The 144179-nt window shown below is 36.2% G+C and overlaps 4 protein-coding genes across 9 annotated transcripts; 1 reads left to right on the top strand and 3 right to left on the bottom strand.

Moving 5' to 3' along the window:
* Positions 1 to 9979: 9979 nt before the first annotated feature.
* Positions 9980 to 26761, bottom strand: Mat2b (methionine adenosyltransferase 2 non-catalytic beta subunit). 3 transcript variants are annotated; one of them, XM_027938724.2, is made up of 7 exons: positions 26501 to 26761; positions 16080 to 16274; positions 14812 to 14926; positions 14477 to 14629; positions 13335 to 13528; positions 11396 to 11509; positions 9980 to 11046 (listed from the first exon to the last, which is right to left on the bottom strand). In XM_027938724.2, the coding sequence occupies exons 1-7, from the start codon at positions 26528 to 26530 to the stop codon at positions 10876 to 10878; spliced, it is 972 nt and encodes a 323-aa protein (XP_027794525.2). In that variant the 5' UTR covers positions 26531 to 26761; the 3' UTR covers positions 9980 to 10875. The 3 variants fall into 3 exon arrangements, with proteins under 3 accessions (XP_027794525.2, XP_027794524.2, XP_071468104.1); XM_027938723.2 differs by lacking the exon at positions 26501 to 26761 and adding an exon at positions 24041 to 24220; XM_071612003.1 differs by lacking the exons at positions 14477 to 14629; positions 26501 to 26761 and adding an exon at positions 24041 to 24220.
* Positions 26762 to 35773: 9012 nt separating this feature from the next.
* Positions 35774 to 65055, bottom strand: Hmmr (hyaluronan mediated motility receptor). Of its 3 annotated transcripts, none has more exons than XM_071612004.1 (18): positions 64945 to 65055; positions 62414 to 62512; positions 61900 to 61979; positions 60359 to 60406; positions 58598 to 58786; positions 57487 to 57573; positions 57222 to 57322; positions 50632 to 50706; positions 50329 to 50504; positions 49733 to 49881; positions 48034 to 48248; positions 45963 to 46028; positions 42463 to 42609; positions 42054 to 42206; positions 41853 to 41952; positions 40561 to 40737; positions 37462 to 37624; positions 35774 to 36883 (listed from the first exon to the last, which is right to left on the bottom strand). In XM_071612004.1, exons 1-18 carry the CDS (start codon positions 64988 to 64990, stop codon positions 36864 to 36866), a joined length of 2091 nt encoding a protein of 696 aa, XP_071468105.1. In that variant the 5' UTR covers positions 64991 to 65055; the 3' UTR covers positions 35774 to 36863. The 3 variants fall into 3 exon arrangements, with proteins under 3 accessions (XP_071468105.1, XP_027794477.1, XP_071468106.1); XM_027938676.2 differs by having other exon boundaries at positions 45912 to 46028; XM_071612005.1 differs by lacking the exons at positions 60359 to 60406; positions 61900 to 61979; positions 62414 to 62512 and having other exon boundaries at positions 45912 to 46028; positions 64945 to 65037.
* A 501-nt stretch (positions 65056 to 65556) lies between these two features.
* Nudcd2 (NudC domain containing 2) lies at positions 65557 to 71640 on the top strand. Its single transcript, XM_027938761.2, has 4 exons — positions 65557 to 65799; positions 67796 to 67844; positions 68051 to 68202; positions 71160 to 71640. The coding sequence occupies exons 1-4, from the start codon at positions 65611 to 65613 to the stop codon at positions 71241 to 71243; spliced, it is 474 nt and encodes a 157-aa protein (XP_027794562.1). The 5' UTR covers positions 65557 to 65610; the 3' UTR covers positions 71244 to 71640.
* An 8146-nt stretch (positions 71641 to 79786) lies between these two features.
* Positions 79787 to 86684, bottom strand: Ccng1 (cyclin G1). 2 transcript variants are annotated; one of them, XM_027938684.2, is made up of 6 exons: positions 86466 to 86684; positions 85156 to 85419; positions 82973 to 83226; positions 82510 to 82588; positions 82331 to 82429; positions 79787 to 82099 (listed from the first exon to the last, which is right to left on the bottom strand). In XM_027938684.2, the coding sequence occupies exons 2-6, from the start codon at positions 85417 to 85419 to the stop codon at positions 81908 to 81910; spliced, it is 888 nt and encodes a 295-aa protein (XP_027794485.1). In that variant the 5' UTR covers positions 86466 to 86684; the 3' UTR covers positions 79787 to 81907. The 2 variants fall into 2 exon arrangements, with proteins under 2 accessions (XP_027794485.1, XP_027794486.1); XM_027938685.2 differs by lacking the exon at positions 85156 to 85419 and having other exon boundaries at positions 86466 to 86681.
* Positions 86685 to 144179: the final 57495 nt, after the last annotated feature.

Raw genomic sequence — 144179 nt, forward strand, 5'->3', positions numbered from 1 at the left:
GCACAGGACCACTCCCCCTTTTGCCATCAACACAGAACAACATCTTAGACTCAGAAATTTTTTTGTCTCATTCTCAATTATGATCAGAAACTGAAAATTACTAGATAGCTATGGAAAGCCTCTAACCAAAAAGAAAACCGACCAAAACAAAGCAAAAGCAACTTAGCAAAAACAGATATCTCAAAAACCAAAAACACCCCAAAACAATTCCCCCCACAAAAAATAAATTATCTAGACCCTGCACCTAATAGAGGAAAGAGCAGGCCCAAATCTTCATCATGTCAGATTAATCCCTGACTTCCTTAACAAGACTCCTAAAGCACAAGAAATAAAATCAAGAATTAATAAATGGGATGGATTCAAACTAAGAAGCTTCTTCTCAGCAAAAGAAATAATCAAAGAGGTGAAAAGAGAGCCTACATTTTGGGAGCAAATTTTTGTCATGCACACGTCAGACAGAGCACTAATCTCCAGGATATATAAAGAACTCAAAAAACTTAACACACACACACACACACAAAATCAATAAATGGGCTAAGGAGCTAAACAGACACTTCTCAGAAGAAGATATACAATTGATCAACAAATATATTTTAAAAATGTTCAACATCTCTAGTAATTAGAGAAATGCAAATCAAAACTAAGATTTCATCTCACTCCAGTCAGAATGGCAATTATCAAGAATGCAAACAACAATAAGTAGGGGAAAGGCACACTCATACCTTGCTGATGGGGCTGCAAATTAGTGCAACCACTCTGGAAAGCAGTATGGAGATTCCTTAGAAGACTTGGAATGGAACCATCATTTGACCAGCTATCTCACTCCCTGGTCTATATCCAAAGGACTTAAATCAGCATACTATAGTAATGCAGTCACATCAATGTTTATAGCAGCTCAATTCACAATAGCTAAACTGTGGAACCAACCTAGATTTTCTTCAATAGATCAATGGATAAAGAAACTGTGGTGTATATACACAATGGAATATTACTCAGCATTAAAAAAAGAATAAAATTATGGCATTTGCAGATGAATGGATGGAGCTGGAGAATGTTATGCTAAACGAAGTAAACAAATCCCCAAAACACCAAAGCCCAAATGTTCTCTCTGATAAGTGAATGCTGATCCATAATGGGGTGGGGAGGCAATAGGAAAAATGGAGGAAGTTTGGGCAAAGGCGGGGAGGAAAGAAATGGGAGGGGGGCAGGAAAGATAGTGGAATGAGTTAGACATCATTACCCTAGGTACATGTATGACTGCACATATGGTGTGATGCTACATCGTATACAATAAGAGAAATGAAAAGTTGTGCTGCAATTGTGTACAATGAATCAAAATGCATTCTGCCGTCATATATACCTAATTAAAATAAATAAATATTTTAAAAATTTATCTAGAGTTCAACACATTTCCTACTTCCTCTTCAATTTCCTGTATTCCTCTTAAAAGGACCCTTGGACATACCAAGATAATTCAGGTAAATCTTATTTCAAGATTTTTAAATTGACACATGGGCAAAGTCCCTCTTGCTATATATAATTACAGCCCCAGTTGTGGGGATTTAGACAAGGACTTCTTGAAAAGAGGGCCTTTTTGAGCCTACCACAATCTGAATAGATGTCATATTTATAAGGTAGAAAATAGCCATTTAATAGTGAAGGATTTAGGTTGAAAGGGCCTACCAATAGCAAGGCAATATGGGTAAAAACAGAACCACAGCAGAACCCTCCACTGTGGAATTTCAGAATACTGAAGGCAGAGAGAAGGGGAGGAAAACATTCAAGGGGTAAGGATTCTTGGTGGCTCTAGAGTTTCAATTTAGCAACACTAGAAGCACAAACAATAGGGCAGTGTCTTCAAAATTTGGTGAAAAAAAATATTTCCCAGCTCAACTTTGATAGCCAGGCACTCAGTTAAATCTTAACATTTTTATCTCATATGCATCCTTCCTCAAGCAGCTACTGAAGGATGAGCAACTAAAACACAATAGACTGAGAGAGAAAAAATGTGCAGGTAACAGGAGATCCAGCAAAGAGAGAGGAAGGACGTTTGGGGACGGCTGTGAAGGGAGATCACAAATATATAGCAACCAGTAGAGGCTGGAACAAAATGACTAGAGAACAAAATGAAGGGCTTTTGCCATTGTACCACCATCGGTCATAGGCTGTTGGTGCCTATGAACAAAATACATGACAACTTAAAATAAAGGAGGAATGCTTTGTTTTGGCTCACGGTTTCAAAGGTTTCTGTCCATGCTTGGCTGGATCCATGGGGCCTGAGGTGAGGCAGAACATCATGGTGGTAGGGAGTGGCCATAGAAAGGAAAAAGCTACTCTGCTCACAGGAGCCAGGAGTCTGCAGGTGTGGGTGGAGGAGTGGGCCTGGAGACAATAAATACCCTTCCAGGGCAGGCCCTCAGAGTTCTACTTCCTCCAACAATTCCCCACTGCCTAGAGTTTCCAGGACCTCCCAGCAGTCCAATCCACCATCGGTGGATCAGAGCCCTCATGATCTAATTACTGCCCCAAAGCCCCATAACTGAACACTGCTGTATTGGGGACCAAGCCTTCAACACATGTGGAACCTTTGTGGAACATTCCAGATCCAAACAATAACGCCACTTTTCTTTCTCTTTTTTTTCTCCATGCTGTGATACCCGGAATAAGATTCTTACTTCACCACTGACACACCTGAAAGTCAGAGGTAGGTAACAATTAGCTTGAAAGCGGAAAATACAGAGCAACCCAATTCCCTTTGCAATACTCTTACTGCCTACCCAATCCCTTCACAAAGTACTATCTTGTAGTAGGCCCAGTTTTCCCAAGACTCATTGATGCCCTTGCCCTTGGAATCCCAAGGAACTCTGAAAACTTTCAGGAAAATCGAAACCACAGACAAAGCAGTCAATCTTCTCGGAGCCGTCACTTAGCAGTGGAAATATTGCACTTTTCCCCCTTGGTTAGATGTGTGCTATTTTGAAACTAAATAATGTATACTGGAAAATACAGATGTAGATTATAAACAACTGTAAAAATAATAAAGATACTAATACAAAAGTCTGAATACTGCCTCGCACCTGTTAGGATGGCTACTATCAGAAAAACAAGAAAATAACCAGTATTGGTGAAGACACAGAGATACTGGAATGCTTGTGGCCTTTTTGGTGAAAATGTAAAATGGTACAACTATCATGGAAAACAATATGGCAGTTCCACAAAAGAATCAGAAATAGATCACCATAGGATCCAGCAACTCCATTGATGGGCATTACCCAGAAAAACTGAAAGCATAGTCTCAAAGAGGCATTTGACATCCAGATTGATTTCAGCATTATTCACAATGGCCAAGAGGTGGAAGCAACTCAAATGTCCATCAACAGATTTATTAACAAAATGTGATACATACATAGAATGGAATATTATTGGGGCCTTGGAAGGAAATTCTGAAATATGCTACAACATAAATGAAACTTGAGAACATTAAGCTAAGTGAAATAAACCAGTTTGAGACTTTGTATGTAGATATGAGGTATTTATAATAGTCAATTAGTAGAGACAGAAAGATGGTAGCTGTCAGTGGCAGGGGAGAGAATTAAGAAAATAATGGTTCTTGTTAATGATTATGAAGTTTTGGTTTTACAAGATTAAGAATTCTGGAAATTGGTTGCATAAAAATGTAAATGTATCTAACCGAAGTGAACTGTACATTCCGAAGTCATTAAGATGGTAAAGGTCATGTTAGATATGGTTTACCACATTTTTTAAAAAGTATGAGGAAGGGAAGAAATGGTCACCTCTAGGAAGAAAGAGGCATTATGATGGTTAATTTTATGCCACATTCGACAATTTGTTTGGGTCAAGGTATATCCGGATATTGGATCAAATGTTATTCTGGGTGTTTCTGTGTGTTTTGGATGTTGACATTTTAATCAATGGACTTTGAGTAATGCAGACTGCCCTCTAAAATGTATGTGGGCCTCATCAATTACAGGCCTATGTAGAACAAAAAGGCTGGCCTTCCCTAGGGAAGAAAGAATTCCCCAGCAGACAGTCTTCGGATATCACATTCAACAGCAGTTTTTAACTTGAGCTGGAAAATAAGATCCCCTAACTGTCCAGGCTGTTGGCCCACCCTGCAGATTTTAGACTTGCTAGCCTCCATAATCATCTGAGCCAATTCCTTATAACTAACACATACACACACACACACAATTTTTTCTCTCTCTCTCTCTACAAAATCCTAATACACACACAATAGGGGAAAAGTATTTAGAGAGCTTCTAAGGTATTCATGAAGTTGTATTTCTTAACATGGGTGGCAGGTATGAAAATTTATCATTATTCTTTAAATTGTATCTATATTTTATGTACTTTTTTATTTTTATTTTTTAGTTTTCATAGGACACAACATCTTTGTTTGTATGTGGTGCTGAGGATTGAACCCCGGCTGCACGCATGCCAGGTGAGCGCGCTACCGCTTGAGCCACATCCCCAGCCCTATGCACTTTTTTTGTATGTATTATTCTCTTCAAAATAAAAACTTTTTTTTTCAAAGAGTCTAAAGTTGAAATGCAACCAATCCATTCACCAAAGTTCACATATTATTAGGAACACTTTTTGTACTGATCTATTTTTTTTTTAGATGTTGATGGGTCTTTATTTTATTCATTTATTTATATGTGGTGCTGAGAATGAAACCCAGGGCCTCACAAATGCTAGGCAAGTGCTCTACCGCTTAGCCACAACCCCAGTCCTACTGATCTATTTTTCATCAGTGCTTTATAGTCATACATGAAAGTAGAATTTTCTGTGACAGCTTCATGCATGCACATGACATATTTTGGTTAATTTCATTCTGTGTGCCTCCCCTTTCTCATCTCTTCTTCCTCTCCTTCATTCCCCTTCCTTTACTCTATTGTTCTCCCTTCAACCCAACCTTTTAAAAAATTCCTTATTTCTATCTTCTGCATATGAAACCTTCAACCTTTTGACTTTTTTAGTATGATTTATTTCACTCATCACAATGTTGTCCAGTTTCATCCAGTTACCAGCAAATGATGTAATTTCATTTTTCTTTATGACTGAGTAAAACTCCATTGTATATGTAGACAACATTTTCTACATCCAGCTGTCTACTGAGGACACCTAATCTGGTTCTATAATGTGGCCATTGTAAATTCTGCTGCTATAAATATTGCTGTGCATGTATCAATACAGTATGTTGATTTTAGTTCTTTTATATAAATACTGAGTGGGATAGCTGGGTCATTCGGTAGTTTTCATTCCTAGTCTTTAAGGAATCTCCTATTTTCCAAAGTGGTTGTACTAATTAGCATTCTCACGAACATTCTCGCCAGCTTACAAACAACTCTAAGATTTTAAATAAAAGAAATAGCCCAAGCCTGATAAACTCATCTGTAGATAGAAATCATTAAACTTACTAACTTAGGTTTGGCAGAATTATGTAAATCACACAGGATGGATCTGTAATGGGTCATCTAGAGAAATTGAGAGGTTTTTTTTAAGTTGACATTAGGAATGATCAAAATCCCTAGTGCCTGAGAAGACATGTTATCCAACGAGATACATGGTGTCAGAAAATTTCATGTCATATATGAAATTTTGTCATATAGCATGCAGTTTTTCCATCATTCATCCTCATCTTCTCTTTTCAGTGTGAATTCTAACTATGGAAGAACACCTCTGAAAGCCAGAACCATAAACACATTTTTAATTTTCTGAGGACTTAATATATATATAATATATACTTTATATATATATATATACACTAAGCACTTAAAGCCTGGGGGATAATACTGTAGGAGAAAAAAAAATTATTCCCAGCCCTCCAAACTGCCAATGTGTTTGACTTATCATGGATAAGTTTTAGCATCTCACATTAGAATATTTTGAGGCCTTTATATCAAATTTACATTTTTAAGGCAACATATTTTGAGTTCTGTAACAAACTAGCAAAAAATCAGAATTGTTTAATGTTATAAATTAGAATGTATGTTATAAATTAGAATCAAGGTGGGGACTATGGAAAGCAGAACGATTGTAAGTAGAGCTGAGCAATTTCATAGCCATCTTTCTATATAAATCATTTGCAAGTAAATACATGAATTTGAATGTATCCAATTTCCAGAGATAAAATTATGTGCATATAAATTCAAGTATTTTACCATTTCTGTGGCAAAATACAGAAGTTTCAGAAGTCATTAGGCAAAAGACATTGCAAAAATAATTTATCTTTGAAATCTCTCAAAGTTTATTTCCAGAATATTATAAGTACACTTCTATCATGAGCCAGGAAGCAGAAATGAAAACAGAAAGCATTATGGGACCTCATAGTCCCTGTAAAGGCTTGTCCCCAATGACCTAAGGATCTCCCACTAGTCCCCAACTCCTAAAAATCCCACCAACCTACCTACCATATATAATTTTATTTTATTTCTTATAATTTTATTGCAGAAAACTTGGAAAATAGTTTTTAAGTCACAAATAAAAACCGCTAGTAATATTATTTTTGAAATTCTTAGTATCTTTTGACTAAAAGTGAAGGTAATATTGACAATAACAAGTACAGCACCTCTCCCCCAAATCTCAACTTTTAACCATTTGGGAATTTTGCAGCCATATTTGCAAATATCTCTTTTCCAAGAATTTCTATAATAGGTCTGCAAAAATAGGAGATATTCATTTAATTCTAAAAAAGACTTGAAGTTCATAAAGTAAAAGTAACTTGGTGGTATGGTTTGGATGATGAATATCCCCCAACGGTCCATATTTAAAAGGCTTGGTAGGTAGGTTGGTGGGATTTTTAGGAGGTTGGGACTAGTCAGTGGTCCTTAGGTCATTGGGGACAATCCCTGACAGGGACGGACTATGATGTCCCATAATGTTTTCTGTTTTCATTTCTGCTTCCTGGCTCACGATAGAAGTGATTTATTCCACATGCTCTCTTGATAGGATGTGCTGTTCTTGCTAGAGGACCAAAGAAATGGCACCACTTCATCCTGGACTAGAACCTTGAGAACAGTGAGTCAAAATAGACCTCTCAAGTGTACTGCCTCAGGCATTTTGTTATAACAACATGAAGCTGACTTATACATTTGCCACTAGCACCTGGTAGAATCACATTCAAATCCAAATTTGGTCATTTCTTTTTACTATATATATATATATATATATATATATATATATATATATATATATATATATATATAATGCTGCCTTTAAGTCAAAAAGCTCATGACCTGCTTGACTTTGATTTAAAACCTGTCATATTGTTAATGAGATTATTTTTCAAAGATTTAATTTAAAATCCAATAGTTCTTTGAAAGGTTTTGCTACTGGACAGCAGTGTATTTCTCACTTTTTGACAATGGCTGAAGTGATTACTAGTCTGTATTAAAACCCATGTGAAGTAACAACTTTATGACATGAAAGTGTCTTAAGCATACAGACTGAGATATGTTCAAGATGTTATACCTCTCACATATTGAGACACACCATAACTGGAGCTGCTTGTCCTTGATTTAAAGCCCTCATTCTGGTTCAAAAGAAAATTTAATTTCCTCCCACTCTTTCCCAACAGCCCTTCAAAAACAGGAGCAAAACAAAGAATGAGGAAACCTTCAGCAGTCATTCTAATGACTTTTTTCCTGGAAAAACATGTTTTCCCTTGGTACTGCGGATTGAACCCAGAGAAACCTTACTACTGAGCTACCTCCTCAGCTCTTTTCATTTTTAGTCAGAATCTCACTGAATTGCCCAGGTTCAACTTGAACTTGTGTCCTCCCTCCTCAGCCAAGTTGCTGGGATTATTTATAGGTGTGCCCACTTCTCTTCTTTGGATCTTATTCCGCAGATACACATTTGGGATGTGTAGCGTATATGGATACTTGTGGACACAGAATGAAATCTGACAAACGTGAAAGCTTTACACAGCTCATTCAAAGCATGCTATTAAGATTTTATAGTCTAAGCACATCAGTTACAGAATGATTAAATTGGTTTTATTCATTGACATAATGGAATAATGAAAGGAATACTTAGCTCCTCCTTTTGGTGGTTTGCTGGTACCTGTTGGCCTGTGTGGCTGTTGGTGCAGTAAGCCACGGGCTTGGGGCCCACTACAGGGGTCTGCATAGCCACTGGCATGAGGGAGGGGCAGTAGTCTGGAAATGCTCAGCTGTCTCATGGAGACTTGTGTGATGAGTGGGCGGACTTTTGATCAGTTGGGTTTTATAAATGAGTTGGGAAAATGTATTAAGAATAATGGGAGATAGGTTTCTGTTAAGAGAAAGGAGCTACAAATACACAAAGAGAGAAGCTAAAATAAACCCTGATGATAAAACTGGATTGGAAGTTACCAATGTGAATTTTCTGGCTTCTTATGTAGGGAGATGTCAAGATCAAGGAACTCTTCCAGATTGAAGCTAAAGCAACATGGTGACAAATGCCATGAGTACTTCTGGAACTGGCAGCCCTATAAAGGACATTACTGGGTTACCTAATGAAATTAGAATGGGGATCCATACCTTATTGAATCAAAGATAACTTCTTTTAATGAGTCATGTGTAAGTGCAATTCTATTCTTATAAAACACACTGAAGTGACAAGGCACCATGACTTCAACTTAAATAGTTCAGGGAAAATATAGCATATATGTGTATTAAAAAAACACAGAAAATAATATACATGTATATAACAGCTGACAAATGGAGGCCCTGGAAAGGGAATAAAGGTCCCTGTACTTAGGGCAACTTTTCTGTAAGATTTAAAACTTCATTTTGAAATTTCAAAGACTCTCTCTATATAGAACAAACTAAGTGAAAAGTAAGGTGGCAAAATGTATATCATACCACTCTTTGTGTAAGAGGGATAGGGAGAGTACGGACACACATTTTTATATATTTCTTTAGTTGTAGATGGACACAATATTTTTATGTGGTGCTGAGGATTAAACCCAGTGCCTCACATGTGCTAGGCAGGCACTGTACCACTGAGCCACAACCCCAGTCCTTGAGTATATTCTTGTATATGCAAAACACCTCTAGAAACATGATCTATATTGGTTTCTTGCACAGATGGAAAATGGGTGGCTAGAAAAGAATGAGGTTTCTATTCTCTGAAGTTTTTGAATTTTGGGTTATATGATATGTAGCAACTTAAATACACTTTTTTTTTAGCATTTGCCAAATGCAAGTGTCACACTGGCTACCTTAGAAACACCCAGGAAGTATTTAAAACTAGATGAGACTGGGAGTGGTGGCACATGCGTGGAATCCCAGTGGCTGAAGCAGGATGATTGCGATTTCAAAGCCAGCCTCAGCTATTTAGCAAGGCCCTAAGCAACTTAGGAAGAGCCCCTCTCAAAATTATAGCAAGGGCTGGGGATATGGCTCAGTGGTTAAGTTCCTATAGGTTCAATCTATAATTAAAAACAAAATAAAAAACAAAAAAACCTTCTAGATGAGTAGGCCTCAATTTCCAAAGTTCCATTTCAGCAGGTCCAGGGTTAAGAATCAGTAAGATTTCTCCAGTTAATCCTCAAATATATGGCACCTGGGAACTGCTGTTTTAACCAAATTACCCAAGTATGATCCACTCTAATCCCAAAATTTTAAGTATATTAGGAAATTAGAAATACTGTGTCCAATGACAGAAATAAAACATAATCTGGGAAAAGAAAACTTCAAAAGTGAAATTAGAATATTTGCAATGACTACTGAATAGAAGCAGCCAAGTCATAGGAGTCAATTTACCTTCCTGGCTTCCCTTACTAAGAACTCAAGTACTGTCCAAGCCAAGGTCACCTGAAAATTACATAGCAATTTACAACATATTCAAATACTCTGCATTTTTAAGAAGGTATATTCTTTGTAAATCTTTGTAAATGCATAATACACATGATTAGTTATTTTTATTCAGTTAGTACAAGCAGATAAAGTCACATTGTAGATCTCCAGTGTTGAGTTCTTCAGTGTTCAATTTATTGGTGTGCTTTCTCTCAACATACATAAACTACATTTTGTATGCATCAGATATTACATAACAATATAATTTTCTTTAAAAAAAGAAAAAGAACAATTGTTTAGGCATTACATTTAAAAAGAATACAAGAAAACTAAGCATTACATGCCAGCAGTACATATTTATTATTCATGAGTGGTCAAAAGAATTACAAGATCTATTATTATTATTATAACCACACATATGAAATATTACTTAGCAACATGGGATGAAAAGAACAGTTCTATATTTATATTTAAAAATACACATACACACTCTCTCAAATGCTCACCATACACTGCTAGGAAAGCAGGAGGCATCAAGCTGCAGAAGTTCCCATATACATAACATATTGAAGTATCTCAAGCATAAAAACTGTACTTAAGTTGCAAAAATAAAGTTTCTTTCTTCAAATATTTTGATCTGAGCTCAAGCAAAGCACATAATGAACACCAATGATTTTTGTATGACTTCACACTTTAAACAATCAACATACAAGTCAACAGCTTAAAAAAAAAAAAACCTGAAAATACAGAACTCGTAGAAATGAACAATGCATTTCATACAAAATAAGTCTACAGCAGATTGATTCATCCTGGCTCTAAATATTTAAGAATCAAAATTTTATTTCAAATTGCAAATTAAGCCAGAACAAATATGATAAACAAAAATCATCACTAAATAAAGCATCATTGCCCTATAGTTTCTTTAGACAATTTCACTAGTGCAAGAGCATCATTTACCTGAAAGATATATTTAAGAGTCACAATTAAAGAGTACCCATACAAAACTATTTCCTTTTTTCTTTAAAAAGTGCCACATACTATATACTTTTCATTAAAAAAAAAAAACAAACTAGTGAAAGACTGTCTGTCTCCATCTCTTGTCAATGAGGAAAGGCCAGAGTGATTCCTTGATTCCAATTCGAAATGGTGTTCGCTGGCCAATGCCCAAGGTCTCCAATTTGGAGCAGTCAAGCTGAGCATTATGTGGACGTTGTGCTCCTATGACTGGGCTGTCAGTGATCTTTAAGGGAGAAAATAAAAATTGCAAGTCAATGAAGGACCACACCTTCAGGCTTTTATTCTTATATCATTTTGCATATAGTTCCAGAAAACTGATTTGTATCATCCCTGGAAGTAAAGTATTATTTTGATGGCAGACATTTAACTTCATCAATACTCATGGACTTTTTTTTTTTTTTTTTAAAACAGATAATAATTTAGAGAAAAGTATCACTACAAACTGAAAACATATGAGCAAAGTTCACTCTGATTAGTACCAGGAAATAAAGTTATCCAAAAGCAACAAACAATAATACACACTACAGTGAAGGATCTAGACTTTTAGGAGTTTTTAAATGCCATGTACTTACAGGTCTTAAGTGACTGCTGGGGAGGTTGAAGGCATCTGCAATTGCACATGCCATTTCATACTTGGTCATCTGTTCATTACCAGACCAGTGAAAGGTTCCCTTAATTGATGGGTCCTATAGAATAAGGACACAAAAAATTCAAAATAGTTTCAAACTTTTGGGTTGAATGGAATGATAGATTTGACAAGAAAGCTAATTTATAAAAGATCCAAGAACTAAAATGCAACATTCATTTTCTGGAATACTTTCCACAATTATCCAAAAATCCAATTCCTATTACTCTTACCAGCTAAGCACACATACAAAATATTTTTCTAAAATTCATTCTGAAGAACTTTTTTGAAATAAAAATGTACATGCCTCCAATTTTACATAATAATAACCCTGAAAATTAAGACATTTTCATGGAAATAGACTAAGTTAATGAATACTTTAAATTATTCTAAAAGGCTAAAACCAAATTTAATAAGCATTTTTTTCAAGATAATTAAATATCCTTATTATAAATAATAATATACTAAAAAAAAAAAAAAAAATCAAAATACAGCCAGGTGTGGTGGTTCACACCTGTAATCCCAGAGGCTCGGGAGGCTGAGGTGTTAAGCAAATCAGTGAGATCCTGTCTCTCAATAATATACAAAATAGGGCTGGGATGTGTCTCAGTGGTCAAGTGCCCCCAGTTCAATCCCTGGTAACAGGGGGAAAAAATAAAAATAAAAATACATATTTTATATATATATATATATATATATAGAACCGTGCTATTAACAAAACTTTAAATCTGCCCCTAATTCTATAGACCTTCTATTTAGTGCCAACTTTCTCAAATATTTAAAATTAACTCTTATTCAAATAACAAAATACAAATTTTTTTTTTCTTTTGGCAGTACTGGGGACTAAATCAATGGGGTGCTTTATCACTGAGCTACATCCATAGCCTTTTATAAACAAAAATCATCACTGACCTCAAACTTGCGATATGCCTGCCTCAGCTTCCCAAGTCACAGGTATTACAGACATCCACCATGCCACATCAATTATTCTCAATGTGGGTAAAATGACTAAATTCCTACTTAGATTCTTCTTCGGCACTACAATTTTCTGGGGGTTACCAAGGATTGAACCAGGGGAACTTAACCATTGAGCTACACCCCCCAGCTGCCTTTTTTATTTTGAGATAGGTTGTTGTTAAGTTGCTTGGAGCCTTACTAAATTGCTGAGGCGGGCCTTGAACTTGCAATTCTCCTACCTCAGCTTCCCAAATCACTGGGATTATAGGTGTGCACCACCTAGCCTGGCTGGTACTACATATATCTTAATCAACAAAACTTCTAAGTCATTAGGTGATGCTGGGTGCAATGGTGAATACCTGTCATCCCAGTGGTTCAGGAGGCTGAGGCAGGAGAATCGTGAGTTCAAAGCAAGCCTCAGAAATTTAGCAAGGCCCTAAAACAACTTGGCGGGATCCTGTTTCAAAATAAAATATTAAAAAAGCCGTCGATGTGGCTCAGAGATTAAGGACCCCTGGGTTCAGTTCCCAGTACCAAACAAACAAAAAAGACATTAGTGGCTGGGGACATAGCTCAGTTGGTAGAGTGCCTGCCTCACATGCACAAGGCCCTGGGTTCGAAAAGATATGAGGTAATTAGTTTATTACCTAAATAACAACTACAAATTTTCTGTCACTCTTGCAAAAAAAAGAAAAAAAAAAAGATGGGGTCTGTAAATATGTAAGAAATAAACAAACATGAGAATATTTTTATCCTTTATGAATATAGTGTATTACCTATAAACTATTTTTGTTTGGTCTCCTAGTTTCAAAAAGGCATTTTTAACTTTCACTGACACTCCAAGCGTAGCTATGAAAGTATAAGCATGGAAAAGACAAGTGAATCTTAATAAAGATGGAAGCTAGGAACCATTCCTGCCAAAGACTCACCAGCATTCTCTTCTCTGCCAGCTGCCGACACACAGTAGCCACATCTTTGACATGTGTGGGAAACCTCTGCTGCCAATGGTCCATGTTTGCTGACTTGTTGCTGAACTGCACTTTATCAAACATGACCGTCACAGCACTTTCTTCAAGCTTTTCAACTTCTCCATACAGAACAGGAATTCTCAAAACAGCAGCTCCTAGAGATTAATATAAACAGACATTTTAAAACCTATTGTTTCCTAGGTTTTGATAAAAGAACAATATATGGATTTAAGGAGTATCACAATAAAAAACTTGCCTTTTAACAAAAATATACCAAAATAACACAGCTCACCTGTTATCATGCCAACTTAATAAACATGATCTTAAATACGATAAACATCTTTTGTCACTTGGGATGTGTTTACATGTAACATTATTATTATTATTTTTTAATCAGTACTAGGGTTTGAATCCAGAATGCTCTTACCACTGAGCTACATCCCCAGTCCTTTATTATATTTTATTCTGAGAGAAGTTTTGCTAAATTGCTGGGATTACAGGTTGTCTACCCCTACACCTGGCCCCCAATTTCTATATTATAATCATTAAAAATAAAACCTATAGGACAACAAATACAATAAATAATGCTGATTGGATGCCAGATTAAAAGAAAAAACAATAAAGAACATTTTATTCAAAGTAGAACATAGCAATTATAAAGATGAGCTAGGCATGATGGTGCACACTTATATTACCAGTGACTTGGGAGACTAAGGTAAGAAGATCACAAGATATAGGCCAGCCTCAACAATTTAGTGAAACCCTGCTCAAAAAATAAGAAGTGGAGAGGGGAGGGATGACTGGGGATGTAATTCATGTAGCATGTCCCAGGGTTCAATCCCCAGTACCTCAAAAGAAGGAAAAAAAAAAAAAAGAAAGTTGCAAAGATGTATACGCATATATTGATAGGACGGGAAAAAGTCTAGATGTACAAATCCTTCAGGATTTTAAAAAATCCTTGTTTTTTCTTTTTATTAACTATATTCTCTAATTTTTCTCCAATGATTTATATTCCTTGATTTTAAAACCCAAAACAAAACCATCTCTCTCCTAAATAAAATTTCTGCAAAACTTTAATCAGGGGCTAAAGAGGAATTTCTTACCCAAGTTATTCTCCAGGACTGCCTTTTCTCCTTCTAATTTTGTTTTACCATACAAATTTAGGGGACTTGGTATGTCTTCCTCACTGTAAGGTGGATCTGTTCCATCAAATACATAATCTGAGCTAATATAAATGAGAAATGCTCCAATTGCAGCTACAAAAGAAAAAAAAATGAATCTATTAAGTCTTTTACAAGACATTACTCTTCAGTGGAATTTAGAACAGTGTGTTCTGTGCAATATTACAAATCTCTTATAACTCATCTACAAAACTTTAATCTTTAAAAACTCAGTGATGATTTAATATTTTATGAAGATTTTATGAAGTCATCATTACCTGCTTCCTTAGCTAAATTCCCAGAAGCATCCACATTAAGTTGAGAAGCAGCATCTGGCTGATTCTCTACAACATCTGGTCTTCTCTCTGCTGCACAATGTACTATGACATGAGGCTGGAAGGTAAGCATTAATGTATTTTTAATCCAAAATGGAATAAATTAGAGGAATTACAGCTTTTCCAGAGTAAATTAATTCAGAGAAAAATGTTCCTTAAATCAATATTTCTTCAACTAAGAATAAATTGATCACTGTTAATCTTTAATGTAGTATTGTCACATTTCTTCATTCCCCCGAAGGTTCAAATTTCCTCAAATATATCTAATAAGTCCGCCCAAAGATAAATTTTGTAATCCTTAGAAAAAAATCAGAAAAAAACTCTCCCAACTATGTAGAAATAGAATTTAAGTATCAAAATAAATTTTAATCTCCCGATTTGAATGGGAGACCTAATATTTAATATATTTATGACAAAGGGGAAGTATTATCAATTGCAAATTCAAATCAAAAATTTTTTGATCAATTGCTTAATGAAAATCAAGTATGCGCAAGTACATATTCCTAGTTGAGCATCCAGACTGCCACCTATAAAACAGATATTTTGGGAAGACCAAGAATTTCATAATCTAGTGGAAAAGACGAATGTAAAGAGAATTTCACTGATGTGACAGACATCAAGATAAAGGTCTATAAAATAAAAGGTCCTCTTAGACAAAAGGCACCTAGTTGCCAGAGGAGCTGAGCGATAGCTAAGATCTAACAAGACGACTGACAGAGGCAGTGTATTATATACCAAGTTTCCTCCTTCTCAACAATTAATTAAGGAGACAATCATTGAGTGCTTCCAAGACTGTAAGTACATAATCTGGAATGCTTCTTAAAATGCAACATTCTGGACCCCAAGAGGGATGATTTCCTGAGTTACAATCTCAGGGAATGAGACCTGAGAACATGTTTTCAAAATGATTCTGATGTTGGTGCTTCAGATATATAGATAAACTATGTAGTTTTTGAAAAATGTTTTTAACTTAGAAGTCATTCACAAATGTGAAGGATTTTATGAAAAGCTTAAGTTTTTGTCTTTGCCAACCTGTATCACCCTAAGCTTTTTAATGATTACATATACCTTTGTCATACTACAATAAACAGTACTGAATATTGTGGGTGCTTTTAAATATATCATTTTCCCTCTCGACAAGCACATTTTCTATGTCATCTAGAAAATCCTTAATAATTCATGTGTGTATTTAAATAAACAGACAACCATACCTGAAATTCATGAATGATGTGATGAACTGCATTAGTATCCAACAGATTAACCTGTTCAAATTTTGGTCTTGCTCTTCTAAAACCACAACCAACAGCATGCCAATTATTCTGGTGAAATTCTTTGTATACAGCTCTGCCAAGGAGTCCAGTGGCACCAGTAATTAGAACCCGCCTACTCGGGATGTTTACTTCCTCCTAAAAAAGAGAAAATGTGATTATTCACTTTGAAAATAATTCCCTCAAAGAAATGAGTTGCCATATTCACTAAATACCTCAAGTCGACTGCTTTTTAACCTTCTGTCATATCTACAAGTCAATACAAAGAATAAAAATTCAACAAAATGCATCAACAACTTTATCACTTCAAAGTTTTAAAGGAAAAAAACATAAAATGATCATCTTATTTGATTTAGATTTCATGGTAACAAAAGCAGGTTTTACATTTGATTGATGATGCCCCCCCAATGAGTAATAAACAGAAACTTTATGTTCAGTTTATAAAAATATACAAGTCTTAATCTTTTTTATGGTCTGATTAAGTATTTAGATTATAACTGCCAATATGTTTATATAAGATGACATTTCTACTTTTCAGTTTTTAATCCCAAACTGTCCTTCAAACCTCAATTTATTTATCACATTTTGATGGTTCTGAGAATTAGCCAACATTTCAAAAGAGCTTATGTGAAAAAATAAATTGAGTCTTCACAACACAACATGCTTTCTAAATTTTACCGGATTGGAAAATGCTGAGTTAACTTTATATTTGCCTATATGAAATAGCTTCAGTAAACAGTGATGGAAAAAAAATATTTTAAATTGACCTATGTTCCTAGATTTAAAAACAATTATACACAGACATTTAAGAGAAACACTATTTAATAAAATGTAAATTCTGGATATCCAAGACAAAGTTTCAAAATTTCTCTCTTCTCAAGATGAGTAACATTAAATTTCCTCCGAGACTCCAGAAAAAAATCAACTTTCGCCATCTGGCAAAAGATGTAATTGGCTGTGACTGGTGGTATACACCAGTAAACCCAGCAAGTCAGGAGTCTGAGGCAGAAGAATCTGCAAATCTGAGGCCAGCCCCAGCAATTTTAGCAAGACCCTGTTTCAAAATAAAAAATAAAAGAGGGTAGGGGATATAGCTTAGTGGGCTCAATTCCCAGAAGTGCAAAAACTAAACAAAAAATATATACACATACGTGCACATAAGTTAACAGTAAAATACTTTAAAGACTTAATTAAGTTTTATCAACTTGAAGCCTTTTTACTTCAAGTGTTATTTTAGACATCTAAGTCTGAGCTGTCAAAAACTATGTATACAATAACCAAAGACATTTTTTTAAAACCTTACTTCAGTTATATTACTTATACACTTAAAAAAAAACACAAAAGTCAGATATTTCTAGCTTATGAAAAACCTGAAATGAAAGGGCTGACAGGAAAAACCAGTAGAGGATAATTTTTTTTTTTTTTTAAAGAGACAGAGAGAGAGAATTTTTTAATATTTATTTTTATTTTTTTTGTTCTCGGTGGACACAACATCTTTGTTTGTATGTGGTCCTGAGGATCGAACCTGGGCCGCATGCATGCCAGGTGAGCGTGCTACCACTTGAGCCACATCCCCAGCCCCCAGGATAAATTCTTAAGAATCATTATTATTGTTTAGTTCTACCAATTTCAAAACATTTAAAAAGTTTAAAGCAATCTCATCCATGTTCTCTGTTGCGACATTTGGCTCTAAACCACTTGATTTATGCAAAACGGATGTCAGTCAGCAAAATATTTTCTTTGAATTTTGGCAAGAAAACAGTTCTACAAAGATTTAACTGTAAAGAGGAAATAATATTCCAAGTCTAGTAAAAATAAGATTCAGAAAACAACTTAGGCAGAATAAATTTTCCAAACTCCTGGGAAGATACTATGAAAGACATAGGTGGGGCAGCCCTACAATCCCAACAGCTCAGGGGCTGAGACAGGAGAATTTCAAGTTCAAGGCCAGCCTCAGCTGCTTAGCAAGGCTCTCAGCAACTTAGACTCCTGTCTCAAAATACAAAATAAAAAGGGCTGAAAATACAACTCAGTGGTAAACTGCCCCTGGATTAAATCCCTTCCCCCGAAAAGAGATGACTTAGTGTATTCCAAGTTTCTCACTTTTTCCTTCACTCTAGAGAAGCAAATGAATACTTAACAGTTCTCAGGTACCACTTCGTTCAGAGAAAAGGCACATACTGAATCCTAGGAACTCAGGAATCCAAGCAAGAGAAGCCCAAGTTTGAGATCAGCCTCAGAAACTTAATGATACCCCCCCACCCCCGCAGTCTCAAAAAATAAAAAGAACTGGGGGTGTGGCTCAGAGGTAAAGCAGCTCTGGCCTTTATCCCACCCTTCTTTTGTTCTAGTGAAAAATGGCTGACACTTGTTGGAGCTGTGACTCCCTTCCCAGACAGAGGCCCCAGTAAAAGGTTTGCCTGTGTATTTGTACTCACTCAATTTCATTCCTATTGTCATCACATCAAAGTTCGCAGTCCATCATTACAGTGAGGTCCAGAATCAACTGGAGAGCTTTCAGAACTGTAGGTCTGATACTCCGCAGTTCTAAACATTTTCCAGGTGATTCTGGCTTGGGGCCTGTACTTTGAGAACATTTGTAATCTTAAACTCCAGGAAAGTGCAAAGCTTTTCATAAAGATACATTTCTTTTATCCAAACAAACAAGATACTGCTATTACCTTTTTAGAAATGATAATCTTTCCCTTAAAATGGAAAACTGGATGGGGCTGGAGATATAGCTCAGTAGGTAGAGTGCTTGCTTCACATGCACAAAGCCCTGGGTTCAAACCCCAGCACCACCCAAAAAAGGAAAACTGGAAATAGAAATCAAACCACAGTGGTTATGAAACAGTGAATCTTAGGATCTCCGTACTTGACTGATTCCTGTGGAGAACATTTTCTGGTGAATGAAAAAGATGAATTTTATGAATGTGTCACAGTTTGGCAGGCTTTTTTTTTTTTTTTTTTTTTTTTGCGCTATCTTAGAGCATCTTAAAATAAAAGCCCAGATGATCTTATGAATCTAAGAGCATCTTTGATTTGGTAAAGTATTAAGTTTAAGAAGAAGGCAGCTAGCTGGGTGAGAAGGCACATGCCTGTAATCCCAAAGCCCAGGGAGGCAAAGAGAGGAGGGTTGCAAATTCCAAACCTGCCTCAGCAACTTAGTGAAGCCTCAGCAAGTTATTGAGTTTCTGTTTCAAAATAAAAAATAAAAAAGGGGGCTGGGGATGTGGCTCAATGTTAAAGTACCCAGAGTTTCATCCCCAATACAAAAAGAAGGAAAACAAAAAAATAAACAAACAGGACTTGAATTTTGTAAAAGGTTTATCTGCATCAATTGACTCATTGTTTCTTTTTACCTGTATTCTGTTAATACAATGTATACCATAGGTTGATTTTCTCATGTTGAAATGTTCTTGCTTTGCAAGAATAAATTTCACTACATCATGGTATAAAATCCATTGATCATTCCCTTGGGAAAAAAAAAAATCAAACAAAAAAAGCTTTTGTTCTCATGGAACTATAACACTATAGCAAATTACATGGGGCTGGGTGTATAACTGTAGTAGGGCTTTTGCCTCGGGCATGCATTGGGCCTTGGGTTCAATTCCTAGTACCAGAGAGGGGAAAAAATTAAAGGTTTAATTTGAAATAGAATACACTTTAAACACAAGGACTAATTAGATGAATTCTAAATTGGGCAAAGGTGTGGGAGGGGAAATGGGGGTAGAAAAGATGGTGGAATGAGATGGACATCATTACTCTAAGTACATGTATGAAGACACAAATGGTGTGACTCTACTTTGTGTATAACTAGAGATATAAAAAACTGTGCTCTATTGTGTAATATGAAGTGTAATGCATTCTGCTGGTCATGTGTAACAAGTTAGAATAAAAATAAAGAAAAACAAGAACAAGGGTTTCATGAGTAAAACACGACTTTATAACCTTATACCTTGGAATAATATATAAGATCCCAAGAAGAAAATATCAAATAATATACATTACTCAGGAATCAAATGTTAATGCTTAAGAATTTTCTGTTATGAAAAAATGCAAGCACTATTGAAATGGAAATAACAGTATACAACCTTATATTTGAAATAATTCAAGTGTTATATAAATGTAGGCTGTTCCACTTTCGTAATTTCCAAAAGAGGACCCTGATTTTTAAAGATTTTATCCATGGTAAAAAGAAAAAAGTTGTAAGCTGAACTTGAGTCTTATTGTTTCTATGGTCAAGCCAAATACAATGAATCTTGTTTCAACTCTCTGAACCTACATTTGGTTTGGTCAGTGATTAAAGTTTCATCTGCTATGCTACAAACTGTCATTCTGAGAAATTATTACATATCTATTGATCCAATTTCTCTTTGGCAAAATGAGGCATGTGGACTAGATGACTAAGGCTCTTGCAACTTTAAGTTCTATAATTCTACCATTTTCTAAATTATCTTTCTTACAAAGGATCTGAAGAGGGAGAAAAGAGCTTCATTTACTTAAGGTAACTTTTTCCCCTTTTCAAATAGTTCAGGTCTCTCTAAAGACACAAAGAGCACCTTCTGTCATCTGTATAAGAGCAAAACCCAGCCCCCCCCACCCGCCCTTGCCATATGGATTGCAAGTTTATTGTTAATTGAGAAACAGAATACACATTACAAATTAAAAATACCCAAAACAGCTCTTCCATTTTCCAGTTTATGTTTCTATATAAACTAAACTGTTCCTGAAGCTTTTAAAAGTACATTGTTTTGTTGTTATAGGAATATAACTAACTTTAAATATTACTTTAGACTATCATTAATTTACTTCCTGCAAAACACAGGAATGTCCAAACACTTCAAGGAATGAAGAAAAAAAAAAAAAAAAAAAAGCTGCCAGGTTAACCAAACCACAATAAAATTGAAAATATTTTGTCTGCCTGAGAAGTCTGCTTTACCAAAAAAAAAAAAAAAAAAAAAAAAAAAGTTATTTTAAGGGTAAAGCAGATCAAACATCAGTTTAACACCCTAACTGCAAAAATAAAACCAAGAATCAATAAGTGGGAAGCCATCAAACCAAAAAGCTTTTGCACAGCAAAGGAAACAAGAGTATGAAGAAAGACCTTATAGAATGGAAGAAAATCTTGGCTAGCTACTCCTCGGATAGGGGATTAATGTCCACAACACACAAAGAACTCAAAAACTTAAAAAAAAAAAAATCAATAAATGGGCAAAAGAATAGAAACTTCTTAAAAGAAGAAACACAAATGGCCAACGAATAAATTAAAAAATTACCAACATCTCAAGCTATCAAGGAAATGAAAATCAAAACAAAACTAAGTGCAGTGCAATAGTGCACACCTGTAGCCATTGGGGCTTGGAAAGATGAGCCAAGAGGATGGCAAATTCAAAGCCACACTCAGCAACTTAGCAAGGGCCTCACCAAAAACAAAACCTACACTAAGATTTCATCTTGCTCCAGTAAAAATGACAACGATTAAGAATACAAACAATAACAAATATTAGCAAGGGTGTGGGGAAAAAGGTATGCCTGTATACTGTTGGTGGGACTGCAGATTAGTACAAGATTCTGGAAAGCTGTATGGAAATTTCTCAAAAAACTAGGATTGAACCTCCACATGACCAAGCTATCCCATTCCCTGGTATTTCCCCCAAAGTTCTGAAATTGGCAACCTACAGTAATACAGCCACCTCAATGTTTATAGCAGCACAATTTTTAAGAGCTAAATTATGGAATCACCTAATGTGCCTGTTAAAAGATGAACAGATTAAAGAATTGTGATGTATACATACAAAGGAGTTCTACTCAGCCATTTAATGGTAAACACATGAAAATGGAGAATAACATGCTAAGTGAAGTAAGCCCAACTCAAACTCCAAGGTCAAATGTTTTCACATATGTGGAAGCTGGAGTAAAAGGGGGAGAGAAGAATGGGACAACACAAAGATAAAGGAAAGATCAGCAATGAAGGAGGAGATCCAGGGCTGGGGTCCTAGCTCAGTGGTAAAGCTCTTGCATATGTGAATGACTAAGTTCGATCCTCGGCACAGCACTACATTAAAAATAAAATAAATAAATAAAGGTATTGTGTCTATCTACAACTAAAAAAGTAAAAAATAAGTAAAAGAAAGTCTAGTATAGAAAGGAGAGGGGAGGGAGGAAAGATGAGAAAAGGGGAGGATTATAAATGAAACCAAATTCCATGCATTTATAAGTTTGTCAGTATGAACCCAGCTACCATGTATAACTACAAAGCTCTAACAAAACAAAACAAACACCAGTTTGTCACTCTAAACATATCTGCCATACTGTACAAAGTCTTAGGTATATGAAATGCAACCACTTCAGGTGATCAGACACTAAAAAATTCTTGAAATATTAAGTACATATAAATAAATACAGAGCTAGTACTCACGCTATCTAATCAAATGATATCATATTGTATAGATATTGGGAGATGAATGGCTCTTTCCAAATGGTTCAACAGAATACTCTGGGGCAGTGATTTCTCAAAAAGTAAAGTGAAATATCATAAATATCTGAAAGGAGTTAAGAAATTTAGTATCTTAATACTTTAAGTAATTTTTAAATTTGGCAAATTTTCACAATGAATTTTTAATTAATTCTCCCAGTGTTCCTACAGAAGTGGACCTTTACCTACGCACCCCTGGAATTTAATAAACTAAGATCTCATGACTACTTACATAGGTCTGACTCTATTGTCACCCTATTATTGTACCACACATAGTATTCTTAATAGGAATCATTAGGAGCTGCTTCTGTAACATCAACTGTAAGTGTCCTTGTGAACCAGTGAATTTTACTGCTACAGGTTTTGAGAGAGCAACAAGTGGGTGCCAAGATCTTGTACCATTTTTAATTGAGGAAAACATGAAATGCCATTTTTCATTTCTTTACTAAACTTTAAAAACAAAGTAAGCTGTATATACACACAAATAAATACATGTATAAAATAAACGTATTGCAGGTATACAAAGCAATTGGTAACAGGTACTCAGCAGTTTGGGATACATGGGAAGATTGGTAAAGTTTTGATAGATGGGCTACTTAAACCTTGGTCTCAAAGTGAGTTGAAAACAATACATTACATTTTGGAAACAAAAATGCCTCATTAATAAAAACAGCCATATCCTATATTCTTTCTCACATCTATAACATATTGATACAGGGATTAGCAGTCTTCCAATCCTCAGTGCTGCCTATATTCTGCGCATGGATAAATGTTAAGGTGCCTAAAACGGAATGGAGGGGAGGATGAGGGGATGCCAGGGATAGATCTTCGAAACATCACTAATCACTTTCCATCATGCAAAATGCAGGGGTTCAAAGCCCTAGACCATAAAACCACCAGCCATGCCTCAGTTTTCCCTTCTGTAAAATGAGGGAATAACAATCTCAAAACATTAACGAATGCGAAGCGCGCGGCCTGAAGTGCCTGTACAAAGCAAGAGTTCAGAGTTGTCACAGCCAACACTGATGTTTCTGAAAAGCTATCTTCCCCTCTTCTTTCTCAAAGCTATGAACTTGAAAGATCAAGGAACACAAACAAAACATGAAGAATAAAGAATCAAAACAGAAATAACTGCAAGCCCCGCCTCCTGGTCCCCAGGAGGGGAGGACAGAAAACTCGAAAATAAAACCTCCGCCTCGGAGCTTCCTGCCGCAGCGGCTGGGAAAGCGGACAGTGACTGCTGCGCGCAGAAGTAAACAAATCTGGCTGCGTCCCCAGCGGCTCCGCGACTAGGGAGGAGGCTCCGGAGCGTCTCCAGCCAGAGGCAGCGAATCTGAAGGGCAGCAACTAGAAAACTACCCGAGCCCCCGAGGCAGCAGTACTCTTCGCCGACCAGGTTCCCACAGAAGACTCCAGTACCACTCACCTCCACCAGCCGGCAGCTCCCGGGAACGAAGTGGATGGAGAGCTCTTTCTCCCGTCCTACCATGCCCGCCGTCTTCGCGCAGCCGCCGGAGCGGCCGCCACCTCCCCGACCCCTAACTACCTCGGGCAGCAGCTCAGCCGTCCTCGGCCCGCCTCCCCTAGGCCAAGGCCGACCCCGCTCACGGCTTCCGACTTCCGCCGCCGTGGTCGCGCCTGTTGATTGGCCACGCTCCGCGGACGCTCCAAAAAGGGGGCGGGCCCGTGCAGGACGCTCTCAGCCCACGCGCCAAATCTTAAAGCGACACACAAAACAAAGACTCTGACCTAAGCAGTGAATGCAAGTCCCCCCCCCCCCCCCGAAATTGTTCTATTTTCTCTTTCCACTTATTTTTTCTTCTTAACTGGGCAGGGATAGAATTAAATCGCCTAGAATTTCAGGTCTGCAGGACTTGTACAGTACATCAAAATCAACAACATGCAACATATACAATAGAATAAAACATTTAAAGTCCGGCGAGGCAACGAAAGGACATAGCTCTAGGGCATAAAGCGTGGTCTTTAAGAGATTCAGTAAAAGACTGGAATAAAAAGTGCAAGCATCTGAGTTATTAACATCTCAGGAATCATTTGTTTTTCTAGAATCCTGAAAAAAATAGTTGTGAAATTTCAAAAATTAATTTTGCACCAATTTTAAAATAAGGTGTGGGAGACGAGATGAATCATCTGGGTATCTCTTCAAAACATATCCATATCCATAGTAATTAAAACTGGTAATGAAAATTGGTAATAGATCCTGGACTTGACTTCTCAGTATCTTTACCAGGAGTCAAGGCCAATGTTTAAGAAGCATCGGCTTAGAGTGCCTCGCCAGCCTCTGGGAACCAAGCCTTGGTGGGGAACGCAGATTGAAGAAGGATGGGGAGGGCGAAGCTGGGCGTTTTCCCACCTGTATCGCTTTTTAAAAGTAAGTCAGTGCTTGTCCCGCAAGCACAAGGCCCTGGATTCAATCCCCAGCACCACCACCAAAAAAAAAAAAAAAAAGTAAATCAGCAGAAACAACAGCACAAACGATTGAGACTGACCAAGCATTTAACTGAATTCCCTTCCAGTTCTAAATCTCAAAAGACCCCTGTCAGCCAAGCTTCTGAAATTTACGCCGGGAAGGCGTGTGTTGGGGGCGGGGGAATCCGACACAGAGCACGAAGGGTTCTAGGATTCTTCCACTTTTAACTGAACCGTGAACCTTGTGAGTGTGCAAGTCCATACACCGGAATGAAAGATTTAAAAGTTGCCCACAAACGTGACCATCGCTTGGATTTCCCTAAAAAGGTCTTATTTTTAAGATCCCTCTGGTTTATTGTAGAACTAAAGATCAAACACCCTAAGAAAGTTTTTCTACCTCAGAGACCCGTGACTTTCCTTCCTCCCAACCTCCCAAATAACTCACTTCCTTATTCACGTAAACACAAAAGTTTTTGTGGAACAGTAACCAAAGGCAGCTTGAGATTCTTCACCCTCCCCCCACCGCTTTTTTAAATCCAGACAGTTTAGTGCTTGTGAATTCATGAATTTAGCATTATTTAGGAAATTCTAGTGCGGATTGCCCAGGCACTAAACAAGCATAATCAGGAGATGATAAAACGGCTGAGGAAAGAACTGACTCAAGATCCTCTTCTTCATTATCTGTCCTTAAAAGTGGGAGTTTTGTTTAAAGTTGTTAGTTTTAATGTGTGATGCAATCTAATCTTCCTCGAGGAGGGAAAAACTGGGTCCATCTAGGAGATTTCAAGAGTTTACATATGTAATTGGCATTTTAATTCTCAGAGCCTACTTGAGTGAGGAACAAAGTACTTCTCTGTATTTAAGAATCTGGTTTGATGTTTGCCAGGTAAAAGCTGGGTATAGGGCCTGTGGATGTAGCCCAGTGGTAGTGCAAGTGGTTGAGCCCAAGACCCTGAGCTCAATCCCCTGTACTGATGGGGGAAGGGAAAACTAGATACAGTTCTAGGGACATATATTCGGGTACCATTTCTAATCATTTCCTTTAATGATAGGTTCTGTGTGCATTAACTATCCTTTTACAGACAATATGCAACTTCACAGGGAGGCCAAACCCAAAGGGAACGGCCTAAAACTAAAAGTTAAATGTTAGCAGATTCAAGTCACACAAAAGCTAATGCATGAATAAAATCCTTGATTACATAGAACCTTTACTTATCATTACATTTAATTTGGCATATGAAACTGCTGTTATGTTTTGCATTTATTTTTGTCAATTAATGTTAGCTGAGGGCTCCATAACCAGGTTTCCTGGGTCAGTAACTCAGTGTCCTAAGGTTATGCTTTAAGGAAATGAATGACGCCAGTTTCTATTTTCTTTACATACCCATTCTGCTTGTACCAGGCGTTCACCGAAATGCTTTTAAACACACTCTTAATTTCTTTCATTGCTAACTCTTACCTGTTCCATGTCCTCCGGCATTTCAGGCATGATTCCAAAATTACTTCGGGAAAACAATCGGAATAGGTCTCAGCAACTGCCTTCTCGGGCTGGCTCTTTGTTTCCTCCACCTTCAGAAAGAGTAGGCAGGCTCAAAACGTGAGGCGCAGCTTCACTTGACCTTTTATATTAGCATTTTGATTCCAATCCCGGAACCTCGTGCAGTTTTCCACAAAGCAGTAAGCTGGCAGCTGATTCCCCGTGGTAGTTTCCAAAATACCCAATGAGAAGTTTCATGTTTCATTGCCAGACAAACTAGAATCCATTATCAAAACCATATGGCAGAAACAGCTATTAAAAAGAAAACAAAACCCTACAACTTCCTGTCCAGGCTTGATGAAATTTTCTCTAGTAGAAGGAAAGCATAAGCAAGCTTTTGGAAAGCACAGTCCCAGTAAATGATTCCTTTCCTAAAATAGGTTATACCGTCATATCTTACTATAACAATGTGTTTTGTAAAATTCTCCAAAGCTTTTCCCCGCAGTGATTTTTAATTATTTCAAGGGATAATAAAAAGCACTGGTGGTAACAGCACACGGATGTGTGAGTGCAGCAGGTTATTTCCATTAACATTCTTTGGCCCTCTCTCTTATTGTTTGAGAAAATGGTAGGTGAAGTGGCCTTAAATCTAGCCAAGCATTAAGGAGTTCTAGCCAGAAATTCCCAAACTTGAGTGCACCACAAAACCTATACAACAAAATCATACTCCAGAAGTTAAGCAAAATAATTATATTGTAAAAGTTAAGTTTTGAACAACTGTTTTGGATTATGGCTCTGTGCCAATTTAAAAAGCAACCAAAATTGCCATTTTAACTGGGCTTGAAAAAAATTACTTAAGTCTTTATATTCTGCTCATTTAGAATTTACAGCACATGGCAAACTCTAGGAGGCATTCAGAGTGTCTACATCATAAACTTTTGTTGTTTACATTTTTAAATTCTTACTTTAAAAAAAATTTAAATTTAGTTTTTTAGTTGTAGATGGACACATTATCTTTATTTTATTTGTTTATTTGTATGTGGTGCTGAAGCCAGATTTAAAGTTAGGTAGTCAGTGTAGTTAGGTAAATCAGGTCTAATATCGAGTATGATCTAAAATGGAGGCTATGTTGAGAATGAATTCAGGGAAATGCAGGACAACTCATGGAATGTTAATGAAGTCCAGGAAAAAGCCCAAGGCCAGAGCCCATCTCAAAGAAGTGTTAATGAACAGCCCCCAGCAAACATGAAGATAACCCATCCCAAAGAAGTGTTAATGAACAGCCCCCAGCAAACTTGAAGGTGCTGACTCAGAAGTCCTTCCTGACCAGATTACTTCTTTGGCCCACCTGTGTCCCACCCCTTGGGCCTTCCCACCTACATTCCATCACTGAAAGAAACTATAAAATGGAGAGACAACCGCACTTCCACGGATTCCATCTCTTGGGTCCCCTTCTTCCTCCTGGAGAAGTGTTTTCTGCTGTCCTTTAATAAACTTCTATTTTCTACTCTGACCTTGCCTGGGTGTGCTTCTCTGGTGTTATGGGGAAGCAAGGACTCGTCGCCGGTCAACAGCGGTAACAGTGCTAGGTAAGTGCTCTACCACTGAGCTACAACCCCAGCACCTAGTGTTTATATTTAAATATGTATCTTAAAAATTAACTTTGTCAAGGTACAAAGGCTAACCTATCAAGCTTAGAAGAAAATATAGGGGAATATCTTCATATATATATATATATAGGAATATCTTTTCTTTTTCCGGTTTTTTTTTTTTTTTTTTTTGGTGGTGATGCTGGGGATCAAATCCAGGGCCTCGCAATATGCAACTAAGCCACGTCCCCAGTCCTTGTGTGCTTGTCTTATGTTAATTTAAGTCTCAGGTCTAACTGAAAAAGCCTAAAATGTAGAGTCAAAATTTTTCCTTTCATATTAGTGTTTTTAATTTTATCTATTCCATTAGGTGAGAAACAGTATCTCAATATGGTTTTAATTTGAAATTCCTAGATGTTGAGCCTCTTTTTCTGTGTTTGTTTGCTATTCTAATGTCTTCTGTACATTTTAAAAATTGTTTTTTTCAAATTATTGAGTTGAAAGAATTATTTAAATATTTCTGAATATAAATTTGTATTGGAATTGCTTTTCCTTAGTCTGTAGTTTATTCATTCATTTTCTTTTAATTTAATTAAATTAATTAATTTTGGTACTGGGGATTGAACCCAGAGTTGCTCTACCACTGAGCTACATCCCCAGTCCATTTTATTCTTTGAGACAGGTTCTCTCTAAATTGCTGAGGTTCTTGCTAAGTTTCTTAGGCTGGCCTTGCAATCCATAAATATGTTGTATATATATGCATATATATTTAATACACGTTTTTTAAAAAGCATTATACATGTATTTAAGTACAAATTTTACATGGTACAGACACTTTGGTAAGGATTGAAATGAGTAGAACGCCTTCGATGAAGAAGCTGGAGAGAATGACCTGCTAAATTCTGATGAATCTTCTTTGCCAGTTAAAGAAGCTTCCCTAAGCCCATGGAAACAGCTTTGCCATGCTTGGTGATAGCATCATACAGCCTGTTCTAAGGGGATTAACTTAATTTTGATTGCCTTTTCCTTCTACAAGATATTACACTAGTCTATTACATCGATGACATTATATGAAATGTTAGTGAGGAATGAACGAGAAATAGGAAGAAGTTTAGAATAAGAGAAAGCACTGCAAGAAGTCCCAACTATCTATCGCACAAGCTACTCTATTGGTCAGAGCCTTGAAGATTGTAGGCAAGCACTCTACCCTGAGCTATATTCCTAGCCGCCTTCTAAAAATCTAACAAAATTTGACTGGTGACTTGGATGACTTTTGATTTAAAGGACTATTCAGTGAGCTGAACTCAAGTAACCTTTGTAACAAGGTAGATGTCTCAATATCCAGCTCCATCCACATTTAGGAACCCAGACTTCCTTGAGTCCCCACCCTATTTTGAGGGATGTTTATGTTAAAGGATATTGTAGATACATAGGGCGTGAGTTGTGCCAGATATGCACTGGTTTCCCATGTCCAGTGTAATGAATAATTTTATGTGTAAACCTGAAAGGATCATGGGGTGCCCAGATATATGGCTAAACATTGTTTCTGGGTGTGTCTGTGTTTCCAGATGAGATTAACACTTGAATTGCTGGATTGAGTAAAGCAGATTCTAAATAAGGCCCAAATAGAAAAGCAGAGGAGGAGAGAATTCATCCCTTCTACCTGTTTGAACTTGCAGCATTGGACTTTTTCTGCCCTTAGATGGAGATTTGCACCATCTGCTCTTCTGGTTCCTAAGCCCTTGAACTTGGACTGAATTGTGTCTGTCTTTTGGGCCTGCAGCCTAAAAATAGCTGATTATTGGTCTTCTCAGTATTCAAAATCATATGAGCCAATTCTTCATAATAAATTACCTTTTCTTTTTTATTTCCCACTGGTTCTGTTTCTTTAGAAACCCCTGACTAATATGGATTTTGGTATTTAGAGTGGTTCAAAAGGAACAAAATGTTAAGAATAAATTTTCTGAATTGCTTTTCAGGGATTCTGAAGTTGGCACTCTCATTAAACTTAATAGCCCTCTTTCCAGATGGAATATGTATATAGATGTAATAATCCTCTTTCCAGTAATAAAGACAGTCCATAGCATGGTTTGGCAATAGAGATACATAAAATATTTTCATTGGGTACTCCTAATCAACCACTTATAAAAGGCAAGGAGCTAGGTGACTGTTTCAAATGTTTTAGAAAACTGTTGGGTAAAATGAGGTAGACTGATTGTTCCTAATATCACTTGATAAAGTGATGCAAACAAAGGATGAGTTCAGGAATTCCAGTTTTTAGCTCAAGTGACCAAACATGATCTACAAGTGTTTGTGTGCCCTTATGGAGACTTAATCTCGCGTCACTGCACAGCTCAGGCTGATGAAAATTAAACACAGAATCTCATCTTCCCACTGGCTGACTTGCAGCTGAAGTTGAAATCCCAACTTTTCAGGATGTCTATTATTAAACTGAGGGCACCGATTGGGAAAGAATGGAATCCTTTAAGTTGTGATAACACATGAAAAGACCTCCATGAAACTGGAAATACAAGAACCACTAAATTCTGGTAAGTCTTCTTTGCCAGTAGAAGAGGCTTCCCTAAGCCCAGTGGAAGCAGCATCCCTTTGTTTGGTTATAATACCCTCCAACCTTGCCTGAGGGAATTAACCTCATATTGTCGTGAAAATTATAATGGCCTCCCCTCCCACCTCCCAGCCAGTTGCCAAGGTAGACAATGCTGATTTTTTGAAGGACTTATCCTCATCACCCATCTTTGGGATAAATAGACCTATAACTAGACTCAAGCCTCATAGGCTCCCTAAGATAAGGAAATGTTACCCATGACAAGGTGCATAATACTCCAAAAGAAATTACCTGAGTTTTCTCATTTATATGAAAAGAAATCTGGGAAAATGTGTGGGGAAGGATACTAAGGATGTGAATAAATGATGGGAGAAACATAAAGTTGGATCCAGTCATATTGCTGCTTGGGAATTTAGGAGTTTACAGTTTGGATAGGTGAACCATGAAGAAAAAATGGCCTACTGTTATAGTTTGGAAATGAGGTGTCCCCCAAAAGCTCATGTTTGAGACAATGCAGGAAGTTTCAGAGGAGAAATGATTGGATTGTGAGGGTCTTAACCTCATCAGTGAATTAATCCCTGATGAGATTGAGTGGTAACTAGAGGCAGGTTGGTTGTGGCTGGAGGAAGTGGTTAATTGGGGGGGCACGGCTATGGGGTACATATTTTGTATCTGGAGCTGGAGTCTCTCTTTGCTTCTTGATTGCCATGATGTGAGCTGCTTTCCTCCGCCACCCTCTGCCGTCATGATGTTCAGCCTCACCTGGAGCCCCAAGTAATGGAGCTGGCCCTCTCTGGACTAAGACATCTGAAACCATGAGCCCTCAAATAAACTTTTCCTCCCCTACAGTTGTACTGGTCAGATCCTTTAGTCACAGCAGTGAAAAAGCTGACTAAGACACCCATAGTGAGCAAACTGGAAAGCTAGTCCTGCCTTGATTTAATGTAGAGGAAGGGATTGAAGGTCTTAGGAAGATTGGAATGTTAAGACTTGTCTCTTAAGACCTATTCACTCACACTAGGAGGTTGAGAAGAAGTATCTTTTCAACAATAGTGTGAGAGATAAGTATTTGTCAGCTTTTCATCATTTTGACAAAATACCTTGGAAAATCATGTTAAAGGAGGACATTTATTTTGGCCCAGTTTCAGAAATTTCATTTGGTGTTGTGTGGTCCTGTTGCTTTAGGTCCATGATGAGGCAGAACACCATGGCTGGCAGCATGTGGCAAAACATATGTTCACTTCATGGTGGCCAGGAAACAAAGAAAGAGGAAGGGTCTAGGTCCCAATATCTCCTTCAAGGGCCTACCCCTATGGCATAACTTCTTTCACTAGGCTCTGCCTCAAATATTTCTACCACCTCTCCTCGGCGCCACCAGCAGGTAAGCAAGTCTTCAACAAGTGGTCTCTGGGGGACATTTAAGATCCAAATAGTAACAGTATCCTGGTAGGTATTCTTTTCAGAGCTTCCTGGTCAATCTTTGTAGGCTAGACCTCACACTGTGATAACTGTAGTTACTGATATGGGAAATTTAAATGAAAGGGGAATAATAGATCCTAGGGTAGTGGGGCAAAGTGATTGGGGGAAAAATCACTGAAGTTAATGTGGCATAGTTTTCAAAATAGACATCAGAACCAGAGGAGTAATAAGAATAGTCTGCTTGCCTAGACCAATGGCTTTGGTGATCATGGTTTTCCTGTGAGTGAAATAGACAGGAAGTCTATTAACTTTGTACCTAATATGTATAAGCACAAAAGTTCTAGGTCAAGTGAACAAAAACCTAACTTGAATCATAATGATGAAAGAATCTTAGACCCTGAATTAATTCCCAGACTTAGTCAGTTTACAGAAGTCCTTGAGCGAAGCAGAGGCTGGGTCCTTTAAGGAAGGATTTTAGTACATTACTAAGAATTTAGTGTTAAGTGTCTCCCAGTCTTTCCCAAAGGTACCTATAGCCTTTTGACAGGGTTACTATACAAGGTAAAAGACAATAATCAACTTTTGTGGAATACTGGATACTGGCATTGTACTGACACAAATTTCAACAGACCCAAAATGTTAATGTGGCCCACAAAGTGTTGGAACAGTGTCTATGCAGGCCCATCTCCCAGTGTATCCTGTGGCTATTTCTCTTGGTCTAGAATACATACTCAACAGATGGCAAAATCCCCATATTGATTCTCTAACCTGTGAAGTGTAAGCAACTATGGTGGGAAGGCTAAGTAGAAGCCACTAGGACTTATTATCTATTAAACCAAGAGCATTATAGATGCTCTTCAACTTAAGATGGGATTATACCCTGATAAATTCATCCTAAATTGAAAATATCATAAAGTGAAATATGCATTTAATATACTTAACATGCTAGACATCATAACTTAGACTTACCTACCTTAATGGGCTCACAATAGCTTACGGTTGGGCAAAATAATTTAACACAAAGCCTACTTTATAATGAAAGTGTTGAATATCTCACATAATCTATTAGCTTAACAATGGGGATATCTCTGAGGAATGTGTCATTATGCAATTTCATCATTATGCAAACATTAGAGTGTGCTTATACAAACCTAGATGGTAAAGATCAATCACTTGATGTATCCTTTTGAAACAATCCAGAGACATGATAAACATGAGAAATGTAAAGCTTCTGCCACCCTAACATGGTTGCAACTGTATTATTATTATTTCTGTGGTGCTGGGGATTGAACCCAGGTCCTTGTGTATACGAGGCAAGCACTCTACCAACTGAGCTATATCCCTAGCTCTGCAACTGTGTTTTTTATAAGTAGGAGTATACTCTTACTTTTTTTTTTTTTAAAGAGAGAGAAATTATTAACATTTATTAGTTTTCGGCGGTCACAACATCTTTGTTTGTATGTGGTGCTGAGGATCGAACCCGGGCCGCACGCATGCCAGGCGAGCACGCTACCGCTTGAGCCACATCCCCAGCCCCGGGTATACTCTTAAAGTATTTTTACAGTCATCTGTTATTCAATGTTATACATAAGGAATGTGTAATGACTGGCACATGTTTCACATGACTGGCAGTGCAGGAGCTTTACCATGAACACATAATGTTCTGTGCTATTATGTTATGATTCCTGTAATGTCACTAGATAATCAGAAATTTTTCTGATTATCTAGTGACATTATAGGATGTATGATGGAACAACATATATGCATTCTGTCAATGACTGAAACATTGTTATGCTGAGTATGACTGTACAGTAATAAAAACAGAATGGTTGTATATGGTACAGGAGACAGCGATTGGCATTTTGTAGACTTAAGGTATGAAAACACAAAACACAATTGCCAAAATGCTGGAAACACACTAGAGTATTGGTTGTTTTCCCTCCTTATCATGTGGAATATGGAGAGCTGTGGCTGGCTACTACTGCTCAGCATGCAAGAGAGTATTATAACCCATAGCTCTGGCCTGGGAGGATCAAAATTCAAAAGCTGAAGTGCTGTTTCTATTTAACGTGTGCCGCTTTGGCAAAATTTTACATTTGAAATAATTGTAAACCAAGGATCATTAGTACTAAATTCTTAAGGGTCTTGAAGAGATCAATGCTATAAGTTCTCAAAGGATGCAGGGGTGGTGATCCTTACCACATCCCTATTCAACTCACCTATTTAATCAGTGCAGAAGACAGATGGAATTTGGAGAATGATTGGATAATCCTAAGTTTAACTAGGGGATGGCTCCCATTGCAGTTGCAGTACCAAAAGTGTTTTCATTGTTTGAACAAATTAATGCAGTTCTTGGTTTCTAGTACCTAACTACTGATCTGACAAATTTCTTTTTCTTCATCTTTATTTACAAAGCTGAGCAGAAGCATTTTGCTTTCAGCTGGTAAGGCCTAACTCAGAAGTATATAAAAATTATCCACCCTATGTCATAATTTAGTACACAGAAATATTAATTGCTTTCTCCTTCCACAAGGTATTACATTGGTCCATTACATAGATATTAGGCTGACTGGAGTCATTGACTCGGAAGTAATTTAATCTTATGAGTAAGACATTTGCATGCCAGAATATAATCTGGCAAAAATTCAAGGACCTCAGTAAAATTTCTAGGGGTCTGGTGATATATGTTGAGATATCACATCTAAGGTGAAGGGAATGTGGTTGCATCTGCCCCTTCCCATAACCACAAAAGAGGTACACCACCTAGTGGGCCTCTTTGAATTTTGGAAGAAATGTATTCTTTATTTGGGTGTGTTACTGTGGTCGATACTGAGTGACCTGAAAAACTGCTAGTTTTGAGTAGGGCCCAGAACAGAATAGGAGGAAGGTCTGTAATAGGTCCAGACTATTGCTCAAGCTTCTCAGCTGCTCAGGCTACATAATCTGTCAGATCTAATGACACTTGAAATGTCACTTGCAGATAGGGATGTTCTTTGGAGCTCATAGTAGATCTCTATAGGTAAATCAAGGGGTATATCCTTTTTGGAGCAAAGACCTTTGTAAATAAGTACACTCCTTTTGAGAAACAGCTCATGGCCTGCTGTTTAGGCCTTAGTGGAAATATAACACTTGTCCACAGGCCACCAGTTATCATGTAACCTGAGCTACTAATTGTGAACTGGATGTTATCTGATCCAAGCCATAAAGTTGGATGTAAATAGCAGCACCCCATCATTAAATGAAACTGGTATATAGGTGATAGGGCCCAAACAGGCCACAAAAGTACAAGTTACATGAAGAATTAGCCCATATGCCCACTACTGCCTTTTCTTTGCCGTTCTGTACCTGTGACCTTGTAGGAGTTTCCTATAATCAGTTGATAGAGGAGAAGACTTGTGCTTTTTTTTGTAGATGGTTCGATATGATATGCAGCCACTACCCTCTACAGTGGAGAGCTGTAACACTGTGGCCATTTTCTGGGACATTTGGGTATGACAGTGGTGAAGGGAAACCCTTCCAGTAAGCAGAACTTCCAGCAGTGCACCTGTGTGTTTACTTTGCTGTTACTTCAGCTTGACTAAAAGCAGTCTTAAACCATTTGATTTTATTGGACAATTTTTCTAATTTCTGTTTTATTCTAAACCTATTTCAAATAATCACAGCTTAAAATTCAACCATGTATTAAGGTTTGACAAAATAATTTATTAAGAAAAACTATTCTGTGATTGTCTGTTAGTCCATCAACATTACAAAAATGGTGTTTTACAATCACACAATTGTGCAAATCAGATATAGCAGAGGGAGAATTACCACTTTCTAAAGAGTATCATTTGTGATTACTGGGAACAAGGGCCAGTATCGTGGTGGTGGAAGGAACAAAGAAAATAAATATATCTTAAAGAAGAATTAATGTAGCTTCATAAAATGAAAATTTAATAACTGAGTAAATTTACTCTGTGATTTTATTTCATATTACACAAATACTAAACAAAGTTTCAGTAGATATACAAATCAAGTTCTCTAAAGAGGTTACTTGCAAAGTTTCTAAGATTTTTAGCATATCTAATAATTATTCGAAGAATTTGTTAAAAGTGCAGGTTTATAAGCCTAATTACAAATTAAGATAGAGTCTAGGAATCTGTAAATTATTAAATAACTCAGTGACTTTGATAAACGATAATGAGGTTACTAAGAGTTAAGTCTGTCCTTATTTCATGTTTGAATTGGACAAATGATGATGAGTAGGTCAGAATAGACATTATTAGTAAATCAAAGCAGAAGCAAGAATGAGCAAAATGTATTTAAGCCTTTCTGATCCTTTTCAGATTAGAAAAGACTCCAGAATCAAGCTAAAATAATCTGATAATTAGAAACTTGAAACTGAGGTTACAGAATAGGGGAATAATAATCTGAATGGTCATTTTTAAAGAGATGCTAATTTGATGGTGTGTACTGAAAACCAAAAAGCCAATTAGAATGTTTAGAATTAAATAATAAAGTATAAGGAGTTACTTTACAATAGAAAATGTCATCAGAAATTTTGGTTAAAAAAAAAAAAAGTTGAACTCCCTCCTAACTGAAAAAAGTTGAACTTCCTTTACATATCTGAGGATAGGAAGCTCAAATGCTCAAATTCACATTAAATATAACATTATAAGACACCCATTGTAAACATAATAATAACATCAACAATAATAGCAGTAAGTATAAAATAATCTTCAACAGGGTTTTCAGACATTTACTTGCATGATTCTTGACACTGCACAGGAGTTCAGTAGCAGTTTGAATTGCCTAGGAAGATTATTAAGAAGTATTATTATTTTTTTAAATTAAAACAAATTTCATCAAGTGTTATAAATTAAAAAGAGCCTTCTTATGTTCTAGAAGGCAGATGAAACAATATTTATACTCTGCAGCTTAATTTTGTTTATAGTTCTTTATATACTATTTAACCTACTTGGATTTATAGTGAAAGACACAAAGATTCAGCCAAAAGAGAAAATTTGCTTCTGCAAAACTACAAATTAGAAAATTATTATTAAAGGCCTAAGAGACATTTAGGTTAAAATGTAAATGTTTTATACAGGGAATAAAAAATTTGGCAGGGAGAATATAGAAGCAAAAAAGTAAAACAAGGCTTCAAGGAAGATCTAATTTTAAAGGGGCTTAAAGAATAGACAGGATCTAGATATACAGAAAGAGTATGACAGGAGGAAAAAAAGCATTATATGAATCAATCTTAGGAAGAATTTCTTATCTATAAAGGTATCAACAAATTTCCACAGTTCATAAAAAAAGGTAAGTTGCTAAATGCTGTGAAAGCAAATCCAAAGGAAGAGGACAGTTCTATACATGTACTCATTTCTTACCTTCTTTTAATGGAGTTTTGAGGGCAAAATTTTCTTTACTTTCATGATGAAAGGCCTTTGAAGGATCAAAGTGTTTGATACCCAGAACTTTATTCAATTCCTCCTGAAGTTTTCTCTCATTTTGTTTCTTTTTAGCAAGCTGAGATCGGAGTTTTGACACCTCCTACATGAGAAAAGTATAGAGAATAAACAATTATTAAAGATCATGTAGGTAGAAATGTATTATTACCAACGTTGCAGGCAAACTGGGCAAAAATCACTATTACACTTTAAAAATGAATTACAAAATGCCTTTGAACAGCTATGCAAGTGAGATAGACTTTTAAGTCTTTTTGTTTCTCTGTAAGTACAAAGTTATTTTTCTAATAAAAGTTCTACTCAAAAGAAATTGCAGAAATCAACTACTGGCATGATACCATACAAGCTCTGCTAACTTACTTTCTAGTGAAAAAATTTATAAAAAGGCAATCAATTAAGGCCTCTGAAAAATGGCTACAAAGGCAAAATACTAAATGAAGAAACATTTATTCAAAAAGATCCACAAAAAAATCTGTAGGAAACCTGAAAGTCTGGGGAATTTCAACCCCAACTGCTCTAGCCACACAATCCTTCCTTCCCTCCCAACTTCCACAGACTTCTTGCCAGCAAGATCAAGGCATCAGACTTTCTCATCTTGCCCAAATTCTATTGCTGTAGTTATATCCTGTGCAAATGCAGCTGAGGGTGGAAAATCCCTTCTTCTGCTCAACCTCACCTATGGTACAGGGGTTTGACTAGGACACAGTATGTTGAAAATACTGTGACCCTGATCACCCTTGCTCAGGCACAATTTCATGCCAGAAAAGGCAAGCTGAGAAACTTTCCTTGCAAGATCTCAGCTCTAAGGGCAGATGTAAAATTCAAAAAACCTCCCACTATCCCCAATTTCAGTTCTAGAATTATAGCTCAGATATTGTCTGAAGGAAAAATACACCATAAAATAGCTCCTAATTTCTTTCCAAGGGAAGTGATTTCATTTGGAAGAGATTTCACATGCAGAGATGAAGCCTAAGTGTGCTCTAAAGAGCAGAGGTGGTTGTGGTGAAAAGGAACTGGGAGAAGATTAGGGGTAGTCTAAATTGTAAGTGGCTAATTTTGTAGGACAGAAATGGGGAATAAAACAGCTGGGATGAGCCTTTCCAGAATCAGAATAAATACCACACAGTACTCTCATATATCACTCCTACAAATGAACCAGAATTTGATTGGATTAATATATTTTTTTTAAAAGAGAGAGTGAGAGAGGGGGAGGGGGAGGGAGGGGGAGAGAGAGAGAGAGAGAGAGAGAGAGAGAGAGAGAGAGAGAGAGAATTTTTTTTTTAATATTTATTTTGTTTGTATGTGGTGTTGAGGATCGAACCCCGGGCCGCACGCATGCCAGGCGAGCGCGCTACCGCTTAAGCCACATCCCCAGGCCCTGATTGGATTAATATTGTAGGCAATTTGTATGCCTTAGAACACTACTGAAAACAGCCATGAACCAGCAACTAGTAGAGTTATCAGTCATGTGTGTCAGTAAAAGACAGGAAGATAGCACTACCAAAGCAAGACTTACGCCAGAGTAACTAAGCATACCCAAACTATACCTCCCTGAATAGCAACATCAGAGGTACAACAGTGTTGGGAGGCAAGGTTGTCATGTTTGGCAGTATTCACCCTAGATCAACATTATTAGACAAGTGAAAACTACAAGGCAGGTATTAATTTATACACACTAGAATGGCTAGAATCAAAATGTTAGGTGATATCAAATAATGGTGAGCATATGGAAAAAAATGAAACCCTATATTGCTGATAGAAAGTAAAATGGTATAGCCCCTTTAGAAAACAGTTCTTTAAATGATTAAACAGAGCTACCATAAAACCCACCAATTTCACTCTTGGGCATATAACCCAGAAAAATAAAAATACATGTCCATATAAAAACTTGGATTTTTTTTTAGGGGGAGTATATTGGGGATTGAATGCCAGCGTGCTTTACCACTGAGCTACATACCCAGTCCTTTTTTTTGAGACAGGGTATTGCCAAGTTCCTGAGGCTATCCTCAAACTTGGGATCCTTCTGTATTAGCCTCCCCAGTTGCTGGGATTACTGGCTACTGCCCCTGGAGAAAAAACTTGTATGGAAATGATTACAGTACGATTATTATAATAGCCAAAAGGCAGAAAAAACTCCAAATGGCCATTAACTGATGAATACATAAATGTTTATTCACACAATGAATTATTATTAGTCCATAAAAAATGAATGAAGTACCAAAACATTCTACAACATGGATGAATCTTAAAAATATTATGCTGCTTCAAAGAAGACAGTCAAAAAGACTACCTATTATTTGAGGCAATCAATTAGTAGTTGCTTAAGGTTGAGGCTGGGATAGAATGAGGAGATAAGAGGGTAATGGTAAAAAGAACAGGATTTTATTTTGAGGTGATAAAAAGTGATCTATAATCGTGATGCTGCTGCACACATCTGTGAATATACTAAAAACCACAAGTTGTGTATTTTAAGTGGGGGAATTATATGGGATATGAATTATATCTCAGTAAGCCTATTAAAAATTTAAGCATCTTGGGCCAGGGGTGTGGCTCAATGGTAGAGCACTTGCCTAGCATGCGTGAGGCACTGGGTTCCATCCCCGGCACCACATAAAAATAAAACAATTAAAATAAAGGGTATTATGTTCATCTACAACTTAAAAAAAAATTAAGTATACAAGTGTTTTTGAACATTGTTTGCTTTTATGGTATTTACATCAAGGAATTTGCTATTTTGCATACAGAAATGGATGTGTAAAGCTTTATACATTCTTCCAACTACACCAGTAATTTTAAATGTATTAAACCATAGCTGGAAAACCTGAGAACACTGAATATCCACCTCGTAAACACTAAAATAAATCCATTAATTCTCTGAATTTTCTCTGTAAACTGTTATTTTTTTTCTGAAATAGAAGACTTTCATCATACTTAAATATTATTAATAAGATATTAAGCCTTTAACTTGAATACTAAATAAAACTAAATGCTATTAATAAAACTAAATGCTATTTTACAAACCGATTTCAGTTGGCTATTTTCATCTTTCAATTTCACAACATGCTTGATTTTTTGCTTCAGATTCTGATGACCCAATAATTCCGCATATGAATCTCTTATTTTATTTAGCTGCTCCTGAGTTGCACCATGTTCACTCAACAAAGCCTGTTTCTCTGCTTCAAATGCATCCAGTTGAAGCTAGAAAAGATTTTTTAAATGAAATAAAGACTTAAAATTATTAAATTTTACAGGTTTCATACAGAGCATAAAAAACTAAACCCCAAACCAAACCAAACCACAGTATGCTTACCTATTTTCAAGGATCTCAACAGATTTTCTGATAAATCTTTTAAATTTTTTAGTTTTCATTTTAAATATCATTAAGACAGAGGAAAAGAAACAAGAAAACCAACTAGATCTATCTGATACAGATAGATCTCAAGTTATAACCAATGTGTTTCTACTGTATTTAAGTGCCAAACTTAGCATTTATCCATTTCTTCTCTTAAAATGATACTATTTGAGCTGGGTGCAGTGTTGCTTGCCTGTAAAGCCAGTGGCTCGGGAGGCTGAGGCAGGAGGATCATGAGTTCAAAGCCAGCATCAGCAACAGGGAGGTGCTAAACAACTCAGTGAGACCCTGTCTCTAAATAAAATACAAAATAGGGCTGGAGACGTGGTTCAGTGGTCAAGTGCCCCTGAGTTCCAATTCCTGGTACCCCCACCCCCCAAAAAGATAGTATTTGAGATAGATCATAACAAAATGCATATCACAAAGTAACATAGATTAATCATCGAAAGTTTATTATCAGGACTGCCTTCTGATTGAACTCTGGGGTACTTGTCCACTGAGCCACATCCCCAGCCCTACTTTTGTACTTTTTAAGTTAGAGACAGGGTCTCAACTGAGTTATTTAGTGCCTCGCTGTTGCTGAGTCTGGCTCTGAACTCTTGATTCTCCTGCCTCAGCCTCCTGAGCCACAGGGATTATAGCATACGCTACTGTGCCTGGCTAGAAAGCAACTTTTAACCTGTAAAGAGTATATTAAAAACTTATGCGGGCTGGGGTTATGGCTCAATAGTACAGTACTTGCCTAGTGAGGCACTGGGTTCGATTCTCAACACCACATATAAACACATAAATGAATAAAGGTGAATCAATAATTAATAAAAAAGACAAGGGCATGAAAATTTAAGTCTGGTAAAATTTTAAATTATATTTCAATAAAGGTGGACAAATTTTATGCATAATCCATTTTATAAATCTTTAATTGGAACTTAAACACATATAAGTTTAATTCTAAGAGACAAACCTGAAAAGGTTTTGTTTTCTTATACAGTTCTTCATAAAGGAGACGCCATTTATTAACTTCCTCAGTTAATTCTGCCACTGTGTTTTCTTTCCCAACTTTTCTATATGGGAAAATTAAATTAAGAAAACATTAATTATAAAAATTAATTACGAATTAGAAAAAATAACCATTCATGGTACTCACTTTCCCATTCTAACTTACCTTACTTCTTCCTCTTCCAGTTGCTTCTTAAAGTCTTCATCTTGTTGTTTGAGTTGGTTCTGCAAATCAGTTATCTTTTTAAGAGAAGAAACTGTCATTTCTTTAATTTCTACTTCTTTCAGTGCTGATTTGTTCTGTAGATCTACAAGCATCCTTTGAATTTGAGAGAAAAGTCACTAAATATTTTAGACATTGATTTTTCTTTCACGTCTTGCTTTTTAAAATCAAACTAAAATACCCCAAATAACTCAAGTATCTTAATTTTATGGATTTAAAAAAATTATAATTTAAGATGACCAAAAGCAAGCCATGGGACAATTCCCTGCACCACTTAGTAGCTGGATTTTGACAATATTAAGAAGTTTTAATGGTTCTAAGATATTAGTGTGAGCAAGCAGCTTATTCATACCTTGCATATTCTTGATTTGTGCTTTCAGTTGTCAGTATCTGATGTTGAACATCCTCTGCTCTTTTTTCAGCCTTGGCCACTTTTTCCTGTAGTGATGAGTTCTCCAGTCTAAGATCTTCTAGCTCACTAATTATTAATGCTTTATAGCTTATTAAAAAGAAAAACAAAGTTAAAGTATTTTTCTAACTACTATGAAAATGACAAATAGAGTGAATCAGTTTATATTTTACATACTCTTCAGCAAAGTTAACAAAACTTTATAATATATTCCTGCACTTACCCAAGTAGGAATTCAGACTTCTAAGGTAAGTGTTATGAAGGGAATATACAAAGCACTTTATGTTGGTAAAATAGGGGAACCTACATTTTGGTTGGTGATTCAGAAAAGGCCTTTCTAAGAAATTTAGAATTAAGCTGAGACATGATGTGTAAGGAGGCATTAGCTAGGCAGTTAGGGGAAAGTATTTCAGAGGATAAAGCTGATATGAAACTGAGGTAGAACAAAGTCCACTAAGGGGTCAGAATGGAATCTAATGAATAAGAGAGGCAGAAACAGAAGCCAGAGGCATGAAGCCAATCAGGGGCACAATGGGTTTACCTAAAGAATAAGGGAGAACCATTAATTTGTATGTAGATTACTCCAGAGATATGTGGAGGATGGATCCTGAAAATTGGAGGATAGAAAACCAGGAGATCAGAAGGAAGACAATTATTTATCATCCCAGGTGAGCAATTACGGAGGCTTAAACTAAGGTGTTAACAATGGAAAGATGGGAGATCTCTTTTGTAGGCAGAACAGAAAAACTAAAGAGATTAATTGGATGTTGGTGGAAAGGGAAAGAAAAACAAGTCTAGGATTTATGGAGTGAAAGGCTGGAAGATGAAGATGTTATTGCTTGCAATTAAAAAAAAAAACGTGATAAAACAATGAGAGAATAGAGGCAGAAAGAGAAAGAAGACCAATAATTATTTGATGCAGGTTATTATCAGGCAATAATAAAATATCTACTTCAATATATCAAGTACACAGAGATGTATGATATGGAGCTGAAAAGATAAGTGTGTTTGAAGAAAGAAATTTTCCTGTCATTAGCATACTGATAATATAGAATGAATTAAGACTTCCTGAAGCACTATTTTTTTAAAAAGTTTTTTTTATAGTTGTACATAGACAGAATGCCTTTATTTTATTTGTTTACTTTTATGTGGTGCTTAGGATTGAACCCAGTGTCTCACACCAGCTAGGCAAGTGCTCTGCCACTAAGCTATAGTCCCTCCCCTGAAGCACTATTTTTAAGCCAGTCCCCCCCCCCCCCCACACCCCCCAGTGTCTCATTAAGTCACCAGGCTGGCCTCAAACTTGTCCTCCTACTGTCTTAGTCTCCCATGTTGCTCTAAAGCACTATTTTTTAAACCACTGAGAAGAAAAATTCCTTTAGAGGACACTGTGATTGTGTTATTTACATATATGTTCTGATATATAAAAGTTTTTAGTGAAATATATAAAAATATATATTATTTATCTACATGTTTACCAGAATGTTTCATATAGAGGAATACATCACTAGGAAGGAAGTAGTATTCAATGAATAGGTAGTAGGCAACTATTTCTCCATAGGGACAAACAAAAAGAAATTTAATCTTCGTAACATTGTACACACAGTAATCAGTTGTAGGCAAAAAAATGAAAGTAAAACTTGAAACTTTAAGAAGAAAAATAGGTAAATATCTTCATGTTGCTGGGATAGAAAGAAGTTCTTATAAAATTTATAAATTTAAAAGAATAATTAAAATTTCCAAATTTAAAATCAAGAATTTCCACCCATCATAAGAAACCATGAAGAAAATGCAGACAGGCTACACTGTGGAAGAAAATATTTACAACTCATAGTGCTGATGAATTATCTACAATACAAAGTCATTTTACATTAGCATAGTGGCAAAATTTTAAAAGTACAGCAGCTTTGGTGAGAAAGTAGAACACTGGGTATATTCTTACCCTCACTTTAATAACCAAAACATAAATAAATAAATTTAAAAAAGGAAACAGCCCAAATGTGCAAAGTAAGAATGCACAAAAAATTGTGGTATGTTCATACTCAGATATTCACAGCATGACCATGAACAAACTATATTCTCATGAAACAATATAATTCTGTTCTAGAAATACATAAGGCAGAGTGAAAAAGCAAGTCAAGTCATAGGAAATGACATATGGTATGATGACAATTTCTGTTGATGCTAAGAGTATAATTAGATAAGTGATATTTGTATGGGTATACATGTTATAAAACTATAATGCATGGGGAAAAAGGTGAGAAAATACTAAATGGAGGCTTTGAGACAGTGTTACCTGTTCAGAAATGGCATAGAGATGAAACTCATACAACCAAGTTGTTGAATATCATTATACTTAATGGTTGTCTTTCATGGGTTCACATGTATTGATTTTATACTTTATGCTTTATTATTCATGTATATTCTTTTGTGTCTAATATATATATATTAAAGTGGCAGAAACCTCCTCCCCAAATGGTCTAAACTATGATAAACAAAAATATTAATACACTGTTATATTTTGCAATTAAACTTCTTTTATTTAAAGGAAAAATAGCAAGAGGTAAAGAAGTAGATAAAATACGCAGACAGATAAGCTTTTATTAAGAAGATGGACTGGGAATAGGAATATAATTTTAGGTTAAGACATGTTAGAAATGATTTGTATTGGACATGTACAAGAAGCAAGGAAGGGTCAAGGAGATTTTTTTTTTAAATCATGCATTTTAAAGATGACTGCACATTAACATTAATTCATATTGATGGGGAAAATTCCAGTAGAAAGGTTGAAAATTTTGAGAAACAAGGATCAAATATATAGTGATGTCACTGAAGGTTAAAAGATAGAAATAATCTAGTAGGTAAGAAGACAGTATGACTTTATAGCCATGTGGGTGTTTTTTAAGTTTGATGAGGACATAAAAGTTTTTGAATTTAAGCAAACAATATCAGGGAAGTAAAATAGAAGTGTCAAAAGTTCAAGAATGCATGAAATTAAAACCAGATAGTGGGAGTGGAACATTTCTGAATAAATATAGTGACCAATTTATGGCAAGTCATTATGGTATGGAAAGTAATAACCAAGTGTCATAGAACACGCCTATAATTACAGTAACTTGGGAGACTGGGAAACTGAGACAAGAGGATTACAAGTTCCCAGACCAACAAGTTAGTGAAACTGTCTCAAGATAACAAAAAGGGCTGGGGATATAGCTCAGTGATAGAGCACTGTTGAGTTGAATCCCAAGGACCACAAAACAAAACAACAACAAAAATAATTTAAAGTAGTACCAGCCATCCTTTGTGTGATTACTTTGTTCACAGATTTCTGTAGATAAACACTTCTCCCTGCTCACATTATATTTGAGAGTAAAGGCTCCTAAGAAAAATACCTTTCAAATTGAGCAGTAACATCTCCAAGGTTTTGCACTGTACTATTATACCTTTCCTGCAAAATTAGGGTGGCCTGCATGTGAGCAGCATCATTTTTCTCCATTTCAGCTTCCTTCCTAAGAAAAAGAAAAATTTAGAAGATAAAACGCTAACAACAGATTATTAAGAAAGAGAATACATAGGAAATGTGAATCATACAACTCCTATCAGGACCTGCATTAGTTTAGAGTTTATGGCCTAATTCTCACATTTTTATTTACTGTACTAAGAGTACCGGCTTCATCTTATTTCTTCTGCTCTTATTTTACTCTTTTTCATCCAAATTTATGCATTACTAAATTCCTTTTTTCATATCATATGCATTTAAGTGGGTGTTTAAAATTTGGGGGACAGGAGGTAAGTAAAAGCCCTAATGCAGAATCTTAACAACAAAAGCCCAAAATTACAAGTTAAAAAGTACCCAGATTTACTCAAGTTTCATTCTCTGCACTTAGACACTAATACTAAATATAGTTAAACACTTCTTTTTAAAAGTTCTTTTGGAAAAAGAGTTATAAGATTCTGTGGATTATTCTGATTATATGATTAATCCACATAATTGTTATAAAAAATTCAACACTTAAATGGATTATTTTATATTGACAAAATAAATTAAGTCATCTTTATATATTATAAATCACAGAATTTTTTGAAATATTCATGATAGATTATCAAAATGGTGAAAAAGTTTTTACATAGTTATCTGAGCTTATGAGAAACCTTTTAAAGAATATACAAAAGTAAAACTGTAATAAGCATTGTGTACTTACAAACTAGGTAGGACACTGAAATAAGATAAATAGTTAATCAGGTTCATTAAGCAATGAGTTTAGATTTTTAAAATATACACATCACAGCAAAAGCTATCAAATGTTACTAAAGGGTTTGTAATAAAAACATTTTCTTCATTATCCTTTAGAGAAATTACTTTCAATCCTTAGTTGATATTTTCCTAAGCCTGAAATTTCTAGTCTAGGAGAGACCCTAGAGATCATCTTATAATTAAATTTCTTTATTTTATAGAAAATGACAGAAACTAATGATGTTTTGCTCAGAATCAGACAGTTAGTTAACAGATGCAGTAATAAAATTCTTATGTCTTGAATGCTACACCAGAGTTCTTTGTCTTTAGGATAAATGTCTCAACTATCCTCTGTGAAATTGATATCTACTCAGTTTCTTAAGGTTCCTGTTCTTTAAGACTGGGAGCAGTACAGAACAATCCCCCTAGTTATACTTTTGTACTGTTTCCAAAAAACCAGGTATAAACTCTTAAGTGTTCTTTGCCATCACCAATCACAAAAAAATAGAAAAGAGATTAATAACAAAAAAAAATCCAACAAGAAAAAGTGGGAGATTTACTATAATAATATAGGTTCATATCTAATCCATGGTTCCTTACTAATAAAATGTTTTAGTGATGAGTTCCCAAGGATTTGCAATTCAAATTCAAGAATCAAAATGGATATTTTAATATAAATACATAAACTGGTGAAAGAGGTATAATATAATGAAAGGAATATAAAATTAGAATCAAAAACCAAAATGAGATCTCAGATTTTCTACTTTGATAAATTTCTTATTTTTTAATGTTTTCCATTTCTGGTGTTTTTTTCCCCATTTTGTTTTTTGATTGCTGCCTCATGAAATGTAATGAAAAGTACAACTTATACTATGTAAATTGATGTACACATAGATAAAAAAATGCAATCCATTTTATTATTAAAGGGTAGAGTTATTAGTTTTTTTTCCCCTAAATTCATCATTGTAAAGCTGATGTACAGTGACTTTTAGAATACATAAGAGTAGTAAAATAGCACAAAGCTTCTGTCATTTGTTAACTAAAACTACTTCTGGCTTTAAAAATTTAAGAAGGGACAATACTTTTTATTTTAGCTGTCATATTGGCTTGCACAGACATTCTTTGCATGTATAGACTTTGTCTCTGTCTATTCCTTCTTGAAAAGTAATTTCAATCTCACATATTCACAATTGAGGTGAGAATCTTAAAAAAATAAACCAGGAAATAATTTTAAACATCTCAAATCATATATAAATAAGAGGTACACTATTAATACGAACTCTTTCAACTGTTCTTCTAAGAGTTTTAGTTCTTCTGCTGTAGTTTTTGTTTCCTCTTCCAACTGTTTGACCAGTCTTTCAGTTTGTTCTTCCTTTTGCTGAACTAGATCTAGTTCTTCCAGTGCAAGTTTTAATTCTTCCTTAAAAAGAGTTCTTTCTTTAATCATTTCTTCTTGATAAAAAAATAGCTTCTGCTGAAGACTAGAAGATAATTCCTATATCCAAAAAGATAACCAACAAAATAATTTGGAATGGCATTCTTAGGTTTTATGAAGAGACAAAAAAATTATATATATATACATATATATATATATATATATATATATATATATATATATATATATATATGTATATATATATATAATGAAGTATGAAAACTAAATTTAAGAGTTTCAAAATAACATTAAAAAATATAGATATATGGCTGGGCATAGTGGCATATGCCTGTAATCCCAGTAACTCGGGGGGGTGAGACCCTAAACAACTCAGTGACATCCTGTCTCAAAGGTAAAGCGCCTCTGGGTTCAATCCCCAGGACTATATATATTATATATAAATAAAATAAACATAAACATACATACACAAACACAAACTTTTTTCATGAGCTATTTTCCACATCTTAACACTGTGGCAACTTTCATTTCAGGCTTTTTTTTTCCTATGCAACATACACATAAACTTATAAAACTAAAATTATATTTATATCTGTTTTACAACTGGTTTTTATGTATATATATAATACTATATAAAAGTATTTTATGATTTCAACATTATATAAAATACTTTAAGCTATATAGTACATCAATTATATAAACACATCATCATTGTGAAAAACATTCTAACATTACAAAGAAAGTGACTATTATCTTTGACTACTTCCCACCCCAACTTTAGTTGTCTCTTCCCAGAAACATCTACTAGTTTGGAACATGTATGCCTTCTGGTCTTTGTCAATATATTTATATATACACATACATATTTTTTGGACATATGTAAAGGTCATTATAAAAAATCATAGATAGTTGAGATCTTTCTAACTCAATGTGTTCTACTTCATTTGTTGTAGGTTAACCAAATACATACTACTTCACATCAATGCATGTAAGTACCAATTGTCTCAACCATTACCAATATTTTACATTATTAAATGTTTTAATTTTCACCAATCTTGTAAATGGAAAAATTTTATTTCCATTTCCTTGATTACTATTGAGATGGAGCTTCTTTCATGTTTATAAGATAGGGAGAATTATCTATTTCTGCACTATATTTTAGTGGACTGTTTTCTCTCTCTGTCTCTCCCTCACATACACACACATACACACACACACGTAATGTTATTCATGTAATCTAAATTTTATAATTATATTTTTCCTGTAGTAAGATATTCTTCTAAAGACAACTCTAAATAATCTACATGGGCTTCAAATACAAAAATGTAATAGGAAAGCAATGTTAAATGATCCCTACTTTGCTACATCTGTATTTTAATTTTTTTCACATTATTAATAACCCCATAGTGAACACATTGTGAAGGTGTATGGCTAAGTCCTCAGAATATCCATGGTCATTTCCTCAGGATTAGATTTTAAAATTAGAATTGTTGAATCAAAGGATATATAACAAAGTTTTCTGACAGTGAAATTTATGACACATAATAAGCATTCTTTAATTAAAAAAAAACATTGCAGTTAATTACTTTCTCTTGTTGGAGAAGTGACTCAATTTGCAACTCTTTTTGTTGTAGTCTTTCATGTTCTTGTTTTTCCAGAATAAGCTTCTCTTTTAAGTTTTGCATCTCTGCATTTAGACTTTCATCCCTTTCCGTTTTCCTGCTGAGAAGGTCTTCTATAAAAGGAAAACATTTAAAATACTGTAACAACATACAAACATCATTAAAAAAAACCTAGATACCCAAAATACTTCATTATGCTGGTGTTTAGCACAATTCACAGACCAAATATTTTCAAAGGAAAAAAGCAAAAAATTATGAAGCTTGTACAATTATTACAACATATAACATACATTGTATGCTATATAACAAAACCCTCAAAACTAGTTCTATGTTATCTACCAATTTTAAATAGCCAGTCAAGGGAAGTCATGAATTGCACAATTGTTTCTTTTTCTATCAAGAAAAGCAACATACTGAAATAGAGAATAAACATTATAAAAAAAATTTCAAATACAGAATAACGTTTTCTGTTGTTGATTACATAATTTTAAAAAGGTTGTTTTGACATAGCAGTGCTTTTCTTAAATACAATAATGAACTAACTATAAACACAATAATACCTTTTTCTCTTTCAAGCAGCTCGCATTTAGCATTCAGGTCTTCTACTTGTTTAGACAAGATAACATTTTCCTCAATAGACTGCTTAAGGATTAAAATTTCATGATTCTTCTCTTTCACATGTTCTTCTAACTGGGCAATATCTAGCTTATATTTTTCCACTTGATCTGATGCACAACTATATTAAAAATATTGAAAAAGAACATATCTTTTTAGGCACATGGAAACGGCAAAAAGATGAAAATGATGTATTCATCAGTGTTTAACAAAATAAGGTTCAATATTAAGCTACTTTTTCATATTACCTAATTTCTTCGATGTATTCTAAGAGTTTCTCTGTTTCAGATTTTTCATCAATCTTTTCTTTCTCTATTGAAACACTAAAAAAAAATTGGATGTTAGTTTATTTAATAATTGCACATATAGGAAGGGGATAGGAAAGGCAGCAGAATACAAGAGACACTAGTATGGCAGTATGTATAAACATGGATGTATAACCAATGTGATCCTGCAATCTGGACACGTGGTAAAAATAAGAATTCATACCCCACTTGAATCAAATGTATGAAATATGATATGTCAAGATCATTGTAATGTTTTGAGCAACCAATAAAAAAAATAATTGCACATAATGCCTACAAGATACTGTTGTATTAGGCAAGTGACTGCAGAGTTCAAATTCTTAATCATTAAGAGTGACTTACTTCTCAGGTTGACAATTTATATGCAAGCGGGAGACTAATGATTTTACTTAAGTAAAAAAGATTTTCAAAGGTACTATGACAAAAGAGCTATGATAATGAGAATCATCTCACAACATCCCAAATCAAAGACATAATCTTATTTTGTAGCTTTCTTGGTTTCCTTACCCACCCAAATAGCATTTTGAGTGTCATAAAGTTTTTGTTTCAGGCTATCTGGCATTCAATTATTTATATGTTCAACTCTTTTTAACAACCTAATTTAAGAAATGAACAAAAGACTTAACTAGACATTTCACAACAGAAGATGTAGAAATGATCTATAAGTACACAGAAAGATATTCAAGGTTCATAGTAACAAAGTTACAAATTACCACTTCAAATCCATTAAAAAGGCCAAAGTAAACAGGATACATCAAATGGTGTTAGAAATATAGAACCACCTTGCTAGTGGGGGTATAAATGATACAACAACTTTGAGGTTTTTTTTTTTTTTTTTTTAAATGTTATATATTACCCTATGACCCAAGAATTCCACTTCTAGATATTTACACATGAAAAGTACAAATAAATATCCACAAAAATGTATGTTTATACTTTTTCAGAGTAAGAAACTTTTAAAAAGGCCTAAAATGGTGAAAAGAACAGTAAACAAATAGAGATATATTCATAGAATAGAATGCTACTCGGAAATAAAAAGGAAGAAGAGTATACATTGATGAATTGTGAAAAATTATGTCATACAAAAGAAGCCCCCAACCCATACTATAACAAACTTCTCAAATTTATGATGAAAAATAGGAAGTAGCTGCAGGGATGGCCAGCATTACACAGGTAGCAGTCAGGCAACGAGGGGTATGAAAGTAACTTTCTGAGGGAATGGAAATATTCTCTATGTTATTTGGTTAATGGTCACAAAAATGTATATAACTGTCAAAAGTTATCAACCTGAATATTTAAGATCAGTGCATTTATTATATGTAAATTACAGAAGTAATTATAAAAAAGGAATATTACTGTGCATTAATCACAGCTTCTTTTTATTTATTTATTTATTTTTTTAGTTATTGGCGGACACAACATCTTTGTTTGTATGTGGTGCTGAGGATCGAACCCGGGCCGCACGCATGCCAGGCGAGCGCGCTACCGCTTGAGCCACATCCCCAGCCCATAATCACAGCTTCTTATACCAGTGTTTCTCAGTTTGGTTCTGACTACCATCTCCGTAAGATTACGCTAATGGGAAGATCATAAGCATTTCCTTATCATTGCTACTGAAGATGGGACAAAAGTACTACATTCATATAACTTTCTAGCATTAAATGTTTGAGAATGATTAGGGTTCACTGTCACTTAAGAGAAATAGGGAGGACTGGAGTGTAGCTCAGTGATAGAGTGCTTACCTAGCATACACAAGGCCCTGGGTTTAATTCCCAGCACCACAAAAATAAATAAATAAAAGCATACTCCTGGACCCCAGTGTGGGCTTCCTATGTAAACCATGGAGGATTGGAAAAAAAAAAAGAGAGAGAGAAACAGGAAAATTAAGGAAGTGATAAGTATTGAGGAAAGATTAAAATCTGACTAAGGAATAATTTGCTTAGAAAAGCCAGCGAAGAACTGCTAACAACCTATGGCTGCATCTCCCCAAAGCAAAAAAACTAGAATGAACACAAAATTAGTAGAAGGAAAGAAATAATAAAGATCAGAGTGAAAATCAATGAAACAGAAACTAAATAAAATACAGAAGATAAACAAAAGGAATGTTGGTTCTTTGAAAAGATTTTAAAAATTGACAAACTCTCAGCCTAGTTTAAAAAAAGAAACCAGGGGCTGGGGTTGTGGCTCAGTGGTAGAGTGCTCGCCTAGCATGCACGAGGCACTGGGTTCGATCCTCAGTATCAAATAAATGTAAAATAAAGATATTGTGTCCACCTAAAATTTAAGAATAAATATTAAAAAAAAAGAAACCAGAAGACTCAAATAAAATCAAATACATTTATTTCATAAATAAAATGAAAGGGGTATGCTACAATTGACACTGTAGATACACAAAAAACTCAATGGAGATTATTACGAACAACTATAAGCCAAATTTGACAATCTGGAAGAAATGGATGACTTCTTGGACACATTCAGCTTAACAAGATTGAATAATGAAGAAATAGAAAACCTGAACAGATCAATAACAAGACTGAAACAATAAAGAAAAGTGTCCCATCCAAGAAAAGCCCCAATCATACAATTCAATGCTGTGTTCGACCAAACATTTAAGGAAGAACTGGTATCAGTTCTTCTTAAATTATTCTCACACACTGAAGAGGAAGATATTCTTTCAAACATATTAAATGGAGACAGGATTACCCTGATATGCAAACCAGACAAGAACATAACAATAAAAAAAAACTGTAGCCAGGTACAGTGGCACATGCCTGTAATCTCAGTGGCTCAGGAGGCTGGGGAAGGAGGATTGCGAGTTCAAAGCCAGCCTCAGCCAAAGTGAGGTGCTAAGCAACTCAGTGAAACCGTCTCTAAATAAAATACAAAACAGGGCTGGGGATGTGGCTCAGTGGTTGAAAGCCCCACAGTTTAATCCCTGGTATCCCTACCCCCGCAACAACAATAACAACAACAACAAAAACCCTACAAGCCCAAATCCTCATGAACATAGACATAAAAATCTTCAGCAAAATATTAGCAAACAGAATTTATAGCACAGCTGAGCCTGATGGTGCATGCTGTAATTCTAGCAACTTGGGAAGCTGAGGCAAGCTGATTCCAAGTTTGAGGCTAGGCTCAGCAACTTAGCCAGATCCTCAGCAGTCTTGTCTCAAAATCAAAAAATAAGAAAGGTTGAGATGTAGCTCAGTGGTAAAGTGCCCGTGGGTTCCATCCCTGGTACATACACTACACACATACAAAACTGTCAACAAAATCCGTAGCATGTTAGAAAGATTATTCAGATTATTCACCATGATAAAGTAGGATTCTTCCTAGGTATACAAGGATGGTGTAGCAGAAGCAAATCAATAACTATGACAAACCATATCAAGAAAACATAGGATAAAAACCACATCATCATTTCAAGAGAAAGAGAAAAGTTATCTAATAAAATTCAAGCCATTAGGCATGGTGACATTATAACTTTAATCTCAGCTATTTGGGAAGCTGAGATGAAAGAATCCCAAGTGTGAGGCCAGCCTTCACAACTTAGTGAGATCCTGTCTCAAAATAAAGAGGAGCTGGGATTGGGGTTATGTCTCAGCAGTGCAGTGCTTGCCTTGCACCTGTGAGGCCCTTGGTTCAATCCTCAGTACCACGAAAAACAATCAGTCAATCAAACAAAAAACAACTTGGGATGTAGGATGTAGTCAGTGGAAGAATGCCAACCTAGCATGCACGTGGGCTTGATCCCTATCATCAACCAAAAAAATTTAAAAACCAAAAAAACCTTCAACATTTCATGATTAAAAAATGCTGAACAAATGAGGTATAAAACATGTACCTCAATATAATAAAGTCCATTTATAATAAGCCAACAGTGAGCATATTGGGAAAAGTTGAAAGCTTTCTAAGATCCAGAAAAAGATAGGGATGCCCACTTTCAATCAAAGTAGTACTAGAAGTACTAACTAGAGCAGGAAAAAGAAATAAAACACATCCAGACTGGATAACATAAAGTCAAACTTTCATTGTCTGTAGATGACATGATCTCACATATAGAAAACTACAAAGGCTCCACCAAAAATTTAAATTAGAGAAGTTGCATGATACAAACTCAACATCCAAAAATAGGTATCAATATTACTCCCTAATCGTTTACTACATGAAAGAGAGAAATCATGAAAGCAATTTCATTTATGATAGCTACAAAAAAATTTAAGGAATAAATTTAATCTAAGATATAAAATATTTCTACAGTGAAAATTATAAGGCACTGATGAAAGAAATTGAAGAAGATACAAAAAATTGGAAAGACATCTCATGCTCTAGGATTGGCAGACTTAATATTGTTAAAATGTCCATAGTACCCAAAGTGATCTACAGATTTAATATCATCCCTGTCAAAATACCATAGCATTCTTTACTAAACTACAAAAAATTATCCTAAAAATTCCAAGAAACCACACCCCCCCCAAATTGTCAAAGCAATCTTGCACAAAAAGAGCAGAACACAAAAAGGCATTACACTACCTGACTTTAAAATATACTACAAAGTTACAGTAATCAAAACAGCAAGGTATTGAAATAAAATTACACACAGAACAATGGATTAGAAGAGACATAAATAAACCCATACATCCACTGCAAACTGGTTGTCAACAAATGTGCTAAGAATAAGCACTGCAGAAAGGACTCTCTTTTCTATAAATGGTATGGGGAAAAATGGGTATCTACCTTCAGAAAAGTGAAACTAGACCTTATCTCTCACCAGCTATAAAAATCAACTCAAAATGGATTGAAGATTAAACTTATGACTCAAACAATGAACTAGTAGAAGAAAGCAGACAAAATGTTTTAAGACATTGGAATCAGAAGATTTTTTTGAACCAGACCCCAAAAGCATAAGAAGAAAAAGTAAACAAGACAAATGGGCTTGCATCAAATTAAAAATCTTCTGCACAGCAAAAGAAACACTCAACAGAATGCAGAGACAACCTACAGAATGAGAGAAAATGTTTGCAAACTATACATTTAACAAGGTTTGTTTTGTTTTTTGGTGGTGCTGGGGATTTAACTCCTGGCCTTGGGCATGCTAGGCAAGTACCTTACTACTGTGCTACATTTCCAGCCCTTCAAACAAGATTCTGATATCAAGAATATATAAGGAACTTCAAAATCTCAATAGCAAAAACCCAAATAATCTGATGTAAAAATGGGCAATAGATCCAAATGGACATTTCTCAAAAGAAGATATAAGAATGGTTACCAGATATATGAAAAGGTGCTCAATATCACTAGTCAAGTAAATGAAAACTTAGTCATGTAAGAATGCCATCATCAAAAAAATTAAAAATTAAACAAGTGCTTATGGTGATGTACAGAAAAGTGAACCATTGCATACTGGTGGTGAGAATATAAATTAGTACAGCCATTATGGAAAACTGTAGGTTTCTCCTTAAACAAACAAACAAACATACAGACAAATACACCATGTTTACTGCAGCACTATGCACCATAGCCAAGAAATGGAATGAAAATGAAAACACCTAACTGTATATTTACTAATAATGGATAAAGAAAATGGTCCATATAAATCATGGAATACTGTTTAATCATAATGAAGAATGACATCCTGTCATTATGACAACATAGATGGAACTAGATATCATTATGTTAAGTAAAGCAAGCCTGGCACAGAAAGAAAATACCACAATATCATTCATATGTAGAATCGAAAAAAGGTTATCTTATAAAGTTGAAAACAGAATGGTTATCAGAGCAAGGAATATTAAGGGTAGGCAGAGAGGGGAAAGATTAGTCAACGGGCAGCAAGTTACCATTAGGTAGGAATTAGGAGTTCTGATGTGTTATTTTACAGCAAGGTGACTACAGATAACAATTATATATGGTAAACCTCAAATAGAAGAAAGAGCCAGGCATGGTGGTGCATACCTGTAATCCCAGAAAATCAGGAGATTGAAACAGGAGGTTCACAAGTCCTAAGCTAATCTTAGCAATTTAGTCAGGCCCTGAACAACTTAATAAGACACCATCAGAAAACAAAAAACAAAAAGGGCTGGGGCTGGGGTTGTAGCTCATTAGTAGACTACTTGCCTAGCATGCATAAAGCACTGGGCTCGATCCTCAGCACCACATAAAAATAAAGATATTCTGTCCATCAAAAACTAAAAAATGAACATAAAAAAAAAAGCACTGAGATTGTAGCTCAGGACAAAGTGCCCTGGGTTTCTATTCTCAGTGTGGGGTGTGGGGGGAAATTCTGTATGTTTTTGCAATAACTGAGAAGATAGATATGTTTAACCTGATTTAAACATTACACAATGTGTGTGTATACATATACACAAACATATATACATACATATATATATATATATATATATATATATCTATATACACATATATGAACACCACGAGGCAGTCAATGAATGTGTGCCATTTTATGTTTTTACTTATCAGATAAATAAAACAAAATAACTGGTTACACTTAATAATTTCTTTTATTCACTTACAGTTTCCCCTCAAGTTGTGCTATTTTCCCCTGAGACTCTTCCAGATTCTTCTGAGTAACCAGCAGCTTCATTTCCATGCCTTCTTGTTTAGCCATCATACTCTACACCAGAGAAATTTGTTTTAAGAAATTTGAGTGCTTATATGTGTAATAAGAATTGTAATGCATTCCACTGTCATTTATTTTTTTAAAAAATCACTAAAAAAAAGAAAGAAATTTGAAATATTTAGATCTAGACACAGTAATTTACCAAAGGTACTACTCACCCTCATTTTTGTTTCTCTTTTGTTTCTAAGTTTCATCAGCTCCAGGCTTAGCATTCTTATATTTTTCTGGTTACCATCTTCCGAAAACTAAGCACAATAAACATGCAAAAAATTCAGAAATATTTTCTGCTATGCCAAATATAAAATCATTTAAATACTGATTATTCTACCTATCATTGTAACTATTATTTGCCTATACTATACTTTGGTAGAGAAAATAGCTTTTTATCAACATAATTACTGATTCCATACTAATATTGTTTTTGTCCTTTTCTTTCCTTAATGTGACTTTCTGTTTTATTTCTGAAACCCTCTGGGTGGTTACTTACATTTATATGCTGTAAAATCCACAGCAAACCTCTAAAATTGCCTCTTCAAGAGAATTTACTGATATGTGTTGGCTTACTAAAACTAATCACCTGGTAAATCTGAAATATGCAGAATACCGGTTCCGTCCCCAGCGTACTAAATCAGAAGGCTCCCGGGAATAGCCCAGGTTACTGCTCCCTTCCCCATGCTTGAGTCTAACGCACTTTGACTCTCTAAGTGAAAAGAGCCCTGAACATTACAGGCTCTTAATTAGTGACTCTTATTAAACTGAACACAGATTTACATCCTCCCTCAACTTCTATAACAAGCATATGAGGACCATGTTCAGCTCTTTAAGATCATGAGTACATTAATATTGATAAATGCAGATTATTTATTGAACATTACTTATTCTATTAATTCATTTCCCACTTTATTCCCATAAGGACTAAAGATAGAAGCATGCTGCTATGCTATTATGTATTTCAGAGAAAGATCTTTAAAATGAGGTCAAAATGTAAAGTCTGTGATTTTTATTGATGTTAATTGGGGCTGATTATGAGAGGTGAGAAAATGTGAAGACATTAAAACAAAAAGTAACTTGTTTGTTTATAACCACTCATGTGCCAGACAACCTAATAAAAAAGAGAAACACTAGTTACTTGAAGTATTAATATTTAAGGTACATTCAGAGAAAGAAAAGGGCTCAAACAGAGCCTTCAATTCCCAAACAAGAGAAATGAGTTTTCTCAACATGCTTATTATTTATTTGATTTTAAGTGTTATCATGAGGTTCAAATACCTTAGATTTTAGTAGTTCATTAGTTCTAGTTAAGTCAATAAGCTGTTTTTCCAGTGAAGCATTGTTTGCAGAGAGAGATGTTTTTTCCCTGACTACAACATTTAACTTTGCTTCCATCTTCTCCAACTCATTTTCCATATCCTGGATCCTCTTGTCTTGAACACCACGCTCCTGGACGAGGACACGAATCTGGAGAAAACAAGATCATAAATGAATAATTCGCCAATAAAATACCAATGTAAATAAATGCTACTGGTAACAAAAGCATTAAAGCTTCTAGAAAAACCATGAGTTTTGACACCATGCTCTCATAGATATTCTTATTTTATCAGTTATTTGAATAATAATATTTACCTTATTGTAAATCTTAAAAATCTGCATGCATCTTAAGAACTGAAGAACTTTGTCATAAATTTCCAAATTCAATTAAGCTGTCTATTCACTTTAAAAAAGTATTTCTACCTATTACAGCTCTTCTTTTCTAGTTCTAATTACACAAATATTAATTATAGTTTGAGATGGGGACTCTTTCTTATTTTGAGAAGGCAGAACTAGGCTGTCAAGTACAATGTAGTAGGCATCAGCCATAACTCTTGCCGTTACTAACTAGTAGATTAAACAAAACAAAATAAGAAAAGACCCCAAAAGCCCTAATATTTGTCAACAGAAATGTAGAAGCCAGAGACAAGGAAATCCTACAACTTTAAAATGATCGGGGAAAATCTTTGCACCTAAAATTCTATACCAAATGAAATAATTTATGCAAGCTATCAGTTCTGATCCTGACACTACCACTCACTCACCAATTAGTTCACTGTGACTCAGTTTTTAGATGTTAAGTATCAATTGCATGTATCCTCATTGACATGTATCCTCAATAAAATGACAATGAGTATTATTAAATACAAAGGGATCAAAGCAACCAGAGAAAAGATTCACAATTATTTTGGTATATTCTTGGTTCTAAGATATCATTTGACTGTGATTAAATGGAAAGTCTTAATATAGCAAAAGAACATGTCCACCACATTCTTGTTAGTCATGGAAGTACGGAAAAGACTGGCAGAGAAGCAAAGAGTACAGTGAGCAATTTAGTATTGTGAAAGATAAGTGGGTTCTTTAGGTCAACACTGCACATACAAATGTCTGCCATGTTATAAATGCACTGCCCAGTAGAGGCAACTGAGCAGTTAAAATGTGATTAATGCAACTGAGGAACTAAGTTCTGTTCAGGATTAATTTAAAAACAACCACATGTGCTGGGCACAGGGGTGCACGTGTATAATCCTAGCAACTTGAGAGACAGAGATAGGAGGATTGCAAGTTTGAGGACAGCCTCAGAAACTTAATGAGACCCTGGGGCTGGGGATTTAGCTCAGTGGCAAAATGTCCCTGGGTTACATCCCCAGTATACACCTACCCCTTCCAAAAAAAAAAAAAAAAAAAAGCCAAAAATAGCTAGATGTAGTGAGCATCTACAATATTGGACAGTACAGTTAGCATAACTTCATCACAGTCCATCTAACCTGCTAGAATTGTATGCTCCACATGTTAATTCTCTAGCTATGTTGTCTTAACAAAGAATGTCATACAGGAAGAGTATACACTATAAATATTTGACCCACTCATCTGTCCATATATTGTAATTTTAATAAATGGACACAGATTGCCCAAACTACAACAGAATCTTAGTTTCTCAGTTGTATGTGATACTTTTTCCGTAATACAGCATATTTACTTTTCAATAACAGTATTGCTCACCTCTTTTTCTAGTCTCTTCAAATCTTTATCATTCTTTTGAGATTCTTTCTGTTTAAAAGCCAAAGAATAATTATAATCAAACTTAAGCACAAGAAATATCACGTAAAATTTGATTTTTAGCTATCTGAAAAAATTAAGGGTTTTCCAAATAGTTAATTTCTATTTTAAAGAGTTCACTGAGTCTGCGAAATATTTTGTAGATCACTTATTTGGTTAAGTGAAGGAAAGGTTCTTAAAATCTCAAAATAAGCCATGAATGGTGGGGCACACCTGTAATCCCAGTGGCTCAGGAAGCTGAGGCAGGAGGATCAGGAGTTCAAAGCCAAACTCAGCAAAAGCAAGACACTAAGCAACTCAGACCCTGTCTCTAAATAAAATACAAAACAGGACTGGAGATGTGGCTTAGTGGTCAAGTGCCCCTGACTTCATTCCCTGGTACCCCCACTCCCCAAATATCTCAAAATACAGCCAATAGCTGTTTCTATGAAGCCCCGTTGAGGGTGGTGGGGGGCAGGATAAATGGAAGTTTATGGATAAACTACTGACTACCTATCTTCTAATGTTAAATAGCAACAACACATTTTGATTATCCAATCTCATACAGAAAAAAATCTTTTAAAATCAACTTAAACTTCAAATATGCAATTCCAGAGAAATAACAGAAAAATGTAAACAGTAAAATCTGATTCTAAGATCAGGCGTGGTGACGCACAATTGTAATCCCAGTGGCTTGGGAGGCTGAAGCAGGAGGATCATGAGTTCAAAGCCAGCCTCAGCAACAGTGAGGTGCTAAGCAACTCAGTGAGACCCTGTCTCTAAATAAAATACAGAAAAAGGATGGGGATGTGACTTAGTCCTTAAGCCCCTGAGTTCAATCCCCTGTACAAAAAAAAAAAAAAAAAAAAAATCTGATTTTCTCATTACCTTTATCCTAAGACACACAATTTCACACTACATCTTTTTATATACAACAGCTTTTCTGATGTAGTAGCTAGAAACAGTATTGATTTTTGCCATCTAAAAATGGAAGAAAACATCTTAAATAAAATCTGTTTATTTGTTTCTACATTGAGGGGAAGGCACACCAATCTCATGTTTTATTAATTTTTAAACTGATATTATTTTGTATTAGAAAGTCTATTATTTGGGAGTTCTACACATACTTGTGTAGTTAGAACTACAGTTTTCTCAAAATACTACAAAAAAAAAAAAAACCCTATACAATTCAAGTGGCAGTAATTAATGAAAGTATCATATAGTTTGTATAGATTTATAAGAAAAATTTATCTAGATATAGAAATGACAGAAAAATAGTAATCATTTTGTAATTGTGAACTAAGGGCACATTTAAATATAGATTTAGTAAAGTCCAAGGCAGAATATAAAACTTGAAAGAGTCCTAATGATAACTTATTCCATCTATTTACAGATTTAATTATAATTTTGATTTATACTTATAACTCATTCTAATTACATATAATACTCTTTGGATATGTTTTCAATGATAATTGATAAGCCAGATGGTAGTAAAAGCTCCTCACCTTTAATCTCAAAGTCTTAGCTTTTTTAGCTGAAGAAGGCACGGTACTATCTTTGTCAACACTAAGATTTTGTTGAGATTCTGCAGAAAAATGAATTGTACCAATCATAGTTAGTATTTACATGTTTCTACCACACAAAACACAATTTCTATATTACTGCAACTAAAAACACAGCAATATAAAGTTATTCTTTTCTTGATAATATATTTCTAAATAATTAATTGTACAATATCTATACATCTAAAAACCTTTCTCATTTTCCTAATATTCTTCAAGAGAAAGGTTAAGGAAATAACCAAAGAGAAAATTACATATCTATGAGTATATTGCTTAATATACAGTATGATGATGAAAGCATTATTTTGTATCTGATTCTTTCATAAATCCACCAAGAAAGTGTAAATATAATTCTAGTTTTATATCTTTTGAGATGCAACAGCAACTTTAAATTTAAATATTGTCATTTAAAACTTATAAAATAATATAACCATTGTTTTATTTTGGGGCCCATTACCTTTTTGTTTTTTAAATCTCTGTGATTTCTGAAAGGATACCGGTCCTTTAGATATTTCTGAAGTGTTAACATCATAAGCACCTGGAGAGGGTGCACAGCCTAGAAAACACAAAGTATCAATGTATTATATAATATTATTTATGATGTGAAGTTAAAACCATGTCATGATAATGTGAATATAAGTGTAAAAATGCCATTTATAATTGGATTCTTTGTTTCTGTAAGTGTAACAATAGCACCTATTTGAAATGATGAAGAACAATATCCTAATCTTGCCTTTTCTATAGACTGGGTCAAAGGAAGAAAAATCATATGATTTTGTTGTTCTTATTTTTTGCAGTACCACTGAGCTACATCCTCAGCACCCACCCCCCACACACTTTTAAAGAAAGCCTCCCCTGGGGCTGGGATTGTGGCTCAGTGGTAGAGTGCTCGCCTAGTGCGTGCGAGGCCCTGGGTTCCATCCTCTGCACCACATAAAATAAAATAAAGGTATTGTGTCCATCAACAACAACAACAACAACAAAAAGACAGTCCCCCCTGACTTTTTTTTTTTAAAGACAGTCTCACTAAGTTGCCCAGGCTGACAACTTATACATTAATATATACTGTATATTAATGATGCTGTTACCTCAACCTTATAAGCAACTGGGATTACAACAGGCATGTGCCCCTGAATCCAGCCCATAGTTTTGTTGTTAAGAACTAAATATACAAAATAAAATATTTGGTACAACTGTCTTCAAATAGAGTCACTAAGATAAATACCATGGGATTCTAGGAATCATAACTAAAATGATCTAGCCTTAGTATATATACTTAATGGAATACTACTCAGCTTTAAAGAAGAAAAATAGTAAAAGAAGAGTAAAATTATGGCATTTGCCAGTAAATAGTTGGAGCTGGAGAATATTATGCTAAGCGAAATAAGCCAATCCCACAAAACCAAAAGCCAAATGTGTTCTCTAATATGCGAATGCTAATTCACAAAAAGGCAGGGGGGCACTAGAGAAGAACAGCATTTCCTTAGATTAGGTAGACGGAAGTGTTAGGAGGGGAGGGGAGGGGATTTGGGAATAGGAAAGATAGTAGAATGAAACAGACATTAGTGTGTGTGTGTGTGTGTATATGTGTGACTACATGACCAATATGATTCTACAACATATACACTCAGAAAAATGAGAAATTATATCCCATCTATGTATATCAAAAGTGCATAAATGCATTCTACTGTCATGTATAACTAATTAAAACAAATTTAAAAAATTTAAAAAAAAAGTCTGTAATAAAAATTTAGAGTAATAATATATCTCTGGCTAATATCAACATGTATAGATGATATCAACTACAATTGGAATGCAGAGACAGAAAGCAATTGCACTAATAACAAGTAGAAATTTTTAGTATTTACTAAATGCCGCCATTGTGCTAAACAGGTTAGAGATATTATTTTATTCAATCCTTACAAAAACTTTACATGTTAATTTATAGATAAGGAAATTGAGGCTCTAGAAATCTATAGTCATATTATATGAAGTATGAACTATACTATAGTTTTACTTTCAAAAAGTTCATACTGTGTAACCTCATTTAACTGGAGTCCCAAATTTTAAGGAATTTCAGGGTGCTTACAGGTAGCAGAGTTGAGATGGGACTCTCAGGATTTAAATATTAGCATAAAGCTTTAGCTGATTTGAAATCAACAGGTTAGATCTATTCTCTAAAAAGCTATTTACTTGTTTAGATTCTCATGTAAATAAAAAAGGGAATATCAAAGAACATTGACCATTCCAAGCAACTACTACTGTCCCTAAAATATTTTTCAAATAGTAGATAAGCACTCATTAGTAGATTCAACTAGCACTGAAAAAAAGTAAAACATAATAGAAAATATCAGAGTAGCTCATAAACAATAAAGTTAGGCATTTTTTTTTCTAGAATTTGTTTTAATTCTGTGTGTAGAAATATAAAATATATTGTCAATGGGGTGGTTTTCCTAGTTTCTCTGAGGATTTGTCACTTATGTAGAGAAATGCCTTTGATTTATGGGTGTTGATTTTATATCCAGCTACTTTGCTGAATTGATTTATTAATTCTAAGAGATTTCTGGGTCCGGGCCCATGAGGCGACGATGGAGGCAGGAAGGCTTTTACCCAGCGCCTGACTTCCCAGACAGGGAAGCTGAGGACATGGCAGGAGTGTTTGACACTACCTCAGGACCAGGGGAGACGAACGCCTCCCACCCTGTTCCCTTCGCCCCAGGCATTCTTCGTTGCGCTGCTTAGGAATATTCCTCCCCGTCAGAAGGAAAGGTCCTCGGGGCAGGGACACTGCTTCACTGACCACTGTGTCATTCGCATCCTTAACATGCTTGGCGTGTGTCACGTTTATGGGAAAATAAAAAACAGGGAGCCCCGGCCCTTCCTAAAGTCGCCTCAGGCTCTCCCGGGTGAAGGGGACCAAAAAGGGCGAGAAGCGTAAGGGCATCTCCCGTCCCTCCGCTGCCAGCCCGCACCTCCCTACGTACACACCTGAAGGATCATTGAATCGCTTCAGCGGCGCCTTAGGAAAAGACATGCTGACAGCCGGCTTCCCAAACGAAGCTAAATCTCCTGAGCGATTGCCGACAGCTACTCGTTTGAATTCAAATATCCCCGCAGAATCCCCGCCCACCAACATATTAGCCAATTGGAGAAAACCAAAACCCCGGGGCAGACCAATCAAGCAAGGAAACACCAAAGGAACATGCGCACTAGCTCCTTGCCGCATCCAATTAGAAAACCTGTACATTGAGACTGCCAGCCAATGGGAGGTTGGTTTTGTTCGCTGCTTCCACGCCCAATCACTTTTGCGGTTGCTCACTTGCAGCCTAAACACTAGCAACATTTGCGCAAGCGCACTTCAAACTGGAAAGTTAAGGTTGCATTTTGGCGTCACATAAGTGAGGGGGTAATGAATTCCTACATCACTGGTTCCAAACTTCTCCCACCGTTCTGTCCCTTCCCTTGATTTCAGTTCTTTTAAACCGGTTCCTCTCAGTGCCTTAAATGGCCCTTGAGAGGGAAAAAAGGGCACACAGGGAGTCACCACCTTGCGCCCCTGCGCATGTGCAGTGACCCGAGGCGGAACCGGAGCGTGGGGATTTCGCGCCTGCGCTCGGGTGGCTCGGTGCGGCTGTGCTGGCCGGCGACGAGAGCATGTCAGCCCCATTTGAGGAGCGCAGTGGGGTAGTTCCGTGCGGGACGCCCTGGGGTCAGTGGTACCAGACTCTGGAGGAGGTGTTCATTGAAGTGCAGGTGCCACCAGGCACTCGAGCTCAGGATATCCAGTGCGGTCTGCAGAGCCGGCACGTGGCCCTGGCCGTAGGCGGCCGCGAGATCCTCAAGGTAGCGGCTAGTCGGGCCGGCGTTCTCCTTCCATAGACCTTCGGAGCCCCGGGGCCCTAAAGCCCGCCCTTCCCGAGGAGTGGTTGTTGGTGGGCAGGTCGGCTCCTCTCGCCGGCAGCCTGGGAAAGTGGTAAAATTGGCCTGTGTTTGCTCTGCTCAGAGCACCGATTCTTAGGGCAAATCTTGAATTGTGGAAATTTCGAGATTGCATTTTACTGTTTAATTTCCCAAAAAAGTCAGGCCTCTGCTTGCGATTACTCCAGAGGTCGTGCGGAGAACGGGTTAACTAGGTCGTTAAAGGGACAAGCATTGATCCTACATATTCTCTTTTCCGGGCACTGATCTAGGTTTGGAAATGAAAGACCGATAAAATCCTCCTGCTGCAGAGCGGGTTACGTTCCTAGTAAATATGTAGGCTGGTATGGGAAAGCACGACATGGAAGGGACGGTATAACAGGGTGAGAATTCAGAGATAGTGTCAGGTGACTTGTCATCTGGAATTAGACATACCCTACGTGTTTGCAAAGTGGTCAAGCCAATTGTGAAGAGGAGTAGAAAAAATAATTAGCGCCCATTTCTTCTCATCGATGCCCTTTGAGTCTAGACCTGCTAAACCCAAAGCAGTCAAAGTTCACATAACAATTTGAAAATAAATTTTGTTCCTAGATAAGAATCCCAAGATGTTGGGTTATCTTGTAGTGTGGAGGTGAAGGGAGACTACTTGGTAGGATACCCTGCTGTGCCAGTTTTCTAGTTTTTTAACCTTAGGCAAAAAGTTATTCAAAGTTCTAACGACCTTGTTTATATGCAAGGTGTGGTAATTATAGAACCTTTCTTAGGATTGTTTTGATCAAAGTATGGTATCCATGTGGTTGAAGAGCTTGCAGAGTGCTTGGTATGTTATTGTCTCACACTGCTCATCTGTTACAATTATTTTCTATAGAAGCGCCTTGAGTGCCTGGGATGATTTGTGCAAAAGACATTGATTTATGTCCTCTTGGATCTTAATGAGCTTTCTGAATATCTGTACAGTTCCTACTTTCCAGAATAATTAAAATTCCCAGCACCTTTTTATTTTTTATTTGGAGACAGAGTCTCCCCGAGTTGCTGAGGCTGACCTTGTACTTGGATCCTTCTGCCTGAGTCTTCTTGAGTTGCTGAGATTACAGCCATTAGTCATCATACCTGGCTAAATGATTTTTTAAAAGTAACATTTTAATTTCAATTACTATAACTTAAATTTGGGAAAAGTATGTGTTTGAGCATGGGCATTTTCATCTAAATTTATATTTTGCTTCTTTTTTTATTGACACAAGGTTTTGTGAAAAATTAGAGCACATTTCTCATGAGGTACAGTATTTGCTTTAAGGTTTTTGTTTTTAATGCCAACATGTCAGCGAAGAGATTGATCCAGTTTTTATGTTTATTTATGTTTATTTTAAACCATTTTTTAAGCAGGAAATCCCTTTTTGTATTCTTAAATTTGATTAGTAAAATTAATGCATTTAATATATAAATTTTACATTTGGCCAATTAGTGATCAGTACTACTTCTTCATCTTCTAAAAAGTTAAGTCTGGGCACAATGGGGCATACCTGTAATCCCAGTGACTCAAGAGGATGAGGCAGAAGGATGGCAAGTTTGAAGCCAGCTTCAACAATTTAGCAAGACCCTGTCTCAAAATAAAACGCAAAGTATAAATGGCTGGGAATATAGCTCATGGGTAGAGTACCCTTATGTTCTAATCCCCAGTACCACAATAAGTAAATAAATATTCAAGGGCCCTGGTCTTCCTTTAGGGAATTCTGTGTTGCTTGTCATAGTAAATATTCCTATAACCTAGATTTCATTTAACCCTGGAAGGAAACTTAAGGTTGAGCACATAAATGTAGTGAAATGGTGTAAGATGTGTTCAGTTTGAAATTAGGTAAGTCTTAATGAAAGCTTTGTAAAACTAATGAGAAACTCTATATTTAGTAACATGTTTATTTTTCAGGGCAAACTCTTTGATTCTACAATAGCTGATGAGGGAACGTGGACTTTGGGTAAGGATAATCTTTTAGGCTTCATAGAATCTTTGTTAAAATTAATTTTGTATTGGAACTTAATATCTTTCCCCTTAAGTCCTTTGTCTTCAGAGCTTTGGAGAATATAGAAATACTTTGAGAACAGTTATATGCAAAAATTACCTAATGTTTTTAGGAATATATAAAACAATAAACTCTAGTATTTTTGTAATTTTTTTCTTTAGAGGATAGAAAAATGGTTCGTATTGTTCTCACAAAGACAAAGAGAGATGCGGCAAATTGTTGGACTTCTCTTCTGGAATCTGAATATGCAGCTGATCCTTGGGTACAAGACCAAATGCAGAGAAAACTTACATTAGAGAGATTCCAAAAAGAAGTAAGTCAGATGACTCTATGAAGGTGTATGGTTAAATATCTAAAAATAAGAGAATAATTATTATTTGACATTAAAACTCAATGTGTTTATGAAAAGTAATAAAAATTAATGTAATTTTAAGGTAAATGATTAGAAAATTTGCCTTTATAATTTTTTAAAATTTTCTTGAAAATAACTTATTTGTATTGCTATGATTTTGAGTTTAAATTTACTTAATGTACATCAGTAAATCGTGAGTAATGAATTCTTTTTTTTTTAAATATTTTTTACTTGTAGATGGACATAATACTTTTATTTTATTTATTCATTTTTATGTGGTGTTGAGGATGGAACCCATTTTCTCACGCTTGCCAGTCAAGTGCCACAACCCCAGCCCCAAGTAATGAATTCTTATAAAGTTAATATTAGGATACATATGTGGCATAAAAATGTATAAGGTCCCTTCACCATCATTCCCTCATTTGTTTCATGTCTCATTTTCATCTTCTATTTTGGCATTTCTGTTTGTTTCATTTTTAGTTTAAGTGGAGGTTCACACTGTATTATTGTTGTTGTTTTTAATATTGAGAGTTTATTAGTCATCTGGCCATGGATTGAATTCATAATGCAAAATATTTATATCGCAAATTGCTAAAAGGGGTGGTATCAAATCAAGAGAGAATGCAAAAGGCAAAGCAAGATTTTAGTTAGTGAATAGAGTATATTAAATACATTAGATTTGAGAGGCAGAGATACTCATACCTCTCTGAGGCATTATGAAAATATCCATGATGGAAAGGAAAACTGCTTGAAAGACAACCTGTTCCACTGTTGTTTGAGATGAAAAAAGTGAGTTTTTAATCATCATTCTGCTGTGTACTCTTTCTCATATTTACTGAGGTGTAGTTTGTATATCATATAATGAAGCTATTTTAAGTGATCCATTGGGTTCCACGCTGTGTTGTTTTTCATGTTGTCTTCTCATTTAATAGTGTATGTTGGATATCTTTCCCTAATAGTACATATGGATAAAATTCAGTCCTTTTAATTTGCTTCAGAGCATTTCCTAGTTTGGGTCTATTAATTATTTATTTGGCTATTTCTCGTTGATAATATTTGGATTTCTCCATTTTCCTCTATTTTAAGCAGAGCTTATGTTTCCATCTCTGTAAAACTACTTGAATGTTCCAAGAAACATATCTTTGAGCCAGATATCTAGGAGAGGAATTATTGAGTCAAAGCACTTTTAAAAATTTTTGATGAATAATTCTTTTTATATGATGATTTCCAAATACATATATCTAGCCTAGACTTTTCTTCTGAACTTTGGATCTGCATATTCAATTACCTGTTCAGCATCTCCATTTGACTATCTGACAGATGTACCAAACTCATCATGTCCAAATTAGTAATCTAATTTCCTCCATAAATTTATTTGACCTCCATCCTTCTCATCTTGTTAAACGCAATTGGGTCTAGGGATTTTGCTCAGTAGTAGAGCACTGCCTAGCATGTATGAGGCCCAAGGTTCAGTCCCCAGCATTGCAAAAAAAAAAAAGGTTAAATCAGTTAATGGAAATTAGTTGCATAGGTCAGAAAAATTGGGAATCCTCTTTGATTCCTATCTTCTTTCTCACGACCTTTCCAGTTTGTTAGGAAGTCTTATTAGAACTATCTTCCAGATGTATTCAGAATTTAACCACTTATCACCACCAGCGCTACTACTACTCTGCTGTGTACCATCTCAAATATATTGCCTGGATTACTTCAGTAATTTTCTAACTGGCCTCCTTCCTTCTACCTTGCCCAGGCTGTCTTCTCAAAATAGCAGTTGGAGAAGTCCTTTTAAAATGCAAATTGGATCATACAATTTCTCATAACTCTGCAAGTTGCTCCTCTTACTGGATTAATCTAAACAGTTACTCTGTTATCTCCCCAACCTTCTCTTCTCTTATTGCTGTCCCCCTCAGTCCTTCTACTCCAACCATACTGTTCACTACTATTAAACATAGTAGCCTTTTCTTTAGTTGTCCTGACTTGAATACTCTTTTTCCATAGTTTAGCTAACTTCTGCATTGTTTTCAAATCATTGCTCGATGAAGCATATGTTGATCAATCATCCCATTTAATACTGTAGATTTCTCCCATTCCCTTACCCTATCCTATCCTATTTTTTTTTTCTTTTTTTATGGCATTTAACCAGCTTTTAACAAACTAGACCAGTGATTGGCAAACTGTGGCTTGTGGGCCAAATTCAGCCCAATGCCTAGTTTTTAAGTAAAGTTACTACTATACATCATGCTCATTTGTTTTTGTATTATCTTGCATGCAGCAATTTCATGTAGTTGTGTACTTGTGAAAGTTGTATATTTGTGTATACTTGTGTTGTCTGCAAAGCCTGAAATATTTACCATATGACTACTTAAAAGTTTGCCAACCCTTGCATTCAATAATACATGGTTTATTGGTCTCTTCTACAATGGACACGCCACTGGAGCAGGAATCTTTGTTCACTCTTGAACTTCACATGCCTTTAATGGTGTCTTTCAAACAGTAGTAATTCAGTAAATTTGTTAAATAAATGAAATTGCCCAATGAAAAGATGAAAGCCTGAGGTAGTATGTATTTTATAGAATTGCTGTGAGAGTTAAATGTGTTGATATATATTTACAGAACCGTGCATGGCAATACAGTAAGCTTTCAAGATAGCTTTTAAAATCGGTTTATGTATTGATATTCAAATATGTTTCTCTATAAGCTTGTCAATGCAGTACTATACATATCAATCTAAATATCTATAAATTGTAAACTTGAAAAATACTTCATTGTTTTAAATTTTATTTTGGTGATTACAGCGAGGTTTGGTATCTTTTCAGTTTTTGTCCATTTAGATCTCCTTTTTTTAATCAATTACTAGTTCATACTTACCTTTTTCCTAGTTTAAGTTTTATATCATACATTTTTTTCATGTCTTTTAGAATCCTGGTTTTGACTTCAGTGGAGCAGAAATCTCAGGAAACTACAGTAAAGGTGGACCAGATTTCTCAAACCTTGAGAAATAACTGCTTTTCTTTTTTTTGCTACATTCTGTGGATCCTAGCTGATGTTGCCAACTTAAAGGAACAGATTATGTGCTAGAAGAAAAATATGGATGCTTGCAGTTAAATTGCAAAATACATTTAAATATGGTTCTAAAAATTGCATTCAAATATGATTTACATAGGAAACGTACAGTGGGAACTGTCTGTGAACATATGGTAATTTTTTTGGACTTATTTTTGCTCAGCATGGAGTTTTATACGCTACATTTTACCAGTTTCATATTTAAATGCATTTTTACTATAAAAAACATTGGGGTACAGATCATATTAAATGAAAGGGTGCCTTCAGAGAAAATTAAGTTTTTCTTTTGATAAGTGTGATGCAGGAATAAAGTTCAATAAACTTTTTCAGAAAGAGGATCGTATGCCCCTTCATCTAAGTACATTAATTCACATAAGTATTAAAAAAAAAAAAATTAACAAAAATTCCACAAAAGTATTTGGGGTAACAATATTAAAAGAGTTAATGTAAATTTCTTAATTATAATATTATTTCTTAAGGGATTACTTTATGTCAAGAAATTGAAAAAGTTAAAAAAACTAATAATTAATACAAATGAGAAGTAATAATACAACAGAGAAGCAGCTAAGTGAATACGGTTATTGGGCATGTCGTTTGTAGTAGCAGAATGCAAATTTAGGTCACTGTAAAGCAGAGGCATTATTTTTCTCTTAGTGATTCAGAAATATAGACAGGGATTTTTGTCGTTTCTTGTTTCTGGTAATGGGAATTTAACACAGGGGTGTGTTCTGCTGAGCTACATCCACAGTCCATTGTTTACTCCATAAGACACAAGATTTCACTAATTTGCCCAGGCAGCCTCAAACCTTTGATCCTCCTGCCTCAACTTCTTGAATTGCTGGTATTTACAGGTGTGCACCACTGCCCCTGGCTATATATAGGAATTGTCGAGATTTCATTTCATCCTGTATCCTTTTTAATTTTTTTTTTAAGGAATCTCAAATGTATAGCAAAGTTACAAAGTAAAGTACACAAAATTTCTTTCTTCCTGAGCCATTTGTAAATAAATTTAAGAGATGATTCACTTTAGTACTTTAGTGTGTATTTGCTGCAGAAAAGGACATTCACTTTCATAACTATAACCTAACCATTAAAATTAGGAAATTTATGGTGACATATTACTACCATCTGTTCCTCAGATATTCCCTCTAATCACAGTGAACTGATAGTCCCAATAATGTCTGTCATAACAAGAAAACTCTTTCACAATGATGACCTGCCTGTAGATGTCAGTCTGGAACAAGTTATTTTTGTGTTTTGTTTTTAACCCCCATTGGCTTTAAAAACTTTGGCATTTTCAAAGATTACATTCTAGCTTTATGTGATATTCCTTTTGTTTATTTAATTATTTATTTGTGATGTTGGAGATCAAACCCATGGCCTTAAAACATGCTAGGCAAATACTCTAGCACTGAGGTACATCCCCAGTGTCTCTGATATTTTTTCATGATGAAATTCAAGTTGTGAATTATTGTCAAGAATGTTATAGAAGTGACCTTATTTTATCCTATCATAGATTAATGATTTCAATTTGTCCTACTTAAGATAGTGTTACTTAGATCACTGAATAAGATAGTGGCTGCCATACTTCACTATAAAGTACCTCCTTTTAAGATTAATTATTTTGGGAGAAGGTAATTTAAAAGTACTGCCATGTTTCTAGTCAAAATTTATATCTGTGGAATCAATGTCTTACTTGGTGGGTTAAAATCTATTATTTTTATTACTTTGATGTTTTAAATTCATAAAATTAAATTATTTGCCAGTAAAAGACACATGCTAGGTGACTTCTGTTGTCCTTTTAACATATTCCCATGATTATTTGAGTGATTTCTTACTCTGATCTAATATACACCAGGCTAATTACACATTCCCTGCCCCAGTCCAAGAATCAGCCATTTTTCCAAGGAACCCTTTTGTTCTCTTTAGTGAATAAGGGTATTTTTAAGAAGCTGGGGGTATAGCTCATTAGTAGAGCACTTGCCTAGCATGTTCAAAGACCTGAGTTCAGTCCCCAGCACCACATACGCAAAACTATGATCTGTGTGTAAGTAATTACTGTTAGTTTGTATATAATATGTGTAGTACATCTGTGTGTGTATCTATATATAAAATTATATGTAAAACCATATGACTTCACACCTAAACTTTGAATCCAAATCTCATCAGGTTCATTTTACTTTTATCTCTTTATATCTTTATAACTCCCATAGCTGTAAGAAGTCTCATTCCTATTATACTTAATCTATTTGACTACCTGTCATAGGTCATCTCACAGGGAGATCCTCCTCATCATCTCTGAACCCCAATACTTAACTCTGGATCACTGTAGCCTGTCCTCCTCTGATGCCTACTTTGTTCATTTTACCTAGTAATTTCAGGAATGAGTTGTTCTTTTAATTGGTTTCTTTTTGGCATTCAGTTTTACAGGAAAATTTTAACTTTCTGGGGTATAATTCAGTGAAATTTAGCACATGTATAGATACATGTGAACAACTTCATAATCACCCTAAAACAGTTCAATCACTAAAAATACCCCTATGCTATCTTTGTAGTCACCCCATACCTCCCAATCTCTAAACTTTGTAAACCACTGATCTATACATTTTTGTCTTCTCAAGAATATATAATATAGCCGGGCATAGTAGTGCATGCCTGTAATCCCAGCAACTTGGGAGGCTGAGGCAGGAAGAACACAAGTTTTAGGTCAGTCTCAGCAACTTAGCATGACTCTTGTTTCAAAATAAAAAGGGATGGGAATATAGCTCAGTGGTAAGGCACTCCTGGGTTCAATCCCCAGTATCAAAAAAGGTATGTATTTAAATTATAAATGGGATCACTTAATTTTTAAAAAATAGCTTTTATTGACATAATTCACATACATTTCAACGAAAGTATATAACTCAATATGCATAGTATATATAGCCATTACCATAGTCAATTTTAGAATATTGTCATTTGAAATAAAATCCTTGTACACTTTTTTAAAAAAAAATTTAGTTGTTGATGGGCCTTTATTTTATTTATTTATATGTGGTGCTAAGAATTGAACCCAGTGCCTCACATGTGCTAGGCAAGCGCTCTGCCACTGAGCCACAATCTCAGCCCCCCAAAACCTTGTACACTTTAACAGTCATCTCTTCCTGCCTCACCAGCCAAGCAACCACTAATTTATTTTCTGTTGCATAGATTTCCCTGTTCTAAACATTTCATATACGTGGGATCAAATAATATGTGGATTTTGGTTACTGGATTATTTTACAACAGCGTTTTAGAGGTTCATCTGTGTTCTAGCATATATCAGTATTTCATTTTTATGTCTGAATGTTCCATTGCATGGCTCTATCATACTTTGTTAATTCATTTGTAAATTGATGGGTGTTTGGGGGTTTTCCATCTTTTATCTATGCTTTATATTGCTGCTATAAACATCTGTGTAGAGATTTTTATGTGCATATGTGTTTTATATGGAATAGAATTTTCAGGTTATGTTTAATAATTTGAGGAACCATCAGATTGTTTTCCAAAGCAGTTACATCATTTATTCCCACCAGTGGTGTACCAGAATTCCAGTTTCTTCACATTCTTGCCAGTACTTACCTGACTCTTGGAATCTAGTTATTCTGGTGGATATAGAGTGATAGTTCTTTGTGGTATCTCTGATTTGCATTTCCCTAAAGCCTATGTCAGTCTTGTGCTTATTGAACATTTGTGTATCTTCCCCTGGAGAAATGTTTTTTTTTCAAATCCTTTGCCCCATTTTCTTTTTCTTTTCTTTTTTTTGATACCAACGATTGAACCCAGGAGTGCTTAACCACTGAACCACAGCCCCCTTTTTATTTTATTTTTAAATTTTGAGACAGGGCCTTGCTAAGTTGTTAGGCTGGCTTTGAACTTGCATTCCTCCTGCCTTAGCTGAACTGCTGGGATTACAAGTATGTACCACCACACCCGGCCCTTTGCCCATTTTCAAATTGGATTGTCATATTATTTAAAGTTCTTTATATATTACCTCAAATATCTGGTATATGATTTGTAAATTGTCCTGTGGGTTATTTTTCACTTTCATGATGGTACCTTTTGAAGCAGTGAAGTTTTTAATTTTGATGAAGTCTAATCATCATGTTAGTAGATCATGCTTTTGGTACCATATCTCAGAATGCTTTCCTTAAACCCAATCATAAGGATTCTTTCCTTTGTTTTTGTCCTAAAGTTTTATGATTTTATGTTTTACATTTAAATCAGTGGCCTGTTTTAAGTTAACTTTGTGTAAGGTATGAAGTTTAGGTGGAGGTGATTTTTTTGTATGTGGCTGTTCATTTATTTCAAAATGATTTGTTGAAAAGACTATCCATTCCCCAGTGAATTCTCTTTGCACCTTTGTTCAAAAATCAGTTGTTATATATTTATGTGTTTTTGTATGCTCTTTTCCATTGAACTGTGTGTAGATCCTTTAAAAATACCATACTACCTGGATTATTATAGCTTTATATTGCAATTGGTTAGCATGATTCCTTCAACTTTATTCCTTTTCAGAATTGTTTTGGCTATTTTATTTCCTTATCTTTCTATATAAAGTTTAGAATCAGCCAGGCAACATCTATGAAAAAATCCTTGTAGCTTTTTTTTTGGCAGTACTGGGAATTAAATCCATGGAGCTCTTTCACTGAGGCACATCCCTAGCCCTTTTTATTTTGAGACAAGGTTTTGCTCAGTTGCTAGACTGACTTGGAACTTTTGATCCTCCAGCCTTAGTCTCCTGATTCCTGATGGGGTTTTGAATGGAATTGCCTAAGTCTTTCAATCTAAGAACATTAAGCTCCTTTTTGATTTCAGTCTTCAGCATTTTGTGTTCTTAGTAGTTTATCTATTTTATTAGATTTATTCCTAAGTGTTCATTTTCAGGGAGGAGATACTGTAAATGTTTTTGAAATTTGGGTTTTCATTTGTATATTACTAGCATCTACAACAAATATGTTAGAGTTTTGTTTGTTGACTTATAGTCTGTTACTTTACTACACTCAATGATTAGTTCTAGGAGTTTTTTGTTCTTATTGTTATTGATCCCTTCCTTGAGTTTTCTACATAAACCATAAATAGGAAGTTGTATTTTATCATGTTTAGTCTATATACCTTTTATTACTTTTTCCTGCCTGGTGCACCAGCTAGAACAATAAAGTGGAAGAAGTGATCTTATCTGTTCTTTAGGGTTTTGAAAGCATAGCTTTTCATCATTAAGTAGGATATTAGCTGTACATTTATTTTGTTCTGTTTGTTACTGGGGATTAAACCAGCAGTGGGGTAGTGGGCAGAGTGAGGGGAGCGGTACTCTACCACTGAGCTACCTTTCCAATTCTATCTATACATTTACAGCTTTATATTATTATTATTTTTTAATTTTAAGACAGTGCCTCACTAAGTTGCTGAGGCTAGCTTCTAACTTCAATCTTCCTCACCCTCCTGGGTTGCTGGGATTATAGACAGGAGCCACTGTGTCCAATTAGCTGTAGTTTTTTCATACATAATTTCATCAGATTGAGGAGGTTCCCATCTATTGATTTCTAGTTAGCTGAGCTTATTATCAGAGTATGTTGAATTTTCTCAAATGAGTTTCCTTTGATCAAATGTTTTTACCCTGTTTAGAACGTTAATATGGTGGCTTTATATTGATTTTCAAATTTTGAAATTGCTTATCTCCGCACCCCCCACCCCAGACTTGGTCATGGATATTGTTCAGTTGATCCATCTAGATTTAATTTTCTGAAAGAGACACTGTAGAATCTTAATCCTTTATGAATTTGCCAGAAAGATTTTAAATAAGCATTTATTTTTAAAAAATAATTATATAATTTATTTAAGCTATCCAGTTCATTTTGGTTGTTTTAGTACTTCTTGTCTTTCAAGGAATTGGTTTAAGCCTGGCACAGTGGTACGTACCTGTAGTCCCAACATCTCCAGATGCTGAGGCAAGAGAATTGCAAATTCAAGGCCAACCTCTGCAACTTAAATAAACAAAAGGGGCTGGGGCTGTAGCTCAGTGGTAGAGCATCCCTGGCTTCAATACCTAGTACAAAACAAAAAAATAAAGAATTGGTTCATTTTACTGTGATTGTATTTGTTCATATTTCTTTGTGTTCTTTTAATGTCTTTAAGGTTTGTAGTGTTATATTGGCTTCATTCCTAATATCCATAATTCTTTTGTCAATCTTGCTTGTTTATCAGTTTTATTCTTCTTTTCATTTTTAGTACTGGGGATTCAACCGGTATGAACTATAGCCTTTTTTATTTTTTGAGACAAGTTCTCATTAAGTTACTGAGGCTGGCCTGGAAATTGTAAACCTTCAGTCTCCCAAATTGCTGGGATCATAGGCAAGTGCAAGTGCCACTGCCCCAGCGTTTTTACTCTTTTCAAATAACTGCTTTTTAATTTTGTTAATTTTTTCTGGTGATGGTGTTGAATTTCATCAATTCCTTTCTGTTTTTTTTCTTCCTTTTGCTTGTTTTGGGTTTTATTTTTTACTTAAAGTTAAAGCTTATTGATTTAGACCCTTTTTCCTATTCAATAAAAGCAGTTGATGCTGTAATTTGCCGAGTATTGGTTTAGTTGCACTCCACAGTGTTATTTTCATTTACACTGTTTAAATTATTTTCAGATTCCTTTTTAAGGCTTCCTTTTAGAGCCATGAATCATTAATCTTTAATTTCCAAGCACTTGCAGATTTCCCTATTGATTTCTATTTTATGTTCAGAAAACATTTTATTTAAGATCTTTTAAATTTGTTATGATTCTTTTTAAGATCCATGAAAGGGTCTTCCTTGGTGTGACTATTTACATGTGCTTGAAAATAATGCTTAGGAAGCATTTTTAAGATGGTTTAAGTCAGATTTGGTTGGTGGTTTTATTCAGTTCTACATTTTTGCTAATTTTCCAATAATTCTATATATTACTGACAGGAATGTTTTAATTCCCTAACTGTGATTTGACCATTTCACTTTTCAGTGTTGTCAGTTTGATTGATGTATTTTTAAGTTGTGATACTCTGTGTCTACAAATTTAGGATTTTCATTTTAGTCAGTCAATTGCTTTATCATTGTACGTCCTTTATCCTTAGTAATTTTGGTTGCTCCTCAGTATACTTTGTTGAATTGACATAAAAATTGTTTTATCTTCTAGTTCAATTTATTTTGTTTACTGTTTTGGCTTATGTAAAATTGTGTCACAATTTGGCAATGTATAAGCAATGACATCTTACAAAAATTAATTACTGTAAAATTCTCTATTATTATTGTCATGATCATAACAACACTGAAGTTAATGTGGCTAGAATTAGTTTTGTTTAGAAATTACAGTTTCACATGAGTCCAATGAATCCTCTATTTACAATTAATCTATATTACAAGGTAATGTAAGAGGTAAGAGTATAATAAGAACATGGCCTCTGGAGTCAGAACTGCCTGGATTTGAATTCCCCCTCCAAGTACCAAGTAAGTGACCATAGGCAAATCATTTAGCTTCTCTGTGCTTCTACTTCATTTGTAAATTTGGATGGCCTCACTCACTTTAGAGAATTACACATGATGATTCATATAAAACATCTAGTAATAGTACCTGACAGCAAAAGCTGCCATTGCCAGCTTTAAAATATTAGTTAAGGGTTGGGAATGTAGCTCAGTGGTAGAACACTTGCCTAGCATGCACAAAGCCCTGGGTTCAATCCCCAGCACTACAAAATAAAAGAATAAATAAAAATGACTTTATAAAAAAAAGTTAGCACAGAAATAGCTCTAAGGATAGTAGTGTGTAGTATATCTCATTTTAAACAGCATGTTTCATAATTAGAAAAACAATCAGGTAACTTTTTAAAAAATAACACTATTAAAGGTTTTTTAAATGTCTAATAGGAGTCAAGTGCAAAAGAGTTTTTTCTTTGATCAGTAATTCCTGGCAATGTCCACATTATAAGATATCTTATTAGTTGTAGTTAAATATTAATAATTTGAGATCATATATTGTTTCTATTGAACAATAATCACCAACCGATCCAACCAGGATTAACATAATTAGTCACTTTGCTGCTGGAATGCTAGTTAATTAGGTTGAGAGGTTGGGGGAATCACAGTCTTCGGGACAGGAGTCCCATGTTGCCTGCAAAGCAATAAACCTTTTTCTTTTTTCTCAAAACAAAAAAGCTTCAGGTGGGTGGAATCTACATCCATAGCAGTGATGAATCTAAACGACAAAAGTGATTAATATTGCACAAACATCTTTTTAATGCATATTAAACATTAACTTGTTGTATCAAAATATTACGAAGTGTCAATTAGGTAATGGCTGTACATTAAAAGAGATTTTAATTTCTGCTTCCATGTATCTTTAGTAAAAAATTTCAATATACTAAATAGAGACAGATCTTTATCATTTTTATTATTTCATTACTATGCTAAAATAATCAGAAAAGGAACAAAACCACCCAGCAAAGGATTGCATTTCAGTAATTTTATTGAAAGGTATATTCCTTAGTACCAAACATAATGGTAGTTTGTTAGGTTACATCTGCCAACTCAAAATTAACACTGATGTTTTCAAAATATTGAAATATCAATCTTTTGGGAAAACTGAAAAGTTATCCTTGACACACCTTACAAAAGTTAAGGATAAAATAAACTGTGGTTCTTTGGTTTATTTTTCAGTGCTTATATATCCATAACATTGTCAAAATTGGTTACAGCCTTTCTGGATAGACTCAGGCTACACACTACACTGAATCATTGCTTACAACACTTTAACATGGTATGTCTCCTTATATTCACACGCTGATCTGGAGAATAGTGAACACTACCTCAGAGATCTCATAATTAGAAGTTGCCTACATAAGACACAATAGGGGCATTTGTGAAAGTATATTCTCTTCCTTTTAACCCATTATATCCCATCCTATATACAGGACACCTATAAAAATGAAGGAGTTTTATAGGGCTCCTATAAAATTCTATAGGTTTTTATAGGTGCCCTGTATATAGAATGATGGGACATAATGGGTTAAACAAAATTTTACATTAGAAGCAATGGCAGTTGTCTGTAGTAAAAACTTTGGGGAGTGCTTTATCTGGCCTAAATTTAACAGGGTAAAGCAAGTTTTCGAAGTATTAATTTATTTTGAGTTACTAATATAATAGAAACATTTTCTTAATGAGGCAGTAAATTCTATGTAAAATTTTTTTTATCATGAATACAAACATCACGTGTTTCTAGAAGAAATATTAAAGATAATGATTACGCCAAATTTACTCGGTCTATAGTTTTTGCTTTATATAAAATGCCCTCAAATTTAAATGTAATTCTCATATAGCATTGAACCCTCATCTCTGAATTATCTATTACTTGAATTATAGGTGCCAAGAAATCATTTACATTGCCTAGACTATTAACTCTTATCTTGCCTTAAAGTGCTTTTGTGAAATGTTCATTTTTGATGTAAATCTGATAATTTAACACTTAAGTAGGTTACCATTTCAGTACCACCTAAATACAACATATTGATCAATGTAGGAAATGAAGATTCACAGTTTACCTTCCCATGCTTATAATCACTGTTTCACATTTATGCCTTTAGCTTCATTTGAATGCTTCACAGGTGAATTTAATCTAAACATTATTTTACTACATCATACTATTAGACAGTTTTTTTAAGTCCGAGAACATTCTGCTAGGCTTTATAGCTTAAATTCATTATAACATTATGGAATCCACATCTCAGGGTTCTGGAGAAAAGGCCTCAAGAGAAGAGGTTTTTTATTGCTACAGAAATAGACCTTAAGTAAACAACAACCAAAACAAAACAAAAAAAATCCCAACTTAGCAGAAGTCTGCCTAATTATTACTACAAGTTAACTGTTCATTATTCTCAGATTCATAATCATATGTAGATGTTAAATATTAACATTTCGTTTTAAGAGCAAAAAGATAAATCATTACTGTGAGTTAAGAAATTTAGATGACAAGAATATATAACATATGCAATGGCCAAGTTTACATTTTTTATCATCTAATTACTTCCTAGTAGTTCAACTGCTATAACAATGATACACTGGCAATTTCCTAGTGCAGAGATCATCTCCTTATATTACTCTTTCTTTAAGTATGATTTTTAAAAAATATGGGCCAAATTGGTTTTTTGTTTGTTGTTTGTTTTGTTTTAATGGATATTTTTGGTCCTCTTATCCTACTTAGGCTTGTATAACTTTAAATGAGCTAAAGCTTAGGTTATGCATACTGCAAGATGACTGGGGTGAGGTCCTATTTCAGTGCTACTTTACAAATTTGGACTATCTATCATTGAGGATGTTTTCTAAGCTGATAATTTAAATGGTCATTAAGTGAAACAAACAGAGGTTGGATAATTCCTTTCTCTAAGGGTGTTGCACCTTATGTGTAGTAAATGCCTTCAAATATTAGCTGACTAGATCAGTGTCATTTTTCCCTCTGCTATTCCAACTCCATTTTGCTTATTTTGAAAATAATATTGCAATTTTTCAATTGTAGAAGAAAATTATGTCATTGGAAAAATTTCTCTATATGAAGAATAACAACCATATTTGCCAGTTAAGGAACCGTTTCAGGAATTGTTGGAAGGTGAGTTATTTTATAGTAACTATGCTTCAGTTGCCGTGCAGTACGTCCAGAAACAATCCATTTCAACTTCTGAACATTTGGTTTGGAACACTTGTTTGATGAATATTCAGTTAAACACTTGGATACAAGCTCCTGCCAGAAGGTCAAATCTCTGCCATGTATCTGCACATAAAATTTTAAAAGTTATTAATGAATTAAAATAAAGTCTTGTATTTAACTACAGTAACAAATACAGCCTACTAACGTGTGTCTTTCCTGGTCAAAAAAGATTCAAGGCTAGCTACTTAAGTTTCAAATAAACATATGACCTTTCATTTTATTTCAGGAGATAGTACAAGTGGTCAAGTTTCTTTCACAGTTGTTAATAGGATTTAAGCTATGACCTTGACACACCTTGGAATGTTTCTGAAGACATTCTACTCCTTCTGTTAACTCTACACAGTTCTGTGCTTGAATCTCCAAAGCTATGATAGACAAAGCCAACACAGAAGGCTGAAAAGAAATAAATATAATGTAAATGTCAAATATAAAAACAGATCTACATAAATGTTTATTCTTTATAAAATATTTACCTTTGCTTTAGAAAATATGATCCTGCAATGACATGCCTTAAGTTGAGCTTCCAGTCTTTCAAAATTAAGGCTATTTCTCCTTTAAAAAGAAAATGGAAGTGATTTTATTATATCTAGTCAGGAACAATTTTTAAAAAAATATTGAAATCTGTTTTTAAAAACAACACGCACATTTATCATAGGAAGTCATTTGAAGTAATAGAAATTTCCCTTTTAATCAGAGACATTAAGTTCTTAACCTGAGTTTTAAATGATTTGAGCCAAAAATAAATAAAATGAACAGAATCTTGCCACAAATATCAAGATTTATTTTCATTTTAATCTATTTCTATACCTATTGAATGTTCTTTTCCTATAAATTTGAATTAGGTGCTGCACTGTTACAAATATTGATTTTATGCAATATATAGACAATATCATTCAAATTTCTAAAGTTCATTTGTTCAAAACAAAGGGCACATACCTTTCAAATGGCAAGTTCTCTTGAATGAGTGAGTAATAGAGTTGCAGAAATTGAAAGGCAGTAGTAGCTTTAACTTTCCAACACACCTTCTCCAGTACAATCTTTTCCATTCTCATCAGGTCTGAAACCGTGAATCTATATTGACTTATGCGGATCAAGTCAGTTGCCAATGGGACATTCCTTTCTTCTTCTACTGATTTTACAGCCAAATAAAAGCAGCTCAGTCCAACACACCCAAGGTGCTTGGGCTGTACCTAAAAAGAAAAACCAAGCCGATGCATCTATCATATTTCAATTAATATAGAATAAAGGATAATATAGAACTCAGACTCATCATTATGAGTCATTATACCTAAAATGTAGCCTGTCAACACTACGTACCCCTCTTGGAACTATTTTTTGACCAATATAACTAGTTTTCAGTACAATGTGTGGCTTCAGCATAACAAAATTCTGACTTTTTTTTTTTTTAATCATTGTGAACTACAAGCAAACACTGTGTTCTAATTTGACTAAATTAACTGGTCAATGACTTAACACAAGTACTCAAACATGTTATAGCTTATATACAATTTTCCTTCCAGGATGTTATATTTTTTTTTTCCACACTGTTTTTGCAGTAATCAAAAATATTTTTAAAATACTACTATAACACATACCATTTACTTTGCCTATAAATTTCAATCTACAACAAATCCTTTTTATGTATTTGTCATTTTCTAAATGTCTACAGTGTGAAACTGTAAGGTTTTAATCAATATCTCTGTTCTCCTCTTAGAACATTTTTGAAAACAATTTTAATTTTTAAATTTTTCTCTTATAAGCCTTTAACAGTAAATGTACACATAATTAATTTTCTTATTATGACTTCTCCTATGATGATTATCTGTAGAAACATTCCCACATAAAACTATTATATTTGAAGGACAGCTCTATACTCTTCATTTTGTGAAACACAGATTCAAAGGTAGTGCCCACACATGGTGTCTAAAGAGTTGTTTAATAAGTTTTTGAACCATTCAATTCAACAAATATCGGATTCTTTCTATACATGATGCATTGTGTTAGCTACTAAAGACTAAAATGTGAGTTTCATTCTAATTTTGACATTATCCAGTGATCTTGTGGGTACAGGGAAGGCAGTTGTACTTTTAACAGTTAAGCTTTTAAGCTTGAAAGCTACACGGATGTCTTACAGAGAAATAACTATATACCCATACTCCTGGAAAATGATACTTCTTGAAACTGAAATAGTTAAAACAATTAGAATTTGTTATGATTAGTAGAGAAATATATCCTCATTCTTAATCATAATCTAGCATTCTGCCTTTAACAAACTTCGTTAAATTTAAAAAACAACTGTGCATACAGTAGCACTATTCACACTAGCCAAGCTATGGAGCCAACCTAGGTTAAATGAATGAAACTGGAGACTATCTTGCTATGTGAAATAAGCCAGTCCTCAAAAGTCAAAGGCAGAATGTTTTCTCTGATATGTGGAAGCTAATAAAAAAAAAATAGGGGGGGGGGTGTGTTGGGGGCAGATTTTTAAAAAAAAAAGAATAGAAGAAAGATCATTGGAGTAGACAAAGGGAAATAAGGGAAGGGAGGAGGGTGGGACAAGGAAAGATAGTGGAATGAATCTGACCTAACTTTCCTATGTACATATATGAATACACTACAGTGAATCTCACCATCATGTACATTCACAACACACTAATTAAAAAAAAAAAACTATAAATAGCAGAAAGACCAGTAGAGAATAGGGAACAGATGGGGAGAAGAGGAGGTGAAGGGGAAATACTGGGGACTGAATGAGAACAAATTATAGTCCATGCTTTTATAATTATGTAAAAATGAATCCTATTGTCAAAAAAAACTGTAAATACATGGAAATATTCAACCTGTCAAGTTTTTAAAAACATCCAATTTTCCATCTGGAAGACTCTGCAATTATTTGATATTGGGCTATTTTCCATCTCAGAATATAACTAATAAATGATACATTATTCTTGATTATGATAAGGAAGCATCTAATACAATAGTGCACAAAATTCCTATAGTGTTTTGGTTATTTGCTGAATATACAAAAGTTTATGAGTATGAGGCAGAAGCTAGCAATTACATCTCTAACACAATGAACAAAATTAAGAAATATTCAGGATAATATAGCTTAAACATACCTTCATTTTAGACAGAAATCTATCCAGCAAATTCACAGCTAGAGAAAATGTCTCCGTGTCGAAGCCAAAGAACTGAGTTAGACTAAGAAGATCTTTTACTTCAAAGTCCCTTAGTCTTGCAGTCATTCTGAGGCCATTATCGTGTGAAGACTCAATTAGCCTCAAGCCACAGACCTTTGGCTGACATCTAGACTCCTGTTCCAACAGGGTATTCAGCTGGTGTAGCAGTTTCTGAGAGTCAGTTGTTGTCAGTACCTCTATCATCTATATATAGAACAAATCCCAGTTAGGAGTAAGAGTAGCTCTTTCTGCTTTCCTTGGCTATCTTTGCATTGTGCAAAGAGGTGTTCTATAGTACATATCTTCCCTCTCTCAATGGAGCTAGGGAATCTAAATCATTGCAAAGCGCTGTTACATTCCCCCTGCCCCCTTCTACAAATTGGTCACATTGTAAATTCTGAGTTTCTAGAACACAAGAACTATACATTTTTTAAAAATGTAAGTCTTCAAGAAATATTGTGCAAGTTGCTTACTGACAATGGATAACAAACGAACAGACACTGTAAGGCAGGATACCAAAACTTTGGGATCGAACAGTAGCATGTATTGTGCCTCGTATTAACAATGTGAACCATTCATGTTGGTTAATTTTCCTTAACTTTTATGTAAAGTGGGAAAAAGGTTATTACCTGCACAAGTCTACCTGTGCAGATTAAAATAAAATCGTTTAGAGCTTAGCGCATAGGTAGATGCTTAATAATCATTGAACAATAATGAGCTCATTTCCACATCTAAGATGAAGGTAACAATATCTGATTGTAACGATTACACAAGATGATTAAAGAGTGTAGCACAGTGCTACGTAATGGTTGATTTTTATCAGTATTATGGGGGGGAGAGGGTGCTATGCGGGGCACGTAGTAGGCTGGCGGGGCGGGGTGCGGTAACCTAGTCTGCGAGATGAACCTGGGAATTACTGTAACTGTGCATAATACAACTAAGACCCCGCAACAGTTAAGTCTAGATACGCGGAAGGTAACTAGAGCCTCACATCAATTTAACGATGGGAAGGCAGGACACCTTAGGGTTGAACCACTAACTTCAGGGGTCCAACCTTTAGGCTCCTGGAGTGGTCGTTGGGACTGACACCTCAGGAGCACTGAGCCAGCTCCGCCCCTCCAGGCTCAGACTAGCCTGGGCTTGTGCACACACTCTCAGGACAAGGGCGCGGGCCAGACTTAGCCCTCCGCGCGTGCCTCCACCTTGCTCTCCACCCGCCCGAGAGTCACCCGAAACCCCACTCAGCTCACCTTGACAGAGACTGCGGCTCCTCAGCAGTAACCACCCTCCCCGGGCCTAACTCCCACTTCGCCCCAGGATATCAAATCCGAGAGATCGCGAAGGGGAGGGGATTCCAGAGACAGACTGGAAAGGCCCGGGGAGGGGGAGCTGCGGGTGGTGGTTTCAGCAGCGCAGCTGAGACGCCTCTGCACTCCTCAGGGTCAGCTCCGAGCCGAAGGGGCCACGCCTGGCCTCCGGAGTGATATATTGGAGGGCGGGCCTTTCCCGCGGGGGAAGCATTTTTGCCGCTGATTGGTGTGGTTCTTTTGATGGATGGCCTCCGTGGTCCAAAGAGGGCTGGTCCATAGAGGCAAAAAAGCTTGGCCAATCAGCGCACACTTCCTATTATAAAGACTCGAATTCTCCGCCCTGTTGAGGCCACGCCCCTACCCCTAAGCGTCTCTCATTGGAGAATTTTCTAAAGGGTCTTCACGCCGGAGGGGGCCGAACTAAATACAACGTGCCAGAGCTTGTCACGGCCGGTCGTTCTGCCGCCAGCCAAACTGTCAGACTATCATTCCAGAATGTACGGGGAATTTTCTCTGCAGTATTGTAATTGCAAAGTGGTTCTGCCTCCTCTTTCTAAAAATACAATGACAAGTTAAAAAAAAAAAAAAGTCAAGCTTTGATTTTTCATTACACATGGAGAGGTGGTAGATTGTCTGTGGTGCGGTTTATTTAAATTCCAGCAGGTTCTCTTTTTGTGAACTTTGGAGATCGACTATCTTCGTCGCGTTTTGCTTTTTGTATAATTTGTCAAATAGTGTGATGGCGTTGGACTGTGTAATTTCTTGATCCTCTACTAATTTTTTTGAACATGCTTTTAAAACAAATTTAAATAGTAATGTAAACAGTTAAGTTGATTTAAAACGAAAACTGTGTGGCGGACCATTAAGAGCAATACAGGAAAATCTTCAATGTAGTGAGTGTGAATTTCAATCTCCTATCTGGGTGTAGAGTAATATTACTCTTCTTATTTAATATAATGAACTTAATCTGTATTGGCCTTTTCCCTGCCAGGTTAGTGGGAAAATAATTAGTTGGAACTCTTTCTGGATTCCTTCCCTCTCTCCTGGATTATCACAAGTAATAAGGGTCTACTAGTTAACAAAGTCTGAGGAAGAGGGCATAAGAGATCAGTCCTCAGCGCTTACAGACTGCAGCTAGAGATCTTTGTCCTCATGATCAATTCCTGTTCCATGGTTCTCTGGACATTGAAAGAGTAAAAATCTGAAAGATTTTGCTGGTACCTCTGCTGTTTGCCCTGCCATGTGCTTTCCTGAGCCAGAGCCCCAAGACCAAGCCCTGGAATAATTGGGGACAGTGATGTGAAGGGGAAGGGGGAGGAAGGCTAAGGGAGAAAAAGTTAATGCCTCAAGATAATACCTCAGTCAAATTATCAGGTCAGTTTTAGAAGCTGTGGCACAAATGGGGAAGGGGCTTTTGTCGCCCTTGAAAGTAGACAATGAAAATAAATTGGCACTTTATTGATTTTTTTGTGATGCTGGAGACTGAACCTAGGACACTATAGCATTGAACTGAATTCCAGACCTTTGAATTTTTTATTTTGAGACAGGGTCTGGCTAAGTTGCCAACCTGGCCTCCAACATGTGATTTTCCTGCCTCAGCCTTCCTAAGTATCTGGGATTGCCGGCATGCACCACCAGGCCTGGCTTACCTTGGTAATTTAAATTTAATTGAAAATACTACCTGCAAAAATATGTGAGTTTACAAATGTACAGTTCTCCTTTCAGTTTTTAGGTCCTGTTATTTCTAATTATTAAATTCACACTATATAAGAAAAAGAGTTTAAGAACTATAAAATATTTATAGCAATGACAAGCACACACAAGTTTGTTAATATTTATTGAACTTCTAATTTGTGCCAGTGGAGGACAGGCTAGAGTAGTTCCTTACCTTGTAGAACATATAGTTTTGTGGGTAATATGAGCACATAGATTTAAGAATAAAATAAACTTATTAGCTTTGTGACTGTAAGCAAGTTATTTAATAACATTGAGTTTCTATTTTATCAAAAATAGGAAGTAAAAATTATCTTACTCATAGGGTAATTGAGAGGATTAAATAATGAAAATACATAAAGAGTTAGGCAGTATTCCCAGAATACAACAAATTACTTGATAAATGGTGGCCTTTATTATTAATTTACAAAGTTACAAACATTTATTTTTACCCTCCCTTCTTTTTTCTTTTTTGGTGCTGGTGCCAGAGCTCTATATATGTTAGGCAAGCATTTTACAATCGGGCTATGTCTATAACCCCTAACATTTTTAATGTATTTATTTATTTATTTTTGCAGTAGTGGGGATCGAACCCAAGGGTATTGTATCTCTGAGCTATATCCTGGCCCTTTTTTATTTTTATTTTCAAATTTTGAAACAGGGGATTGCTAAATTGCCCAGGCTGTCCCAGAAATGGCAATCATCCTGTTTATACCTCCTGAGTCATTGGGATTACAGGCATGTACCACTGAGCCTGGCTAATGTTTCTTTTTTTAATGTCTTGCTTAAACATATGTTTGATTGTTTTTTATTGTCAGACTAAGTCTTCTATTCTCAGCCTAGAAGGAAAATCAGAGTAGTAGAAATGTTTAACAGAAATAAAAATATCTTCATTGCATATATTAATTTCTACATCTTATTTACACTTGAAATTTTCACTTGAAAGCTTTAGAAAATATATCATTGTTTCTATAAGAAAAAAATGTATTCTTCAAGATTTGAATATTTTTACTTTTTATGTAAAACATTGTTTCACTAGCACTGAAGAAATAGTAACTAAATATAAATCAAATCAAATGAACTTTCTTTTCCTTTTCTTCTTCCCCTTCCCCTGTCATTTTATTCCATAGTATTAGATACAGACCATCATTTGAATAATTTAAAAGACCTAACTAGAAAAATCTAAAAATCAACAATTATCTATTCTTGGAAAATAAGAAAAATGAATCTTTCATTACCTATGATCTTATTTTAAAAGAAGTGTAGATTTTCACATGACATCCTATCAAGAATTGTTTAACTGGCTGATTTCTAGAATATGGTCTAGATTCAATGATATATTCAGTTCCTGTCTTTGTACTTTGTTCTCCATCAACATTTAAGTGCAATAAGAACTAATGCTCAGAATAATTACCTTGAAGCTAGGCAGGAATCCAGACAGTAACGGGAAGATTTAATCATATTCTCTACATGGTAGTATAGAAGTGCCTTTAAGCAATGAGGATTGTGACAGGCAGGTGTAACACTGGTGATGTGTCTAATACTGCCCTGACTCACAGGGAAATTCCTAATTGTTTCTATTTCCATCTTGGAGGTGATAAAGGATTTGCCCCACCCCCACCCCCACCCCCACACAATATGCAAGCATTTTACCTTCTGTTCAGACTCACTGACAAATGTATAGAATGTTTGAATATAGAATTGTTCAATTATGAAGAGGACCAAGGAAGAGAGGATCAAAAAGAACTCAATCAAGTGAGACCCTCAGGAAAGTATCTACTTCCTGATCTTTTCTTATAACTATTTATAGCCTCCTCCACCTCTCCAGGCATGCTCTGGTGAATCTACTCTGTTCTGTTCCTTTGAAGATAACTTGCTTGGCAGTGGCTTCTTTGATTCCTCATTCTAATTTAAATTTCTTTTCCCTTTACATTGTACTAAAATCAGGATCCTCCTAGGTTAGAACCTTTGTTACCTAGGGTGGCAGTAAACTGATGATAGCTTCTTTGCTTTAGGTCACAACTTCCCTTGTCTCTCTAGCCTTTTAACTCTTCTTTCCCCTATCTGATTTTGCCTTTGCTCTTTCCTCTACCCCAACCTCATTATCCTAACAATTAGTGAGTCCCAAGTTGGTTGTTTACTACTGCCTCCTGTTGGTGGTGGGTCAAAGCCTCTTTCCAGCATCAGTTTCTGCTGCTGCTAGAGGACCATGGGGAACCCTCTTCCTCAGAATTCCAAGGGTGGCTGCATGAGTGTGGAGGGAAAACATGTAATTAAGGTAACATATTACATGTTTCAGTTTGTCTTCAAAACAAAACAAATCACACAAAAAAATTTCAGGAAGAGATGCAAACTCTAGAGTAAGTGGCATGAAGAGGTGGGCACTCTCATGTGTTCCAGAAGAGCACATGAGAAGATTTAAACTAAGTCAGTGTTAAAGGTCGCCATGGAGGAAGGGGCTTCTTAGAGATTTCCAAGATAATGTAATTCCTGATCTGGGTTTTGAAAGATTTAGCCAAATGAAGAGATGATTGCAAAAGACAATGCAGACAAAAACAACACTATGTACAAAGACACAGGGGAAAGAGTAAACTGATTTCTGTGAATGAAATGTAGATCACTCTGGCTAAAGTATGAAGGTATGAGGGATGTTCTAGCAACGAAACTGGGTAGAGAAGCAGTTATTCATCCTGAAGGACTGTGAATACCACATCCACCATTCTTTTTATTTATTTATTCTCTCTCTCTCTCTCTGTCTCTGTGTGTGTGTGTGTGTGTGTGTGTGTGTGTGTGTATGTGTGTGTGTGTATACAGGGATTGCACTCAGGGGCACTCAATCACTGAGCCACATCCCCAACCCTATTTTATATTTTATTTAGAGACTTGGTCTCACTGAGTTGCTTATAGCCTTGCTTTTGTTGAGGCTGGCTTTGAACTCCTGAGCCTCCTGCCTCAGCTTCCCCAGTTGCTGGGAATACAAGTATGTGCCACTACACCTGGCTCACAGCCATCATTCTTAGAATATAGGAACTGCAGACTTTGAGGCATGCTCTGGTGACTGCAGACTTTGAGGAACCAACCATAGAATTCAAAGATAATGAAAGATATGGAAAATGACAATCCCTGGGAAGAAGGCAAATATTAATCTTTTCTCGGTGACAATGGACCTGAGAGGAAGAAGATAAGCAATGAGTGCTGAGCTGGAGACTTATCATCCTTTCCCAGCCATAATGTGTTTCTTTCCTGACTGCCCAGAGTGCCATGTTCTGCTGAAGTCTCCATTGATTAAGTCCCCCTTGTTGTAACCTATAAAACACAGACCCTTCTTGTAACCATTGGCCATTTTCTACCCCCAAAATGAGCCTCTCCGATGCCTGACTGATTGACTTCAAAGCTTAATAAATGGCATTGATGAATCTCCCTTGATGTCTCCTCCCATTTTGGTTATTTGCGCTTACAGTTAATGCCATAACTGAGTGTGGATTTAGAATGAACACTTGGCATCATAATGAAGATTGGAGAAAGGCAATCAAAACCCAATCAGGAAGAAAAGTTAAGAGGACATTGCTTTAGGGGCTGGGGATGTGGTTCAAGCGGTAGTGCGCTCACCTGGCATGCACGGGGCGCTGGGTTTGATCCTTAGCACCATATAAAAATAAAATAAAGTTTGTTAATATTTATTGAACTTCTAATTTGTGCCAGTGGAGGACAGACTAGAGTAGTTCCTTGCCTTGTAGAACATATAGTATTGTGGGTAATATGAGCACATAGATTTAAGAATAAAATAAACATCTCTGGCCGGGTGTTCCTGTTTTTAATGGGAATATTCATTTATGTACATCATGAGAGTGCAATAATGAGAGTGCACATAAAATAACTGTAGGCAAGATAAACATTTATAATGTTTATCAAGTAACTATAAATATAGTATGAGAGAGCATAAAAATACATGGATGTGCTAGGTTCATTGGTACATGCTTGTAATCCCAGATATTTGGGAGGCTAAGACAAATTCATTATCACAATTTCAAGGCCAGCCTGGGCAACTTAGCGAGACCCTATCTCAAAATAAAATTAAAAAATATGCTGAGTATGTACTGTAGTGGTAGAGTGCTAACATAGCTTATGTGGAATCTTGGGTTCAATCCCTAGCTCTGCAGGAATAAGTTTTTAAAAATTTGTATGTGAATAGCACTGTCAAATCCCATAATGAAATTTTATATCAATGCTAGTCTTAGAGAAGAACTTTTAATAAACTAGTACCAGTGATTAGAGTGAGATACTAGTGAATAGACTGCATTCTGGGTCTCAGTTTCCCTAGTTACTAACTCTTAGCCTCAATACCTTCATATTTTAATTGAGTGATTATAACATATAACATTATGGCCTGTTGTGAGGATTAACTGAGCTAATAATACATTGCAGAGAAATAAGTTCATAGCACTGTTGGCATCGTTGACTTAACTGTATTTAAGCAAGATGTTATCAGGGACTTTGCCTTTGTAATTTGAATAATGTTAATCTTTCAGCTACTTTTTTTTAATATTTATTTTTTAGCTTTAGGTAGACACAATGTCTTTATTTTTATGTGGTGCTGGGGATCGAGCCCAGTGCCTCACGCATGCCAGGCCAGCACGATACTACTTGAGCCACATCCCCAGCCCCTCAGCTGCTTAATCTAAAAGTGGAATTAACCTGCCAGACATAAGACTCCATAAACTTGGAGGAGCTGATTTAATACAAACCAAATTAAAAATATAAACCAATATTTTATGTTTTTCTTTAGTCTTTCTTCTGCTAAGTTTTCTTTTTGAATGGACTGTACCCTATATATGAAAGTGAATGATGACTCCCATCAAGGCAAAATGGTATCTTTTATTTTCAGTTAAACTCATAGTTTACAAAAGGCAGCTCACATACAGTTTTTTTTTAAGCCAAACTTTCCAGAATCTTTGCCAGATTTTCAGGGCAGAGATTGTGTATCAGTTTGCTAGACTGCCATAACAAACTCAACAGGCTAGATTGCTTCAATGATAGAAATTTGTTTTCTCATAGTTCAAGAGGCTGGAAGTATGAGATCATGGTGTCAAAATGTTTGTTTTCTCTTGAGGCTTTTCCTTTATTCCCATGAGGCCATCCATTTCCTTACATGGTCTCTGTGTGTCTCTTCCTCTTCTTATGAGAACACCCACCATATTGAATTAGGGCCCACCCTTGTAAGCACATTTGACGTTAACTATGTCTTTAAAGGCCCTATTTCCAAACAGATCCATAGCTTCAACATACAAATTTTGGAGACCACAATTCTGTCCCTAACAGATTGGAGTCCATATTTTGGGAGGAAAGGAGAGTAAGACCAGAGAGGTAAAAGTATTCAGAGTCATTTGATTTATGAATAACAAGTCAAAAACTCAGAACTTTTCATTATTCCAATTTTCCCCTTTGCACAATTCACATTTCTTTCTGGAATTGCTTTCTTGATGACATATGTGTGTGAAATGATTTCAAATTCATGTTCATCCATGTTTCTTTTCTTTCAAAGACTGAGTGATATTTTGTAGTATGTATCATTTTATTAAGCCATTCATCCATTCATGGGAACTTGGGTTACTTCCACCTTTATGTTATTGTGAATAATCTGCTATGAACCTGGGTGCACAAATGTCTCTATGAAATCATGCTTGCAATTCTTTTGAGTGTATAACCATAAGCAGAATTAATGGATCATATAATTCTGATTTTAATTTTTTTGTTGGATTACCATGCTGTTTTCCATAGCAGCTGCATCATTTTACATTCCTGCCAACATTGTTTAGGTGTTCCATTTTCCACGTTCTTAAAAACACTTGTTATTTATTATTTTCTTCCTAAAATTGTGACTTGATTTATAATTCCCTAATAATTAATGATATTGAACAATTTTTCATGTTTTAGCCACTTATGTATTTTCTGAGAAGAAATTGTTCATTCAAATCCTTTACCTATTTTTAATCAGGTTGGCTTGTGTTTTTCACTGTTGAGTTATAGGAATTATTTATATATTCTGGAAAATAACACCTTATCATTTATGTGAGTTGTAAACATTTTCTACTATTCCATGGATCTCCTTTTACTCTCTTGATAGTGTCTTTTTATGTACAAATTTTAATTTTGATGCTGTATAATTAATGTATCTTTTGTTATTGTTGCCTGTGCTTTTGGTGTTATATCCAAGAAATTATAGCCCAATCCAATAAGCTTTTCCTTTACAACTTCTTCTAAAAATTTTATGATTTTAGCTCTTGCATATAGGTCTTTGCTTTATTTTCAGTGAATTTAGGTGAATGGTAGAAAGTAAGGGTACAAATTTATTGTTTTGCATGTGGATATACAATTTTCCAACATAATTTACTAAAAAGACTGTTCTTTTTTCATTTGAATGTTCTTGATATCCTTGTTGCATATAATTTGAAAATATGTTCAAGGGTTTAGTTTTTGATTGGTCTATATGTCTGTCTTTATACCAGTACCATCACAGTGTTATGACTACTGTAGTTTTGTTGTAGGTTATAAAATTTCGATTTTTTAAAAATGTTTTTTAGTTGTTGATAGACATTTTTATTTATTTATTTATTTTTATGTGGTGCTGAGGATCGAACCCAGTGCCTCATACATGCTAGGCAAGTTCTCTACCACTGAGACACAACCCCAGCCCTGAAATTTCAATTTTTGTTCTTTTTTTGAAAGATTGTTTTGACTATTTGAGTTCCTTGATATTATATATGAATTTTAGGGTAAATTTGTTTTATTTCTGCAAAAAAAAAATATTGCTAGGATTTTGATAGGGATTGCTTTGAATCTGCAGATGCCTTTAGGTAGTAGGAACACTTTAACAATATTAAGTCTTTCAATTTGTTATCACAGAATATCTTTCCATTTTTTTCTATTGTCTCTAATTGCTTTTAGCAACATTTTGTAGTGTTCAGTGTGCAGGTCTTCTGACTCCTGAGTTTAATTTATTCCCAAGTACTTCATTCCTTTTGATACTATTATAAATGAATTATTTTCTTAGTTTCTTTTTAGTTTGTTCACTATTAGAATATAGAAATGCAGCTGAATTTTGTTCATTCTAAAAAATCTCACAGCTTTGCTGAAGCTGTTTGTTATAGCAATTTTTCTTTTGTAGAATTGTTAAGAGTTTTCTTCATTTAAGATCTCATCATCTATGAGCCTGATGCAGTGGCACATGCCTGTAATTCCAGAGACTTGTGAGGCTGAGGCAGGAGGATGCCAAGTTCAAAGCCAGCTTCAGCAACTTAGTGAGGCCCTAAGCAACTTAGTGAGACCCTGTCTCAGAATAAAAGATAAATAAATAAACAAATAAATAAATAAATAAAAATGGTTGAAGATATTGTTCAGTGGTTAAGCACCTCTGGGTTCAATCTCTAGTAACATTCCCCACCCCATCACATTATCTGTGAACAGAGATCATTTTATGTTTTTCTTTTAAATTTGAAATCTGTATTAATCAGAGTTCTCCAGAGAAATAGTATTAATAGGTTCATATGGTTGTGGAGGCCAAGAAGTCCCACAGTTTGCCACCTGCAGGCCGGTGCTGTAATTTACTCTGAATCTGAAGGCCTGAGATTTGGTAAGAGGAAATATGGTATAAGACTGGAGTCTAGAGGCCTGAGAAAAAGGAGCTTTGATGTTCAAGGGCAAGAGGATATGGATGTCCCATCTCAAGAAGATAGAATTTGCCCTTCTTCCATTGTTTTTTTCTATACAGATTGTGTGGTTATGTACAGTTTGATGCCCACATATACTGGAAAGATATAAATAAAGATCTCTTTACTCATCCTACTCTGTCAAAGGCTAATGTCTTCCATAAACACTGACAACAGACACACTTGGAAATAATATTTTATCAACTATTTGGGCATCCCTTAGCTCAGTCAAGTTGACATAAAATGATCAACAGCATTCCTTTTTTTTCTTTTTCCTGCCTAATTGCCTTCCTAGGACTATGTTGGATAGAAGTGCTGAAAGTTGACATCTTTGTCTTTTTTTCCTGGGAGGAAAAGCTTTCAGTCTTTCACCATTGAATATTATGTTAACTGTGGTCTTTTCACAGATGCTGTTTGTTGTGTGGAACTAATTTTCAGGGATTCCTCGCTTGTTGAGTGTTTTAAATCAAGAAAGAGTGTTGAAATTTCAAATAATTTTTCTGCTCAGTTGAGATGATCACGTAATTTTCCCCTTTATTGTATCAATGTGGCATATTTCACTGATTGATTTTGACAAGTTGAGCCATCTTTGCACTCTGAAGTTAGATGTTGCTGGATTTGTTGTTAGTATTTTGTTGAAGATTTTGCTTTTCATGTTCATATCTTATATTCAGAAGAGATATACATCTATTTTTTTCTTCTTTTCTTGTGATATCTTTGAGTATGTTTTCAGGAAATAACTGACCTTATAAAAGGCCTTGGAAACTGTTTTTCCTCTTTTATTTTTTGACTGGGGATTGAACCCAGGAGTGCTTAACCACTGAGCCACATCACCCAGCACCCCACCCCTCCTTTTTTTTAAAGAAATTTTATTTATTTATTTTTTTAGGTGTAGATGGACACAACACAATGCCTTTATTTTTATGTGGTGCTGAGGACTGCTGAGCCACATCCCAGCGCACCTCCCCCCCGGCCCTTTTAAAATATTTTATTTTGAGACAGAATCTCACAAAAGTTCCTTAAGGCCTTACTAAGTTGCTGAGGCTGTCTTTGAACTCGCAATCCTCCTTCTTTAGCCTTCAAAGTCACTGGGATTATAGGTGTGCACCACTGCGTCTGGCTTTTTTTTTTTTTTTAAATGAATGTGTGAATAATTGGTATTAATTCTTTTAAAAATGCTTTCTAGAATTCATGAATGATTCTATCTGGGCCTGGAATTTTCTTATGGGAGGTTTTAGTTTTTGAGTTTGTTTCTTGCTATATTACCCAGGCTGGCCTCCAACGGCTGGGCCCTCATGATCCTCCTGCCTCAGACTCCCAAGTAGCTAGGACTATAGGAAGCTACCATGCTCAGCTTTCTTGTGGAAAGATTTAAAATTGTCTTCATTTAGCATAGTAACACACATAGATTTTTGTGTTTCTTTTTGAGTCAGTAGAAGTAATTTTTTGTTCTAGGAATTTGTCCATTTCATCCAACTTATGGAATCTGTTGGCATATAGTCGTTCATACTATTCTTTTATAATCTTTCTGTGAGGTTGTCCGTGGTGGTGTCCTTTCTTTTATTATTGATTTTTATAATTAGAATCTTCTTTTTTTTCCTTACTCAATTTGGCTAAAGATTTGTCAATTTTGTTCATCTATTCAAAGAAACAATATTTGGTTTTAGTTTGTGGTTTTGATGATTTTCTCTATTGCTTTTCTATTTCATTTTTTTCCACTCCAATCTTTATTATTTCCTTCCTTAGTCTTGCTTTGATTTTAGTTTTCTTTTTCTACTTTCTTAAGGTGGAAGCTGAGTGAAGAGTTATTTTATTTTATTTCTTTTAATTTTTTATCTTTATATTTAGGTCTTTAATTTCTTTTTTTAAAATTTATTTATTTATTTATTCTAATTTGTTCTATATGACAGTAGAATGTATTTCAATTTATTGTACATATATAGAGCATAAATTTTCATGTCTCTGGTTGTACACAAAATAGAGTCACACCATTTGTGTTTTCATACATGTACTAGGGGTAATGATGACTATCTCATTCCACTGTCTTTCCTACCTCCCTGCCTCTTCCCTTCTCCTCCCTCCCCTTTGCCCTATCTAAAGTTCCTCCATTCCTCCCACGTTCCCCACTCCGAAGATTTATTTTAAAATAGGCACCGAAAGTTATAAATTTCCCTCAGAACCCTGCTATAGATTTACCTTATAAACTTTGCTATGTTGGTTTTTATTTTTTGTCATCTAATGGTATTTTCTAATTTAACACCCTGATTTCTTCTGTGACTCATTGGTTATTTAGGAGTTTTTGTTTTATTCTCACATATTTGCAGGTATATCAAACTTCTTCCTGTTGTTAGTTTCTAATTGACCATTTTTTTTTAAATTTTTTATTGTGGGTTGTTCAAAACATTACAAATTTCTTGACATATCATATTCCACACTTTGATTCAAGTGGGTTATGAACTCCCACCTTCACCCCATACACAGATTGCAGAATCACATCAGTTAATTGACCATTTTGGAAGTTGGAGACTATACTTCATATGATTTCACTTCTTTAAACTTACCCAATTTATTTTATCCTAGTCTGTGGTCCATCTGGAGAATGTTCCATGTGTACCTTAGAACGTATGTTGCTGCTGTCAGGAGGAGGCTTCCATGGATGTTCATTAGATGGAGTTGGTGTATAGTGTTGTCCAAGTCCTCTGTTTCATTGTTAATCTTCTGCATAGTTTATCCATCATTAAAAGTAGGACACAATGTTGTTATCTCTTATTGTTGAATGGTCCAGTTCTCCCTTCAATTCAGTGAGGTTTTGCTGTATGTATTTTTTAATTTATTTTTTATTCTTATTTATTATGTATGATAGCAGAATGCATTACAATTTACATTACACATATAGAGCACATTTTTTCATATCTTTGGTTGTATACAAAGTATATTCACACCATTTGTGTCTTCACACATGCACTTAGGGTAATGATATCTATCTCATTCCACCATCTTTTTTACCCCCATGTCCCCTCCTTTCCTCTCCAACCCCTTTGCCCTATCTAGAGTTCACCTAATCCTCCTATGCTCCCCCTCCCAACCCCATTATGAATCAGCTTCCTTATATGGAGAAAACATTCGGCATTTAGTTTTTTGGGACTGGCTAACTTCACTTAGCATTTTATTCTCCAGCTCCATCCATTTACCTGCAAATGCCATGATTTTATTCTCTTTTATTGCTGAGTAATATTTCATTGTATATATATATACCACATTTTCTTTATCCATTCATCTACTGAAGGGCATCTAGGTTGGTTCCACAGTTTAGCTATTGTGAATTGTGCTGCTATAAATATTGATGTGGCTGTGTCCCTGTAGTATGCTGTTTTTAAGTCCTTTGGTTATAGACCAAGGAATGGGATAGCTGGGTCAAATGGTGGCTCTATTCCCAGCTATCCAAGGAATCTCCATACTGCTTTGCATATTGGCTGCACCAATTTGCAGACCCACCAGCAATGTATGAGTGTGCCTTTTCCCCCACATCCTTGTCAACACTTATTGTTGTTTGTGTTCTTAATAGCTGCCATTCTGACTGGAGTGAGATGAAATCTTAGAGGAGTTTTTATTTGCATTTCTCTAATTGCTAGAGATGTTGAATATGTTTTCATATATTTGTTGATTGATTGTATATCATCTTCTGAGAGGTGTCTGTGCATTTTCTTGGCCCATTTATTCATTGGGCTATTTGATCTTTTGGTGTTTAACTTTTTAAGTTCTTTATATCCCCTAGAGATTAGTGCTCTATCTGATGTGTGAGGGGTAAAAATTTGCTCCCAAGATGTAGGCTCTCTATTAACCTCCCTGATTGTTTCTTTTGCTAAGAAGAAGCTTTTTACTTTGAATCCATCCCACTTGTTGTTTCTTGATTTAATTTTTGCGCTATAGAAGTCTTATTAAGGAAGTTGGGGCCTAATCTGACATGACGGAGACTTGAGCCTACTTTTTTTTTTCTATTAGGCACAGGGTCTCTGGGTTAATTCTTAAGTCCTTGATCCACTTTGAGTTGAGTTTTGTGCATGGTGAGAGATAGGAGATTAATTTCATTTTATTGCATATGAATTCCCATTTTCCCAGCACCATTTGTTGAAGAGGCTATCTTTTCTCCAATGTATGTTTTTGGCGCCTTTGTCTAATATAAGATAACTGTTATTATGTGGGTTAGTCCTCTATTCTGTACCGCTGGTCTACAGTCTCTTTTGGTGTCAATATCATGCTGTTTTTGTTATTATTGCTCTGTAATATAGGTTAATGTCTGGTATAGTGATGCCACCTGCTTCACTCTTCTTGTTAAGGCTTGCTTTAGCTATTCTGGATCTCTTATTTTTCCAGATGAATTTCATGACTGATTTTTCTATTTTTATGAGGAATGCCATTGGAATTTTGATTGGAATTGCATTTAATCTGTATAGTGTTTTTGGTAGTATGGTCAGTTTGACAATATTATTAATTCTGCCTATTCTGCTTTATGTATTTTTGATACAGTTTAGATTATTTACAACAGGTTTTATGCAGATTTTTTTCCTGTTATCATATTTTTCTGGGAAAATCTCTAAACCCCAGAGATTATAACTGACTTACTTTCAGGGAAATTATGCATAGTGCAGAATTATACTATATAATAATTAGAAACATAAGCAATTTGCTGTAGCTATTTATTTATTTATTTATTTATTTTTGATACTGGAGATTGAACCCAGGGACACTTTACCACAGAGATATATCCCCAACTCTTTTATTTTTTTATTTTGAGACAATGACTCACTAACTTGCTAAGGCTGGTCTCGAACTTGTGTGCTTCCTGCCTCAGCCTCTGGAGTTGCTGGAATTATAGGCATGTATTGCTGTGCCTGGCCATTTTTTTTAAAATAGCATTTTATTATACTTTACCATAGCTGATCCCCCACAAAGTGTGTATCATTTCATATATATATATATATATATATATATATATATATATATACACACACACATATATATATATATATATATATATATATATATATATATATATTCATACAGATATATGTGTAGGGTAAGAGGGCATGTGTCTCACAAAGGAAGACCTCACAGCAGTTTTCAGAGGGCAATAAGTCACATGTCTGGAAGGCTATGGATTGCTCATATTTTTCTTGTTTAGACAAATGGGGTGTGGAAGTTATTTTTCTATGAAACTATCTTTATATATGTGGGAGTTGTATAGAAAACTCTGCTAAATGTAGTTTGAAGGCTTTGGCTACCTGAAAAACCATGAAGTGGAGAATTGGTCTTGAAAATTAATGAGCATGATTAGTAAAGCTAAGCATTATTTCTTTATATAAAAAAGTCTTTATGGCTCTAAAACTTGAAATACTAGCTCATACACACTACCCAAATAACTTTTCCAAAAATTCTTATTTACCCCTTCTCCCCTTTCCTCACTGCCACTGGTTCCCCATAAGTAGAAAAAAAAATGTTGCATTAGATATGTATTGCTCTTCTTCCCTTTTACCTTTACTAAGTCTAATCTGTACCCCCATAGTTCTTACATCTGCTACAAAATAGGTAGCTAATCTTAAACATTAACTTGCACCAATATTAATATGTTATTCTTGTTCTGGTTTTCTATGTTATATAAAAACAACAAAACCCCCCAAACAACCTAAAGTTAAGTGACTTAAATCAGTGACACTTTAAGAATGAACCCACAATCTGGGAAGACATGGGTATAGTTTGTCTCTGCTTACACTCAGCTATGGTCTGCTAGACTGGTTTGGAGGCTGGTAGCTTCAGTCCTCAGAAAGCTCCTTCTTTCACTCATCACTCACTGGCATGACATTAATTCTGGCTGTCTTATGGAACTTCAGCTTTGGCCATGGCCAGAATAATTCCCTCTGAACTTTCAATGTGGCTATTTGGCTTCCTCATAGCATGGCTGGGTTCCAAGGTCAGGCATGCAGGCAGATGGAGGCAGGGATTAAGAGAGCCAGGCAGGAGTCACATTGTCTTTTGTGAACCAGTCTCCAAAGTCCTGCAGTGGTTCTGTGCTCTCTATTGATCAGGATAACCAAACACAGCCCAGTTCAACAGGAAGGAAAATTGGCTCCACCACTTGAGGAAGAGTGACAAGGTTCTGGAAGAGAATATGAGACCCAAATATTTCTGTGTCTATTTTTGGAGAACACAATCTGCCACACCTCTCAAGGGTAATATGTGAATTCTAAAAAGTCAACTTTGAAATCTAAAGAAATGAATGTCAAAGTGGGAATTCCAGGCAATAATGCACATCTGTGGGGGAGATATTTGGGCAGATCATTCAGTAACCTTCAAATGCTAGGTAGGCGAATACATATCCTACAGTCCATGAACCAGTTCTATAGGGGAATAATAAACTTCGCTAAAGATTAATCGAACAAAGCTTTCCATGCAAAGTAGAATTTATGTTTGCAAATCCACTAATCCCAAGATATGAAGGGAATGTTCTAATAAGTTCCTTTATTATTGCTGCTTGAACTTAGATAGGGATATTACCATCCAAAATAGGATGTTATGAGTGTGGGTTGTTTAAAACTCTGAAACAACCTAATCATAATGTTAATCAAGATTAGTTTGAGGGCTGGGGATGTGGCTCAAGCGGTAGTGCGCTCGCCTGGCATTTGTGCGCCCCTGGTTCGATCCTCAGCACCACATACAAACAAAGATGTTGTGTCCGCCGAAAACTAAAAAAAAAAAAAAAAAAAAAAAAAAAAATTAAAAAAATCTCTCTCTCTCTCTAAAAAAAAAAAGATTAGTTTGAAAGATGAGTGTTTAAAAAAGAAATATGTCAAGGAAAGTCAGAAAAGGAAAAAGATTTGAAGGTCACTTAGAATTCTATGGGGAAAGAGTGATTCTACTGCAATTGAACCAAGAATATGTCAGTACCTGTTCATGCTGTTGATGAGCTGAAAGCTAAGGGACTGGCATTTGTATAACCAGGTCAGATTATTTCCCTGGTTAAATACATGACTGTTGAGAAAATTCCTCAGAGCTGGGGTGTCAAGGGAGGAAGAACTACTCCAAAATTTTATTGTTTGTCATTCCAAAAGTTCTAGAAATGGACATATTTTATACTTTTATGCAAACTCCAATCTAATTACTTGCACCAAATTCTGAAACTCACTGGACAAGTGCATTAAGTGAATATTGGGTGGAAAGAATTAGTTATTACTCTGATTTGAGAAGAAAGAACTTGTTGCTTTGAGCTCTGTCAGTTTACAAGTCTGTCTCTTGTTCTAACTCACCCCTGTTTATCCCTAAGAGTTGTAGCTTCAAGGTAAGGAAATCTTAATATTGTCACTAACTAGAATATTGCTAACTAGAATACTTGGCCCACTGTCCTTTATTATTCTCCTAGATAACAGAGCCTTTGTTTTGTATGTGAGCTCTGGATTATTGTGTAAGCATAGGGATGGCTTAATTATTACTGGCACTTTGAGATGTTTTGGTCCAAGTAACCCCACAGTTACAACACTGGACCATTTGTATTATGCACTCACTGATGAGCCAAACATTGTGAAACCATCTCAAAGTTTTTTCACAATAATTATTAGCACTGTGTCTACCCACCCATCAGGCCAATGTCTTTGTCAAACAGAATACATAATGTCAATAGAACACAAGTGGATTATGAAAATGAAATTGCCAACTTCGTAAAAGGACGATGACAAGACTGATGATGCAGAAAGGAACAACTGGAACATCAAAGGATAAACGAAGGCCTTGGGGAAACTGTCGAAACTCGAGGATATTTTGCAAAACTCTGAAAATTGAATATGAAGAAAAGACTGATTTTATGAATAGAATCATGTCAAAAAAATCAATCCACAATCCAATTTTTGTTTGTTGGCGGATTCAGAACATAATTACAAACTAATTTTAAGCATAAGAAAATTTTATTTTATAGTCAATGTGTTTCCTATAAATTACTTTTACCATTGTATAATATGAAATTATGCCCCTTTTAAACACATTTGATTTTCCTTTTATGAATTATCCTCAAATAATGAGAACATTCCAAATTCAATTTTCATCTTGGTGGTATCCTGAAGGCTTGGATGGATACATTCTCTCTGAGACTAGAACTTTATAGACACTTTCTATCCTAAATAATAGGTGGGAAGATTGAACCCAGGGACACTTTACTACTGAGCTACATCCCCAGCCCTTCTATTTTTCTTTATTTTGAGCAAGATCTCACTAAGTTGCCCAGATGAGCCTCAAACTTGTGATCCTCCTTCCCGAGCCTCCAGAGTTGCTAGGATTATAGGTGTGTGATACTAAGCCCACCCCACTGCAGCCTTCTACCCTCTTGCTGAGAAAATAGAATTCACCCTGGTTTCCAAATCACTGCTCTAGGAAATTTATTCTTCCATATTCTTGAAGATTTTCTGATTTGCATGTTTGATCTCATCTAATCATAAATTCATGTCTTAAAACATTTCCACCTTTATCTTTTCACCCTTCTAATGATTATTGGCCCTTTAAGATAGTCTTCAAAGACAGCTGTTCTGGAGAAAATATCCTGGGCTACACAGTTCCCAAAAGAAAAGTAAGTTTTATACATCACTTGTCTCTGTATATATTTGACAGTTATCACCTTATGTCTTCTGAGCAATAATAGCAACAGCTAGTTCCACATCTTTTGATATGATTTAAATTCTGTACTCTCACTATCCTCAATTTTTTAAACTTCATTTAAAAATATTTTTATTTTTAATTTGTTCTAAAGAGTTAAACATGACAGTAGGATGCATTTTTTTCCCCTGGGATTGAACTCAGGGACACTCAACTACTGAGCCTCATCCGCATCCCTTTTTTGTATTTAATTTAGAGATATGGTATCACTGAGTTGCTTAGTGCCTCACTAAGTTGCTGAGGCTGGCTTTGAACTCACAATCCTCCTGCCTTAGCCTCCTGAGCTGCTGGGATTACAGGTGTGCGATACCATGCCTGGCAACAGTAGAATGCATTTTGACACATCATACATAAATGGAGTATAACTTCTCATTTTTCTGATTATACATGATGTAGAATTATACCAGTTGTATAATCATATATGCAACATAGGGTCATAATGTCTGATTCATTCTACTATCTCCTACCCCCATTTCCCCTCCCCTCCCTTTACTCCCCACTGTCTAATCCAAAATACCTCTATCCTTCCCTATTTGTGAATTAGCATCCACATATCAGAGAAAACATTCAGCCTTTTTTTTTTTGGTGGGGGATTGGCTTCTTTTGCTTAGCATGATATTCTCTAGCTCCATTGATTTACCTGCAAATGCTATAATTTCATTCTTCTTTAAGGCTGAGTAATATTCCATTGTGTATATATGCCACGTTTTCTTTATCCATTCGTCTGTTGAAGGGCACCTAGGTTGGCTCCATAGTTTAATTCTTGTGAATTAAACTGCTATAAACATTGATGTTCCATTGTCACTGTAGTATGATGGTTTTAAGTCCCTTGGGTATAAACTGAGGACTGGGATATCTGGGTCAAATGGTGGTTCCATTCCAAGTTTTCTGAGAAATCTCCATATTGCTTCCCATAGTGGTTTCACCAATTTGCAGTGTATGAGTGTACCTTCCCATATCTAACCAACCTTTATTTTTGCTAGTATTCTTGATAATTGCCATCCTGACTGGAGTGAGATTAAATCTTAGTTTTGAATTGCATTTGTCTAATTGCTAGAGATATTGAACATTTTTCACATTAAAGACATAAGTCTTCAACATTCTGCTTGTATTTACCTCCCTCTTTTTATTCCTTTTGCACATCATTTGTTACTACAGATAATTTTAAACATACACTGACGTACACCCTGTTCATTTCTTAAGAGTTACTTTATTCTGTTGGTTTTAGTTGCTGTCTTATTTTGCTTTGAAGTTTCTGCTGACTGCTCATCTTGAAGACTGAGCTACTGAAGAACTAGTTGGAAGTGGTGTGTGTGTGTCTGGTAAGTGTTGAATGGTGAGTTTCCTCGTAGGTCAGAGATTCTCTTCCAGGGGATGGTTTTTGCGCTCCCCCTCAGATATTTGACAATATGTGGAGACATTTTCCATTGTCACCACTGAGGAAATGGTACCACTATTTCATGGGAAAGATCAAGGATGCTGCTAAACTTCCTACATTGCACAGGTCAGCCCTGTACAACAGGTCCCAAATCTCTATTATGCCGAAGCAATTGGGCATAATCACCTTTGCTGTGTTGGTGATTAGATAGCAGGGAGATCTATCCACAAAACCGCTTCACAAAATCTATTTCCTATAGAGCTTCTTTGGGGGGCATTCCCATCAAGGGATCCTCTAATATTCTGTGAGCAGAACTAAAAAAAAAGAAAAAAGGTTCAGCTGACAATGTTCGGGGAGCAGGGGAGAGAAGGGGAGTGGGGTTCAGGGTCTTTCTCTTTTCCCTTAGGGATCTCCCCTGGTTTTCTTTGTGTCTGGAGCTCCAGAGTCTTTTTTGCATATTTCTTTAGCTTTCAGTGCCTGAGGCTGCTGGGGAAGAGTAGTGAACTGGCAGACTGTGACCTGGACACTTGGATCTAAGGGCAGAGTGCTTCCTCCTACAGACTGTCCACTGGGGCCCCCATCTCACTGTCTTCTGTGTACCTGAAACCTTAGGTTCCTGTGGGTTTCTCTCTCTTTTTCTTTCTTTTTCCTCCTTCCCTTCCTTCCATGTATCTATCCATCCTTCTCCCTCCCTCTCTTCCTTCTTCTTCTTCTTTTTTTTTACTTTTTTCCACTTTTTCTTTGAGGGGGAAGCCTCCTCCACAAAGCCATGCTTTAAATGTCCTCAGCTCTGCTAAATCGGTTACCATTCTGCTCCTTACTTTTCATCTTTCAAAAATATGTTAGCATCTTCTTCCTGTCTCCTCTCTTTGCACTTTGGATTTAGGCTTTTTGCATGTATCTGACTACTGTTCTAGTGACTGTCCACAGGGAGTAGCAATATACACAACACATCAGTCTACCATGTCAAAATGAAGTACAAAATGTCCCTAATCCTTTTGAATGACTTTGGAGTGTCAGATAATAATTTTTAAAACTGATACAAAGAGAATAAAGGGATTCTTCTTTCAAACATTTATATATTTTTTCTTTTTCTGAAGTAGGGTGTCTGATGTGCAAATGACCAGAAAATAACACACATCAGACCAGAGACAGCCATCTTCATTGCAGAAAAATCAGTCAGTTGAAGTAACAGGCATGTGGGTGCCTTTTGCCCATTTATTCTATAGTCGTGCAGAGATCTAGCAAATTCGGGCTTCAGGCTGTATATAAAGAACTCTCAGCTGCATGATTAGGGAAGGACTGTCCTTGGTAAGGGGTCAGAAAAGAACAGCAGTTTGATGTGAGGAAATCTTGGCAGCAGCCCTAGTTCCAATCTGGAGAGAGTCAAAACCCCAGAAAGAACTGCCAATGGTGTGCCCTGGAAATTGAACCCTGGGCCACTTGGCCAGGCCAAGTCCCCTGTGCACTGGTGCTGCCTACTTCCAGAGGCCCTGAACATCAGATAATGAGCATAGTGGTAGCAATCACAAAAGACTGAAAATTGAATGACTTGTGTGGATATTTTAGGTACTTATGAGATCCCTAGATTTCTGTGTAACTCTAGAAAAGGAAAAAAAATGACAGAATTGAGTTTAAAGGAAATAATTTTAGAAATTTTATTTCCTTGTGAAATTCCTTACATACTTGAGTTGATGAGTTGTTATCTACACTATATGCGTCTGAAATACTGTCCTCACCATGGCCTGACATAAATTAATGTGAAACTAGAATGTTTTACAGGGCTTGTTGGGACACTAAAACGGAGTCGATCTTTTCATTGCAAAGATTGTGGAGAATCTCCTTGGTTAGAAAATTCAAAATGTTGGCTCATTGACATTCAAACGCCCAGGGAGATGTTATAATAATGAAGAAGAAATAGAAATTTAAATAGCACAATTTAAAGAGAGGACAAGAGCAGCATTTTGGTAAGTCTAGATCTTGTGTATCAGCCTGGGTGAGCAATGTCTGGTGGACCATTTGGCCACTTCCTATGCTGGACCACATATAATTTCAAAACTGGCTCAGGAAGCACTCACCTGACTCACCTCTGAAGTCTCAGGCTGATCAAGTGGGCTTCAGTGGGCTCTTCTGTTCTGATGGCTGGTCTCACAGATGGAGGATCTGGGGTGCATAAGCACCACCTGGCTTGATTGGTATAGTGTGGATGGAGTTTAGGAAGGTAGGCTGATGGGGACATTTGGCCTGGAGGCTGTAAAGATCTGTCTTCAATGTCAAATGAAATCTGTTTTCAATGTCAAATCTCTACTAGGACTGTAACACCAAGGGCTAAGTAGCAGAGGAAGATTGTGTGTTTCAAGGTAGGCCGAGGAGTTCTTCTTTAGGTAAAAAATACATAGGGCTAGGGTTGAAGGGGTAGAGTGCTCACCTAGCATGCGTGAGGCACTGGGTTCGATCCCCAGCACCACATAAAAATAAAATAAAGGTGTTGTGTCCACCTACAACTAAAAATAAATAAAAAAAAGAGGAAAGAAGGATACATCTGTTTATCTTATTATCATTTCAAATATCTTATTTTACAGGGTTGTCAATTAAGAAATGCTGTGACATGGTACTGGTACCAAAACAGGCGGGTGGACCAATGGTACAGAATAGAGGACACAGAGACCAATCCACAAAGTTACAACTATCTTATATTTGATAAAGGGGCTAAAAGCAAGCAATGGAGGAAGGATAGCATCTTCAACAAATGGTGTTGGGAAAAGTGGAAATCCATATGTAACAAAATGAAACTGAATCCCCTCCTCTCGCCATGCACAAAAGTTAACTCAAAGTGGATCAAGGAGCTTGATATCAAATCAGAGACTCTGCGTCTGATAGAAGAAAAAGTTGGCTCCGATCTACATATTGTGGGGTCGGGCACCAAATTCCTTAATAGGACACCCATAGCACAAGAGTTAATAACAAGAATCAACAAATGGGACTTACTTAAACTAAAAAGTTTTTTCTCAGCAAGAGAAACAATAAGAGAGGTAAATAGGGAGCCTACATCATGGGAACAAATCTTTACTCCTCACACTTCAGATAGAGCCCTATTATCCAGAGTATACAAAGAACTCAAAAAATTAGACAATAAGATAACAAATAACCCAATCAACAAATGGGCCAAGGACCTGAACAGAGACTTCTCAGAGGAGGACATACAATCAATCATCAAGTACATGAAAACATGCTCACCATCTCTAGCAGTCAGAGAAATGCAAATCAAAACCACCCTAAGATACCATCTCACTCCAGTAAGATTGGCAGCCATTATGAAGTCAAAGAACAACAAGTGCTGGTGAGGATGTGGGGAAAAGGGTACTCTTATACATTGCTGGTGGGACTGCAAATTGGTGCAGCCAATTTGGAAAGCAGTATGGAGATTTCTTGGAAAGCTGGGAATGGAACCACCATTTGCCCAGCTATTGCCCTTCTCGGTCTATTCCCTGAAGACCTTAAAAGAGCGTACTACAAGGATACTGCCACATCGATGTTCATAGCAGCACAATTCACAATAGCTAGACTGTGGAACCAACCCAGATGCCCTTCAATAGATGAATGGATAAAAAAAATGTGGCATTTGTACACCATGGAGTATTACGCAGCACTAAAAAATGACAAAATCATGGAATTTGCAGGGAAATGGATGGCACTAGAGCAGATTATGCTTAGTGAAGCTAGCCAATCCCTAAAAAACAAATACAAAATGTCTTCTTTGATATAATGAGAGCAACTAAGAACAGAGCAGGGAGGAAGAGCAGGAAGAAAAGATTAACATTAAACAGAGACATGAGGTGGGAGGGAAAGGGAGAGAAAAGGGAAATTGCATGGAAATGGAGGGAGACCCTCATTGCTATACAAAATTACATATAAGAGGTTGTGAGGGGAATGGGAAAATAAACAAGGAGAGAAATGAATTACGGTAGATGGGGTAGAGAGAGAAGATGGGAGGGGAGGGGAGGGGGGATAGTAGAGGATAGGAAAGGTAGCAGAATACAACAGTTACTAATAGGGCATTATGTAAAATTGTGGATGTGTAACCGTTGTGATTCTGCAATCTGTATTTGGGGTAAAAATGGAAGTTCATAACCCACTTGAATCTAATGTGTGAAATATGATATGTCAAGAGCTTTGTAATGTTTTGAACAACCAATAAAAAAATAAATTAAAAAAAAAAAGAAATGCTGTGAGTGAACTATTCAGTTTGCAGGATCTGTTGAAGAAGTCAGTGAGTCTCTTACTAGCAATGAAACATGTTCAAAGTCTAGAATTCAATTGTATGGATATCATAGCACCTGCAAGTTCTGATGTGACTGATTTTAGGTAGAAAGAAGGAAGAAAAGAAAAAAACTTCAGAAATGGAAAATGAAAATACTTCTGTGGATTGTGTTTTCTATATGTGTGCACAAAATAACAGCAAACTTTGATGGAGTCTCTTGTTATTATATTTTTTCTGTGGTGCTAGGGATGCAGCCCAGGGCCTCATGCATACTGGGCAAGTGCTCTCCCACTCAGCTGTACCCCCAGCCCTCTTTGATGGAGTCTGAATATGGCAGTGACTTGTAGGGGACAGGGTGTGAGTATTCTCACTTGCCTTCTTTCTTCCACATTGAACACTGTTCTGGTTCCAGAACAACAGCCGAGTTGGCCTCCATGCGTTGGGAGGTGAATCCTGATCCTTCTTGCACTCTCTGGTTCTATTTCAGAGGATGCTGCAGAGTGTAAGCTTGATTCATTTTTACTGCAACATAATAGCAAAGACCAATGAAGATGGAAGGAGGGGCCCGCAGGGAGAGCAGACCTCCTAGTCTGATTTGTTCTGAAGTTTAGAAAAAAGGCAGCTTCTACATGGTGCAAGTCAGTTACTAGATTTCTGCTCTGGAAATTGTGTGCAAGGCCTCAGCTGATCTGCAAGTACCCCTTTTCTTTTCTATGCCTGGGTAATAGCATCAATAAAAACGTAGACAATTCTCTTCTTCCTGACTTTTCTGGCCATAACAATATCCAAATGACTCTTAATAGGACCCTAGTTTCTAGCACCGTGGGAGGTTCATAGCCCTCTCAGCCTGCTGACAGCCTACCCCTAGAGCTGGCTTCTTTCCTGTGATATTTCATCATCACATTTCTGGCTGTCCCTGAAACACAGCACACTCTCATCATGTACTTTTCCTTTTTCTTTCTTTTCAAGCGTTGGAGGCTGACCCCAGGGCCTAAAGCATGCTTGCCAAGTACTCCACACGGAGCTACATTCCCAGTCCCTGATCTGCTTTTGTTCTTTCCAATTTTGTTGTCTACCATCTTTCTTTTAAGCCATTCTTCAAGGCTGAATTAGTTTCCTAGAGTTGCCAAAGGAAATAGGAAATTGCCACAAACTTGATAGTTTAAAGCAACAGGGATTTATTCCCTCACAGTTCTGGAGGCCAGAAATACAAGATCAAGGTCTTGGCAGGATTTCTGGAGACTCCGAGGGAGAATCGGTTCCATGTCTCTCCAGCTTCAGGACGTGGCTGGCAAGGCTCGACGTCCTTGGCACATCACTTCAGTCTCTGCTTCTGTCTTCACAGGGCCTCCTCCCATTTCTCTTCTGTTCACATCTCTTTCTCCTTTCTCTTTTGAGGTCACCAGTCATTAAAAGTAGAGACTACCCTAAATCCAGAATGGTAGAGACTACCCTAAATCCAGAATGATCTCAAGTTTCTTAATTTTATCTCATCGATTCCCAGGTTAGGATGTGGACGTGCCTTTTTGGGGTTGCTATTCAACTCACTCCGAAGGTCAAATTCCTTTGTGTCTTAGGTAAAGGGCAAAGTGGAAAAGGTTATGCACTTACTAAATCCTTTATTTGTTTACTCATTCATTCATCCAACAAACATAGAACACCTATTCTGAGCTGGGCCCTGCCCTAGGCACATGAGGTACAATATGTATATGATAAAGCAGTCAGCGCGCAGACAGGGTTTAAAACCCTAAAGTTGCATTTATTGTGGTAATGACGTGAGTGCTGACGCAAGGCTAGGATGCTGTGAAAATTCACAGCTGAGCCAGGACCTAGACTGTGGTCAGGGAAATTATTCTGGAGGAAATGAGTTGAATGTTGAGATCTGAGGAGGGAGGAGTTATGGTGAGGGAGAGGGGGTGGATTGCTCCAGGAGAGGAATGTGCAAAACTGAGGCAGCAAGCAAGAAAGTGTGGCATGCTTGAGAAATGAACCACAAAGGTCAGGGCAGCCTTAAATGTTGGCTGCATCGATATCATCTTGCTAACTGGAAGTGGCTGGGCCTAACCTGACTCAATATGATTGTGAGTAGCAGAAAGTTCGTATTTCTAATAAGGTCTCAGATGATGGTGATGCTGCTGGTCTGGGGACCACATTTGAGAACCACTGGGCTAGAAAGGGCAAAATGAGTAGGGTGCAAGATTGACTAGAGTTGGAGTGGACATGAAGCAAGGACTAGATTATAAAGGGTCTTCAGAGACATATTTGAATTTGGTTTGAGGTTCTTGGGAAGCTGTTGGTGAGGTTTAATGATGATATACTTTTGATTCCTTCACTTTTCTTCTGAAGAATATACTGGAGAGGAATAAACCTGTAGAAGAAAAGGGAAGAGGCTGTGGTTTCCTCAAGTACAGAAAAGGCAAAGAGAATGAGAGAATGGATGGATTTCAGAAATGTCCTTGATAACATAGGAAATATCCCGAAGGTGCTCCTTTAAAAGTTATCTCCTGCTGGGTGCAGTGGTACATGGCTGAAATGCCAACAAGTGGGGAAGCTGAGGCAAGAGGATTGCAAATTTGAGGCCAGCCACAAGCAATTTAGTGAGACCCTGTCTCAAAAATTAAAAAAAAAGGCTGGGATGTAGCTCAGTGGTAGAGCACCCCTGGCTGGCATCAGTCCTCAGTACTGTCATAATCTTCCTCATCAGCTGTGTCCCATTATGAAATCCTATCACTAGCAGTTGGTCTGTCATAGTATCCAAAATGTGATCCATGGACCAGCAGCATCCTATCAACTGGAAATGCATTGATATCCACATTTTATCAGAAACTGTAGCAATGGAGCTGTATTTAGAGCCTCAAAAAGTCCAAAGAATATTCTGATGTACACCGACATTTGAGAAACCCTGCTTTAAAGAATCACGTCCTAAACTAATAATTAAATGAAATGCAAAGTGAAATAGTCCAAGTTCAATTAAAATGCAAATTCCCATTTAATAACTTTGCAGTGCATGTTTCTCATAGAACAATAATGTAAATTAATCAGATGATTTTTGACAAGTTCTGACTGAAGGTTTTGACAGGGAAAAGACTGTAAGACCACAGTACTGTAAGATCCTGAGAGGGAAAGTGGGGGGCACACAGTGGAAGAGAACTGGAGAATGTGTTTGAGTCCATATCTTTGTTGCTGAATTCATGAAGTTGCTACTTTGCTGACAGTGTAGTCCTGTGTTAAGTTTGTTGTTGTTGTTGTTTTGTTTTAAAATTAGAGATACATTTTGGAAAGATTCTTGCAGCTCTTTCCTAAATACAGAGGGTTTCATTTTCTTTCATTTAACCACTAGATGGCAGCATTGTGCCATTTTTGAGCTCCCAGAAAAGCCTAAATTTAGAGGGAAAATGAACCTAGGAATTTGAAAAGGATGCCAGCTCATTCCTTTCTATCCTGAGCTTAGTTATGACATTCTATTTTTTTGGATTTCTTCCATTAATTATGACGCTGAAAGGTTTTGTTCACGGAGAGGCAGAAAGCCAAAGCTTTAATTAAACCCATGGGGGCACTGCCTCAAGGCAGAGAAGGGTAATGACCAAGTAGCAGGCATTTTACTTAAATTGTTTCAATTAATTTTCCCAACATTCCCATGAAATAGGTGTTATCACTCCCCATTTTACATTGGAGAAATATAAAGCGAGAGTTAGAGAGGTTTAGTAATGAGCTCCAGATTACCCATCTGAAAGGTAAAACAGAATTTGGAACTCAGATAAGCTCACCTGGCCAGTGAACCATACTGGCTAAATCCATAGTCACTGGAATTACTCAGTAAACTGAGTAGGTTTACTAAAATTTTAGTAAATTACAGCTAGATTTAACTCCAAGTTTTATAAGAATCATGCCCAAGATTTTATTCTGTTAGTTTTATTTTCATTTTAGCCATTTCTAGGTTTATTACAGATATTAGTTTAATAAGATTTAGATTTAAAATTTATATTTCCAACTGGATGTTCAAATGGTAATCCTATTTCTCTAAAGTACAGAGATTTTAACTTCCTTATAGCATGCATTGTACTTTGTATTAAAATTATGTTGAGGGCTTGGGATGTGGCTCAATGGTAGAGAGCTTTCCTAGAATATGTGAGGCACTGGGTTCAATTCTCAGCACCACATAAAAATAAATAAACAAAATAAAGCTATTAAAATTGTGTTGAAATGTAAAATCCTCTACTTGTTTATAGACTCAGAAAGACAGGACCCCTGCCTAAATCATTTCTTTATATTACTGCATTCCAATGCCTTTTTTGATTTTTCCCCAAAGCATTCAACTTAGTTATTATAGAAGTAGCAACTTTTCTTTTTTTTTTTTTGCACTCATTTTATTCAACTGTATGTGTTTTACCATCTCATTACAAGTACCCTCTTACGAAGTCTACGGCTGAGATACAGGGAGCGGAAGTGTGTGGACATTCTACAAGGTCACATGTACGCCTCCAGTGTTCAGTCTGCGTGGGCCACCAGTCAGTCTAGGTTTCAGAGAGAACCAAGTTTTGATTAATGTAATGAGTCTGGGAAGAGAATTTCTACTCCTTTTGATTGTGTCTGTGAGAGAGGTCGATGAAACCACAAGGTGTTAACCACAAATGGTGTTAGTGTCTCATCTGGAAAACAATATTTGCTGCGTTTTGTCCTGTCTGACTTTTTGAATCAACTATCATCTTAGCATCACATAGACAACATTTTGTTGAGAGAAATAGCCAGTTTAAATGATCAATACCGTAAAGATTATTTGATCTTAGAGGAGAAAAATTAAGTTAAATGATTAACCATGTAAAGATTTAATAGATACTTCTCTTGGAGGGAGTGGAAATAGAATTTAGTGAGTATGAATTATATGCCAGGTGCTGAGTCAAGGACCGCACATATGTTATCTCATTCACTCCTTACAACAGTCCATTTCTATAAGTCTCCGTTAACTTTCTATAACTCACAAGTGATAAAGCAACCAGTTAAGTGGCAGAAAAGGGACAGGAAAAGCATGTGCAATCAGGTCAAGACAAAATTAATGCAAAATAATCTGTGATGAACAAAATGTCAAAAGTTTACATAAATGCAGGTTTAATAACAATGCTATGCTGAACCACATTGTAGTCTGAACCAAAATTTGTACAAAGACAGGTGCCTCATTGGCTTTCCCTTTCCACCAGCCTTGGACATACTAAAGGGCTTGTTCAGACAGGGTTTTTTTTTTTTTTTAAAGCATTTATTTACTAAAGTTTATTGAGTGGGCTACTATGTGACAATCACTATACTTGATTTTTGAAAGAAAACCATCAAGAAAAACATGGATCTAATTTTGTGATCATGGAGATCATGGAACAAGCAGCTCGAAGTTAGAAAGTATTGCTATGTATAGATGACTACTTGCTACTTTGTAATAAACAGGAAAAGCAGGCAGCAAACTAGAGCCATGGGCTTGCACTTGGAGCACTGTTTTGTTGCTGAATTTATAACCTCAGAACAATTTATAGAATGAGATCTGAGATTTGAAAATGTCATGAAAGTACTTTGATCTGCTGAAACAAACCATGGTTCTTTCTCAAGTCTTCTTTCTCTACTGTGCCTTGATCAGGAAGATTGAAGCCTCTTGAGTTTCTGGGATTAGAGGTGAGTGCCATAATCATGGACATGATATATTTTATTAAGGTTTCATAGTAGTTGTGCGCATGAATTCTGATGTTGTTAGACCTGAGTGTGGGTTGTGGGTTAAGAGCAACCCAGTACCATTGTGCTGGGATTTGCTTCTCAACTCTACCACTTTCCAGATGGGATGGCTTTAGAGAACTTTACTTTTTTGTGCGATTTCCTTGTCAGTAAAAGGAGGATATTAGGAGTAAATAAGCTGACCTATATAGTGCTTAGCACCATTCCTACTACATAGTAGATGTTTAATGTACACGAGCTTCTATTAATAATAGTAGCAGTAGTTCTGTGACTTGCTCTGTGATCCCGGGCAAATTCTCTGGCTATCACAGTCAGCAAAAGGAAAAAGACATTGTGAGGTTCTTACAGTGACTGAGTCACACTACAAATGAAGACCACTCAGTTTGTTATAGAAATGCTAAAAAAAAAGTTCATTATTGTATTTTTTAATGCCGTCTCCTTAACTAATGATTCTTCAAAATCTGACAACAATCATAGACTTTTCATCTTCTATACTTGGCGTTGTTCACAGTGTCTGGGACATAGCAGTACTCAATAAATCTTTGATGAAAGCATGTAGAAAGGAATGAATATTACGATCGTGAAGGCCCAGAAGTAATTGAGGTGTACATGCATTGTAAATTAAGGCCATTGTGTGTGTGTGTGTGTGTGTGTGTGTTTGTGTATGTGAGCACATGTGTCTGTGAGAGAAAGAAAGAAAGATGGGTGCCATATACAACAGGGAGGAGTTCCACTGAATTCTGGTGAACTTTTTTTTGTGTGTTTTGTGCTGTGATTTGAATGTGTCCTCTCCAAAATTTGGTTGATGAAACCTGAATTTTTATGGTATTAAGAAGTGGGAACTTCAAGAAATGAGTAGGTCATGAGGACCTCTTCATGAATGAGAGCAGGGCCCTTCAAAGAGGCTTTAGGCAGCCTCAGCTCATGTGCTTTCTCCTTCTGCCTGGAGAAGGCGCAGTAGTAAGGCACCATCTTGGAAGCTGCAGACAACCAAGCCTGCTGGAGACCTGGTTCTGGACTTTCTGGCCCCAAGAATGTGAGAAAATAAATTTCAGGTATTTTGTCCTGTTAGCACAAAAGAACTAAGGCAACACGCTTGTGTTTAAAAGACCTTTTACAAAAGATTGCTTCAAGAGGACAAAGTGGAGTTTTATAAGTACAAAAGGACATTCCCAGTTCTATGGCTATCAATTGCCCAAATCAAATATAGTCATTCAAATAGATATTGGAATAGATTAGTTCATTGGAAAATTCAAAGCTGAGGAGTACAAAATGGTTTAGATATTCCCCCCCACTTTTTTTCTTCAATCCACTACATTCTCAGCCTAGCTTACCTTTTTTTCCTTCTGCAAGTTTTATAAAGTTAGAGTCAGAGAGAAAGAAAAACAAAAGCCTGGTAATTAACATTTACTTCGAAGATAAAAAGCTGTAGCTTTCTCAAGGTACATCTTTTAAGCTGATGACATTAATATCAGGAGCTGGGACCCTTACCCAACACCTAGACAGGTTTTTATCTATATTCACTATAGTTCTGTTGAATTGTTTTGAATAATTGAGAGTAAGAAATAATCATTCTGTTGGTGGAAATTTAGACTGTAGCATTTTTGTAATCACAATGCTAAAATTGTTAGTTTGGTAAAAAAATATCATTCATCTTTTAGAAATTTTCCTGTGTAAAATAATCAGGTAGATCAAACTAAAGAGAAAATGAACTGTGTGAGCTTTTGGGTCAGATTGCATAACTTTGAATTCTGATTACACTGTTTCTCAGAAGTGAGACTTTATGTAATTTACTGAAGTTTTCTGAGACTCAGTTCTCTCATCTATGAAAGAGAGATAATGTTATTTGTCACATAGTGTTGCTGTAGAAATTAAATGAGGTATGTAAAGTGCTTGGCATAGTGTTGGCATATTTTAAGTGCTCAATAAATATTAATTACCATCATTGTTATGCTGCTGATTGAGCATCAGATGGCTGCAGCTACTGATGAAGTCACTTCTGCAAGGAGAAAAGTCTGAACACACATTTTTTCCAAGGTTGCTATTTTGCAAACTTTAATATTAATGCACTCTATTCAAGAGATGAGCTTCAGAAAAATTGGATAGCTGAAGAGGAAAATTACCTAATCACCAACATGCTTTAAAAAGTTTGCTTCAATTTACACCAAATGCTAATACTGAACTGTTGGGGAATAAGAATATGGATATATCATGCCCTGGATTATTTCATCTTCTCATTTGCACCTCACATACATTTTCTTAAAAAAGTATTGATGACCAGAAATTTTTCAGTATAATTGTGAAAACTTGTTTTGTATGCAAACCATTTCTTTGAAACAAATTATAACAACTTTTGAAAGAGTTTCATCAGAGGATTCCAAATAGTTGAATACCAAAGAAATGGAAGTTCAGGGTGAAATATTTAACATAGTCACTTTTTTATTACCAAATAAAGATGTCTAAGTATTTGGTTTAGGTGGGAAAATCTGATGATATTTTTCTGGGCCACTTGTCATAATGTAACTTCACATGTGTAAAAGTATTTGAGCACCTACTTTGGGTAGATACTGAATTCAGGGCTGAGAAAAATATCTCATGATTTTTAGGTTTTTCTCTGAAAGGGGTAAAGAGCCTTCCTATTCATTCATTTCTCTACCCCATAAATGTTATTTTTTATTTTATTTAGTGAAAATCGTCAGGATAATTTACCAGCAGCTTTGGTACAGATAAGAATAGAATATTCTTTTAATTTAGTGCATATTTGCAGGATAATCCACCAGTAGTTTTACCATAGAGAATAATTGTTTATTGAAAGTGATCAGTTCTAAATCCTCCTTTTGCATGGATAACCATATGTTTGACTGATTTATCTGATAGGCACTACTGGCAGAGAGATTAGGGCCTAGATGCTGTCTAAAAGGCTGTGTTAAGATCTGAACAAAAAATATTTTTTTTCAAATTGGCTCAAAAATTCAAGAGAAAAGCTGAAAATTAAAAGGAGTCAATATTGAATTAAATATCCACAAAGTATGATATTTTTGTCAATTTTAATCATCCTTAAATTATAAATTATGTCTTTTTCAACTTGAAAACTTTGTCTTAATTTTCATACATTGTGAAAAATTTTAAATATATGGATGATTGCTTATAAAAAATCAAATAGTTTTCATAGAGCTGAATAACTTAAAAAACAGAATTCATGACATGTTAATAAAGCTTTATGGCAAATAAATCATATTTAAAGAGGGATATATTTTCATACAATTGATTTCATGAGAGAATGTAATCTAGGTGTAAGAGTGATTCTGGCATTGTGGTAGTCTGGAATTTTCCTCGGCAGGCTTTTGTTTGTTTATTTATTTATTTATTTACTTAATTTTGAGACAGGGTCTCACTGACTTTCGGACAGCCTCACTAAGTTGCTGAGGCTGGCATCAAACATGGGATCCTCCTGTCTAAGCCTCTGGAGTTGCTGGGATTACAAGTGTGCATGGCCTGTAATTACAGATGTGCACCATGGTGCCTGGTGAGGCTTTTATTTTTAGCCTGATATCTCTTTTTACATGACCAATATGGTGGTGGTTAAGCACTGTGACAGGATTAAGGACTGAAAGCGAAGGCAGCAAACTCTATTTGTGTCTGTCCCATCCTTAAGTCAACAGAAAATAAGCAAGATATCTGCTTTTCAGTCAATATTGTCACCTTGGTACTCTACTGCTGAAATGACCTGTCAGTTCTGATTCACTTATCTACAAAGATTAAGGGAAATGCCATTTTAATCATTGTCTTGGGAATCGACCTGCTCTCTCTCTGCAACGATACAAGAAGAAAGCCGAGGCATAAATGCTGATGTTTTGAATAGCAATTTTCAAAAGAAATTTTTAAAAATCCCCAAAGCAGCAACTAACCTTGTGATGATGATGATGATGATGATGGTGATTACTAATCTTGATTTCAGGGGCATTAATTGCTGTCTAGTATATGTAGAGGTCAGGGAGTGAAGTCCTTAAATCCATGAAGGTGTTGAACTTGCTCCTTGGAGTAAACTTCATTGAATGATTAATATTTTAAGTAATTAAAAGTAATTTTTAAAGTAATTCTAAGAAGATGAGTAGTAAGATAACATATTCCTAGTGCTTGATCAAAAATCCATTCCAGCTTTCTGCTTTGCATTCTTTTATCTACCTTTTCAATAAATATTCGTGAAGCCTTTTTAAGTTGCTTGCGCAATGCTTGACTGTATGGCAATGAGCGAATTAGTTAAGCTCTGTTTTCTCTCATTGCTCTTGTAGAACCTACCACTGGGTAGTTATTCAGATTGTGAAGGGCACAAGGAAAGAAGCCACAGAGCCATGAGTATTTGAAGTTTGTAGAGATCATCAGGGATATCCCTGATGAGGAAGTAGACCATAAACTAAGAACTGAGGATGACAATGAGCCAGGCAGGAGACATGTAGGGAAGAGCAGTCTAGTGGTTGTGGAGAATGAGCAGGTGCAAGTGTTCAGAGGTGGGAAAGGTGAGTGAGGTTGGAGACAGGGAAAACAAGGGAACCAAAAACTTTACCATTCTCTATTATTTATTTAACAAATACTCATTGGGATATGCAAAGAACATTAAGTATTTGTCCTCAACATCAGTAAAAGTTGCTATTTCTTTAGTAGAGATTAATTCTACAAATCAATGGATAAATATATGCTAGCTTTATGTATGCTGATAATATGTCTCCAAATTAAATTTACCTAAATAAATAGAAAAAAAAATCTTTTAAAAACTGTATAGATGATTGGATCTTTAGACTACAAGTATGTTTGATCTCATGGTTGCATTTTTTTCCACAACATTTTTTATTGGTGCTTTACAGCTGTATATAATGTTGGCATTTGTTGGTACGTATTTGTACATGCACACAATAGAACAGTATAATTCGGCAAATATCATTCTCCAGTATTTCCGCTTTCCCTTTTCTCTTCCCTCCCTCTGATTCCTTTCCTCTACACTACTGATCTCCCTTCTAATCCCGGGGTTTTAACAATCTGATTTTCTCAGCTATGTGACCTCTAAAAGGGGCTTTAACTTTCTGGGCTTCAACCACATCCTCTGAAAAACGAAGGTTTTGTGTGGAGCCCAGCTGTTGATTCAAACTGATTCTGGAACTGAATGATGTAACCGCACAGCCGCTCTCAAATAATTTCAAAAAGGAAGTACAAATTTCCCAGATGTACTTTGTTTCTTCTCGCTGGCATTTTCTTGGGTGGAAATAGGACCATTAGAATAGATACTACAAAAATACATATCATTTGTTGATCTGGTACTCTGTCCAACAATGGTGGTAAACACATTATGTAATTTCTCTCTTTTAATTCTATAAAGTATGGTATGATGTAGGTATTACTTTACCCCCATTATACAGATGAAGTAAGTGAGGGTCAGAGATCCCAGTGTCATCTCTCTGGTAAGTGATAAAGTTGGACTATGCAGCCTGGTTTGTACTCCTTCCGCGATATCTAAGGAAAACCCAATTGCAGACAAATCAATAGATGACTCCTAGAGATCTCTTCTGGTATAATCTTTGTGGAAGAACTACCTAAAATGGGATCCTTGTTATTATTTGGAATAGTTGCTAAGGAGGAGCTGTGATGTCTTTAAAAACAAAAAAAAATTATTTGGCCAGAAAGGGAAAAAAATAAAATCAAGCAGGGCAAGATCTCGACATTCGCTGAGTGTATATTTTGTGCTGTGCTGACAATGCTGTACTATTGATGCTAGGGAATTTACTTCCATCTCACTCAAGTCTCCCAGCAGTTCTTCAGAGGGAGGTATGATTGTCCCCTTTTACAGATGAGGTATCAATCCCGATGAAGAAAGCAAAACATCAAGAGGTGAAGGAACTTGTTCTTAGGGCTGGTAAATAGCAGAGTTGACATTCAAATTCCCTTTACTTAGACTCAAAACACCTGGGCTGTTTCTAAAGAGAAACCAAGTTCTAGACAGGAAGGTACATGATTTCTAGATGTCTTTTTAATTCATTCCTTTTATTTCTTGCCCTTTGTCTCTGTTTTACTTTTTAAAATTCCTGCATCCACAATTGTCACATACACAAGACATTGGTGGTACACATTGTCAAATTCTTTATATTTTGCTCAGCCTATTTTAATATCTCCCTTTTTTTCCTTTGATTTTCACTTCATTATTTATGACCTAAGGCTAACTGATTAGGTGAACAGTTCTCTAGTTAATATGTCCCTCCTGTCAGTGTTGAAGCAACTAATTATCATCCCTGTTTAGGAGCAAGGAAAGTTGACCCCAGACAGACCAACAGAGTCCTTCAAAGATAGAATAAAGAAGTGGGGTCCCCCGACAGCCTCAGCTCCAAGCCCACTGATGTAATTGCCTGAGAATAGTATTTAAAAACTTGGAGTCTTCACTGAGGCACAGCCTCAGATATAATGATTTCAACAAATCAGGGCTCATGAATATGCAGCTTATTTCTGCTTTGAGACACTTGAGTTATCTAAATTAAAAATATAAAATTATGGATTGCAAAGAAAGTGGCAGGAACTTTTTTTATTTTAACAATTGGAAAATATCACTGGAAATGAAGTCTTCCTGCCAACATGAGGCATATAATAATGATGCCAGGAAAAGGATGCTTTTCTAAATGCTTGTTTTAAATAGATGCCCCCCCTCCTCCAAATTCTGTTTAAAGATAGACCACGGAAGCTTCAATTCATGTGATTTTTCTCTTTCTGAATTTCAGTTCCAGGGCTACCCATTTTGGGACAGAATCTAACACCATCTCATTCACAAGATGTTCCCTATAGTCAGCATCTACTCTCAGAAGCCCTGAAATAAGAAGATTTGATTTTGGTGTCTTTTCCTTTCTAAGTGCCTTTCTTTTTTTCAGGATCTCCTTGGATTCTCTAAGTCGGGTCTGCCCATCAGACGACTGCCCATTCCACTAGGCTCGACCCTACAGACCCGACCCATGCTTTATGCCTTCTACTTTCCCTTTCCAGTTCATCAAAATATCTCAGTCTTTATTCAGGACCTTTGGAGGCAGTCTGGTTAAGACATGTAAGTGTATGTATTAATGTTTTATAATTTGTCAGGTTATTCTTGTCTTGTTGCGATGTAAATCTGCTAATCTCATTTTCAGTGTCTGAGCAATACCAGGCACTTACTATAAGGATAAAACTGACTCGATCACATGGCAACTGCCAGATGTAAGGAGACATAACTAAAATCACTCTTAAAATGATGCGTGTGTGTTTGACGAAATGACTTAAAAAGTATAGGATTTGGTGGTACAGAAGAGAGTTGGCATTCTTCTGTTTCTTTCTCCAGTGACAGTGGTAGGTGATGTTTATTGCTGTGCTATCCTTTCCCAACAAGATATCAAGAGTCTTTCTTAACCTTAAACAGCTGAAGTAGCCTCTGTGAATTAATAAGAAATGACATTTTGGATAAAAATCACATATCTTTCCTAAAATACAGAAAATTTAAGAGCAATAAAGACTTTGACTCATCCAGTCAGGGACAGGTACTGGGTTCTAGGAATGAGGCAGAGATGACCTTCATTTCCAGGGGTAGAGCCTTGTTAGGAGTGGGAGTTGGTATGAACACAACAATTTATGTGAAATGCCTTTCCAAACCAAGAGGTAGCATGAAGGGTCAGATTCCAAAGGAATGGTGCATGCAGAGAGGCAATAACCAGTCTTAACATGAAAGGAGTGTCAGGTGGTTGGATTGGGCAGGTTTGAGAATATAGAAAGTGCTGAAATTGAAGAGATTCCTTGAGACTTTGCAGTTTTATTTCTGCTTAAAACATATGTACCTCAAAGTCTTTCCCAAATGTTCACCATCTTCTTGCATAATACAACTTGGCATTTGCCATTTCGAGTGCATAGGCTCCTACATCTACCAAGCTCTGCATTCCTGAGTGGGCTTCTGAAATTGGGTAAACAGCCATCTTTTCTAATAAAAAAGATAACAAAGACAAGAACAAGATGGCATGCTCTTCCTAGAACCCTTGTTTCTCAAATGATATAATAATACTAACCCTGCTTGCTTTACAGTTCCTGGCTTCCCAGGTTATCTGAGAGTCAGCTGATAGCTATCTTCAAATTACTTCTTGTTACTCATTGGAGAAAAAACTGAATTTCATGCTCAGATTGACCAATGAGTAGGTAGCTAGGAACCATATAACTCTGCCAAAACTGACCTATAAAAGACACTGGTTGGAGACATGGGATTGGGGATATTAGATTTACAAACTTCTTACTAAGCTATCTCTTTTTCTTGGCTAGTTGGGATGTTACTGCACTTGAAACAGAAAAAGTCCGAAACCTTATCTTCTAGGTGGATATGATATCCTGACCCTCATATGATAAACAGACTATTGCATTGGAAAGTGGCTTTCAGCACTATCTTTTTTTTTAATATTTATTTTTTAGTTTTCGGCGGACACAACATCTTTGTTTGTATGTGGTGCTGAGGCTAGAACCCGGGCCACAGGCATGCCAGGCGAGTGCGCTACCGCTTGAGCCACATCCCCAGCCCTCAGCACTATCTTCATTCCTCGCCTAATCATGTGCACAAGAAGAAACCTGAACCTATGTAGAACTGAAAGGGAGGATTGTCAGACCCTGAAAGTAGGGCCATCTTCTTTAGTATACAGTCATAGATTAGGAGAGAAAAAAGCACAGGCTTCTTAAGGTCTCTTCTCTTAGGAACCAATGAAAAGAGAGAAATGGAGTTTCTAAGACTTTTGGGGGTCAAAGATCATCTAAACCAGCTGGCTTGACATCAGCAGCTTCATATTTGCTTCACAATGACCAGCCACAGTGAGATGAAACTGTTATCCGAATAATTTAGGGGTCAGGAAGGAGCCTACTTTTTCTGAATAAAATAGGAGAATTTGGGGTCTGTGTTATGAAAACAATTTCCTCAATTTATGATTTTTATTTGCTCTGGGGAGAACAGACTAAACTCTTGATTGTGGTGAATGCAATAATAAAAGATTAGATTTGTTCTTGGAGGTGATATGTTTTCTCTTTATTTTTTGATACATTTCTTGCTTAATGGATTAGTTTTCTATGGCTGGTATCACCAACTGGAAGGCTCAGACAGCAGAAATTTGCCATCTCTCATTTCTGGATGCCAGAACTCTGGGCAGTCCTGGTTCCTTCAGAAGGCTGTAAGAGAGAATCTGTTCCAGGCCCCTAGCCTACCTTGGGTGTTTTTGATGATCTTTGGTGTTGCTTGACTTGAAAAATCATCACTCTGCTCTCTTCCCTCATCTTCACATAGCATTTTCTCTCTTTAGGTGTCTGTCTCTAAATTTCCCCTTTTTATAAGGACACAGTCATATTAGATCAGAGGCAAACCTTAGTATCATCATTTTAACTGGGCCCTAACTCCAGATATGGTCACATTCTGAGGTGGGGGAGTTAAGACTTCAACATTTAGATTTCGGGGTAAAACAACCCCATAACACTTAAATATATTGTGTGGAGCCCTGGTATACACACTGAACACGTAACTATAAAATCATAATCACATAATTGAAATGCCATTGCCGTCCTTAAGAGAATCTAGCTGAATAAAAAATTTCAAACATATTTTCTTCTTCCTAACTTGAAATGAGACAGTCATAATTTATCAATATCTATCCAGTATCATGCTGGAGCTGGGTAGTAATCCCTTTTCCTATTTGAGAAGTAAAGGCGGATGGACAGCTGGTTTCAGAGTTTGCATGAAGAGTACATAATCCTACTTATATAACCCATCATGTTTGCAAAATCTGCACTGCAGTTTTGGGGAGGGAAATGAGATGTTTGGAAATAAAATCTGCTGTGCAGGAGTGGAAAATTTATCCCTTTTCTGCATTATTTTTCTTGTCTATATTTTTATTTTGCATTCTCAAGAGGTACGTATCCTTGCTTGAATGTTTTCCTTTGCTACACATGTCAGGAATGCAGAAATGGTGAGCTGTGTTGCTAGGACGATTCATTGACCTGTGCAATAGGCAAATTGCTAAACTCCTCCAGGGTCATGATTTCTTAAGTCTAGAGTTGATTAGCCTAGAGTGAGGTGAAATGGGGAACAAAGGCAGTGGGAATGAATGGTTATGCAGCCCTTAGAACTGTGAAGTTTCATTGTTCAAACTAATTCTGCAAAGTCAGTCATTATCTACATAGGCTAGAAATCTTATTTTTTTTTTTTAAAGTAAAAAAGAATACTTTCACTCTGTTTCTGATTTATAACATTGTGTCCCAACCTTTTGTAGGAACCATCTGTCATTTCTTAATTACAAGTGGTTTGGCTGAGACAGCTGACGGTGTGAGTGCACATTTTGGAGCATTGGTAAATCATGTTACCCTGTCAACTGATGACAATGGTTAGATTAAGGATGGGCATGTGAGCAAGCTGGCTAATCCGAGACCTCCTGGGATTTTAGGTACTAGTTAGTAAGCAGAGCTGGGAAGAGAAACTTTGTCTTCACTCTGGTTTACTAAGTGAGGACATCTTAGTCCTGTCTGAAGTCATGGCCTGCTCCATGGCCTCTGAACGATAGGAAAGAATGAGACAAAACAGACAACACACACGGGAAGGAGAGAGAATGAAAGTATTATTTGAATTCTTAGAGAAGGTCAATTTTGTAAATCAATAAAGTTCTCCCGTTGCTTAAGCTGGTTTCAGTTGGCATTCTATCAGTTCCAACAGAAAGATTTTTTTTTCTAATGTGTGGTCCATAGAAAGGAAAAGCAATAATACCCATATTAATATTTCAGAGTAACTGTTTTCACTGGCAAGGAAAACTTTCAGTAGGTAGCAAGTATATTTGAAAGGTATTGTGAAATGTGGTATTTTTCATATTCTTCTTTTAGAATTGAAGTTAATATTTTTGATGTAGTCATGCTTCTTTTCCATGACTGCCTAGTATTTCACCTCTCAGTTTATTCTCGTGTCTCCTCATAATTTGGGGCGGGACATGCGTACCAGTAATTTGGACTTTCAAATGCCCTCTGAAAGAGAGGAGTTCCTTAAGCTTATGTTATACACTATCTGAAGCTCTTCTTGTTTTCTATTAAACTTTTAAGACCAGCTAAAATGCCACCATTCTGGTGAACCCTTCTCTAGTTTGATTAGTTAGAAAAGAACTCCAACCTGCGTCTCCAAGAGCCCACTGTCCTAATGACACCAATCCCATTCTCCATTCTAATATACATTCCAGGATTGTTTAATAAATTACTCAAAATTAATGGTTTAAAACAACTTACATTTTATTATTTCTCATCATTTTCTTCATGAAGGATTTTAATAAGGCTTAACTGGGGGGACTTTTCTTCTCTAGCTCTCGTTGACTAAGGCCATTTGATGGTTTTTAGCTGGTCTGGTCTAGAAGGTCTAAGACAGCTTCATACACCTACCTGGCTCCTAAAAGGTTGTTGCTGGTGTCGCCCTCTGTGCATTAGGGTTCTATGTTCTGTACCTTTTGGGTTATGCCTTAATAATCCCTTTCCTACTATTTTATCAAGGTTTCTAAGGGATCATGTAGTCAATCTTGCATTTTTACCTTGAAGCACCAGGTAAAAATCTACAAAGTACTTTCATACTTAGTTTCTATTTTCTCTTCACAGCAGTATATTACTCCTCTATCTTTTAAGGTAGGAAAACTGAAACAAACAAATGTTTTGGTAGTCAAGCCTTTTTCATTGCAAGGAAAAGAAACCTGCTCAAGCCAGGAAAGTAGATATTGCTTTTTCATTTCCTTTAAATATTCTCCTAAACTCCCAGTTCCACACTGGTGGTCTTTCAGTGTTGCTATAGATGCATGGTTCAGATTCTCTTGATTTATGGAGTTCAGGTATTCATTAGGGCTCCTGGATAAAATGAAAGTTGCTCAATTAAATTTGAACAAATAATTTTTTTTAGTACAGATATGTTTTAAATATTTTATAGAGCACCTGTATAAAAATCATTGTTTATCTGAATTTCAAATTTATTTGTATCTCTTGTATTTTAACCTGCTGAATTTGGCAACCTTAATCTACTTAGATCAACAAGAGGGCCCATTCTTATGAGTACTGATTGGATTTTGTGAAAAAAAAATATGTAACATACCCTCTGACTTTGGTTACTATTTGTAAATCCAGAGTCATTCTTTAGTGAAATCCTAAATAAAGAGGAATATCACCTCTTTTATTACCAACTTTATACTGTTTCCTTTGTCTATGGCCAGATGTAAGCTGACCTTAATAAACTTCAAGCTATTTTCCGGCAATACTGTCATGGCGACACATCATAATAAAATCAATGGCTGTCCCCTTCTGAGCTGTTACGGTATGCCAGGTGTATATATGAATGCTTTAGATGCATTACTGCATGAATTCTCATACTAACAATAGGTCATATTAGTTCAACCTTATTTTACAGGTTGAGGGGGCTGCAGTGCAGATAGCCTGATTGACTTGCCTAAGGTTACTAAGTGATTGAGTGGGTGGTGGAACAGCCGTGTCCCAGCTTTATCTTGAGGGTAGAGTTTTATTGAAAAAGATTAGGAGGAAAGGCTATGAAATCAGTCCATTGCATCTTATTGTGAATATGCTGGTGAATTTTCCCCTTCGATCGCCTTTGGAATTTTTTTTGGTGTTGGCTATGGAAAGAGCCCATGTCTTCAACTTTCAGGTCTCTTGTGCCTTCCTGACACTGTTCCAACTCTCCTCTCCTCTCGGTTGTTAATTTTTGCAGGTTTGTTAGACAAATTCCAATCCCAAAATAGAAGATATGGTAAAGACATGAACTTTTACTTCATTCTTCCATAGAACATTGCTGAGTAGTTCTGTGCTGCAGAATGAAACCTGGAAGGACTCACTGTATTGTTCAAGCAGTTAATGCAGCCTTAAGGAAACCAGAGAGGAGCTGACCTTGTTTACACAGTGACGAAACCTCAGTCTAGTATTAGGCATCTGGTCTTTTTTTTTTTTTATCTTTACTTTTCTTTCTTAGAAAATAGAATTAATTCTTACCAAATAATGATCCCAGTATTTGGAGGTACCTGTAAAAATTTAAATGCTGTTATTCAACGTGTTGAATAATTCCCAAATCTTTCTCATTTCCGTCCTATCAATAAAAGAAAACAGATATAGTACCTTTCTGAGTCTGGAGAGGGGGTGGGAGATATGCTAATAAGCTCAAAAGACACTAATAGTATTGTAGGATCATACTTTGCTAATGACATCTCTTTCTCCAAATCTTAACTGATGTTTATTCTCAATTTGAGGTTGTGGTTTTCAAATGGGGGAATAGAAGAGTAGTCTGAGAGGTTTTTAAGCAAAGGGACATGAAATTATATCAAATGGATGGGAAAATTGGGCCGACTTCTCACAGGCAGGCTATGTCTCTTTGTGTTGAATTACCACAGCTAATCTGAATCTGTCTCTGCTTTTAGGGACATGCTGCAAAAAATGCTAAGGATAGCTCAGGCTCTGGTACAAGTCAGCTGTGGGACTCTGAGTAACTCATGTGATATCACTGGATTTCAGTTTTGTTTTTTTTTTTTCATTCCCAAAGTAAAGGACCTTGAAAAATCAGTTCAATGTTTCTCTAGCATCAGTTATTTGCATATGATTCATTTTATCGTATCTTATGATATATATCACACTATAGATACAATACAATAATACAGTAATAACAATAGAATGATATCAAATAATAATACAATACTATAGAATTATTACTAAGCTAACATTAAAAAAATAAGCTTTGCTGCCTCTTTCTTTTTAACTGAAGTAAGTATTAGAGCAATGAAAATCATGTGTGAAGGGTGGCGAAAACCAGGAGAGAAGAAGTGACAGTTCAGGGAGAGGCCGGGGCAGAGGAAAGTGGCTCTGGGGCTGGGGTTCAGGAAGACAGAGGGAAAGAGTTTGTGGGAACAGGAGAGGGGCAGACAGAGCTGGACTTCCTGCAAACTATTTTGGAAAACATGTTTGGGCCCAGGGATGGAAGGAAATAAATCTAGAGAGTGAGCTCTAAAACTAAAAAGGGTGGTGATGGCAGGGTCACTGTATAACAGCTTAGAAAAGAGGCAACCTAGAGAGGCGCTCCGTGGTAAGGTACTCGACTCTCCCTTGGCTGCTTCTTGTCCTGAACACCACCCTGATGGAACCCAGGTCTTGGCCCTGTGACTGCTTTTGGCTTCCTGCTCTCAAGCCCCCATCTAGTCTAACCCTCTTCAGGGAAGGCCATAGGGGTCAGGAGGGAACTAAGCAGGTGAATGAAGGGCGGAGGTCCGAGGGCTAACACTAGGTTTTTGGAATAATTTTAAAAAATTTTAAAAACTTATCTTTGGAATAATTTTGGACTTTACAGAATGCTTCCACTTCTGTCCTATTTCCTCCCAGACTGTTACCAATCACTGAGCATGAGAAAGATTCTTCACGAAAAGGCCAGCTCATAGGCGCTTTGCTCCATGTCATTCGTTTTCATAAACTTTCAAATCAGTAGAAAAAAAGTGACTTGCATGTCTTTATTTTGGGCGGTTTTCTTTATCACAATTATTTTCAAGTTACCTAATTCTCTTTTTTTTTTTTTTTTTATTTTTTAGTTTTCAGCAGACACAACATCTTTGTTTGTATGTGGTGCTAAGGATCGAACCCAGGCTTCACGCATACCAGGCGAGCGCGCTACCGCTTGAGCCACATCCCCAGCCCCCTAATTCTCTTTTTGTTATGTCTTTATATTTGAGCAACAGGACAGCAGGATGTAGGAATGAATTAAAGAGTGGCTCAAATGGAACTTGACCTCCATGGCGCCACATGCTTAAGTCTTAGAAATAGCAGGTATGGATTTCAGGTTTGCTTCTACCACTGCTGTGATCTGGTCAAGGTGCTTAATTGCTCCAAATTTCAGTTTCTTCCAGTGAATGATGATAATAAAAAAAAAATAACATTATTGATAATAGTACACCATTGTTGGAAAAGGAGAGAAATCTGTGGTGACATTTTCTTAGCAACCAAGCACTTATAGAAAGCTTTATTTTGTGTTAGATATTGAAGTGTTTATTAGGCCTTTCTCCAAGAACAAAGCAAGATTTTGGTACTCATTGTATTTGCTTAAAGTCAATGTCTGCTAATAAAACTGAGCCCTTATTTGATGGACCACAATCATCTGCTGGGCATTTACTGAAAGAAGGGATTACAGTTGTAAATATGTATCTTTTGTAGCTCAGAAGCATCTTTCTAGGACCTGAGAGCCATTCTCAGGATGCAACCATCAAATATTAATAAGACCTCAGGCCCCAAGGCTTCTTGAGAAGACAGAATCCTATCTTTGATAATTACCAGCCAACAAACACAGCTGGCCTAGTCTGGTTTATACAAAATAACCCTTTTTGCTTTCCACTTCTCTGATTCTGAGCCCCTGTGCTGTCCCTTAGTTACTTGCTTTTAGTTGGCTCTAAAAATCACTTATTTTGGAAGTAACAGCTGAGTTATTGTTATTAGCCTTCCTAGCTTTGCTGAAGATGACACGCCTGATGCATGGGTTATGATGGTATGATTGCCTAGGTTACTTTTCAGGGACTCAAAGGCTATTTTTGTGGAACACAGACTCCTGGGCCCACACAGGTGTCCAGTGGGTGGCTTTCTGATGTCAGGAGGCTGAGAACTACACCCTGAGATCATGTTAACATTGCCATTTTCTGAACATACGTTGCATGAAGTGTCATGAAGATTAACTGTGCATCTGCAGACAACTGATTACTTAATCTTTCCCTATGTTTTACATCATTCTGTCTCATTATTCCATAAAGTACCCTAACTCTACTCTCAGGAAGAAAGAGTTGAGACGAGGTTCTCCCCCTTCACTCTTGACTGCCTTCTGGATTTATTTATTTATTTTTATATTTATTTTTCAGTTTTTGGCAGACACAACATCTTTGTTTGTATGTAGTGCTGAGGATCGAACCCGGGCCACATGCATGCCAGGCGAGCACGCTACCACTTGAGCCACATCCCCAGCCCCTGCCTTCTGGATTTAAAACGATCTTTTGCAAAAGTTGTTTCAGTGATTGGAATACTATGCAATGAGCAAATGGGCCAGGTTTGCTAACATGATCACATTGTAGATTTGAATTATAAGTCTAGTTTGGCAATCTGTCCTGAACAAATGAATGCAAAGATTGCCAAATAGCTACTCTGTACTTTATTACAGGTTGAACATCTCTAATATGAAAATCCAACATCTGAAATGTCACAAGTGGAAAATTCTATACCTGACCTCAGGTGATGAGTTGAAGTCAAAATGTGGTGCTCTAAACATATGCAAATTTACTTTCTGGCTTTGCATACAAGGTGAATCTGAAACACAAATGGATTTCATAGACTTGGGTCCCCTCCCCAAGATATCTCTTTGTGCATATGCAAATATTCCAAAATCTAAAAAAAAAAATCTGAAACACTTTTTGGTTCTAAGTTTTCATATAAGGTATATTCAACCTATATTAGAAATTGTGGCATCTGAGTTTTCTAATATCCCACTCATATTCAATGGAACATGCTGCTATGGAAACTACTACTATATGGCCAACAAATACTGAGTGTTTACTCTTGGGAGAGAATGCATTTTCCAGAGGTAAGTACCACTGAACACAGCCATGCAGTTGGACCCCAGGGGCATCACTCTCATGGCCCTGGATGCAATAATGCTGCCCAAGGGTAGGCACAGTGGTAGCGTGCTGTAAATTGAAATACATATTTTTTTATATTCAGCAATTAAAAGTATAACAAATTTTGGGTTTTATCCCCAAAAGATTTTGCAAATAATGTTGATTTGTATTTGGAGATTTATTTATTTATTTTTTTCTTTTTCTTTTTTTTATTGGTTGTTCAAAACATTACAAAGCTCATGATATATCATCTTTCATACATTTGACTCAATTGGGTTATGAACTCCCATTTTTACCCCAAATACAAATTGCAGAATCACATCGGTTACACACTCACATTTTTACATAATGGCATATTAGTGACTGTTGTATTCTACTAACTTTTCTATCCCCCTACTATCCCCCCTCCCCTCCCCTCCCATCTTCCCTCTCTACCTCATCTGATGTTGTTAAATTCTCTCCCTTGTTCCCCCCCCTTTCCCCTCACAACCTCTTATGTGTAATTTTGTGTAACATTGAGGGTCTCCTACCATTTCCATATGCTTTCCCGTCTCTCTCCCTTTCTCTCCCCCCACTCGTCTTTGTTTAATGTTAATCTTTTCCTCATGCTCTTCCTCCCTGTTCTGTTCTTAGTTGCTCTCTTTATATCAAAGAAGACATTTGGCATTTGTTTTTTAAGGATTGGCTAGCTTCGCTTAGCATAATCTGCTCTAATGCCATCCATTTCCCTGCAAATTCTATGATTTTGTCATTTTTTAGTGCTGCGTAATACTCCATTGTGTATAGATGCCACTTTTTTTTTTTATCCATTCATCTATTGAAGGGCATCTAGGTTGGTTCCACAGTCTAGCTATTGGAATTGTGCCGCTATGATCATTGATGTGGCAGTATCCCTATAGTACACTCTTTTAAGATCCTCAGGGAATAGTCCGAGAAGGGTGATAGCTGGGTCAAATGGTGGATCCATTCCCAGCTTTCCCAGGAATCTCCATACTGCTTTCCAAATTGGCCACACCAGTTTGCAGTCCCACCAGCAATGTACAAGAGTACCCTTTTCCCCACATCCTGGCCAGCACTTGTTGTTGTTTGACTTCATAATGGCTGCCAATCTTACTGGAGTGAGATGGTATCTTAAGGTGGTTTTGATTTGCATTTCTCTGACTGCTAGAGATGGTGAGCATTTTTTCATGTACTTGATGATTGATTGTATGTCCTCCTCTGAGAAGTGTCTGTTCAGGTCCTTGGCCCATTTGTTGATTGGGTTATTTGTTATCTTATTGTTTAATTTTTTGAGTTCTTTGTATATTCTGGATATTAGGGCTCTATCTGAAGTGTGAGGGGTAAAAATTTGTTCCCAGGATGTAGACTCCCTATTTACCTCTCTTATTGTTTCTCTTGCTGAGAAAAAACTTTTTAGTTTAAGTAAGTCCCATTTGTTGATTCTTGTTATTAACTCTTGGGCTATGGGCGTCCTGTTAAGGAATTTGGAGCCCGACCCCACAGTATGTAGATTGTAGCCAACTTTTTCTTCTATCAGACGCAGTGTCTCTGATTTGATGTCTAGCTCCTTGATCCATTTTGAGTTAACTTTTGTGCATGGCGAGAGAAAGGGATTCAGTTTCATTTTGTTGCATATGGATTTCCAATTTTCCCAGCACCTTTTGTTGAAGATGCTATCCTTCCTCCATTGCATGCTTTTAGCCCCTTTATCAAATATAAGAAAGTTGTAATTTTGTGGATTGGTTTCTGTGCCCTCTATTCTGTACCATTGGTCCACCTGCCTGTTTTGGTACCAGTACCATGCTGTTTTTGTTACTCTTGCTTTGTAGTACAGTTTGAACTCTGGTATTGCTATACCTCCAGATTCACACTTCCTGCTTAGAATTGCTTTTGCTATTCTGGGTCTTTTGTTTTTCCATATGAATTTCATGATTGCTTTATCTATTTCTACCAGAAATGTCGTTGGGATTTTGATTGGCATTGCATTAAACCTGTAGAGAACTTTGGGTAATATCGCCATTTTGATGATGTTAGTTCTGCCTATCCATGAACAGGGTACATTTTTCCATCTTCTAAGATCTTCTTCTATCTCTTTAGGGTTCTGTAGTTTTCATTGTATAAACCTTTTACCTCTTTTGTTAGGTTGATTCCCAAGTATCTTATTTTCTTTGAGGATATTGTGAATGGAGTGGTTTTCCTCATTTCCATTTCAGAAGTTTTGTTGCTGATATACAGGAATGCCTTTGATTTTTGCGTGTTGATTTTATATCCTGCCACTTTGCTGAATTCATTTATTAACTCTAGCAGTTTCTTTGTAGACCCTTTTGGGTCTGTTAAATATATTATCATGTCATCCGCAAATAGTGATAATTTAAGTTCTTCTTTTCCTATTTTTATGCCTTTAATTTCCTTTGTCTGTCTAATTGCTCTGGCTAGTATTTCAAGAACTAAATTGAATAGAAGTGGTGAGAGAGGGCATCCCTGTCTTGTTCCAGATTTTAGAGGGAATGCCTTCAGTTTTTCTCCATTTAGGATGATGCTAGCCTGAGGTTTAGCATATATAGCTTTTACAGTGTTGAGGTAAGTTCCTGTTATCCCTAGTTTTTCTAGTGTTTTGAACATAAAGGGATGCTGTACTTTGTTGAATGCTTTTTCTGCATCTATCAAGATGATCATATGGTTCTTGTCTTTAAGTCTATTGATGTGGTGAATAGCATTTATTGATTTCCATATATTGAACCAGCCTTGCATCCCAGGGATGAATCCTACTTGATCATGGTGCACAATTTTTTTGATATGCTTTTGTATTCGATTCGCCAGGATTTTATTGAAAATTTTTGCATCCAAGTTCATTAGAGATATTGGTCTGTAGTTTTCTTTCTTTGACGTGTCTTTGTCTGGTTTCGGGATCAGGGTGATGTTGGCCTCATAGAATGAATTTGGAAGAGCTCCTTCTTTTTCTATTTCTTGAAATAGCTTGAAAAGTATTGGTATTAATTCTTCTTTGAAGGTTTTGTAAAACTCCGCTATATACCCATCCAGTCCTGGGCTTTTCTTGGTTGGTAGTCTTTTGATGGTTTCTTCAATTTCTTCCTTTGTTATTGGTCTGTTTAAATTGTGTGTGTCTTCCTGACTTAATCTGGGCAGATCGTATGACTTAAGAAATTTATCGATATCTTCACTATCTTCTATTTTATTGGAATATAGGGTTTCAAAATACTTTCTAATTATCTTCTGTATTTCTGTAGTGTCTGTTGTGATATTGCCTTTTTCATCCCGTATGTTAGTAATTTGAGTTTTCTCTCTTCTTCTCTTCGTTAGCATGGCTAAGGGCCTGTCGAGCTTATTTATTTTTTCAAAGAACCAACTTTTAGTTTTTTCAATGTTTTTTTTTTTGTTTCAATTTCGTTGATTTCTGCTCTGATTTTAATTATTTCTTGTCTTCTACTACATTTGCTGTTGTTTTGCTCTTCCTTTTCTAGGGTTTTGAGGTGTAGTGTGAGTTCATTTATTTGTTGTTTTTTTCTTTTTTTGAGGAAAGAACTCCAGGAAATGAATTTCCCTCTTAAAACTGCTTTCATTGTGTCCCATAGATTCTGGTATGTTGTGTCTGTATTGTCATTTGTCTCTTAGAATTTTTTTATCTCCTCCTTTATGTCTCAGTAACCCATTGATCATTCAGTAACATATTGTTCATTTTCCATGTGATGTAGGATTTTTCCTTCCTTCTTTTATCATTGATTTCCAGTTTCATTCCATTATGATCAGATAAAATGCATGGTATTATCTCCACCCCTTTATATTTACTAAGAGTTGCCCTATTGCATAATATATGGTCTATCTTTGAGTAGGATACATGTGCTGCTGAGAAGAACGTGTATCCACTTGATGATGGTTGATATATTCTATATATGTCGGTTAAGTCTAGGTTATTGATTGTGCTATTGAGTTCTATAGTTTCTTTATTCAGCTTTTGTCTGGAGGATCTGTCTAATGGCAAGAGCGGTGTGTTGAAGTCACCCATAATTATTGTGTTGTAGTCTATTTGACTCTTGAACTTGAGGAGAGTTTGTTTTATGAACGTTGCAGCACCATTGTTTGGTGCATACAAATTGATAATTGTTATGTCTTGTTGGTAGATGGTTCCTTTTAACAGTATATAGTGTCCTTCTTTATCCCTTTTGATTAACTTAGGTTTTTTTTTTTTAAAATATTTATTTATTTTTTTAGTTCTCGGCGGACACAACATCTTTGTTTGTATGTGGTGCTGAGGATCGAACCCGGGCCGCACGCATGACAGGCGAGCGCGCTACCACTTGAGCCACAGCCCCAGCCCAATTAACTTAGGTTTGAAGTTGATTTTATTCGATATGAGTATGGCCACTCCTGCTTGCTTCTGAGGGCCATGTGAGTGGTATGATTTTTCCCAACCTTTCACCTTCAGCCTGTGTATGTCTTTTCCTTTCATATGAGTCTCCTGAAGGCAGCATATTGTTGGATTTGTTTTTTTGATCCAGGTTACTAGCCTATGTCTCTTGATTGGTGAATTTAGGCCATTAACATTTAAGGTTACAATTGAAATATGGTTTGTACTTCCAGTCATGTTTATTTATTTATTTATTTTAGTTTGGCTAGTTTTTACTTTTGGGTTATTTTCCTCCCCCTTTACTGAGATACCTCCCTCTGTTAGTTTTGGGCACTATTTTTCAATTCCTCTTCTTGTAGTATTTTGCTCAAAATGCTTTGCAGTGCTGGTTTTCTGGCTGCGAATTCTTTTAGCTTTTGTTTATCATGAAAGATTTTAATTTCATTGTCAAATCTGAAGCTTAATTTTGCTGGATACAGTATTCTTGGTTGGAATCCATTATTTTTCAGTGTTTGAAATACATTGTTCCAGGATCTTCTTCCTTTCAAAGTCTGTGAAGAAAAATCAGCCGTTAACCTAATTGGTTTACCCCTGAATGTAATCTGCCTCCTTTCTCTCGTAGCTTTTAGTATTCTCTCCTTGTTCTGTATGTTGGCTATCTTCATAGTTATATGTCTTGGAGTTGGTCTATAACGGTTTTGAATGTTTGGGGTCCTGTAGGCTTCCAGGATTTGGCAATCCATTCCATCTTTCATCTCTGGGAATTTTTCTAGAATTATTTCATTTAATATGTTGTCCATTCCTTTGGTTTGAATCTCTATGCCTTCTTCTATCCCGATGACTCTCAAGTTTGTTTTTTTTAATGACATCCCATATCTCTTGAATAGATTGCTCGTGGGATTTAAGCATCTTTTCTGTGTTGACTATATTCTTTTCAAGTTGATAAACTTTGTCTTCATTATCTGATGTTCTGACTTCTACTTGATCTAGTCTATTTGTAATATTCTCGTTTGAGTTTTTAATTTGGTTTATGGTTTCCTGGATTTCTAGGATTACTGTTTGATTTTTTTTTAAGATCTCTATCTCCTGGTAAAGCTCGTTCTTTGCCATTTGAATTTGTTTGTTTAATTCATTTTCAAAATATACTTTTATTGCTTGGACTTGCTATCTCATGTCTTCTCTAATATTCCTTTCCATCTGAGTTAGGTATGCCTTGAGTTCTTTCCCTATCCCTGTTTCTGATGCTTCTAGGTCCTCCTGTAGATTTAAGTTGTCCTGCATTGTTTGTAATCCTTTTTTCCTTTGTTTTTTCATGATGTTCACGTTACTTTCCAGCTCTATTTGATTGTTGTGTTTCTGCTCTCTTCTATAGATTTGTTTTGGTTTTGTATATCTCTGTTGTCTCTCCTTTGTGTTGGTAGACTATGCCTGCTAAAGCAGATTCTGCTGGGAAGGAATTCCGACGGCAGAGCTCCAGTGACATCACCTCTCTGCTATGGCGGGCCCCAGGCTCCTTGCCGGGGTGTCCGAATGGGGGGGGTGGGACTGGATTGTCTCTGGTTGGTTTCAGCTCCCGGTCGCCGGCGGGCGGGCGGTCTCCAGCTGCCCAGCCCAGTCGCGCGGGCAGCGGGTGGGCTGTCGCCGGTGGGCGGGCGATCTCTAGCCGCCCAGTTGCGCGGTCGGTTGCCAGTGGGTGGGCGGTCTCCAGCCGCCCAGTCGCGTGGGCAGCCGGTGGGTGATTGGTCGCCGGCGGGCAAGAGGTCTCCAGCCACCCAGTCGCGCGGGCCTGGCCTCTAGTCCCCTGGTTTCTCCTGCTAGTCCTGGTTTCTCCTGCTAGTCCTGGTTTCTCCTGCTAGACCAGATTTCCCCTGAGTGATGCCTCTCGGCAGCTCAAACTATACTCTGTGCCTGGTGTTTGTTGGGTGTGGAGGGTGTCTATTGGGAACCCCGGCACTCTATTGTTTTGATTTTTTCCACTTGCCCCTCCCCCAGCGCTGGCAAGACAGGTTTTGTTTTCACCGCTGATGGGAGGGGGAGTTGAAGGTCAGGTGTCTCTAGCTTTCCCCGAGTCTTTATGCAGGCTCGCTCTGATAATCCCTCCCCCGGAAAGCCTAGGAGAGATTTTATGCGAATTCCCCGCTGTATGGGAGATGAGCTGAGTAACACACACCTGTTTTATTGTTGCAATCTGTCGGAGAGTGGCGGTGGTTACTTCAGCTCTCCAAGATGGTGGCCGCTGGTTTCCTTGGTGGAGTTTCCGTTGTGGGGGATAGAACTGTACCGCTTCCTTCCCCGTCTGAAATCCCGAACTCAGCCCGGGGCTCAGTGGGGGCTCAGCCGGCAGGATTCCACAGAATCCGCAGCAACATTTCTCCCTGCTTTGTGGTCGCTTCTCCGTGGCTCCCCCCGTATTTGGAGATTTAGTTCAAGGAAAGCTCACACATTTCAACTCAGAATTATCCAGTAGAGATTTTAGAGCCTGCTAGGAAATTTATGAAGTAATTCAAAAGCAATATTTTGTATCATGTTGGGTGCCCTGACATTTGCCTGTAATCCCAGCAACTCAGGAGGCTGAGGCAGGAGGATTGCAAATTCTAGGTCAGCCTGGGCAACTTACTGAAACCCAATCTCAAATTTAAAAAAATAAAAAATACTGGAGTTAGGGAAGGGGAAGAGAGCAGAGTAGAGAAAGGTTGCTTGGCCCAGCCGTGACTCCGTACCAGACTTATAAACAGGGAAGACTGCTCCTCAGTGAGGTGACAAAGGAACCTCACTGAAATACTAAACTATAATAGAAAAACATTCATAGAGCTTCAGAAAGTCAGTTGTGGGGAGCTTCTCTGAATGATTCTCGTCTTCCTTCTTGGACTCGGAGGGGCTTTGACTGTCATTACATCTCTAGTAACTTGGACATTGCTGGTCTGGAAGTTTGAGGATGCGTCTTTAGAGGTAGGCATTGCCCTATGGCCCTTGTAACTCCACCCCTTCTTACCTTTTTTGGATGGAACTTTCTAAGAATGAGGGTCCTCCCAATAAAAGCCCACTTCTGAATGTTGTCATTCTCTCTCTCTCTCTCTCTCTCTCTCCAGCCACTCATGACTATTCCTCGCTCTCCCATTTGGGGAGCTTGAGGCTCATAGCAGAGGAACCATCCTGAAGCTTGTTTAAAGGTACAGTGTGTATCTGTGTTTTATTTGGTGTCCCTGGAAATTCACACGAGTGACCTTAAGTCCAGCTGCCCTCGTGGGCCAGGGGCAGCAGTCAGTAACTTCAGCAGAAGAATTAATACCTCAGTGATGTGCCAGCTCCTACCGCCAACAGAGTGGAGCTGGGAACACACAGAAGAGAACTGTGGCTGGTGGATAAAGAAATTAAAGAATAATAAAAATTGACCTAAGGAAACCTGAGGTTTACAGAAGGAGGCTGATTTTAATAGAAACAGATTTGGCAGAGTAAGCATCTCAGTAATATCAACTCCAAACTTGCACCCCCTGCACCTCCCCCGGCCAGCCCTCTGCAAGTGCAGAACATGCTGTCAGGTGAGGAAAATGTTCCCAGGTGCTGAAAGCTGTTCTCATGCAACTTGTGAGGCTGTGAACACAGACATGGAATTGGGAACTCACAAAGGAAGTTACCAGTAGCTGATGATAAAGTTCCCAGTGGATGCCTGAACCAGAGAGACTGAAATGGGCACAAAGAACATTTTACTTGGACCATTTAGTCTCTGGATCCCAAGGAAGAAAAATCGCCTAATAGTTGCAAAGGCCTTCAATAAAATCCAACATTCACTCATGTTGAAAACTCTGGAAAGCTAGGGATGGAAGGAACCTACTTCAACATGATAAAGGCTATTTATAACAAATCTGCAGCTAACAGCATACTCAATAGAAAAAAACTAAAAGCATTTCTTGTAAAATTGGGACAAGGCTGTCCACCCTCACCACTACTCTTTAATATTGTCCTCAAAACATTAGCCAGAATGATCAGGCAAGATAAGAAAATCAAAGGGATACAAATAGGAAAATAAGTCAAACTATATCTACTTGCTGATGAAATTATCCTATATCTAGAAGTCTCAAAAATCTCCACCAGAAGATTTCTAAAGTTTGTAAATGAGTTCACAAAAGTAGCAGGATACAAAATCAATAGCTTTTCCATACTCCAACAGTGATTCAGGTGAGGAAGAAATCAGGAAAACCATTCCCATGAGAATAACTTCAAATAATAACAACAACACACCAATAAGAAAAAAACCTAAACTTGGGAACTAATCTAACCAAGGAGATTAAAAATAATAATATGGCCTCACATGAATGTTAAAAGTGGCTTAAATTACTTTAAAACATCTTAATCTAACAATTGGGCAATAAATAACATTTTCTTAAAAAAAAAGGAGATCCACAATGAAAATCATGGAACACTGAAGAAAGAATTTGAAGACAACCTTAGAAGATGGAAAGGCCTCCTACATTCTTGGATAGGCCCAAATAATATGTTCATACTACCAAAAGCAATATACAGATTCAATGAATGCAATCCCCATCAAAATGCCAACAACATTCTTCACAGAATTAGAAAAAACAATTCTTAAATTCATTTGGAAGGTTAAGAGACTCAGAACATCCAAAGCAATACTGAACAAGAAAAGTGACGCAGGAGGCATCACAATACCTGATCTGAAATTATACTACAGAACTATAGTAACAAAAACAGCATGGTACTAATATCAAAATAGGCATGAAGACCAGAATAGAAGACATAGCAAAGCACTTATTTACTTCCAGCCAGCTGATACTTGGCAAAGGTGCCAAAAATATATTTTGGAGAAAAAAGAGCCCTTTTAACATCTGGTGCTAGCAAAACTGGCTAGCTATATGTAGAAAAATGAAACTAGATACTTATCTGTCACCCTACCTCTCAAATTGAAATGGAGCAAGACTTAGGAATTAGACACAGAAACCTTGCAACTGATAGAAGAAAACAGAAGGTCAACACTCCATCATGTTCATGTTGGCACTGAATTTTTTAACAAGCTCCTCAAAGTGCAAAAAATAAAATCAAGAATCAATAAATGGGATGCCATCAAATTAAAAAAAGCTTCTGATAGCAAAAGAAATTATTAAAAGCATGAAGAATAGAGTCTACAGAATGAGAGAAAATCTTTGCCAGCTACTCTTCTGGTAGAGAATTTATATCCAAATATAAAAAGAACCAAAAAACTGAACATTAACAAACAAATAACCCAATCATTAAATGGGCAAAAGAACTAAACAGAAAATTCTCAAAAGAAGAAACATAGATGGCGAATAAATATATGAAATAATGTTCAAAATCTCTAGCAATCCAGGGAATGCAAATCAAAACTACACTAAGATTTCATCTTACTCCAGCCAGAATGGTAATGCTCAAGAATATAAACAATAATAAATGCTGGTGAAGATGTTGGAGGAGAAGGTACATTTGTAACTTGTACATTTTTTGTGGGACTGTAGACTAGTACCATCACTTTGGAAAGCAGTGTGGAAATCCTTCAAAAAACTAGGGATGGAACCACCATATAACCCAGTTATCCCACTCCTTTATAATTTCCCCAAAGAATTAAAATCAGCATATCAAAGTGATACAGCCATCTCAGTGTTTATAGCAGCACCATACAATGAAGTTATACTCAACCATAAAGAAAAATGAAATTATGGCATTTACTGGTAATTGAATGGAAATGGAGAACATCATACTAGATGAAATAAGCCAAACTCACCAGATATAATAAATAGATGTGCCAAAGGAGGCCTAGCAGAGAAGGAGAACCAGGAAGGGGTGAGAGGACTAGAGGGAAAAGGGGTGGATTTTGAACTGAAATGGAATTCCTTGCATGTATGATTTTGTCAGTACAAACCCAACTATTCTGTGTAACTATAAAGCTCTAATAATAATAATTTTTTAAAAAGGGATGGGAATGTAGCCCAGTGGTAAAGTGCCCCTGGGTTCAATCTGCAATACCAATAAATAAATAAGTAAATAAACAAATAATTTTTTTTGTTTCAAATTTACAGACCTCCAACTTCCTCAGCCGATCAAGAATTTTACTTTGAAAGGGTTTGGATAAGTACAACAAAAGGCGACTGCCTAAACTCTCAAAATTTGAAATCTGTGTACAGTTATTCTCTTTGCAAAGCAGGACAAGTAATCAGGGACATTTCTAAAAACTTTAAAAATTCAGTATCAAATTCTATTCTCTTCTATATCTGACATCTTTTAACATGGGAAATTATTGACAGTTGGTTTATGATGTGCAATTAAGAAAACTACATTGTTTAATAAAGGCAAATCATTGCAACTGTGGCTTTTCATCTCTATTGTTAAGGTAATTAGCCATCACTGAGATATTTCACCTTAAACCTAGCTAGAGTTGTAGTGAATTATCTGTCATGTTCCAATACAAATATTTAATTATTTTATTGATTGAAAGTTATATTTCTTCCTTTGTGAAAAAAAAAAAACAGTTAACTTGGAGTTTTAAAATCAACCTAAGAATGGAACATTGGGTATGAAAAATGTCCCTGCCTTAAAAAAATAGTTTAAGAAACAAATCATATGAATGGTAATTTAGCAATTGAATTATCAAAAGATACAAAAATCATCAAAAGATAAATTTTCAAAAGGGTACAGTAACATTACTTTCAATGACTAATTTGTTTTGACCTGCAGTTGTGGAAAAAAATAGTGAACTGAGACTAAAATAGCAACAACAACAAAACCAACCCCCTCCCCCCCACAAAAAAAAAAAACACCCAAAAGTGGATTATGCTTTATCTTACCTCTGTGTTGTGGAAAATGGGGTGTAATGGATAATTCAATAGGTTGTCAAGTATCTGATCTGTATCATTAATACCACAGTTTCAAGAGTGGGGGACCTTCAATTTTTTTCTTTTTGTCTATACAGTACCAGGTTCCTCTTTAGAAGAACCTTTGCCGTGTTATAGGGCAACAAGTGTCTCGTGGTAAATCAAGTGATTATCTGGTGACCTGAGCCATGTAGACAATCATGCTTGGATTTCTATTAGCAAGAAAAAATTTTCAGGAATTATGAGATCACTCTCTCTGGAAATTTATTAAAGCAGTTTTCAATTTATTAAAGCAGTATCCTCATTTAT

Source organism: Marmota flaviventris, chromosome 5, assembly GCF_047511675.1.
Source record: "Marmota flaviventris isolate mMarFla1 chromosome 5, mMarFla1.hap1, whole genome shotgun sequence".
NCBI classification, from domain to species: domain Eukaryota; kingdom Metazoa; phylum Chordata; class Mammalia; order Rodentia; family Sciuridae; genus Marmota; species Marmota flaviventris.

Coding starts and splice junctions, on each gene's coding strand:
- Nudcd2 (XM_027938761.2), top strand. CDS start 65,611: ATGTCAGCCCCATTTGAGGAGCGCAGTGGGGTAGTTCCGTGCGGGACG. Junction 67,845..68,050: donor TGAGGGAACGTGGACTTTGG/GTAAGGATAATC, acceptor TTTTTTCTTTAG/AGGATAGAAAAATGGTTCGT. Junction 68,203..71,159: donor TAGAGAGATTCCAAAAAGAA/GTAAGTCAGATG, acceptor CATGTCTTTTAG/AATCCTGGTTTTGACTTCAG.
- Hmmr (XM_027938676.2), bottom strand. CDS start 64,990: ATGTCTTTTCCTAAGGCGCCGCTGAAGCGATTCAATGATCCTTCAG. Junction 48,249..49,732: donor CACTTCTCCAACAAGAGAAA/GTAATTAACTGC, acceptor TTTTGGATATAG/GAATTATCTTCTAGTCTTCA. Junction 46,029..48,033: donor TTAGAAGAACAGTTGAAAGA/GTTCGTATTAAT, acceptor TCTTTTTCTTAG/GAAGGAAGCTGAAATGGAGA.
- Ccng1 (XM_027938684.2), bottom strand. CDS start 85,419: ATGATAGAGGTACTGACAACAACTGACTCTCAGAAACTGCTACACCAG. Junction 82,430..82,509: donor TCATATTTTCTAAAGCAAAG/GTAAATATTTTA, acceptor ATTTCTTTTCAG/CCTTCTGTGTTGGCTTTGTC. Junction 82,100..82,330: donor GTCTTCAGAAACATTCCAAG/GTGTGTCAAGGT, acceptor TTTTATGTGCAG/ATACATGGCAGAGATTTGAC.
- Mat2b (XM_027938723.2), bottom strand. CDS start 24,103: ATGGTAGGACGGGAGAAAGAGCTCTCCATCCACTTCGTTCCCGGGAGC. Junction 13,529..14,476: donor AGTCCTGGAGAATAACTTGG/GTAAGAAATTCC, acceptor ATTAATCTCTAG/GAGCTGCTGTTTTGAGAATT. Junction 11,510..13,334: donor TGGCAGAGAAGAGAATGCTG/GTGAGTCTTTGG, acceptor CTTATTCTATAG/GACCCATCAATTAAGGGAAC.